This window comes from Mustela putorius, unplaced genomic scaffold, assembly GCF_011764305.1.
Source record: "Mustela putorius furo isolate JIRA1106 unplaced genomic scaffold, ASM1176430v1.1 tig00003972_pilon_pilon_pilon, whole genome shotgun sequence".
NCBI classification, from domain to species: Eukaryota; Metazoa; Chordata; class Mammalia; order Carnivora; family Mustelidae; genus Mustela; species Mustela putorius.
Window position 1 is genome coordinate 21,588,278 of NW_025422115.1, and position 139,853 is coordinate 21,728,130.

Consider the following 139,853-nt stretch of genomic DNA (forward strand, 5'->3'; position numbering starts at 1 on the left):
CTGTCATCCACAAGGGAGGAGAAGAGAGAAAGACAAGTGAGTTCCAGGGTACAAGCATTCATTGAGTACCTTCTGTATACTGAGCAGCGTGCCAACCGTGGGCTACCCTGAGAAGAGCAGGTGGCGTGGTTTGGCCTCAAGCCCTCACCTGGCCCCTGGGCTCACAGTGTTTATTGGGTGATCAGCGCAAACGAACCCGAAGCTGGTGTGCCACATTGTTCAGATAAACACAGCGTCCCCCACTTGCTGTCTCCCCGTCTGCGCATGGGCGGGGAGAGCCGCGTGACCCCCGCGCCTGCAGCGAGCTCCGTGCTCTCCCCTTCATCGCCACACCCCTGCATCTCGGCTTTCCTCGCCTCCACCGCCTGCAAACTCGCTCGTTCCTCTGGGCTCCTTGGTGCCTTGCTCTGCGTGGAAGGTGAAGCCGAGGTTGTGTCAATCTTAGAGATGGGGAAACTGAGGCCCGGAGCATCTGCTGGAGCTGGGAAATGGCAATCATAGCTTCCTTTCCCTTTAAAGGGCTGAGCGCTGATCCAGCTCTCCCAAGAAAGCCTCATGTTCTGATGCCAAAACCACTGATGGGGAAAACCCATTTAATGGAATTAAATGTTATCTGCTGTATTAATTTAAATCGAGGGCTTTCAAACCTGTTTTTTTCTTTCCGCACAGAACACTTACTTGGCGTGTGCTCTGACTCAGAAACTGAACGTCTGGGGCAGGGGGATGGGCAAAGCAGGGCAGTGTCCACCCCAGGCTGGGGAGGGCTGGCACCCCGGGCACTGGGCTTCTGTTTCTCTGCCCCTGCTGGCCTCCGAGGCAGTTTCCTGGACCCCCGTTAGAGGTAGAGTTTGGGCTCCATGGTTAAGATGTCTGTCCGAGGCCCTCGAGTCCTGTTCTAGGCCTTCAGGAGGCTTCTCATCCCCATGGCAAAGCTGGCCATTTGGGAAGCTGTCCCTCCCCTGTGCAGTGTCACCCACCTGCCCAGCGCCCTGGCCCATGACCCTGTTGCCACCAGGCCCTGGGAGTCTGGGAAGCAGCCCAGAGGAAGTGCCTTACACAGAACAGAAGTGTCCAGGGGGCCACAAGGGTTCCATCCCTGCCTTTGGCTCCTGACTCACTTTCCCCAAATGGTGCCAGCTGTGTTCCATCCACCTGCAGCTCCCGGTTTCTGTGCTGGGACCTCGGACTGCAATAATCAGGACGTGATGACCACGTCTCCGTGCTGTGCCCCAGACCCTGCGAGGCAGAAAGGTAGACAAGGCCAAGTTGGTTTGGGGGCTGTGGGTGCCCAGTCTGCCCGCCCCCAGCATGCACGAGCCCAGACCAACTGGGGCTGATACCTTCTGCTGGAACCCAGTGTGTGTGCCGCCCCCCAGACCCTATGGGTGCCTGGAGCTGGAGGCCGGGTTAAAGCCCAGAACACAGCAGGTACACAGCAAATACGGAAAAACTCGCCCTGAAGCTCACTTGGGGCAGAGAGGGGCAGATGAGCGGGGCTGGGCCAGCCCGGGGCACCTTTGGGGCTTGCGGGTTCACACTCTTCCTGTCCTCTGTCCTCAGCCCACCCTCGTCCAGAGTCCCCAGCCACCCACGTGCCCCTCTGAGTGCCTTCCAGAGCTTTAGGACCACCAGGCATGGGCCCTGGAGGCTCCCTTGACCTGCTCCCCTGCAGAGGGCACCCGATCGTGACCTTTGCTGTCACGGTTAACGATCACAGTAAATAGGCATCAGGTTCCGTCACCTATGGGGAAGGGCCTGCCTCCCCCGGCCTGCCCCCGCCCTCCTGCCTTTCCTGGGGGGCAGTAAACATCGGTGACCTTGGACACATTCCAGCTCAACCTCTGGCCAGCAGTGTCACCCAAAGTGACATTTATCTGTGTCATAGGGCACTAACATCCCTGTTGGGGTCTGATGAGGATAAAACAAAACAGCCCAGCTCAGCATGGACTCTGGGGTCCAGAGGGTCTGGGCGTGACTCACCACCCTTCCCCTTCCTAGCTGCATACTCTCCAGTGATAGCATGAAACCCCAAGCCTCATTTTCCCAACTGTAAAATGGGCACCATAACCGTGGGGTCATGTGAGCAAGGGGCCTGGCACTCTGCTCTTGATCTTTACTGGGGGCTGAGCTCATGCAACACCAGGAACGGGGGCTCGCGGTCCTGCATAGCCCCTCGTGGCCCACTGAGGACCAGCCCTAGGCTCCTGGGTGACTCTGGAGGGCTGTCCCCAAGAGGAACACAGGGTCTCTAGGGGCAGGCTGGGGGTGGGGGTACACATGCACCCAAGCAGCAGCCACTCAGGCCAAAGTGGGCACAGGACCAGCCTCTACTCCCTTCAGGGCTGACATTCAACTTGGTCGTGCTGGAGGGGAGAAGCTGAAATCACCCCAAAGTCTCCCTAACTGCCCACTGCTCTTCTATCCTGGGATGATGGGACCCCCCAGAATTTCTCAAATAGCTGAGGGGTTCCCAAACCTGGGTCTGGATTATCTCTGCCAGTCACAGTCCTCACCCGTGGCATCTGTCCTCTCCCAGCGCCGACCCTTCACACAGTGCACGAGCCCCCACCCAGACCTTTGCCTCAGACCGGGTAGCTGGGCAAGGGGAGGGTCCCCCCAAGCCAAGAAGACCTTGAGTCAGCTGACATCACCCCAGTGAACTATGATGAAGGTTCCTTCTTGGGGGCAAATGGCAGTTTGAGATGGAGAAAAGTCCAGAGGGAGTAAAATAAAGTGACTTTTTTTTTTTTGCTTTTTTGAAGTTTCACCTTGAGTTTTCCTGCCCTCGCTTGGACAAGAAACTGAACGGGGCAGGGGGTGCCCTTGGGAGAGGTTCCGCACACGGGTTCTTGTCAAGGACCACCTCCTGGGACCACGGCGCGATGGATATGTTTCTGAATTTTACAGAGCTGTTCCACGCACGATGTTCTCTCTGCTCTCTGCACCCCCGCACCTCCCAGCCGTAGGACAGAGCCCAGAGGTTTCTCTGATGTCGCAGAGCTGGGATTTAGGGCTGCTGCAGAGGAACAATGGACGTCATTGGTCCACTGTAGCACGGTGGCGGGGCCGAGAACACGGTCGCTTTGCTGACACCTGTCACCATTTCAGCACTGACACTTGCTCCGGGGGCTTGCCTGTCTACCACCTGCTCGGCGCCGTGAGGCCCCCTGGGTAATGGGCTCTGTAAATGTGTGGATGTGCGCCAGCCGTGCCAGCCCGCTCGGCAGAACCTTTCTCCAGGCGAAGCAATTTGCAGCAAAATATGCTGTAAATATTTGTTCAGCCCAGGAAAATGACTTTAATTGCATAATTAAACTCGTTGTAGATGCTGCTTCTGGACAAAACGACTGGAGAGAAGCTGAGACCACAGCTGTCCCTCTGAGTTTGTTGAATAGACGGGACTAAACATTTGTTTGCAAAGACTTTGCTCTGCAACACCCCCCCCCCGCCCCAACTTCCTTCGTGCAGTGGGGGTTTTGAGAACAGTCAGGGAGAATGGAGGAAGAGGCTTGGGGGTTCTGGGAGAGAGGAGGGGGAGAAAAAGTTCCCCAAATCAGAGAACCAATAGCCAAAGTACCCCCCAGGCCCTTGGACAGGATCTGAGAGTTCTAGTGAATAGCCCACCTCCCACGGATAACTGATGTCTTGAGCAAACAATCCATTCCCTTAATCGGAAAAAAATGAGTAGATAGAAAGAAGTTTGTTTTAGAAGAAAACATTGCATCCCAGCCATTAATTAAAAAACAGGCATTCCTTCCTAATGTGACCACATCAACATGACACCAAGGGAAAGAAACACGCCACGAAAGACAGGTCCATTGTGTAATTCCCTTCATAGTAAATGTCCAGAATGGTCAAATCCACAGGGACAGAAATCAGATTTGTAGTTTCCAGGGGTCGGGTGGGGAGAAGCATTGAGGAGGGAGAAGTGCTAGCTAACGGGACAGGGATTCATTTTGGGGTGCCGGAAAACATTCTCAAATTAGATTGGGGTGAAGCTTGCACAGTCCTGCGAATATATTAAAAACCAATGAATGGCATTTTAAGCAGATGAATTTTACGGTACATGGATTATATAGCTCATAACATGGTTTGAAAAGAGAATAAATTCAACAAAAACAAAAGCGTGTCTTTTTTTTTTTTTTTTCCCCCAAAGTGTGTCTTAAGTGGCCTTCGAAACCTGCTGTCTGCCAAAGGCTGTAATCGGAGGCCCGCTCTTACCTCGACAGAAAGGCAATGGGAACGGGAAGAGCGAGGTGGCGGGGCAGGTGCAGCCCACGGAGATTCATGCCCAGGGATGACCAGAAGGATTCACAGACAATGGGAAAAGGACAGACTTTCTCATTGCGGGGCTCAATGTCATCTAATGCCAGTCCTGTGAACCTTTCCCGGTTATTATGAACACCGTGAAAATCATTTCACCGACTTCTAGGAGAAACAGGGCCGGAGAGGACAGAGAAAAGTCAGCAGAAGTCATGAGGCCAGCAGCAGCAGCACTGGGCCCGCTGGCCGCCTGGGATTCCAGGCCGCCTTGCACTGGCATTAAACCCAATTTTATAATCCCAACCTCATCCTCAGCAAGGAGAAGAACCCCAGAGTCAGGAGACCAGAGAGCCTCCCAGCTCGGACAGTGGGTGAGGAGCTCTCGCCAACTGGCTTGGCGATGGATGGGAGGAGTCAGCTCGTGTCTCCACACGGGGGAGGGTCTTGACGCTCCGAAGGCCACGGGCTCCAGCCACGCGGGAGGGCGCACTTTCCTTCCTCCTCCGCCTGCAGCCGCCGTATCCCCTCCAACTGCTAGAACGCGGGCACAGTCCAGGGACACGCGCTTCCTCTCTGAGCCTCAGCTTCCCCAGCTTTGCCGGAGTGTCCCACCTTGTTCCCTGAAAGTCTTTCCACCTCCAACCTGTCGTGAAGCCGGTGCTATGTGGCTCTTCAGTGGACCCTTAGGACTGGGGTTTAGGGAGACCAGGTGCAAGCTGGAGAAGGCAAGCTTTGATCAGGAACAAGAAGACCATGTCCTGCCCCCAAACAGGTCACCTGCTGCTCTTCTGCATGTCTGTGATCCCTCCCCAGGAACGCCCCCCACTCTGTTTGTCACACTTGAGAACACCCTCACCCCTCGCCTACAGCTCAATCCTGCCAACGCCACGCCCCAGGGAAGGGCAATGCAGAACGGGAAGCTCAGAGTTGCGGGCACATCCCCAGCCCCGCTGGGCCCTCCATCTAGGCCCAAAGCCTTTCCCTGCAGCCCACAGAGGGGAGGGAGAGAGAGAGAGAGAGAGAGAGAGAGACCCCCAACCTGAAGCGGGTTTGGCCTTCAAGGACACGGGCCAACTCAGACAGTGAGGTACTCAGCTGGCTTCAAGAGAAACCCTCACATCTCCTGGGAAGATGAAAGGGACCTTCTCTGTGGCCCAGGGGCAGCTCCAGGCCCACAGCAGCCTGAGGGAAGTCAGCATCTGAAGGTCTTGGCTGCCACTCTAGCACTAGCCCTTGCAGGGTTCAAGGCTACTTCTTGAGTCCCTGACCCCAGTGGAGACCGCTGGCCCACGGTGACATTCTCTGTCAAGGGCTGAGGCTCCCGAATCTGGGGAAAGGGGCACAGGGGCATCGGCTGCCCAAGACAGCCCCAGGGGACTGACTGGTCTGGCCCGGTTGGAGCCTCCCTTGGGGTTGGCATAGACGTCCCAGCCCACAGTTCCCTTGGTTAGCAGCGCGGCCTGTCTGCAGAGGTAATCTCCGGTCTGGCCTCAGTGGGCACAGAGGCCACGGCTGTCTGAAGCCTCGGTGAGGGTTTCATCACCATTAAGAGCAGAGATCAGGGAGCCAGAGGCCTTGGTGACGCATGTGGCAGCTGCTCCCCCGTTCCATCAAGCGGAGCTCAGAGCCATTAGCCGATAGGAGATGAAATTTACATTTTGAATTAACTTGGATCATCAGCATGCTTCCTCCCGACCCAGGGAAATTAAACATAAAGTCGGAGGGGCTGTGGGCTGTGGGCTGGGGCGGTAGAGGTTCGGCCAAGCATGCCAGATTGGCTTTTTCTTTTTCTTTTTTTCAACAGGCTGCAGGCAAAAGGGGATGAGAGGACACGGCCACAAAGTCAGCCTCAGAGACAGAGGGAGATGGAAAGTTGAGATACATGTTCCCTCTTTTTCCCTAGGCAGAAAGAAGCACAATAGATCTGCGTGGCAGAATTAAATTCTGATCTGTCTGATCTCCTCCATTTCTTCCGCCCCTAATAATGGTTATTTATCGAGCACTTATTATGTGCCTGGCACTTAGCTAAACACTTTAGAGATAAGGCAGAGCGAATTTGTCTTCCCCCTGCACCCCTTTCCTTATTTCCCCGCCGCCTGCATCCCTCGTGGGGAGGGAGTCTGAGGGAAGAAGTGCAGACATGGTTTTATTAACAACACAAGTTCCCTTAGATGCATGACAAGTCTTTCAGAGGCACTGCCCAGGACTGCGAGGACCGAATCTGGCCACGAAGCTAGCCGAGGCCCGCTGCCCTCCCCCTGGTCCCTGGGTCCATCCCTTGGGCTCGTGCAGTGCTCCTCCTATGTAACTGTCCAAGTCAGAATAGACCGTGCAGGCCGGAAAGAAGACTCAGCAGACAAGCTGATGTTTGCACCTTCCTGGGGCCCCTGAATGTGTCTGTGACCAACATCAAGTGAGATTTGTCCTTCCTGGAAGGGGACAGTGTTCAGATGTCCCTCTAGCTTTGTGCTGGTCCTCCGTCCCCCCACTGCTCTAGGGACTTGGTTATTTATCTACAGGGTCTTCCTGGATTCATGGGTGAATCGACTCCCAGAACACTTACAAGACAAGTTGCTTGGGGTTTGGCTAGCTCCGGTCTGATGTCCTTCACATCTTGAACCCAGATGGCTCAGAGGAAGGGCTACCTCCCTGGTACCCTGGGGACTGGTTCTCACAGGGAGGCATGGGCCACGGGCCCCTCCACTGGGTGGGCTCTGGCGCTGTGCAGACATGGCAACAAGGCCAAAGACTGGAGGCTGGGCTGCTCGCAGCAGTGTCAGTCTTCCTTGCGGCAGAATATGAGAGAGCGTTCTCCTCAGAAACAAAATGCCCAACACTTCCCAGCTGGCTGTGCCTCCCTGCAATGGCAGGCCTCCAAGATCAACCCATCACTTTCCAATGAATAGTTATTAAATGCTCTCTGCCCGCCTGGCCCTTAGAGTCTGCCCAAGTGCTTAGGTGAGCTGATCAGGACTGTCCTTCCTAATGAATTGGTCCCATAGGAGCCTCTGTCCTTTTCCCAGGGTCACTGAAAAACTCCAAGCCCCAAGCTCTCAGGAGCAATAGTTCTTGCGGACAAGAATCCAGAAGCTCACTTTCTGCCCCTTCCGGAATTTCCGGGTGGTCGGCCTCCTGGTCTACCTCCCAGACTTTGTAATTCTGCCTGGGCAGCGAGTCGCATACGCAATTTATCTTCCCCTCCTCTCCCCCCCCTCCCCCACTTCTTTCCACCCATCAGTCCAACCCCTTCTCCTGCCACTCAACCGTCCATCTCTTTATCGTCCAACTCGCTCCGCCTCCACACGGCCTCCATCCCTCCGCACATCTACCCAGGGCACCACCCAGCCTCCACGTAGGGGCTCATGGGACCACTGTGGAGTCCGTTTAATCTCAGCGCCTCCCCCCCCACCACCCTTCCGCCTTCTCACCAGGGCGCTGCAGCTCCCAGGCTGTGAGAACCTGAATCTGAATCAGCGGCCCGATTTCTCGACTGTACCACGGGCCTTCAGGACAAAGAAGCCCTTCAGCTGGACAGAGCAGGAAAACTGGGTGTTCTCCGAGGTGTGGACCGATGGCTGCGAAGTCGCAGAGGAAGTAGCACGGGAGCAGCCCAAACAGAATGATGTCAGATTAGGAAAGCCAGGGTCGAAAGGGCAGAGTAGAGGGATTGCGGGTAGATTAAGGGGCGCGAGCAAGGATCAAGGTGGGCTGGGGGTGTAAAGTGTGAGGGTCGGTGCGCAGGTGCCGTCTAGATGGTTGGAGGCTGAGGGGCAGAAGTGTGGCTTGGCCCAAGTAGAGTGCGTGGACTGTGGGATGAGGAGAGAGTTGGAGTGGCCGCCCTAGTCTGGAGCAGATGATGAGAAGCCAAGTCATGGACCTGAGCAGGGATTCATTTTGTTGGCACGGGGAGGAGATAGGGAGCTTGCCGAGGACGGGGAAGTTTTTAGTGAGGGAAGCCTCGACTGAGAGCGGACCCTGAAATGGTATGCTTTCTGCTTTGGGGTGCTGGTCGGTGCCATACTTCTGAACCTGGGGAGCTGGGCCCAGACCACTCGGCTCTCCTGGGGGTCTTTCCATCCAGTCCACACAGCAGCACTCAGCCGACCGGGATCCTGAACAGCCCGAGTCCAGGAAACAGGTTGGCGTGGCGAGTGTGACCCACCGCAGGTCCGAGAACTGCGCTCTCCACGGTTCCTCCATAATGGCCGTGGCAGCTCCTGCTTGCCCACCACGAACAAAGTGGCACCGGAAATTGAACAACTTCCCGGGCTCTTGCCTCTGGCAGGGGAGAAATCTAGGTCTTTTATGGTTTCAGACATAAGTGCTAGCCTGCTGTTATGCTAAAAATTTCAGCATCTGAAAAGTTCCAAGCTAATTTTCAGGGGGAAATTAGATGAGAAGTGGCTTTAAAACTCAGAGAATTCTTGTGTTTAAAAACTTGGTTGCCAAGGAAACTCTTTCTCCAATACTTCCTCACCACTATGTTATAAATGAAACCCCCTAACTGAAGGGTAATTAGGGTAATTGGTAGCACTTCTGCAGAGAGAGAATGTGGCAAAGCAGTTGGGGGCAGGGTCCCCTAACATTTTTGGGCACACACCCCCCCGAGCCCCGGGGAAGCTGGGCCCATTACTGCACACGGGGGGCTCGCGGGCACCTTTGGAAGAGCATCTAAGCCAGCAAACAGCTGCACACTGTGTTCTGTGAAAGGCCAAGCAATTGATTGCTGAAAGGAAATCTGAAATGTCATGCTGCTACCCCGTTGGTTTCGAATAGGTGAAAAGCTCCGTGAGTCAGTTAATGACCAGATTGTGGGGGCTGCGGCGTTCCGGCCCCCTGTGGCCGCGTTAATGTATGTGGTACCAGGCAGGAGCTGAAGCAACTGTTGTTGCCACCTTCGGGAGGGAGGCAATTTAGCATTTAGTTTCCGGTCCCAGCCATCCAGCAACCCATCTGTCCATCATCTATCTCTCCATCTGTTCATTCATTCAGTTTTCCATTGCAACATCGACTCACCCACCAGCCAGCCACCCATTTATTCACTCAGCTACCCATCTGTCTGTGTGTCTGTCTTCCTATCTGTCCCTCTCTGTCTACCTCACCATGTGCGTATGCACTGATTGTACAGAGATGGTAGGAAGGATGGATGGACAGGTAGATGGATGGAAGGACGGATGGACGGATGGATGGATGGATGGACAGGTGGATGGATGGATGGACAGGTGGATGGAAGGACAGATGGATGGATGGACGGATGGACGGGTGGATGATTGGAGGTACAGATGGATGGATGGGTAAATCAATGGACGGATAATGACTGCACATGCACCCTTTGTTGATCTGCCCACCTTGGTCTACCTATCTAGGGGTCCGACCACTTACACATTCATCCGTCTGTCCTCCACCCACCCATCCACTTGTCCTCTCTTCCCTCCAGCTGTCTGGTTAGTGGACATCAACTGAGCACCCTCAGGGCTGGAGGCAACACCTGCCACTGCTGAGTGCTTGGTCCCTCATTCTATAGATGAGTAGCGAGTTCTTAGAGCTAGCAAGGGTGAGGGGCGGGCGTTTGGATTTTTAGCCCGTGTCTCCGCCCTGGGCGCCAATTCCCAGAGAGGAGGCCATGGGTTTGTCCTCTTCCAACCACCAGCATTTCAGCCCTAAGAGCAAGAGTTGAAGGAGGATGGGACAGAGAGCAAGGATGAAAGACCAGGAGGGGAGCCCACATCTGAGGCTCCAGAAGCCAGGGCCTCTCGAGGGCCTGGGTCCAGCTGCCCTGGCTCGCCTTTCTGCTCGAGGGCGCGTGCGCACACACGCACTCCACCCAGCCGGCCCCTTCCTCCGCCCCCAGGGTAAATACTGCCAACGTGTTCAGGGAGCCGGTGCCAAGGTGAAAAGTCCATAGATCAGAAACCCTAGCGGTGAAGGCTGAGCCCCCAGGAAACGCTATTCCCAGAAGCTGAGACCTTTCGCCCAGTGAGCCTCAGGCTCTTCTACCCCTCCGCCCTCCTGCTCTTTGCAGGGAGGGCCAAGTAGGCAAGCTGCTCCCCCCCCACCGGCTTTGGCCTCCGCCTCACCATTCTCTGCCTTCCAAGGTACCCTTCTTCCAGAATTGGGCTGGTTGGCAGTGAACTCCCGACATCCAGGGGGTCTGGGTGCTGAGCAGTGTGGCGGGAAGTGGAGGGTACTCCCTATGGCCTGGCACCATGCTGGGGCTCTAGGTGCCTCTTCACGGTGGATCTGAGTCACATTCCAGTCGTGGGTGGGCTCACTGTTCTCTGTTTGCAGAAGAAGAGACTGAGGTTCAGAGTGGTGAGGTGACTCCCCAGGTCGGACTCTTTGTTTTCAAGGAGCAGAGTCTCACTGAACCTTGACGGTGCCATGCCCCCTTCATGGGGCAAGGAACAGCTGCAGCTGGGCTGGGGTGGGCATGGCCGGGGGTGAGAGGGTAGGCTCTGGTGTCAGCCTCTTCAGAGCTGTGTGACCCTGAGGGGGTCACCTCACCTCTCCATGTTTCACCTCCCTGTTTTGAACAGAGAGATAATAACAAGACCTTCCTCTTGGTGAGGGTTTAAGGAAGGGGTGCATGTCAGGTGCTCCGAACGTGCTTGACACACAGTATATGCCTAATATGTGTCGGCTGTTCCCGATGATCGCCTCCCTTGGGCACCGGAGCTCTGCAGGGGAGTGGGAGCCAGACGAAGGAGCCGTGCTGTGGGCAGGGCACCCAGGCGTCGGCGGAGCCATGGCATCTTGCGAAGGGAGGATTGGTCTGCTGTTGTGTTGGTCTGGGAAGGCCACCCTAGAGGCTGGCAGGAACTCTGTCGCTGTGGCAAGCCTCAGTCCCCGGGGACATTGCCACCCTGCAGAGACGCAGGGAGCGGGATTGGGAAAGAGGATGCCCCTTGGCGTGTCTTTGGGGACAGGTCTCACAAGCTTTTTGTGGTCTGAAGGGACTGGTGAGCACCCGTGGAGCAAGCCACTGAAGGGCAGGGCTGATCTGCACTATCGGCACCCCCACCCCTGGTGCCCGGCACGGTGCCTGGTATCAGCCAGACATTCAGGGACGTGACACTCCTGTGGGCTCCCATGTGGCAGAGAAGGCACTCACAGCTGGCCCTTTCTCTGAGCCCCCAACCTCCCCTCCGAGGCAGCCATGACACCAAGATCTGGCTTATGGGGCTCACAGGGTGAGTGACTTGCCAAGGTCCCCGGATGCTAACCCGACGTGTCTGAGCTCAGAGGGGCTGCCTCTACCTACCGCTCTCTGCCTGCCAGCCATCTACTGACCCAGGCAGAGCCAGGCACGGGTTCCCCTAACACTCTGCAGATGTTACCAGAGGCTGGGTGAAAGTGTGAGCCACCAGGGGCCATTTGCTGAGAGTGGTCCCCATGGCAGACTCGAGGGGCTCCAGTGCCAGCCAGTCGCATGCGGCCCTAGGCTTTGGGCAGCGGTTTGGTCAGACGTCCCTGCTGGGGGTGGGCTCTGCCAACTCTTTGGAGGGGCTTCTTGAGCCCAGAGCTAAACCAGTGACATGTATTCCTTCCTAGATCAATAGTCCCCATGTCCACCCCCCACTGAGTGCTTGCCAGGTGCAGAGCACTGTGCCGAGTGCCTTCTCAGTGTCTCTTGAGGTCCCCCCAAAGTTCTCAAGGGAGGAACGCTGCCTTCATTCCCATGCGGCGTACGGGAGACACCGGGGGCTTTGCTGTAAGCCCCACCACCCTCGTTCCTGCAGACGCGTCCAAATGCTCTGTCCCCCAACGGCTCCCACGCCCCCTGCCTGCCTCAGCCCCCCACCCAGGGACGCAGGCAGAGCTGCCGCTGTATCCCTTCTCTCCAGGTGGGGAAACTGAGGCTTGTAGCCGGGAACAGGCAGATTGAAGGCTCCCAAGTCTCTCCAGCTCGCTCTGCAGACAGTCTGAGCGAGTCATCCAAGGTCACCCAGAGCCGCCACTGCCGCAAGACGACAACAGTGTTTTGACTTCTGGTCAGGCCACGCCGCGGAGGGAGGGAGGCGTGGGGGCCGCCGGGGGCCTCTTTAATTCATGAGTTACTGGCAGAAGCACAATCTCCGGGGAAGACTGATGGCCCGCTGCAGGTACCGGTGGGCGGATTCATAAAGCTGTCGGCAGCGGGCCGTAAATCAGATGAATATTCAAGATTCGGCCCTGGGAGCAATTCTCCAGCTCGGCAGTAACAAGACGGATGCGGCAGGAAGGCGGGCGCGGTGGCCTCAGGAGCCCCCGTGTGAGGTTCTTTCCACTTGCACAGAACTTCTGCTTTGCCTGGGGAACTTGGGTGGCTCGAAAGAGAGGGGGCGAGAGGAGACTGTGGAGCCTGAACCCCAAATCAGACCCTCCTCTAAATATTTTTTATAGGGGTATCTTTCCATGCCGTGAAATACACAGGTCTTCAGGGGCAAGTGGGGTGAGTTTGGACACCTGTGTGTCATCACTGCCCGAATCAAGATCTAGAACATTCCATCATCACCCCCAAAAAGTTCCCTGGGGCCCTGCCTTATTAATGTCACGTCCCTGAGCCCCAGGAAACCACGGATCTTTTTTTCATCACCAGAGGAGGGTTGTGACTTATGAAGACAGACAGACTCCTGTGATAGACACGGGTTCATTCTCCCTGCTGTGCCCCCGGGACCCTCTTCTGCATGGCCACGTGGCCCCCTGGGAGCCTTGACCACGGGGCCAGGTCTGTGGCCAGCTGGCCTCTTTGTGGCTCTGCCTTTTGGGATAAGGAGACTGTGAATGCCTGCCCTGGTCTTACTGGGTTCTTCCTCTTGGGTAAACACCAGTGTGCGGAGCTGCTGGACCAAAGGCCGATGTCTGCTGAACTTTGCAAAGAGCTGCCCACAGGTTTCCAAGCGCGTGTGCCGTTAGCGCCCACCAGCCCTGGCCAGCCTCCCCCCGCCTCCCCCCGCCTCCCCCCGCCTCCCAGCCTCGCCGGGCATGTGACGGTCTGCTGTTTCTATCCTTTCCGCTTGAGCAGGTGTGTGGTGGCACGGGCACGGGACAGCCCTCTGTGTCATTCAGAGTCCCCGCCAGTCCTGCAAGAGCACAGGCTTTCTCCTGCCCTCCGAGCTGCCGGGGGAGGTGGCCCAGCTCTGGCTGAGCCCGGGAGCTGTGTGCCTAGGATCTCTCTTCCCGATGAGGCTGAAGTTTATTCCTGGGGCTGCTGGGGCTCAGCTTAGTTAACGGCCTTTACACAGCTCTCCCGTGGCTGCCCACTGCGGCCAGGCCACCACCCGGTTCCTCCTGGCGTGGTCACAAGGTCCCATGGGACTGGACCCCTGCCACCACCCTGCCCTTCTCTCAGACCACTGTCCCTCCTGCCCGCCTGGCTCTGGCCTACCAGCTGGGGTCAACCACACTGTCTGCTCCTCTGGCCTGCAGAGTAGTAGAGGCGGGAGGTCTGTGTTTCCTCCTCCCTCACCCCTGCATCCTCTGTAGTTGCCCCATGTTGGGTTCCCACAGGCTCTTTTGGGGGAGCCTCTGAGGGTGCAAAGGCTTTAGGGGGCCCCACTGCCCTCCCCTCCCCCAGTCCTATCTGACCCAGTGGGAGGGGGTCCCCTCTGCCTTCTGCAGCAGTGAACTCGCGGTGGGTCTGGTCCTGCGCCCTGCTACTGCAGGGACCACCGTGAGCCTCATCACACAGACCAGGAGGCTGAGGTCACTGTAATCCCCAAGGCCCTCTCCATTTCCAGCTTGTGGGATCAGCCTTTCTGGGAGAGGGCGTCTGGCATCCTGCCTGGGAAAGGAGCCCTGGGCTGCCTTCGGGCAGAGGTCAGACTCCATGAAATGCCTCCCTCTTGGGATCACAGCTCTTGCCTTTTCCTCTTCTGGAGAACACTTCCCTACTCCCCGGCTCCCGAGACGGACTTCTCTGCTAATTCTGGGCTCTGTGGCTTCACTGGTAGCAGCTGGCACCAAGGCCAATGGCCCATGGAGTGGGGAACCTTTAGAAGTAAATACAGGGGGGACCCCCCCGGCACCCCTGGGTCTCCCCACGTGTCCATTCCCCCCTCTAGCCTGGTGCAAAGCCAACCCCAAGGACCCACCAACATCCCAGAGATCAGAGCCCACCCCCAGGGTAAGGAAAGCCACAGGACCTACACCCCTTTTTGCTATTTCATCCTGGGCCAGGGGTGTAGACGAGGACACCCCCCTCCCAACCTCCCCTGCCCCGGGGAGCTCAGCCTCCTCACCCCAGAGCACAGAGCCCTACCTGCCTAGTCCTTGGGGAGGGGGATTGTCCCTCCTTATCCCTCTGGGGTCCTGCCAGCGACCCCGACTTCTAGCCCCGGACCCTGGTGCTATCCACCAACCCCTCAAATCAGCCCCCCCAAAGACAGTCACCCCAGGTTTTTCCCCATTGAGTTAAAAGTTTCCTGTTCTAGACTTTCAAAGTCTGAGAAAGAACCTTAGCAACACAGGCACGTCCGCGGGCAGACATGTGCGTCATGGAAAGCCAGGAGCCCGGTGATTGGACCGTCTCTGCTGCAGCGAGGCCGGCCCCGAGCACTTGAGAAGCAACGTAATGTATTCCTGTCTGCAGCTCTGAGCCGAAGCTCATTTCGTGTCTTGTGTTTCCATTTCCTGAGGGTTAGTAAGTGCGGAGGGGACTCGGGCTTCGTGCCGAATATTTATTTAGTCAATATACACATCAATTTAGCTAATTAGAGATTGCAAGCCATTTCTAAGCAATGCTGTAAAGTAACAGCTGTACTCTACCCTGGTAATGGGTTCTGGTGCGGGGGGAGACAGCTACAAGCCCGGCACTTTCCAAGTACAAAGTTTAGCTCCCCTTAAACTCCAGCAAATGTCTGAGTCATCGTGACTGTTTGTTAAAGCAGACATCAAAACCTCACTGTCTGGGGTACACGGAAGGGCTCTGGGGTGGGGGTTCTGGAACACATTTAGAGAAGACAGAGTGGGCTTTGGGTGGAGGGACCCCAAGTGTAGACCCTGACTCCGTTCCTTGTATCTGGGGGACTACAGAGGGCAGGTTTGGGACCAGATGATCTGCTGCTCAGGGCTCTGTGGGATGTTTCTGGCATTGCTGGCTTCACCCTCTAGAGGCCAGCAGCAGCAGCCCCCTCCCCAGTTGTGAGGGTCACAAAGGTCTCTGGAAATGGAGATGTGTTCCCTGGGCAGGGGCTGGGGGGTGGGCACGGTATCCCCCAGCTGAGAGCTACTGATGCATAGCAAGGTTGTCAGACCCTCTGGGGCTCCATTTTTCCACCAAGACCCCATTCTGCAGCCCAGTGAGGGAGCGAGTTGCGGCCCCCCATGTTGTAGGTGAGTGAAGTGGCTCAGGGGGGCTCAGAAACCCGCCCGGGGCCCTCGGCCAGAGCCCGGCTGAGCTGGGATGTGCAAGCCTCTTCCCACTTCTTGGAGCGGTCCACGCTCCTTCTCGGCCCTCCAGCCCCAGTCCGGATGCCGCCTCCCCAGAAAGGCCAGCTCTGCCTCCTGCGGCTAGGGTAGCTTTCCACCTCTCTGGCCCCCGCGGCTTTCTCAGCACACTGCTGCTCTCTTCCCAGGGCTTCGCCAACGGGCAGCTCCCGGTCTCGGCGGTCTCCCTGGGAGTCGTTCCTCGGGGCTCTCTCCCTCCTGGTCCCTACTGTTTCATCAGCACCTGGCACAGAGGACGGGAATCAGAATGATAGAATGGCTCCCCTGAAAGTGTGCCAAGGCAGAGCTGCTGCGGACTGCCCCATATCATTTGTTCTCCCTGTCTTCTCCAGGAATGAGGACCCTCATTTTTAGTGACGGGGCACATGGATGTGTGATGAGATGTAAGTGGAAGTCCTGTGTGTGGCCTTCTAGGAGGTGTCCTTAGAGAGAGTGAACAAGCTCTTCCTCACTCCTTTCCCCTTCCTGATGGTTGGAACAGGAACGTGATGGCTAGAGCACAGGCAGCCACCTTGGTCTCTGAAGTAGAAGATCTGTGTTGAGGATGGAGGGGCAATAAGTGAGAAGAGACCTGGGCTTTGGTGACTTACGGTTTGGTTCTCTGTTCCAAGTACCACACTAAATCCTAACCAAGGCTCTAGGCTTTTGGGAGGGCCCAGGATGGACGGAGGAGCAAACACTGTTCATTCTGTTGAAGCTGCTCCCAGGTCAATGGGTTGCACGGGGCTTTGCCATCAGAAAGAACTCCCAGCACCATGGTCAAGTCAGTTTCCCTAGCTCCCAAGGTCAAAAGGGTGTCTGTGGTCTCAGGAGAGAGGCATAGCACTGAGAAATAGAGGGGAGACACAAGAGTGAGAAATGGTCTGGGCTTCCAGACTTACTTCCACTCAAGCCCTTCATTCATTCATTCATTCAGTGAATGTGTTCGTTCTACATCTGCTAGAGGCTGGAGCCCTGATGACTAAGGCCACAGCTTCTGGAATCCCGGAGCGAAGCCAGCTGTTGGGGGAGACAGACCAGGACCCAGTGAGCAGGGATGCGAGGAGCGGATGAGGCTAGTCAGCTTGGCTGGGAATGAAGGGGCATGTGGCGAGAGCCCCCCGAGGGCTGAGCAGGTGGGGAGTGAGGCCTGCAGAGACCCGAACAGCGTCGGCGGAGGGGGCCAGTCTCTGCAAAGGCTGTGGGACGGGAGGTTGGTGGCCAGGAGGCTGGAATGGGTCAGCCTGGAGGCGATTGAGATAGCAGCTCAGGCGAAGGGGGCCCGTGTTGAGGGATTAGACTGGGTTGGCGGGGGGGCGCGGCTGGAGCCACAGACGCTGGGACCTGCTGCTTGGTTCGCTGGGGTTTCTCCTGCGCCCTGGCAGTTGCCCCTGACTCCTGGGGTGGGACCCCTCGAGCAGGCTGTCCACGGCCCGCTCACCACCCCCGGGAGCAGTCCCCAGCCCAGGATGGCCGCGGCTGGCGGATGAATACCTCCCGTCCCTCGCCTCCAGCAGCCGCAAGCTGGTTGTCAAGGTGATGGACGGTGTGTCCGGCGCTGGCTCCTGGGCTCCTGCTCTGCCCGCGGGGGCGCGCTTGCCCGATTCGGGCCCCTTATCCGTGTCCCCCGTCTGCTCCGGGGGAGGCCCCAAACTCAGGCATGGCATTACCTTGTTTCACCCTCGCAACAACCACGCTGGAAGGGAGACACTCCCATTTCACCGCGAGGAAAACCGATCGGAAGCACAGGGAGGCTGAGTCACTGGCTCAAGGACACACAGGAAGTGGCAGAGCCAGGACTGGAACCCAGACAGTGTAGGTGTTAACATCCTGCCTGTGGCGTGGTTTGTAGTTGGTTCTGATCAGTGTAGACCCGCATCCTTCCGCTGTGGCCCATACTAGCGGCAGCCCTTGGGAACTTGTGACAAAGGCTGAGGGACGTCCCTCCGGAGATTCTGGGGTGCACTCAGATAGGAGAACTGCTAGTGTAGACCCGTGGTGTAGACATGACCCGACCTATAGTTTTAAAAGGCCCTTTCTGGCTGCCATGCTGGGCATGGATGTGGGGGGGGGGGCTCCGTCTCAGGAAAGAGGAACTTCAGGGGAAAGGTGAGGGTCATGCGGTGGAAGGAAGGTGACAGATTCCGGTGCCCTTGCGGGTGGAGCTGACAGACCTAGAGATGGATGGTATGTTGGTGAGGCAGAGGAGACGCAAAGAGCCCCCCCCCCCCCCCGCCCACTCCTGGTTTTCAACGTTGAGCCGCAGCGGGGAACAGGTATCAGCGTGGGGAGCTGGGGAAGTGAGGTGGTGGGTGGGAGCGGGGCCCATGTGAAGGGGAGGGGCTGGGCCGTGTCTGAGGGGACCCTACCTGGCAGCTGCTCCCCCCTCCCGACCTTGCATCTTCCAGAAGCCAGGCTCTCTCTGGGGATCTGACCCCCCTGCGAGGACAGAGCTAGATGGAGCAGCTCTGGGAGCAGGAGCCAGAGGCCGGGCTGCTGGGCAGGGTGGGTGGACAGCATGCTCCCTCCCAAGTCCATCCCGTGGCCAGCGACAGGCAGAAATTAGGGTGCCGACAGCTCTGCCCAGAGAGCCTCGGTTCCTAGCATATCAGGTTGAGATCCAGCAGGAAGGGTCACCACCCTGGGAGGGTCTTGGTTCTGATATTCTAACTGTGAAACACGCAGTGCTTGGCGGCGGGGGCGGGGGGGTGTCACTAGTTGTGTTCCACAGTTGCCTTCAAAGCTTTAAAACAGTGGTTGCTCCCCCAGATGTGGATCTCTCCAAGGACGCCGCATCCTAGCATCACCCAGGGGGCTTGGCTGCGACTCCAGCGGGCTCACCGTGAGTGTCCGCATCAGGGAGCAGAGCTATCCTAACACCAGACACTGGCTTTTAAATGAATATCCACTTTTAAAAGGCATTTTAAAATCACTCCGTTGTGTGCATGCAGGATTCGGATGCTCAGGGAAGCCGTCTTCGACACAGCCGGAAGATGCTCATGCAGGCGGGGAGGTGGAGAGAAAGGGGGATGTTTAGGACTTTTGGAAATCGGGAACGAAGCGGGGACTGCAAGAAGGGAAAGGGTTTGGAGAGACAGCGCGCCGGCAGGGGCCGCAGAGACAACACAGTGAAGGCGGGAAACGACCGCGTCTGGTTACCAGCCGGTGAAGCAGCCCTCTGAGCTCCTCCTAGAAGATGCCTGGAGGTGCCGGGGTAGGAGCCGAGAGGGCTGGAGAGGAAATATAGGTTCACTGAATGCAGGGGCGTGATTCCTCAGGAATGACAGGGAGGGAATAAAAACCCATGCCTATCTCTTGGGGCGCCTGGGTGGCTCCGTGGGTTAAGCCGCTGCCTTCGGCTCAGGTCATGATCTCAGGGTCCTGGGATCGAGTCCCGCATCGGGCTCTCTGCTCAGCAGGGAGCCTGCTTCCCCCCCCCCCTGCCTGCCTCTCCATCTACTTGTGATTTCTCTCTGTCAAATAAATAAATAAATAAAATCTAAAAAAAAAAAACCCCAAAACCCATGCTTATCTCTCAAAAGGGCTTTGATTTTATTTAATTTGCTCCAACACGTCGTAATCGAGGATTCACTGTGTAAAAGAGCTTTGCACACTTTGCACATGTGTCCTGAAGGCAGACGGCAAGGAGCCAGACACCCCACGGAGCACACGCTCTGGGTGGGTGGGGGGGGCTAAGATCTGTCATGCGAGGTCATCCTTGAGCAGACATTTCTGGGGAGCAGACTGAGGGTACCCCAGGGGTGTATCTCCAGCAAAGGGGGAGGGCAGTACTCCTCCTCCCACTCTGTGGATTCTTCTGGAAGGAAGACAGACACAATCTTGCTGCCATAAAGAACCTGCTTGTCTCCCATCTTCTTCCATCCAGAAAGGGGTTCCTCAGTTTGGGGCTGACTCCAAGACAGAGGACAGAGGGTCCCCAGGAAGCCTCCCCCTTGGGTGTCCCTCTGCGTGCATCCTGTGTGCACAAGGCAGCTGCCAGGACTTGACCTCCTTCGTCCTGAGCAATGAATTCCACTCCAGCCCAGCTTGCTCCGCAGACTCAGAGCCCTTTGGGGCTGGCTGCACCTCCTTAGAAGGCACATAGGGGGCGCCATACGGGGCAAGGCCGTCTTTGGGGGAAGAGGTCTCATCCCCAGAGCAGTTGGCTTGTCCTGAGATTTCTTGCAATTACAGACACACTCTCGCCAAGAGGAGCTCTAATAAATATGAATTTCTCCAATTTGTCACATTTCCACGGATATTCCAGCACGGGGGCTCAGGGAGGCGTCTAGACTCACTCCTTAATTGATCTCTAACTTAATTCTTAACCCTTCAGCAATTTCTTGCCTGGTGTTCTTCCATGGGCATAGAGACAAAGCCATAGACTCCTCCGACTTCGGACCAGAAGGGACCCTTAAAGGGTAACCAGCACGTGCTGGGTTCTGTGAGCCGAGCCCTGTTCTAAAATGTTTGCCCTGGGCTCGTTTACTCTCCACCCTCTTGTCAAGCTGTCCGCCTTCCTGCCCTCTGTAAGCCTCCCCAGGACTGCAGATTAGGGGACACCCATGCCTGCTTGATTTCTTCTGGGGATGTAGAGCTCACTTCCTGTTCCTCATGCAGCTGCAGAATACCTCTGCCCAATGTTGCCAACAGCAATGAGTCTGTTTCTGAGTCTTCAAGGGCTTCAGGTTCGTCTCAGAAAACACTAGAAGGCACCCTCCTTGTGATCAGAACAGCCCTTGGTGAACCCCAGCCATTCTCCCTGGATCCTGCTGTCCTAGTGGCTCCACGCTTGCTTACCTAACCTGGTGGCTAAAACACACCTGGTCTTCCAAGGCAGGTTCTGGGGTTTAACAGCCAGAATTCCTGACATTGCTCAATATTAAGCAGGAAGAAAGAAGAAGCAGGAAGGGGAGAAGTTTGCTTACCCCAGTGGGCTTGGACCCTTGGGCTGGCTCTGTGGACATTGGTGTGTTCTGGGGAGGCTGGGGGGGTGTCTCCTCCATGCATAGTGACCCCACTTAGGAGTGATCACCAAGCCGCCCATGCATGGCCGTCCCCATGGGTCAAATGCACCCAAATCCTCTTAGAAAGGGTGACGCTCTGTTCTTCCCGGCAGCCCAGGGAAGAGAAGACAGCTGCCCCACCCCTGCACCTGCCACGTGGGGTTTTGGTGAGGAATAACCAGCTAACACACACAAAGAGCTTACTTAGAAAAATGCCTGGCACCTTGTAAACACCTGAGACATGCAGCCCGTTACCAGTCCCATTTAACAGACGGGAGCATTAAGGCTGGGGAGGATCAATGATCAATTTGGGATTTATGATGGGCCCTCCTGAGCCCTGGTCCAAACCGTGGATATTAACCTTGGGCACTCACCCAGACCCTCTGGGGAATCAGGTGAATGACATGGATGATAAAGATGAGTTGCTTCCAGAGGCGGGTCCTGAAGAGATGCTTTCTGAGGAGCGTCTGCTAATGAGCGGCTCTTACTGTTGTCATTTTGGATGGGACCTCTGACCAGAGAGACTAGACCTGGCCTGAGGCCACCCAGGGAAGCAGGACTTGAACTGAGATCTCTTAAACAGTAACGCATGAGTGTTAACAACCACACAGTACCATCCTTCCTGCTTCTTCCTTGTGGGCAGAAAAGGCAGACTCCAGCCTAAGGTGGCACCCTTTGCCCTGACACTGTGTGACATGCCCAGAGGTGGCTGTAGCTCAGGCAGCATCACCAGAAAGGACAGGGCCGCAGCTGGTGGCCACAGGGAGTCACAGGGAAGCACGAGGACCCCGAATCCTACAGAGCCGCTTCGTGACCTGTGACCAGACACCTACCTGCTCTAGCTCAGCTCCTGGAATTGGATTATTGTGCCTATGCTGCAGGGACCCCATGGCACAGGTGGGACTGACCTGCCAGGGAGGATCCCAGTCCGTCCTGGCTCCTCCCCACTGCCCCGCCCCACCCCTGCAGCTGCTGGGAAGATGAGTTGGGGTCAACTGTGCCCAGCTCCTCACCCAGCTAAGTATACACGAGTCAGGGCCCCGTTCATGGCCGTGCATGGCCAGCACTCTCAGATCGACGGGGTTCTAACCGGCCTGGACCCAGGGTGAGAGCTTCAGCTCCGAGGACGTCTGTCTGGGACAGAGGCCCAAGCTGGGGCAGTTGGCCTCAGTGAGTTTCTAGCCCAGTGGGCTCCCAGCCCTCAAGCAAGCAGCTCCTTCCCCAGGAAATGCCTCCAGGTTACAAAACTAGCCAAGAAGCCAAGCAGGACAGAGATAAATTGGATGCCTGAGAAGTTCACCACCCTGCCCTTGGCCTTGGGGAGTTCTGCTGTCCTGGCAAGTGGCAGGGGAGGTCCACCCAGTTTCCCCTTCGCTGCCCTCCTCCCTGCTTGGACAGGGCTTTGCAAGGCCTTGCTTTTCTTTACAAAGTCCTGACGGTGGGGGCAGAGCTCCCCGTTAACCCAAAGCCTGCATCTCTGACAGCTTAGAAGTTTCTCGCAAGAGCCTGAGCTGGCTCTGTTAATCATTCCCTGTGGATTTGACGCTCTGCTTGGGTGAGTTTTCCAGGCCACAGGAGAGCCCAGGCCCTGCCGGTGAACAGTACAAAGGGGTATTTGGGTGACCTGCCCAAGGGAGGAGGAGGAGGTTCAAGGTCAGTGGGAAACGAGTGAGCTCCCCTGCTCATAAAGCAGGCCAGGGTGTCCCGGAGGCCGGGGTGCCGCTGTTTATTAACCAAACATTTACTGAGCGCCTGGCGGTATGGGATATGCTGGCTGCCGACATGATAGAAAATAAAGAAATGAGACCACGGTACAGGACAGCAAGATAAAGAGGCCCCTGTGTTCCCTGAGCGCTCAGCACACCCCAGGCGCCGTCCTGAGCGCTTAGCAGCTGCTGATGCAGGTCTGGGCCCTCTGAGTGCGAGACACGGTCAGCACCTCCACTTCGGGGCAGTGGAGGCAGTGGGGTGGACACTGAGGCTCAGTGAGGTGTGCTCCAAGCCCAGGGGCCCCCACTGACGATGGCAGAGCAGGCTGGAACCACAGCCTGCACTTGAGCCCGGCAGCCACCTCTGGGCCCAGTGTGGGACAGGCCTGGGATGGAGATGGGGAAGGGCACATGCCCCTCAGCAACGCCAGTCCAGTGACCAGTCCCCCCATGACGTGGTACACAGGGTGGGTGGGGACTTGTGGGCATGTGCAGATCCTGGAGGCCAATCGGAGGCCGGGGCCCAGCTGGAGTGGAGGGGAGGGGGCTTCCCTGGGGAGGAGACAGGGCAGCAACTCGGGGTGGGGTTTGCGCCTAGGACAGCCGGGTGGGGGGCTGGACCCACCCCCTGCCTCAGCCCCTGTCCCTCCAGGTCCATGCTGGCCCGACCCAGCTGCTTCCAGTGGGGACCAACCAGCAGGTGGGTGCCAATTCCAAAGCCACACACAACACAAGAGGGGTTTGGGGCCCCTCTGTGGGGGTCAGGGCCGCTGTCAGAGGGCCAGAGGCAGCAGCCTCCTGCCTGGAAGAGGGACCCCTGAGCTGCAGCCTGGAGCCCCCTGAGGAAGCAGGAAGGACACCCTGTGGGGGGAAACATTTAGAAGCCGGGGGAAAGTGCGAGGCCGAAGCCCGTCCAGCCCGCTGAGGTAGCGGGCCAGTCTGGTGAGCAGAGCTGAGAGGGGAGCAGGGAGACAGCGGTCAAGGTTGGGGGCCAGGTCCGGCTGGTCCTGGGGCCAGTGGTCAGCCAGTGAGGGTCGCGGCAGCGGCTGCATTTCCCCAGAGCCCCGGAGGCTGGATGGAGAGGGCTTGGGGGTCCGTGGGGAGGCTGCTGCTCCGTCCAGAGAAAGATGGTCGTGGCCAGACCGGATAGCTTTGGAAGTGGGTGAACAGGCAGGTGTGAAGGCTCTAACAAGTGACATTGCTGGGACCCTCCCTGGGAGGCTTCTCTAGGGAGATCTGCTGAGTCCTGGGGAGGACTGGGGTGAGCAGGGGTTGGGGACACACAGAGTCACCTGGCCGGGCCCTCTCCTGCTTTTGGGTTAAGACCCAGACCTGGCTTCTGAGGACGCTTCTGAGGACATCCCCTTCTCGCCCAGCATGGGTGGGACCACCTCAGGACAGCCGGGGCGCAGGGGCGGGGGGCGTGCTTGGCCTGTGCAGGCAGCGAGGCTGAGTCTGGGTTCTGGGGGTCGAGGGCAGACGGGACGTTAGGTCTGGGCCTGAAGTGTCAGCAAAGGGAGAGGGCAGGGCAGGGTCAGGAGGGCAGCCCCCAGCTCAGTCAGGACAAGTATTTGGACTTGGCCGTTCCCGTAGATGTCCCCTGCCCAGAAGCCAGAATCAGCTGGAAAAATCAATGCTTAACCCGGTGACTCCTGCAGTCACCAGGCCCCCACGTCAGCACGTGGACTGAGACCCGGGTCGCTGTAAATACCCCAGGACCGAGTGAGGGCCCTGCACGAGGCTGCCGGGCTGGCCACGTGCAAGCCCATGGGCTGACCCCACGCGGGTGCGCTTGGCAGTGGGCCCTTGGGAAGTAGGTGAGGACAGTGAGGGGTTTTCCATGAACCCTCATCTTTTGCGGGCCCGACTGGGGCCCTGGGGAGTCTGAGATGCAGCTTGGCTATGGTGGCCACGGCAGGGATCAGAGTCTGCTCTCACACAGGGAAGGGGACAGGACCACGGGACCGGACACAGGGACCAGGAGACGAGGGGGCAGGGGCCACAGCCTGGCCACTGTGGGGAGAGCATGGCCACTACCTTTAGGAGCTCACCGGTGAGTGGCAGGAATGAGGCCTGAGCTGAGTCCCCCGCTTCTGCCCAGGTGTGAGGTCAAGGATGGACAAGGATCGTGATGAGGTCAAGGATGGACAAGGATGGACAAGGACCGGAAGCCCGAGGCTCGGAGGGTCACCTGCCCGCCCACCGGCTCTTCGGGTGCCTGATCGAGGCTGGGGCGAAACAGTGTCTCACTCTGCGCCTGCTCTCGGCTCCAAGACTGACTTCTCCTGTCAGGCCTAGTCCAGAACTCAGGGGTCAGGCTCCCTGAGTCCCCCCGGCAGCCTGCGAGCTCAGTGGAGAGGGGCAACCAGGCACAGAGAAGGTGGCCTACTTGCCCACAGCCGCACAGCCTGGGCAGGGTTTGAACCACCAAGGCAGCTCTGGGGCCAAGCCTCTGCCCTCAGGACAAGGTGGACCGAGAGGTCTTGACTAGGGAGCTGCTAACTCTTGTGTTCTGGGCCCCGCCCGCATCGGCCCTGGCCTCAGTGTGATGGGAGTCACAGGCCCAGCCCGCTCCAACCTGCAACAGCTCTCTGGGGGAAGGGGCTGGGGAATGCTGATTCCCGGGCCACACCTACGCTACAGGGGCAGCACCTCTGGGCCGTGGGGGGATGCCGGCCAGCATCTCCGAAGTCCACTCTGGCGTCCAAGGGTGGTCAGTGAAGCCTGGGTCCCTGTATGGCGAGGCCCTTTGAGAGGGCAGTAGCTGCCTGGGGCTGAACCCCAAGGGACCCAGAGAGGACAGAGCGGCAAATGTTGATTTGGGGAAGGGACCAAAAGGCTTCAGGGTGAAGATGGAGGTTGGGTGGAGCCTTGACAGTGAGAGTTGGGAGGGGAGGGCGGCCAAGTGGAGCTGGGAGGGGAGGGCGGCCAAGTGAAGGGCAGGGGCTGGAAGGGGGTCTTCCTGGACTGGGGTCATCAGGTCTGGGAGCCGCCAAGGGAGGCAAGGTGTAAGGGAATGAAGGCCCGTGGTGGGGCCAGGCCTTGAAAGGGTCTGAATGATAGGCTGCTTGTCCAGGTCTCCAGCTCCCACAGGACATCTGTCACCACGAATGGGAGCTCATTCATTCATTTATTCATGATACCTGCATTGTTTCTCCGTGCTGGCCAGACGTTCTAGTCACTGAGGAAACAGCAGAGGGACTGACAGAGGACACATGCCTCTGGAGCTGAGGGTCATCCAGGAACAGAGACTAATTAAAGGAAGAAGGAAATAAAATGACAGCGGGTTGCTCTGGGTGCAACGTCATAGCTCAGGGGCTGTGACAGAGACCCCCTGCATAACAGGGAGGGCTTCTCTGATGAGGAAACGTTTGAAGTGAGACCCTGAAAATGAGCCAGCCAGAAAAGATGGAGAAAGGAAGCCAGAGGGAGTGCATGTGCAAAGGTCCTGGGGCAGGAAGACTTCAGTCAGTTCAAGTCTGGTGAGGCTGGGACTAGGGAGGGGGGCCGAACGGTCAGGAGATGAAGAGCGTCCGCAGGGTTAGGTCAGGCCTCCGTAGCAGCTTAGGAGCTAACCACAGAGGGTTTTCAGCAGGGGAGAGTCTGAGGATATATACATGAAATGCAGATTCCTGGGCCACAGCCTGGCCCAATGGATTGAATTTTGCAGGGATGGGGCCCGAGAATCTGCCTACACAGATACATGGGTATTTGCGACTTTGCTGGAATGAATGTGTCATCTTTTAGGAGGCGATGGTGTGAGGGAGACAGAGACAGAGAGACAGAGACACAGAGACAGAAAATCAGAAAGATATAAAGAGACAAGCAGTAAGAGACAAGAGCTGTCGGGGCTCCAGACACGGACCTGGGGTGACCAGGTGGCATGAAGACGCAGGAGACCCACGGGATCAAGCGTCTCCCCAGGACAGAAGGGGCTAGGACAGACAGACCCCACTGACCCCTGCAGGGACTGGACAAAAAGGATCCCAAAAGTGACTTTGAGGACACACACCTCTGGGCTGGCGGTGACAGGTGTTGAGTGGTCATCCTTGCTCGCAGGGATAGGATGGGGACAGGGGTCTGTAGATGTAAAGTTCCAGCCCTGGAAAGGACCTCAAGAACTAGCCCCTGCCCCAGGGGTCCTGGGCTGAGTTGAGGCAGAGAAGTGGATCCTGGATCCCCTGTCCCACTGCCGAGTTAGTGGCAAGCCTGGGCTCAGTTTGCAAAAAAAGATCGGGAGCGCCACCTGGTGGCCAGAGCCATGGCTCCGGCCCGGGGCCACACCGACGGGGTCCAGGGCACAGGTGGCCCGTCTGCACGGGTATCTCCATTCTTGGAGATGTGTGGAGTCACCCAGTCAGCTCCAGTGCCCTGCAGACGAAGTCGGAGACCCGGATAAAGCCGAAAGAAACTGGCCGCCTGGAATTTCACACCCAGAGTGAGCCTCCCGTGTGCACTGACTCCCTTCAGAGTGTCCTCCAACCGTCCAGTTAGTCTCTCATCCAAAACATGAATCGTGCCCCACGGAGAGCCTTGTGGCCTGCTGGGCCTGTCCCCACGCGCACTGGGTGGCAGGCCTCCTGTCAGTGACTGTTTTTGTACAACATAAGTGGAGCGGCAGTGCGCACCCTGGGGGAGCAGCCCGGGGCTGACTCGGGGTGGCTGAGCGGTTGCCTTTAGAAGAGCAAAGTGAGTTTTCCAGAATTTTTTTGTTTTGTTTTCGCTGCGCTCAAGGAAGGTTGAAACTTCAAAGCCTTTGGTGCTGTGATGCGAAGGGAGTCTTGATAAACCCACATTTGGAAGCAAGCCTCATGCCGCCCACCCCAGCCTCCCTATGTCCCAAAGTCTGCTCGAAGTTGCTTACGCCCCTGAGCCTCAGTCTTCTTGTCTGTGAAATGGGCAAAATCCGGTGTGTCCATTTCATAGGGCCACTGTGAGGTTAAATAGGTAAGCTCTGCAAAATACTGTCTGCGGGCCCAGCGGGGAGGCTGCTGCCCGCCAGGCCCGGACGGGCCTCACTAGCGGCGAGAGGCTCAGGATTCTGTCCTGTCCCAGCTGATGGTCAGGTACAATTTGCGGAGGATGGAGAGGAAGCTCCATGGCGTGGGTGAGTCAGAACGTGGTGTGGCAAGCCAGCCATACGGGGTCTCCTCCGAGCCAGATGCTGATTTCATCCCAAGGTCACATGGCTGGTGAGCGGGGGGTGGCTGAAGTTTGACTCCAGAGTGGCCGTGGGCTTGTTCCCTTCAGCCCTACCCTGTACGTAGACCTGTGGGTGTCCGTCTGCGTGGTGGGTCAGTGTGAGGACACGTGGGCTGCGTGTTCGCAGAGGCTGTCACCCCCACCCCAGCTCCCCACCCCTCAGACGGGAGGCGTCTCCCAAGCGTGATGTGGCCTTCTATGTACGGAGGATTCCTTCCAGCCCCATCAGGACTGTCTTCCCTCGCTCTGTCCCCTCGGTGTAACCCCAGCAGGTGCTTCCCTGGCTGTGTGACCTCGGGGCAGTATCTCCACCTCTTCTGTGCCCCAGTATTTCGTCCACGTGAAAGGTGAACAGCACAGAAGGATTCGGTGAGTTTATACACCAGGAGTCTAAAGAAGGCAGCTGCGGTAGGGGTTGCAAGCAAGAGCCTTGGCGGTCCCAGCCCCCCCCCCCCCCCAGCTTACAGAGGCGCTCCCCGTGGAAGAGATCAGCTCTTGCAGGGCACTGGGGTTTTGCCTGTGGGGCGCTGGCGTCCATGGGAAGGGAGACCCAGATGAGAAGGCAGAGCAGGAATTTAACCTGGGATCTGTGCACGGGTTTGGGGCACCACCCAAAACCACAGGCAAAGCGTTGTGTGTGCGGCCGCTCTTGGGGGAGGGAATGGGTCGGCGTCCCCACCCTGGCCTGGTCCGGGCGGGATGAGACCCTGGAAGTTCCAAGCTCAGTGCGAGCCACCACCAACCCGCGGCCAGCAGAGGGCGCTCGGCCCAAGGCGGTGAAAACTGAGCGCGGGCTTCGCGGCTGCCCATGGCTGGGAGAGCTGAGGACCGCTGGGCTCTCTGGCTTCTCTCCTCCCAGATGCCCTCCTGCCCCAGAGGCCGGCCAGAGCTTGGCGCTGGGTGAGGGGGCTGCTGGGGTTACAACTACGGCTGTGGTCCACTGGTGTCCGGGTGTCCGGCTGGGGGCAGCTCTGGACATCTCAGCGAGGAGGGGGCTCCTTAGACCCGTGGAAGGAGCTTTTAAAAACCCACGTGCCCAGACCGTACCCCTAGAGACTGTCCTCAGTGGGTCTGGGGTGGGCCCAGACATCAGCATTTGTTAGATGCTCCCTAGACCAAGAGTCACAATGTAGGACCTCACAAGGAACTCTGGGCATGAAGGGCTCTCCTTACTTCTGCCCACTTTACAGAGGAGGAAACTGAGGCTCAGAGTTGCGGGGACTCGCCTGAGGTAACTCGGGTTACACCTGGGGCTGTGATGCCACAGCCCACTTGTTCTTTTATCTCCATGATGCTAAGAGTGGAAATGGTATCCTCTATGATGGGCTCACTCAGCCCGGCTCTGCAGACGTTCTGGGTTTCGTGACTCTGTTGTGGGGGCTGGCCTGCTTCGGTGTGGTGGCAGCATGCTGTCCCCCGATGACGTCCATGCCCCAGTCCCCAGAGGCTGGGACCCCGTCACCTTACTCAGTGACACGGACTTTGCAGACATACCTGAGATCTTGAGGAGGGGTGGTCCCCGGTGGTCAGGTGGACCCACAGCATCCCAGGGGGCCTTAGAAGAGGAAGGAGCCTGAGAAAGAGATGCAGACGGCAAGATGCAGCGATGCTGGCTGGAGGGTGAAGGGCGGGCCGCGAGCAGGGAACGCAGGCGGCCTCCAGAAGCTGGAGAGGCCGAGGGACGGATTGTCTTCTGGAGCCTCCAAAAGGAGCCAGTCCTGCCAGCCGCCCCCGAGCTTCAGCCAGCGAGGCCCGCGGGGGACGCCTCACTTCCGGCGCTGTGAGATAAGCTGGGTTTAAACCACCTGATGGCAATTTGTTCCAAGAGTAGCAGGAAACCTCTTCCAGGCTCTGCCCCCGTGACAACCAGAAATGTCTCCAGACTTGGCCCACGGCCCCGGCAGCGAGAGGATGTGGGTAAAGTGGGCTGCGGTGTGGAAGCACGTGGCCGGACCCGGCACTGAGTGTTCCGCCCGTGTGGCCCGGCCAGCTGCGCGCCCCCCCGCCCCCACCTGCCCCTTTTCCTCTGAGCCTCCAGCCAACCTGCCGTGATTGCCTCGCTGGCCCATTCTGCGGATGAGAAGGCCGAGGCTCAGCACAGTGACATGGGCACCTGCGGGTGAGGTCACACGGTTAGAGAGGGCCTCTGTCTCAGACGCTGCGTCCCTGAACCAGACATGTCCCACCGGGAGGCAGAGCTGGCTGTGCTGTCTCAAGGCGGCCTCTTGGGGTTTCAAAGCCCCAGCCGGGGGCAGCCAGGCCTCCATCCGCTATGCTACATCCCTGCCTTCTGGGCTTGGTGATCTTTTCAAGGCTTGGCTGCTTCTCCAGCAGCTGGTAGAGATCCCACTGATGGCAGCAAAAGCCATAGGGTCTGAGGTGGGGGTGCGGAAGGGCACGAGCGAATGTGGCACAGAAAAGTGAAGCCAGGCGGTGAAAGCCTGGCCAGGTTTTGAGTCCCAAACTTCTCCTTCAGCAACAGGGGTGAGAGCCCTGGCTTAGGAGCCCAGTGGCCTGGGTTCCAATCCTGTCTCCACCCCTTGGGCAATTGTCTAACCTTTCTGAGCCTTTACCTCTCTGGTGATGGGCTCCTGAGGCTCGCCCAGGGCTGGCTACCACTTTCCCCCAGTTTATTTGCCCAGGGAACTCTTAATTCACAGAACACTTTGTAGGAGGAGCTTTCCACAGAACACAAAATGTTGGTTCTGTCCTTCTTCTCAGCTGCGGCAGTGTGGCTGCCCATGGGTTGGGTGGCATTCTGGTCTCACCCTTCAAAGCGGAGAGGCTGGTGGGGCTGAATGTGCCTCTAGACCATGGGTGTATCATTAGGGCTGCAGAAATCTGACTCAGAATCTGGAAGGCTTGGCCCCGGGGATGGGCTCCACTTACAAGTTCGGGCAAGCATGTGATCCATGCTCAAGCAATGAGAACCCTCCCCGGGACATTCTACCAGAATTATTTGGCATAAAGAATTCCTTTTCTGCTGGGGTTGCTAAGTTGGCAGGCCCTAAGCTTGTGTAGCTAGCAGGAAGAGAAGAGAGTTTCTCAGAAAGATGGAGAGAGAGGGGCCTGAAAGATAATGCTTGAGCCCCTGGAGCCAGCCATTCCTGAAGCCATCTCTTGATTTCCCAGTTGCATGAGCAAATAGATTCTTTCTTTAAGCCTAGGTGAGCTAAGTTTCTGTCATTTGCCACCCAAACGATCCTGAATTATTCTCTAGATCCTTTCTTGCTCAAAGCCTCTAATCTTGGCTGCCTGCTAAAACCCCACAGGGGAAGAGTCCCACCTGGGCTCACCCTGAGACTAGCAGAGAGGCTGGGAGGAGAAAACAGAATTGCATTTGTGAGCAGGTCCTGGTGGCTTGGGAAAATCACCTCTAACTGTCATGTAGCAAACTATCCCCATTCAGCTCCGGGGAGCGGTGGGCTCTGTTTGCACGTATCATGGCAGAAGGAAGGGGGGGTGGCTGGGGAGCTGGGGAGAACAAAGGGCTGGGGGATGGGCGGACTCCATCATCCCCTGCCAGCTAATGGGAGCTAGTTAATTTCCTTCCTGAAGAGACCAGCGCCGACCTTCACCTCCAGCCCCCATTAACCGCTGGCAATGCTTTGTCAGCGTGTTTATGACAAATTAATTATACAGAGAGAGGAAATCTCACAGAAAGATGAGTATTCTGGCTGGGGCAGGAGATGTGGGCTGAGTCTGAGTTCGGGGCTGCATTTCAATAATCCGCTGACATGGCCTGGTTAACCACAGGCCTCGGGCAAACTTCGAGGCGAGCCGCCTTCAGCTCACCGCAGAGGAAAGACAATGCCAGGAGGAGTGAGCCAACCCCCCTCTCAAGCCCCTCATACCTGCTGGTGAGTTGCAAACTGGATACGCCCTGAGGGAATCCTTTGGGGCCCCAAGTCGACATGCCTGGCAGAACTAACTTTGCCCCCAGTAGGAGGCATTTCCAGCCCAGGGAACAAGACGCCCCCTCCTCATGAGTCCAGCGTCCTTGGCCGGCACACCTGCCCAGTCCTCCCTGGAAGACGTGTGCATGTGGGACTCCTACAGAGCAGTGTCAAGTCCTAGCTCCCGGGCACGTGGGCTGGCACCTGCTTCCCGCCAGCCGGCCTCGCCCTGGTTTCCTTTGCGTGCGCTTTCCACCAGCACCCAGGCGTTCGGCTCCGGTGCTCTGCATCCGTCCTCTTGCTCTGACCATTATGCGTTTGCCTGGGCTGCGCCCCTGCCTACAACACCGGACCCATCCCCTCCCCCCACTTCCCTCTGCCTGATGAGGGAAAATGAGATCTGGGGTTTTCTCCTCCCCCAGGAGCCTCCTGGACCCTCCAGGCAGCTTGTGGGCCCCTGTTCTGTCTCCCTTAATTCACTGTGACTAGTGCTGCTTGGGACCGTAGCGATGGCCACCCCTCCCGCTGACTCTGAGCAGCGCACCATGGGCTGGGGCTTTGTCTCCCTCCATTGGGAGCTCCAGGGCCTTGTCCGGGAAGGGCATACACTGGGGGTACAAGCAGTGTGAAGAGACAAGGCTCCTGTGCCTGGCGACTTCGCTGGCTGATGCTGGGGGAGACACAGTGGACTTCTGGGCTTCTCGCCGGTTGGGCAGCATCCCCTTTCTGTAACTTTTGAGAACTGCCCATCCCTTGTCCTTGAGGCAGGTGACGGGGTGGCTGACCCCCATCCTGGAGCCAGGGATAGATCACGTGACGGCAGTCGGCCAGTCACCAGCTGAGAGAAGGTTATGTGACCAAAGCCATCCAACCGGGCTTTTGCCTTTGGAAAGAAGCCTGTCCTTCCACTGGTGGCCGGGGGGCCTGGAGGCTCCCCCATCTTTGCCAGCAGAGGAAAGCAGAGCAGAGAGACGGAAAGAGGGAGGCTGGGTCCTAAGACACTGACTTCCCAGATGGAGACGTTCCTGAAGCAAGGTTTGTGCTTGGACCTGTGTCTGTGAGAAGAGCCAGCACATCCCCTTTTGTATGAAGTGGGTCGCAGCTTTCTGTCATCTACAGCCAAATGAGCCTTGGTGAATATGGAGAGAGGGGCGAGTAGCCAGGCAATGCCAGGGCAGTGAGACACGGGTTTATCGGGGGAACACAGGAGCCTCAGAAGCGGAGAAGAGACAGGCTGGAAGGAGAGCCTGGGAAGCTGTCCTGGATGAAGTCATAGGTCAGCGGAAACCTGCGGGCTGAGTAGCATTGAGCTAAAGAAAGGGGGTGGCAGAGGTGAGAGGGACAGGCCACGCTAGAAAAGGGAAATCGACTGGAGCTGACTTCCACACTAAGGGGACAGACACATCAGCTCATCTAATGGACAAGTGCAAAGATAGAGCTTGCTTCAGGAATCACAGGATCCAGGAGCTCCAACAATGCCTTAGGACTCCCCTTTAAGGGACATACCATAAATGCTGTGTGTTGGCCCAGGCACTGATCAGTGTGTCAAGGCTCTCAACACCCTCTCAGTCACATTGAAAAGAGAAAAAGGGTTGTTCAATGACATTCTTTACTGAGGCTCTGTGATGAGCCAGCCCTTCCGTCCACCAAGGGACAGGGCTCCTGGGCGTTGGAAAACCCTGGTCCAGAGGAGGAAACACAGAAGAGAGTGAAGTACAGGTGTGGCCTTGGGAAGGGCAGTGGACACGTAGCTGTGTGTGATGTGGACGTAACGAGTGGAGATGAAGTCCCCTTCCACAGTGGTCCTGCCTGGCTGACCACCACCTCCCTCTGTCCTTCTCTATCTTCCTTCCCAAGTGTCCCCCAGACCCCACCCCACTTCTTTGTTCTAGAAATGCCACTGCGACCACAAGCCTACCAAGGGAACTCAGCCCACCCACAAGCGCCATGTTGGTGTGTGACAAACTGTCCCTAACAGTTGGCTAGCACAGGTCACCTGACCCACGGGCTAGCCAGTGATTTCCACTGGGGCCTTGAGGGAGGGATTTATTCTCTGGAAGTTCAGCTAAGAAATCTTGAGAGATCAAAGTGGAGGTAGGAAGGTTCTAGAAAGGTCAGGTGAGAAAGAGATCAGGCAGCCATAATGGGCCTTGAGGAAGTCAGGTCTTGAGTGAGGGAAGAATGGACAGCCATGATGGAAGGGAGCCAGGGAGGCAGTGGACAGAGGTGCCTTTGCCCAGCCCCAGGCCAGGCCCAGCCCCAGGGCTGACTCTCGCTAGCCACGTGTCAGGAGGCAAGAAGGTGGAAAACAGCGTTTATGAAGCACAGAAGGCACAGGACCAGGGGTTCACTGGTGTCTGCCTGCTCTTCCTGAGAGAGCCTGGCTGTTTGTTCCGGTCTCCACCTGCCCCCGGGAGTCCATGTCTGGGGTTCTGTCCACCTGGCTGCTGTCTTCTATAGTGTGGGGATCCCCGCTTTCAAGAGTCACAGCTTCAAGGTCGGAGATGAAGGTCAAGACGTCGCTGTTGCCGGGGGGAGCCTGGTCACGGTGGTGAGGGAACTGGCTTCTAGGCTCTGCACCTTTAGAGAGAAGATCCCGGGAAGAGAAGCTGTTGCCAAAGGGACACAGGGGCCCCCTTGTCTCAAATAACTGAAGCCGTCTGGCTCACTGGGGACCCATCTCCGAGACCCCGCCTGCTCTCACCTGGACGGCGCAGTAGCTCCCGTCTTCCCCCAGGACCCCCTTGGTTCTGTCCCCTCACGGTCTTCGGTGAGACTTTAACACTTGCTCCTGCTCAAAACCCGCCAGGGGCTCCCCAGTGCACTTTGAAGAAGATCCAGACCTTTCTTCTGGGCTTCCCAGCTCGGAGGAACCCAGCTGGCAGAACGCGCTCCCTCTTGCTCCCTAGGTTCCTGCAGGACTCGGAGCAGGATCCTTGCACGTGCTGTCCCCTCCACCCGCAGTGCCTTCCCCGATCTTTGCTTGGCTGGCTGCCTCCCCCTCAGATGCCACCTCCTCCTGGAGGTTTCTCTGATTGCCCCCATCAAGGCAGCGCCTCGCCCATCATGGCATTGCCCACCCCTCTGAGGTTTTATTGTTTTTGTTTGTTTGTTTTACGGTGCCCGGCTTTCTTCAAAAGGCTTGATTGCTTTGTGAGCTGCCTGTCTTGGTCCCTGGAATGTTTCTCTGACTTGTTCACGGCTGTGCGTCCAGGTGAAGGAGCAGTTTAGGGCAAGGGCAGGGCCAGAACTGGGAAGGGAATGAACTTCTTCTTCCCAATAGAGGAAAGACAGAAGAAGGTCTAAGGTGGCTGCAGCATTATTTCCGGGAAGACTCAAGGGTCTGAGTGACTTGGGGGGTGGGTACGGACTAGAGGAGGGGTCCTGTTCCAGAAGGCTCCAAGGAGGGCCAGCTTCACGGACACGTGGCCTGGGTCCATGTTCAGAGGGAGCCTGGGCTCCGTTCAAAGCTCGGCTCTGTCTTGAAATTCTGATGAAGCTGAATCAGGGGCCCCCCTTTTCCGTATTGCACTGGGTCCCCAAAGTCATGTTCCCCGATCCCATCAGGGTGTCACCGCAGCGAGCCGAGCAGCTGGGGGCTGGGAGCTGCCGGCACCCCTACTGACAGCCTGTCCAGGAGCCTCAGCTCACAGAGACCCCAAAGAGGGTGCTGCCCTCCACGGCACTGACAGACCCTGACCATCCATTTCCCCCAAGAGGAAGACCTGCCAGGCCTTCCACGTCCTAGGATGGGCTCCTGCCCGTCCCCTGAGTAAGAAGTCAGGTGTTCCTCGGGCCAGTGAGGAGGGTAGGTAGGATAGCAGAGTGAAAAAGGCTTTGTCAGGGCCACTGCTGATTCCGTGGGGAGGGACAACGGAGGGGGCATTCGCTATCTTTCAGAGTCAGAGGGCTGTGTTTCTTTCCCCCCAAAGAGGAGTCTTGGCTGGTTCCACCTAAGACCAGGTGGGGGCCCCCCACCCCCAGGGTCCCTGTGGGCCTCCGTAGAGGTTTCTGGGAAGTGGGGAAGAGGGCACCTTCTCTCGACGGCCTCCTCTCGCTGTTGGAAGTTCAAGGACATGGTCATCAGGATGGGAAGGCACTCTTGGCGTCCAGCACAAGTGCCCACGGGCCTGTGGTGCCGGCTGGTGGATGCCGGCAAGGTCTAGTCTAGGTGTTCTGACCGTGGGGGCGGCGGCACGACTCCTTCCTCCAAATCCCAGCGTCGGGAGCTGCGGCCCTCCTCCCGATCCTTCCTTCGTTCCGAAGGCAGAAGTCCCGTCATGCCTCTCGTGCCCACATCCCCTCCGTGGTTCCTGACAGCCGTGGGATGGAGGCCAACGTCCCCGCCATGGTGTGGCACCAGGCTCTGGCCTCTGCCATCCCCGACGCGTGCACAGGTCGCATTCACACTTCTGTTCACCCACTATCCTGTTCTCGCTTGCCGCCCACACTCTTCCGCCTACCGGATGCACCTTCCCTCCGCCACCGCCACCTCGTTCCTGCCTCTGTCGCCTGCCTCCACAACCAGGGGTTAGGAGCTGTGCCGGGCGTCCAGCTGCCCAGCGACGTCCTGTTGGCCATGAAGCCCCTTCTCCTGAGTCTCAGCCAGGCTCAGGTGCCATTTCCCAGCCCCTCTGGAGGCCAAGAGCAAGCCCATGGACTGAGGCCGGGAGTGTGCGTGTGCTCGGTGGAAGGCGGATGGCTGGGCCTCTGTAGCGTCTATGTCCCCAGATGTGTGCAGAGCCCCCGGGAGAGCCCGGGTTCTGTACCTCCCGCCAGCCTGGACGGCTGTGTGCTGAGCCTCCCGCAGGTGGGAGCCACTCTGGTTAGAGGGTCTCTTTGCTGCAACAAAGTATCCTCTCTCCGAGAGGGACCATCACTCGCTGTGGCACCCCAGCGCCTGCCACGACGCCTAAAACAACACCAGTGGTAAAAGTACCTCTCGATGCCTGGAGGCATGTGTGGGCTGCGCACGGGGCCAAGCTTTGCCTGCAGAGCTCCCCCAGTCCTCACCACAACCAGGAGCCACAGGCAATTATCATCCTTCAGTCACGATGGGGAAATGGAGGCTCAGAGCTAAATGCTGGGCTAGGCCACTTGGCTGAAAATACTTGCCCCCACACACTATCTCCAGGGCTGTTCTCTGCTATGACCCTCTGTTGCTGTCCAGACTCTCGGAAATGGGAGGTTCGAGAATGACTGTTGATGAATGGATGGATGGATGGGTAGGTGGGGGGATGGGGGGATAGGGGGACGGACGGACGGACGCAAGGATGGACGGATGGATGGGCGGATGAGTAGACGGATGCGTGGATGAGAGAGAGGGAGAGAGAGAGAGAACACGGGGCTCACTTTGTCCCAGGCTCACCTGCATCCTTGCCTGGCTCCCCAGGGTCCCTCTTGATGTCCTCAGGCCTTACAGCTCCTTCTGGACCAGCTGTCTCCGAGCTGACAGTCATTCTGTTGCTGTTGCCGATGGCGGTGTCCTCAAGGAAGCATGAACGGATACGGACTCTCTGGGCCACCTCCTCCTCAGCAGAAGGTCCTGGTTTGGGCATTCGAATTTCGAACAAAGCTTCTGGGCCATCCGTGGGGGCACAGACTGTGGGTCAGCCAAAGACAGAGACGTCAGGAGGGCTACAAGAGCAGCTGGATGGCGGCCCTGAGCCCTGACGCCCCCCAGCCTGGCTTTCAAGTTCTCCCTGGCCGGTTCTCCTCCCTGAAGCCAGGCCAGGCTCGGTCCACGGCCGAGAGCCTGCCTCCCACAGCACCTCTGCACACCGCCGGGCTGCCGGCTCTCTCTGCCACCCAGGTCTGCCGGCATGGACGCTGGCCCTTTCTGTGCCCTTCCACGGGATTCGAGCACCTCTGCCCTCCCCGCCCCCGCCCGCTCCCGTCTCTGCTGCTGGCTTCCCCGCAGCTCCAGGACACCACCTCCAACCTGCGCTTTATGCCTCCTCGTGGTCACGGCCAGTCCCCAGCCCTTGCCACCTGGCTCCTTTCCCATCCAAACTTCGGACAAGAGCTGCACACAGTCCCCCTCCTCCTGACGCTCCTCTGTCCCCTTGGGTCACCGCAGACCCCTGTGGCTGGACCCCATGCAACTCCCTGAACTCATTTCCTTTTCTCCTTCCTGGAAACTCTCCTCCGGGTGTCCCTGCCTCGCTGCTGTTTTGCCCCAGGCTGTCTCTGGGTTACCAGAGGACTCAGCCTGGGCTCTCTGGTCCCTGTGGACAGCACTCAGTAGGACACCAGGTACTCAGATGGCTCCTGCCCCCTCCTTAGATGCCATTCCAGGCTGGCCATCTCCTCTGACCCTGCTTCACCTGGTCCACGCCTGTCATACAAAGGATACGGTTTTCCTGGGGAGGGTGGAGGGCAGGGAGCAGGACCCCAAGGGCCCGCTCTGGAGCCGCACCTGCTCCACTGTGTAGACAGCCTCCCGGTGGAAGGAAAGGAATTTCCCATCATGCCTCTCTCCCAGCAAAAAATGGCTCAAGTTCTGTCCAGTGGGGAGATGGATGGGGTGGGCTGGGGTAGGGGCAGGCTGAGTTACCTGGGGGGCTGATCGAGGGGCTGCGGGCTGTAGGGTCCTTGGCCGGGGCACTCTTGAGGTTCATGTTGTTGCCGTGTCCCATCTGTACCCGTCTGAGCACAGACTTCTCCAAGCAGATGTCCTGGGGTCCCCAGGCTGCAGCCGGAGATGTCTGAGATGAGGGGTCAGCTGGTGCCACTGGGGGGAGGTGGAGGGGAGCCATGGAGCCTAGCAGGGGACACAGCAACATGACCTCAGACCCCCAGCCTCTGAAGCCCCCTCCCCCCTACACACGCAAAGTCCTGGCTGGATAGAGACTGGCCCCTGAATTCTTGGTGGGTTCTATCGGATGGGAATGAGTGTTTCAGGCTATTGATGGAGAGCAGGTGGGCCCAATAGTACGGTTTGTATGGGGGTCCCCTGGGGTGTCCCTGGGGCACTGGAAAACCCAGTCAGTGAGCATAGCCTCTGCTCCCTCAGGCTCTCAGTCCTCTGAACCCACCAGGGTGAGTCTCGTTGGGTGCTGGCCTATCTTTAACACCCCGAGCTGGGGCATCCAGTTTTCTCTTCTCGGTATTTATCTTTATGGTAAACTTCCTGGTTTTAAACTTAAGGTCAGGCTATAAAAGCTAACTTTAAAATAAATTTGAGTAGAGGGGCGCCTGGGTGGCTCAGTGGGTTAAGCCTCTGCTTTCGGCTCAGGTCATGGTCTCAGGGTCCTGGGATGGAGCCCCCCATTGGGCTCTCTGCTCAACGGGGAGCCTGCTTCCCCCTCTGTCTCTCTGCCTGCCTCTCTGCCTACTTGCGATCTCTTTCTGTCAAATAAATAAATAAAATCTTTAAAAAAAATAAATTTGACTAGAATAGAAAGATAAGCCATTTAACTATGTTAAGGAAATAATCAGACATGGGCCTGGCCCAAATTGGGGAGGGCAGAGGTCAGAGGACTAAGGTTGGGGAGACATTGACCTAGATTCTAAAACAAAGTTCCTCATTTCACCGCTGAGGAAACTGAAACCCAGAGTCGGGGGTGGGGAGGGAGGCGTCGGCTCTCTCCGGGTCACAGGGAGGACAGCAACTTTTGGGCTGATGCTGCCACTGGTGTTCCATGGCTGCTCTCCGAGGGGCCCTGTGCCCTCTTGCCCCAGTGTCTGGCACGGAGGAGGCACTCCTTTGCAAGACTATATTTTAACAAAAGTAGGATGTTGCTGGTAAGATGCATCCCAGTTTCTAAGATGTTAAAATGTGTGTGGGGGGTGGTGGGGGGGAGTGTGTCTCAGAACAAACGAAATACTACAGTGACACCTTAGGACATTCTACTGAGGGAGCGTGAACACTGAGATGTTTCTCATGGCAAAGTATCAGGTCCCGTTGAAACCAAGGCAGAAGGTATCAGAATGAAGGGAAAGCAGGAGAGGTTTGATCCAGGCATGAAGGAAGACTCGCTCCCTCTCAGGAAGGCCACAAAGGGAGGACCTTGGAGATCTGAGAGCTGCCCTTTCTCCTCAGAGCTTGAACATCCCCCTCTCTGCTCCCACCCAGATGGAGCAGGGACCCCTACCTACAGGGAGCAGGTGTCTCTCTGAGGACTCACCATTCTCTCCAGAGGCTGTCGGTCTCACGATGACATTCCCATGTCCAATCTGGATGCTTTCGGAGTTTTCAATGGAAATGTGGTTATTGGGTCCATTCTGACAGATCATGTTGATTGGATTTTTCTGGTAAATTATTGCAGGGGCCGGATTTCTTCCTCCCAAGTCTGCAAAGTAATACTCGACTCAAGCCCTCTGCCCTCCCTGGAGGTCGGGGGTTTCCGAATACCAGAGAGCAGCAACCAAATCTCTGGCGGAGCGTGTAAAACCCAGACGCCCCCGTGTCCACCCTGAGCGTCCTCGGTCAGGACATCCAAGGCGGGACCCAGGAGCTGGCATGTGTCACAAGCCCCCCGGGTGTCCCAGGTGAGCCTTGCTTAGATGTCCCGGGGGCGGTCACCCTACCTATGTGTCCTCTGCCACCCCCGGGAGGATCGTGGGAGCCTCACCACCCACCCCATCCTCTGTCCCTATCTCTGTGAGGCATCCCCTGACCACTCGGCTCCAGGACTCCTCTCCCCTGCACGAAGACTGCCAGGGGGCTGACCATGGGCTGTTTCTGGCCATGGGATAACCTCCCTTTGGCTCACATGGCACTTTGAAGAATGGGGACTTTCCACCAGTGTTTAAAACCTGGAGGCTGCCGTGTTATTCCGCCTGCGATGCGGAGCCCCTCCCCGCCTTGAGCGCCGTGAACTTGTACATCATCCCACAGGCCACGTGAGCACCTGCCTGGGGCTCCGCCAGCTCCACTGCAGGGCCACACCCCACCTTTGTGGGACCTCGGCTCTTATGCCTTGTTGGGGGCCTTCCTCCATAAAAAAATACTCAAAATTACCGTTTTCGACAGGGTCGATAAAGGCAAATATCATCGACGCGGGAGACATGATTAACTCGTCTTTTTTTTTTTTTTTCCCTGATTTTAAGAGGAATTAGAACAGGGTCGTGGACCTTAATTCTAGGGCCTGTGCCTGCTGCGCCTGAGGGAGACGTCACCCGGGCCCCCACCCTTTGGGTGTCTGGGCCCAGCCTTCTCTTTCGGCAGCTTCAAAATTCCAAGTTGGGCAAAGTGCTGACAAAACTGTTAGCAAACTCGGGCTGAGCCCCGCATCCCAGGGCTGCTATAGTTGAGTGGGACACCTCTGCTCCCGGGCCCTTGCCTTCGGCAACTACAGCCTCAGGTCACTCCTCCAGGAAGCCCTCCCTGGATACTCCCACCAGCACATCCACCTTCTTGGTACCTCCTTCTAGGGACCCATCAGCAAGGCCACCACGAGCTTCGGGGAGGGTCTGGCAAGGAACCTGGGGCTGGCAAAGTGCCGGGCAGGGCACCCACAGGTATTGGATGCTGTGGTTTCTCTTCCTGCCCTGCCCCATCCAGGCACGGGTGGCAGGTGAGGACCTACCTGGCCGATAAACTGCCCATGTACTTGACTTCTCATCCAAGTCCAGAAGGTGCTTCCCCCTCATGGCGTACAAGTCTGGGTTGACTTGTTTCGCTGTCTTCTTTCCCAGCTTCTGGGAGATGGTCAGGGCCTTACAGGGCCCATGGGTTTTCAGAATCCTGTAGATCTCTTCCTCTGGGAGGCAGGGAAGCGGGTGGAGAAGGAGGAGTCCGGGTTTGAATCTCCTCCGCTGCTCACTAGCTGTGTGAACTCGGGCGACCCAGACCCCCTATGCCCCATGGCCCCATGGGAAACGTGTGGCTGTTAAGAATAGCCCTGCTCAGCGGCTGTTCTTGGGGGCAGAAAAGACATTGGCTGCGCCAGACGGTGCCGGGCACGGGGCAGGCACCCGTGGCAGGTGCAGCCACGGATCAGGGGGCCTGCCCAGCCATCAAGCCGCTTCCACTGTGCTGACTGAGTCCTGCCTCTTTGTGGGCACCTCTGGGGGGACGGGACAAGAGTAACATCACAAGTGGCCAAGGAGGGTTGGGGCAAGCGGGCTGCTTACGCTGTTTAGTGAGCTGACGGCCAGGTTCCTCTGGAGCTGCAGCCACGTCCTGCTGGGGCAGCTCTGCTGGAGGAGGAGAGAGCAGCCGGGGGCATGAGGGGCGGCAGAGGGGACGGGGACCCCAGGGGCAGAGGTGGGCCGCTCCACGGTGGCCCCGGTGCGCCGGCGATCGGAACTCAGAGTCTAGAGTTAAACAAACCTGCCTTCCGGCCTGCCCTGCTGCTCTCCATGCCCCCGGCTTCGCTGCTAACTCACGCCTCTGGGCCGAGAGGAAGAGGGTCGTCCCCGCCGTGCGCAGGCCGGGGAGCGCCTGTCGAGCGCCAGCACTGGGACCCCCTCGAAGCCAAGTCTGTTCTACTCCTGTCCCCACGTGGCCGTCGTCTGTGGCACCCCTCCTGCTCATGCTCTGCTGAGAGCCTGCTGGGTGCGGGCGTGAGGCCCTCCCCTCCTCGCCACCCCAGATCTACAAGGCGTGGCCACGGGGTGCCGCGCACCCTCGAGAGGCAGAACCCATATTTGGGGAGCCCATATTCGAACCCAGGCCCGGAGCCTGCGTGTCCGCTGCCAGGGTCCCCGTGCTGGGTCCCCCACCCTGCTCCCTCCTGGCGGGCAGGTTACCCTGGCTGGGCCGGGCCGGCTCTGCGGGCTCCACTTCTCTGGTCCCACCCTGGCCCAGGCCCCACATCGCAGGGCGTTCCTGGGAGACTTTGGATTCCTTCAGCATCTGGTAGAGGACTTGGTTGACATTCTTCTTGGGCACTTGGCACTCCTTTGCCAACTGGCTGGACTTCATGGGGGAGCCAACGTCCCTCAGCACCTGCAGGATCCTCTGCTCGAGGTCTGGGAGGAGGAGAGAGGGGCAGAGAGGGAACTGACTCTTTCCCGGATGGAGCCTGGGCTGGAAGCCCCGGGGCAGGGGAGGCACCCCCGGGTGAGGGGTCCAGGGCAGAGGGAGGGGCGGGGGCCCGAGCAATGACACCACTGGTCGGGGAGGGAGCCACGCCAAATGACCTTGGCCACACAGCCCAGAGGAGGTACCCCAGCCTTCGGAGTATCCCTTGCCTGGTGTGAGCCCCCTCCCCCTGGTGCGAGCGGGGGGGAGGCTCAGCCGTCAGACCTCCCCAGAGTAGAGGGGCTTAGAGGGTGGCAGGGTGGGCTAGACTGAGGGCAGAGAGCAAGAAGTAGGGGGAGGCACAGGGCCTGCCTGGGAGGCCTGCTGTCTCCGCCACCCCCCGGTGCCTTCCCCTCCTCGTGGGCTCTCCACCCACATCAGGGGCGCATCAGCTCATCCAAGCCAGGAAGCTACGGACACGCAGAAACGGATCTTCCTCCCCGATGGCCAGTTACAAGAGAGCCTTGGAAACCTTACTCCTGGCTCTCCCTCGAACCTTTTCTTCTCCCTTCCGTGCCTCTACCTTCCGATTCTTCATCACTGTTTCCCAGACGACCACGGCCGGGATCCCTCCGGCCCACCCTCCGCTCTGCAGCCAGAACTTGCCCCCGAGGGCCAGCCTGCCATGCTCCTTCCAGCCCGTCGTTCACCCCTGGGCCTTTGCACACACTGCTGCCCCTGTCAGGAACACTCTCCCCCCTCTCCACCTGCCCAACATCTACTCAACCTCCAGGTCTCACTCAAACACCATCTCTCTTGGGGAGCCGTCCTGGGTGCCCCTGAGTGTGTGTGTGTGTGGGGGGGGTCCCTGCAGAAGGTCCCCAAGGATCCCCTGCTGTGATTGCCGGGTTCCTTGTATTATCTTTGGTGTCTAGCACAGTGCTGGGCACACAGTGAATGCTCAGGAAATAGCATTTGAATGAACAAGTGTCTGAGTGGGTCTGCCCAGCACAGGGACAGGTGTCTGTCCAGATGACCCAGGGCGGGGCCTGGGCAGTTCCTTCTGGGTCAATATATCCCCACCTGAGGTTAATGACCCTAAAGAGAATCCCAGAGGCTAGAGAAGGAGCTCTCTAAACGACCTCTGTTCCTCTCAGACAGGCTCCCACAAACCCAAGCCAGTGGTTCTTTGGGGAGCCGAGAACAGGGCACACACAGTGCCTGGGGAACTGGAGGGAGCCCTGTGGGCGGCAGCCCAGCGTCTTCACAGGAAACATCTGCTCCCGAGAACACAAGGGAAATGTAAAGCAGGGTCCTTCTGGGGAAGACTCGGGGCCCCTTAGCAGGGCAGCAGCCCAACCTCTCACCTTCTGGGCTTTCCCTAGTGGGGGAAGGGGTTATCCACTGTCTGGCCCCGCAGCTGGGCTCTGAGGCTCGCCCTGTGACCGGGACGTGTTTGTCCTTGCTGGGTGCAGGTGAGGCTGAGTTAGGCCGCCTGGGGGCCTCTATCCCTTCACCCACCGAGGTCAGCCCCCAGTGGCCGGGCACCTCCTCTCATCAACAGCGAGCCTGACTTTGCCTTGTCTTGAAAAGAGTTTCGATTCTTGAAAAGCCTGCCCCTGGGTGAGCGCCTTCCCCTCCCTCCTCCGCCACCCACCTGACCCCAAAGGAGCCGAGGAGTCGTGGGGTTGGAGATCAGAGTGAGGGCCGAGCCCATCGGGCTGGCGGACTGAGTCTTCAGGCTGGTGTGTCTGTAAACGGGAATTTGTAAACCGGACGAGGTGTAAGGGACAGGGTGGCAAGGCACAGCTGGGTGGGAGAAGTTAAATCCACCTGCGGAGTGACAAGTACTTTTGTGTCCCCCTCGTGGAAGTACAACAGAAACCAGGGATGATCCCGGGCCCTGGGGGCACCCTGCTGGCACCCTTCCCCAGCCCCCCACCTGCCCTCTTTTCTGTTCTCTGGCCGTGGTTTGAGCCCCTACTCTGCCATCCATGGTATCTCTCTGTGCCTCACTTTTCCCACCTGCGAGCTGGGAATGAAAGCAACTACCTCCATGACTGTAGTGAGGAATAAACCAGCTAATGACGACAAAACAAGAAGACAAAAACCAAAGCCACCCTCAACCCACAGCCCCCAGGCTCTCTAGAATACACAGTTTGCTTTTCTTGGGTTTTCTTCCAGGAGCCAAGTGTTATCCGTGGTACAGGGGAACGCAGGCTCGCATATCTGCCTCTCCTCAAAGCAACTTCTGTTGTTCCTTAAAATGAGTGTGAGGTCAGGTCTTCAGACCCCAGTGTCAGAAGTGCTGCCCAGGGTCCCCCTTGTAGGGCCTCAGCGCTGCGCTTGCCCCCTCCCCCCCAGGGCTCCTGAGAGGTGTGCGAGGTCCCCGACCAGACCCTGGGTTCCCCTGGGCTCCCGCAGCCACTGTGCTTCGGAGCACTGTCAGCTAGCATTGCTGTCGTCTAACTGAGGAAAGGAGCTGGAAAAAAAAGTGCAAAGCCCACTGGGAGCGCCCACTGTCCCTTAGAAGGAAAAAAAGTACCTGTTTCATCAGGGTCCCCAGGGGCCTGGGCCATCCTGGCTGTAGAGGCTGGGAGCCTGGAGACGTGGGGACCGTGGCAGGTGTTGGCAAGGTGGCTTGGAGAGGACAGGCTGGGAGGAGGCCGGGTGTCCTTGCTTGGCTGGATGTGGTGCTCCCACAGCTGTGAGGGGACACGTCAGCTGGGTGGGTGTTTGCTGTTCACACTCCAGAAACAAGCCTAGTCAGCCTGACCTGACCGGCTTTCTGGGGGAAAAGAAAACGAAACTCCTGTGTGTGGCCTCAGAAAAAAAACTGAAAGCAGAAGTGATGAGCAAGGGCCTCGGAGTACGTGTGGGTAGAAAGAGGCTGAGCTTGGCAAGACCAGAGCATTCTCTGGAAGCGCGAGGCTTCCCTGACTTTCTGGGCGCTCGCTGCTGCCCACCCTGATCCCCACATGTAGGCTGAGGCCCCTGGTTGGGGGTGGCTCGGCTGCTGCAATCGTCTGCGCGTGTCAAAATCAGAGGTATTTTTAGTGAGCACCTACTATGTGCTTTCCAATCATGCATGCCCCTCTGACCCCCCATCAGTGCAGGGGCTGGTACTGATATCTTTTCTCAGAGGGGAAACTGAGGCTTAAGTCATGAGGTCACTTGGCCAAGGCTGGGTTCTAACTCAGTCCACAATTTACTGGTTGTGTGACTTTGGGCAAGTTTGTAAGCATATTTGTGCCTCAGTTTCCTCATCCGTTAAATGGGGCTAATAAAAGTAGCTACATCAGGAGGTCCGGAAGAGGACTGAAGGGGGTCATCCAGTTGAACAGTCTGACCAGACCACCCCCTGCAGTGCCATCTCCAGCCATGAGCACAGGGGGCACCCACAGACCTGGAAAAAGGACCTATCCCTTCCATGTAGTTTCAAGGGGTTCCTGACCCCCAAGTAGTCAGAGCCACCGTTCTTTACCAGGTAACAGAAAGGGGAACCGAAGTCTACGGTGGTGAAGGGCTTGGGGCCAAGCAGCCAGGAGGGGCACCAACTCAGCCCTGAAAGTCCCTGGGCTCAAGGTTCCAGCCTCAGATGCCTGGGGAGGATCTCCACCTCGGAGGACTTTGCCTCAGCACTTCTGCAAAGGGAGGGGCTCGCCCATCTGGAGCAGTGTTTGCAGAACCCGCAGTCCTGATGCGCGGTCCCCACCCAGGCCACAGACCGGAGTCTGGGGGCGGGGCGCGCATCGCAGGTGAGCTGACGCGCATGCGCCCCACCCCCACCCCTGCTGCCACATCCGACAGCTCAGAAGCAACAGGAAACCGCAAGGGTGTTTTGTTTCTGTTTAATGTAAAAACTAGAAAACGTGCTTCTCCCTGTGCGTTGTCAACATCCATTTCAAACGTGCCGGGGCTGTTGAGGGAGACAGTGGAGGGGCACCCAGGGAGGGGTCTCGGGCTGAGCCCCCAGTGGGAGGCTGGGGGTGGGGGGCGGGCGGCGTCCTGGGACTGGCCACCAGGTGGCGCTCGCTCACCAACCTGGACCCGTGGGCGGCTCGCGGGTCTCTGATGCGGAGGGACCCCCCCACCCATCACCACCCTCCTTGGGAAACCCCTGACTCCATCTGGCCCCATCCCCGGGCTGCTCCCCATCCTCCCTGGCCTCTCGTCCTCAGCACGCTGCCGACCTCTTCGTGTGGAGGCCAGAGGCTCTGGCTTTGACCCAGGTGTCCCGCAGGCTTACAGGTTAGGCTGAGACTCGGGCTTAATCCTGAGGGTCAAATTCATTTCTGGAAGGGCTGCTCGTGCTTCCGTGGTGGTGGCCGGCACCCTCGTGGCCTGTGTCTGGACGGTTTTTGATGGTCCCTTTCTGCCCCTTCATGCCCCTGTCCCGCAGCGGCCCCATCCTCACTTCCCCGCCCCCATCCGGAAGGCACGCGGGGCTCGCACCCTGGCTTCGGAGCCTGCGGCAGGAACCGCTAGGTTGGGAAGGTCAAGTGCCCCTGGGACCTGGACAGGGTTCTGCCTCGCCTTCTTCTCCAGGCAGGTCCCAGCTGCAGACCTGCCCCTCCCCAGCTGTGTGTCACCATCTCTCGGCGCCCTGGTTTCTTAAACTATAAAACAGAGATAATAAACACGAAAAACCCTGCCTTAATAGGAGCTCATGAAAGTGCCAAAAGTTGGAAAATGTGACACAGTGCATCTGTACAAAATAAGTTTAGACGCTAGAGACAAACAAAACTCTGAAGCCTTCCATAGCATTCCGTCCCAGGTCTGGAGTTTATGGAAGCCACACTCCTGCTGGAAGGGTCTCACTGCGCCGAGTGGGATTCCCACTTTTATTTTATTTTAAAGATTTTTATTTACTTATTTGACAGACAGATCGCAAGTAGGCAGAGAGGCAAGCAGAGAGAGAGAGAGAGAGGGGAGGAAGCAGGCTCCCCCCTGAGCAGAGAGCCCGACTCGGTGCTCAGTCCCAGGACCCTGAGATCATGACCTGAGCCAAAGGCAGAGGCTTTAGCCTACTGAGCCACCCAGGCACCCCAGGATTCCCACTTTTAAAGATTTGGATTCTCTTATATTTCATTTCTTAATTTAAGAGATTTTGAAAATAATTTTGACTATAACGATTACCTTTGGCCCAAATATCAGTGGCTTAAACAATGCAGATACCTTTTTCTTTCACTCATAACAGTGGGGTAGGCTGTCCAGGTTTGGTGTGGCCCAATGTGGTGTTGAGACCCTGGCCCCTTCTATCTTGTTGCTCTTTCCTTTGTGGCCTTCATTTCCAGGTTGGCCTTATGTTCTAGGATGACTGCTGAAGCTCCAGCCATCAATCTGCCTTCCTTCCCGCAGGAAGGAGGAAAGAGAAGGGCAGGTAGCTCCCCTTTAAGGACACTTGTCAGTTGCACACACATTTTACTGACATCCCAGTAGTACCATGGCCAGCAAAGAGGGTGGGGAAAGATGGTACTTATCCTGGGCCACAATGCACTAAGCTAAAATGGGGGTTTTATTACTTTGGAATAGGAGACCATAGGTATCGGGGGATACCAAGCTGTCGAGAATTTCGAGAATCTGTTTCGAGATTCTGTTTTGAGAATCTGTTTCAAGATTCTCAAGAATCTGTTTTCTCCATGTCGGGTATCTGTTGCTCCCCCCAAGGAATGAGTATGCCAGAATGTCAATTCACGGTTGATTAGCAATTTTGAGGCTGAGTGCAAACCAGTGTCCACATTCTCAGAGCCTCCTGTCCAGTGTGGAAGGCAAAACAGGAGAGGAAGAGAGTAGGTGGCTCCCTACTCTGCCGGGGAAAGACCCCAAAGTCCACAGTAGTTCCAAGTTGGGGCCACTGCCTGCTCAAGCCCAGATCTCTTTTTGCCTTGGAAAGCACATTCCTTTTTCATGGTTTGTGTTTTTCTGGAAACTATTAGAACTCGCCACCCAAATTCACATTTTCTCTGTGAATTCACCTCGGGGGAGGGAGTGGAAAGGTCTGAAGGCACCAAATGTGGGTAATAATGTGTCTTCGGTCAGGGGCAAAGATCAGAGAACGAGAGGTGGCCCGAGGAGAAGGAGTGCACGCTGTCTCGAGAGCTATCAACCAACACCAGGTGAGGAACAAAAACCAGGGAAAGCTGCTTTGTCAAAGGCAGCAGGACCCGCTGTGGCAGCCCCCCCAACCCCCGCAAGGACCTGCCTTGGCTCTGTTCACTGCCCTTTAAGGCAGAGCTCAGAGGGCTTCCCTTGGTCATCTGTGTCCACTGCAGCTGGACGGACCTGGGGTTCTGGTCTAGCACCCCTACTTTTTAGCTGCAGGCCTGGGAGCAAGTCGTTAGTCTTTTTGAGCCTCAGTTTCTCCCTTCGGAAAAGGAGATCAAAGCAGCACCTACTTCTGGGGTGACTGCAAAAGTTAAATGAGATCATGCACCTAGGTCCTACCAGAGCACTGAGCATGTAGTATGTGCTCAGTAAGCAGGAGCTGATCATCATTACGGCATTATCCACAGCTGTCCCCCTCTGACATGACAAAGCAGTCCCGTTTCATCTGGTCTTTCACCAAATAATGTTTGGTGCTTTCTTTATGGGCCAGAAGTGGGCAAGGGGTGGGGAGGTTGGCCAGCACCAGGCTCTTTTCTCTTCCTTCCCCACCACTGACATCCTGTAGAAAGCCCTTCCTTCCCCATATCCCAACGAATGGCTTGAAATGAATTTCCACCTAAGTTTTATTTTTATGATCAAAAGATGTTTTGATGATGTTCCCACCAAAATTATTTGCCTCCAAGAAATTCATTCATTTCAACTGACCACAAGCTCTTCACGGAGCACTCAGTATTCTTGGGGATTCTGGCAAAATGAGAAGATCTCACCTATAAGCTCGTTCCAAATACAATGAAGTGTAATGAAATTTTAACGACTAAATGGAACAATTCATGAACGTGACATAATGTTAGGTTTCCTAAATGTTTCATTAAACCTTTGTTGATTCTGAATTCGCAATGTTTTGCCCCCCCCCCAATCCCCTATTTTGGAGCTCAAACATTTTCAAAGCCTCTTGAAGTATCCGTTGGCCTAGGGTGCTAAGACTTCTATGCCCAGAAGGTAGGATGGGGAAGTGCAGGGACTAAGCTGCCAGGGTTCCTGCTCTTCTGGGGGCTGCGGCTCCTCTGAGTTGTGGGCGGGCTGTTGCCGACTGTGGGGGAGGGGATGGGCTGAGAGTAGAACACTTTTACATGCCAGTTGGTACCTTCTTTTCATTTTAAATGGATATCCTGCTGTAAAATTTGACCCAATGATGTTTCTTAAAAGGCTGGGGGGCTGAGTAAGAACTGCTGCCAGCCCTTGAGTACACTGGCTTTGAGCCGTGCAGGTGTACTTATACACGGATTTTTTTTTGATAAATGCAGTATGATACTGTAGATGTATTTTCTCTTATGATTTTCTTAATATTTTCTTTTCTTTGGCTTACTTTATTGCAAGAATACAGTACGTAATACACAGAACATACAAAATGTGTAAACTGATGATTTATGTTATCAATAAGGCTTCTGGTCACTTGTTACATTTTTAGGGAGTGACACATGGATTTTGGACCTCACAGGATGTTCGGTGCTGCAACCCCTGTGTTTCCAAGGTTCAACTGTATTTAGTTAGAAATTACTATGGACTCTGTTTCCATGATTTCACTGACTCCTTCTAGTAACCTATAATGTTGCTAAGTAATATTAAATCTGTGTTTTGCAGACAAGAAAACCGAGGCACAGGAAGATGGCTGATCAAGATCACGGAGCTAGGGAGCGGAAGGGATGGGGTTCAAGCCCAGACTGTTGGGCTCTAGCATCCAAGCTCTTGGCAACTGTTTCCCTCGCTGTGAACAGGTGTGTGTGGTCATAGCACCGCCCTGGGAAGAATCAATCCTTTCTCTGCTAAACACCTCTGTGCCACCGAGCATGACTTTTCAAGCCTGTCTGCAAAAGGAAAGTTGATATTTAATTGTTCTGTAAGGTTTGGTTTGACAGAGTATGTCTGCCTTCATCAGGCTATAACCAAACAGCACAGATGGGAGTGGGGGTGGGGAGAGTTTAAACAACACACACTGTCCTGGAGGCTGCGAAGTCCAAGGTCAAAGTGCCAGCAGACTCCATATCTGGTGAGACCTGCTTCCCAGTTCCTCAGTGGCCATCTTCTCGTTGTGTTCCCACTGGGTAGGGGAGCAGGCTGAGAAAACTCTGTGATTCTTACAAAGGCCCAATCCCATTGAGGGCTCCGCCTCCTCAGACCGTCGTGTTGGGGGGATAGGACTTCAGGATATGGATTTAGGGGCCACAAACACTCAGTCCACACCAGGGCCCCTATGAGCAGAGTGCTGTGCTGAGTACTCAGAGGTCCAGAAATCTCACAAGTTGTAAGAAAGTCCAACACTTAAAGATTTTTTTTCTCATTAACAATTTTTGTATTGATTCCATGTTGAAATCGTATCTTGGATATACTGGGTTAAAAAAAAAGACAACTAAACAGTTTCACGAGGCCCTGAACACAGACGCACGTGTGCACCACACACACACACACACACACACACACACAGGCCCCTCTGTACCTTCTGCTTCTTGAGCCCTTTTTCTCCGAGGTGCTCTGATCCCGTCACTTGGCTGGCCACCACTTGACAGTTTGTGGTCTGAGGCTGGGTGCCCCAGAAGGCAGAGGTTGGGGTGTAAGCCCTTGTTTACTTGGAAGGTGACACCGGGAATTGCTGGACGGCAGTGGGAAGCGGGCCCAGGGAAAGACGGAACCTCACCAGGGGTGTGTCATCAAGCAAATGACCTTGCTGGGCTAGTACTCAGGGCCTCCAGATCGTTGGAAACACTGGGAACATGTGGAGAATCTTCAGGCCCCACCCCACTGCCGGAGGAGGAAGGAGCTGGGGTTTTTATCCCCCTGCTTCCATCACCCGGGCAGGCTTCTCGCAATGATGTGGATTCCCAGCACTTCTGGTCTGCTGCGGGATGGGCAGAGAAGCTTTTGGAAGACAGAGGAAGCCTCAGGTGGTGGGATGCAAGTTCTTTTACCTAGAGGCTGAGCCCACGTGGACACACACGAAAAGAAATAAGGGGAGACGAGTGAGGCCTGGATGACATTTGCTACAGCTCTCTGCACACCTCACTCCTCCTGGGAACTGAGGCAGGGTGGGGGCGGTGCGGGGCGGTGAGGGGCGTGAACTGGCTGGAAAGGTGACTGGGGAGGATTTGAATCCAGATCAAACGACCACCGAGCCCAGAGCCCACGCTTTGCCCCTTTCTCCGCACCTGCCCAAGTCTGTAAAGAGCAGGCAGGAGTCTAACGATGAATTTAAAAAAAATTCATTTCAAAACTTGTTCGCTCAATTAAGTTGGATGCTTTTAAAGACAAATTTAATTATTTTGAGTTCAATAAAAGCCTTTTAATAAGATGAACATCATGATTTCAGGCCTCCACTTTCAGGCTTATCAGTCCCGGCGAGGTGGGGACCGAAAGGGAGGGAGGGAAGCGGGGGCGAGGGCAGGGAGGGAGAGGCGGGGCGAGCGGGCGCGCGCACCCGCACCCGGGACGGATATTTATTTTAAAAACCTATTCGCACATTTAAATCCATCATTTGTTCCAAATTATTTGCGGAGCTTATCATGTTTTGTTTTATTTTTAGAAGCCGTTCTTTTACTTCGGTACAACTGCACCAAGTGTTACAGGAAACGCGACGCCGAGCTGGCACGGCTCGCTGTGTGTTCTGTCTCCCCGGTTGGCGCTAGTCTTCCTCGCGGCGAACGCTCCGTCTATGCCTGCGGCGGAGACAGGAAGCCAGACACCCATGCTCAAGTAATTTCAACAAATATCAACTCAAAGCCGACTTGAAGTAGCCAAAAATGTCAGGGCTGCCTTCCCAGCCCGGTGCAAAGGGAGCCCGCAGGCTGTGCACGCTGCAGAGGCCCGGCTGGGCTCCGCGAGGGCCGCCTGCTTTCTGTACCCACGGCTTCACGGGGCCGGCGTGATGGCAGCTGCTGCCTCCAGCTGCCAGGCCCGAACCCCGTCTTCTGGCGAGTCCCCCTCACTTTCCTTTAGCGAATCGCCGCTCTCCCTTCTCGGTGCAGGTGGACTGCAGGGAGCCAGCCCCGCCTCCGAGTGCAGGGAGGGGCAAGTGACTGAAGCCTGGCCAATCAGAGCCCGGCTTTCCCCGCGGCTTCAGGGATTGGCTCACCGATAGGCACGTGACCCAGGCCAGGCCAATGGAATTCAATTCTGGGACTTTTGCTGGAAGGACGGGGAGCTAATTTCTTCCTACTTGGTTGAGGGCAGAGAGAAGGAAGCTGGAGAGACGTTGGGTGTCGGGAGAGGAGACTCTGTTTGAAAGGGAGGTCCGTGAGGGGCAGAGCAGCTTGGTGGTGGAGGCAGACGTCTTCGTGATGTCATGGTGGGCCCATCTGGACCTGGCAGCAGGTGGTCCAGCCCTGCTCTACCTGTTGCTTAGCAGTTGCAAGAGTCAATGATTCCCTCTTCTGCTAACGCCAGCCTCAGCTGGGCTTGGCTCACTTATTAGAGGAAGAAAGAGTGGATTCCAGGGCATGGCTCTGCGGGGCTGTGCGGCGGCGCTGCTGAGTCTCCTGCTGGCTTCTGCTCACGCAGGCACCTGGTTGGCTCTCTCCCCTCCCTTTCTGCCTGACATCTCTGGACTGGAAATCCAGCCTCCCCCCACCCTAACAGCACAGTTTCCCGCCCTTGCGGTATTGTGTTGTGATGCCAGTCTGCGAGTCTCTCTCCAAAACCAGAAGGTGGGCTTCTTGGGGTCAGAGGTTAGGCTTTGAGCAGTGCCCAGTGTGATGCTGTGCTTAAAAAAAAAAAAAAATAAAAATAAAAAATCAGATGAATGAGAGACGGGACCTCCTCAAACGCAAGGGCGACTTCAGTCAAGAACTTGACATGGTGCTGGGCACCTAGTAGGTGCTCAACAAATATTAGACATTCTGAGTTCTGCCTTCATTCTGGACTCATTCAGTTTTATCGGTTTGAGCTGAAGTCGAAGGTGTGGGGAGGGTCTCCTTTTCAACCCAAGACATCCTTCACAACTACCTCACAGGCGCTGCCATCAACCCTTTCTACAGATGAGGTGACTGAGGGCCAGCAAGGACAGTGACCGCTAAGGAGAGGCACTTGGGCTGTGGAACAACACCACGGTGTCCCACTGCCAGCACTGAAGAGTAGTCAGTTCTCTGGGTTTTTCTTCAATTTTCCTTTTCTTCTTTCCTTTCCTTTTCTTTCTATCTCTTCCTTTCTCTCTCTCTCTGAGATTTTCCCCCACCAGAGAGAGGGAACAAGTAAGATAGATGTGTGCCTCAAGGCCCTGACTGTAGGACTCTGTACATCAGAAGCTTGCGGAACTGTGATGAGGCCAAACACTGGGCATCCCTGGGGAATTAACTGTTTGGGCTGATTAAAAAAAAAAACAAAAACAAAAAACTTAACCACGTGTCAGATGGTTTTAAATATGAGTTAATGTAGGGGGCACTGTGGGTAGCCCACTCAGATCCCCTGGGACGCTTTTGGGTTCCTTTTCCCCCTGCCCCAGCATCCACGGGCATTACCAAGGGCCAGTACCTGGGAACATCCTCTGGGAACACCCCTGGGGCTTGTGACGCTCCCCCGCTGCTACATTCTGACACACACGAGCCAGGAACATGAGTCTGCTTCTCACCCAGAAGCACCTTACCCGCCAGAGGTCCCCACAGGTCCCTTTGGGATCTTTGCGAGCTGGCTGAGGTAAGGACTTTGCCTAAAGTCGTCCCTATCCTGCTTCGTTTTTCCTCTTCCCAATTCCCGTTTCCCCTGGGCACACCCTTGATGTATCCCTTTATACAAATTCATGCTTCAATGTTTACTTCTGTAAGCGATTCACCTTGGGCAGTTTCTTTCTTGCAGAACTTCTCAGAGTTTTTGGCATGCTATAGAGAATGATTTTTCCAAGAGGGAGGAAAAATAGGTAATGTCTTGCAAGATCTCTTAACCCTAATTAGTAAAAGGGGTGGGTTGATTTTAACCCCGTTTACTAGAACCACCTGCCTGAGCTAGTGTTTTCACTGGGCTCCCCGGATGCAGCCTGAACTGGGCCAAAGGTCTAGGGAATCGCTCAAGGCCCCCAGCAACTCATCAGGTTTCTTCCATCCCGCCAAATGGATCCCGGGAGCGTTGCTGAGAGCGGTGGGGGACAGGAGAAGTCAAGATGGCCAAAGAAGTAAAAAAGCCTCATTCCAAAGAATTGTAAAATTTATTGTATAAGTATTGCAGCTTTTCAGAATGTCATCATTGCCACTAATGATTATTGATACACAACAAGCGATTTCATCAGGCCTGTGGATTGGCATCCAAGTACAGAGTCTTATGCAGCAGCAACGTGGGCGCAGCACCCAGCGTGCCACGGAGAATTTACATGAGTTGAACTTGAACAGAACTTGGGAAACAGGGCTGCAAAGGAGAGCGGCTCCAACGCCAAGAACGCAACGTAAAAGCGTGCTGTCAGCACACCACCATGGAATCAGGCAGGCAAACGAGAACATGTCCTTCTGGGCTCTATAGATACAGCAAGATTTGAAGCAGTTTCCAGAAAAAACAAACAAACAAAACAAAACAAAACAAAAAGACAAAACAAACAAAACAAAAAACACTTTTATTTTTCCTTTTCACTGGGATGTTTTGTGGATCTGGAAGCTTTGTGTGCATGTAGAAAGCAATTTGTGAAACATACAATGCGCAGAGCCGAGGACAGGGCATGGACTCAGTTCTCGCCCTGCCCTTGTGTTTGCTAGACTTTGGGGGTGGGGGCGGGGGGGTTAGCTCTTTGCAAAGAACACTGGGCTTCAGGGCAGGGGTGGGACAGGGATGGCTCTCAGGGTCTGTGGAGACCTGGCCTTTGTCGGGGGAAAAGCTCTTCCTTGGGAGGAAACATGATTGACAAGCAGGGAAACGAGGAGTAGAGGAAGCCCAACCTGGTCCCCCTCCAACCAGCTACTGCCGAGGACCCCAAACTTTTTACTGGAAAAAGTTCTCCTCAGGAGTGCTCAAAGCGACATCTAGAGGAATGAGTGCAGCCGCAGCTCTGGGGTCCAGCAGAGAAACCGAGAGCTTAGCTCCAACAGTTGTTTCCAGAAACACACCCCACCGGTTTTCTTGGGATGCGCCCTGACTTCGACTAGCTGCTCTGCCATGAACCCCTGCCACTGGCATCTGCATGGCCTGGAGCCCAGGGGCGCCACAGCATTAAGCCCTGATTCCTGGGGTACATTCGGAGGGGCGTATTCTGCCCTCAAGCCAGCTGAGGTCAGGAAGCCACTCCCCCACCTCCTTCCGAACGCACCTCCAAGTGACAGGACTCAGAGTTTGGCTCAAGAGGACCTCGGGAACACTTGGGGCTGCCGCTGCCCGCACAACCGAGAGCCACTTCTGGGCTGACAACTCCCCTGGGAGTCAAACACAGTATTGGACGAGAGGGTGGAGGGCAGGAACAGGATGGCCCGACGGAGCCAGGCACATCCCCCGTGGAGAGCAGGCGGGGCGGGACACAAGAGGACAACGGGGACATTTGAGAAGCAGCAGCAACCCTTTGTTGACCTCGAGTGGGAAGGCCAGTCCCTGGGTGATCGGGTCACTGCCCAGGGATGCCCCCAACTGGTGGCAAGAGAGCCCTGCTTCCTCATTAAGGCACTAGGCAGACTCTTCACATAAAGGAAAGATACAGTTTTTAAAAAGTTTTTCTATAAATGTGTCCCTGTACCTTTTAGGACAAATTATACCGATTTCTCTGCACGACTTCTGAAAACAATCCCCTTTGAGAAGCCAAGTTTAGGCTGAAGACCCCCACGGAGAGGCAGGTTTCATTGTCAAAGTATAAGAACTTTCTGCCAAGCTGGTCAACAGACGCTCAGACTCTCCGTGTTTATCTGCTGGTCACCATGTTTCTGAAAATGTATATATAAATAGAGTTCAAAGGGTCAGAACTTCAAAAACGGTTCTCAGGGTTTTTAAGTCATAAAAAAGTTGCTTAAAAACAAGAGTTATTGCCCTTAAGCCTCCTCTGATGTTAGTCCGCTAGTTCGCAGTCTGCCAAAATGAAAAGACAGCTAGCTCTGTGCTGTCTTTCGAAAGGGGTTGGACGGGGTGCTGCTCTTCCATTTGGGGGGAGGGTCACCCCATGGACTGTGAACAAGTCCTCAGTGCGAGGAAGGGGCTGAAGCTCCAGCCACTGTCCCCGGTAGATCCCAAGCCCCAACCCCCCAATCCACCGTCCCGCCTGTCACCACCGCACACACACGTGTGCCGACTCACGCGTCCTCACCAGCACACCGTCACCAAGGGGTCCTGCCACACCGAAATCTACTCAGTAAAATCCTGGTATCTGCTAGAGAGGCTATGAAAACACAGATAGATAAACACAGCAAACGTGATTGTTTCCACGGGGAGAGGGGATGAAAATGCAGGAGAGCAGAAGGTCAAGAATTCTGCTTTGAAAACATAAAGCACAGGTTTGACTGTTTGCTTTCTGTTCACCCTTTTTCATGTCCCGGGAGAAATCCGGGCATGTTGCTTTCTCACCTCTGGTGTCCCGTTTGGTGGCCGTTGAGTGAGAATGGCTACGTAAAAAGAAAGACGGGGATGAGGTCAAGTTCCTAATACTTTGGGCCTTTCTGATGAGCCAGGGGCGGGGGGCGCTCCACCGACCTCAGCGGAAAAATCCTGGAGCCAACCCGATCACCCCAAAAAACTCCACGCAAAGCAGCCACCTGAGCCCCTCTTGGAGCTGGAGAGGGGCACCTTAGCCCCTTCCCGGGGTGGGGTGGAGGTGGGGCTTCATGCTGAAAGAAACAGGAAGAAAAACTAAATTCTTCAGTAAGTTTATTTTCATCTCAGGAAATGCAAAGCCACCACCTGGAATTTGGTGCCGAAGAGTCACTTCCCTATCTCATCTGCCATCCGAAGGCTGTTCTGGACCGGAGGGGGACATCAGGTCTCCTCCGATGGGGGAATGTATAACGAGGTAATAACCTATCGCTAGCCAGAAGCTTCCACGTCACAGGAAAGCGGCCCCCTCTGGAAGCTTCTCCAAACTCCGTGTAGAGCCCGCCCTCTGCCTGACGTAGACTGTGAAATTTTGACATTTCTCCCTTAAAAGTCTCGACAGACATGATAGAAGTTTCCATCAAACAAGCACTGACATATTTATATTAAAAAATAGTGCAAAAGCTCAACATTTATATAAATAACTCTAAACCCCTGCTTTGTACTTTTTTTTTCTTTACAAGGTAATACACGCTTTCTGAGTTGGCACTCCAAAATTGCCATTTTTTTCCTCTTCTAGTTCAGAAAACAACTTTTTTTTTTAATAGGCCTCTTCTAATACAAAAATACTCCTGCCCTCACAATACAGTTTCTTTTATTTTATATATATTTATATATATAATATTGCAGATCTTTAAACAAAGGTTTTGTGCAAATATGTCTTTAAAGTTAAGTGAAATCATCATAAACAAAAGAAAAGAAGCATTCACGCACGCAGCTCAACTAGAAACATAAAAGACTAGGGTAGATTTTGTGGGTTTTTTTTTTTTCTCTTTTGCCTTCAAGACACAGCTCAACGAAGAAACGTGGGTTTTTTGCAAGCTTTCTTAGCTTGTGCATTCAGACCAGACAGAACAGGTAAATATTTATACACAGAGGGGGGGGTGGGGAGGATGGTGACGCGCCGAACGTTGTGGTGCCGCCCAGTCCTCCTCTGTCTTCTCGTCTAAGAGGTGCGGAGTGTTTCGCCTTTTACCTCCTTCTGCCCCGGCCCCCCGGGACTCCTAGAGAGGGTGCCCTTTCTGTTTCTCCTTCTCTTGGCTCCAGGCAGCTGTGCTCTCCAGGGGAGCGATGTGCGCGTGGTGCAGCCGCGTTCCCTCCAGCAAGGAGGGCGACCCACTGCTCTGCTGGTGCTGGAAGGCAGGAGACCCAGGGTAATGCCCGATGACCTCGCTGTAGGTGGGGGGTGGCCCCTCCATGCGCCCGCCGCCCCCATAGCATGTGGCGCTGATGCCCGAGTTACTGCTGGGGGGGCAGGGGCCGCCCAACATGGCACTGTCCATCAGGTCGCTGTCGAAGATGGTTCTGTTCGGGGGTGCGCGCACCGACTCCCGGTTTAGCTCCAGCTGCTGCTCGGGGTCCCGCAACTGGAGGGTGCAGGGGCCCTGGTAGGGCGGGGGCTCCTCCCCATCCGACAGAGAGATGGTGGGTGGCAGGTCGATCTCGTGCTGCAGGTAGGGGTACGTGGGCTGGAAGCGGTGGAAGCGGTCCCGCTGGGTGAAGGGGGGCACGGCCAGACGGTCAGTGGGCCTTGGAGGGGCATAGACCTGCGGCTGGAGGGGGCAGAGCAGAGTGAGGGCCCCACAGAAGCAGGACCCGAGGCGGGGGTGGGGTGGGGGTGGAGGTGGGGTTTCGGGCCGCCGGACTCTCTGCTCTCTGCGGGAGGGAGAATCGGCAGCAGTGGGCTCCGCCAAGCGGGGAGTCCAGCCCTGGCTTGCCGCTAGGGAGCCCCGGCTAGGAACACCACCGCTGAGCTGAAACTGGGGCAACTTTTGCCCTCCGCGTTGCAGACACCCCGGGCGGCTCCCTGGGGGCAGGGCGCAGGTAACATCCTCCTGCAAAGGATCCCAGCAGCCAAGGACAGTTCTTCAGAGAAGGGCATAGGTGTGAGCCCAGCAGCCACAGGAGGCACCTCTGGCTTGGAAAGGGGACCCCGGGGGCAGATGGCCTCAGGCATCCACTACAGCACCTACACTACAGCAGGGAGGGGACCGGAGGCGGCGCAGGATCTCACCTCTGGGATTCCGTTGCCCGACACTGTGCTCTCTGAGGGCCAGAGGCATCCTTCCTGTGTGGAGAGGAGAGGAGCAGGGTTAGTGGGAGGAACAGAGGAAGGCGCCAAAGGGTTAACTGGCTTTGACCCTGAGGTCTTCTGTTTGCCATCGGAGCTGGCAGCCAACCACTACTTTCCATCCCCACCTGTCCAACCGTCCACCCTGGCCTGGTCCCCCACCATGTCTCAGACAGGACCACAACGGCCGCACTGTTCTCCACACTGTCCCCTGAAAATTCAGCCCCCCACCCACACTTTCCAGAACAGACGTTTGATTTGTGGGCCCCTCCTCAAAACCCTCCAGGAGCTCCCTCTGCACCTTCAAGTGGGTCCACATGAGCTCGTGAAGTGGCTGATGAGGAAGCCTGGCGTGATCTAGCCCTCCTGTAACCTGGCCCACGGGCTCACGGTGCGACCCTGGCAAGTTACTTAACTTCCAGAACTTTCTCAAGGTAGAATATGCCTGGAGTGCACGTAGCACTCTGTGAGTTTATGGAAGTGCTGGGGGCCATGCGGACATGCTCTCCAGCTCCCTGCTATGCACGCCCCCGAGGGCCTTCGCACCGGCCACCCTGCTGCCCGGCCAGCCCCGCAGACTTCCCCTGACACGACTGTTTAAAGCGCCCTCCCCCAGTAACAACCCCGCCGTGGGCTAACTTCCTTCCCAGCAGCTCTCCTATCTGTAATCAACTTGTCTCTGTATTTATTTCTCTCTTTTCAGTCCCCACCTGTGTATCAGGAGTCCTGTTCACAGGTGAAGAAATATGGACAAAGCTGGTTAATGAGACAAGCCAAGTGCCCTCACGTGCCTGCTCTGCCCCCAAATGACTCCATCCATCAGCCAAGATGGAATGCGTCAGGACCGCTGCGCCAGGCCTCGTGAAGCTTGCTACACGGGCTCGGGGTGGGGGACATGCTGGCACACCACGTGGATTTCAGGCCTTGGGGAGAGCCCCAAGGGTCAGGGAAGAAGGACCCCCAAGCCAGGATTAGTTTGTCTGACAGGGAAGCCCAGACAGTTATGTGGTGACAGATCGCCCTGGTCCCAGGGGGGTGGGGGGGGATGTCTTCTTTAAATTTCACAGCTTTCCACAGATGTTAACAGATACGTTAACATCCTCTAAGTACGTCCTCTAAGTACGCAATTTGGCTAAGTTTTGGCATGGGTCTACACCAGAGATCCATCGCTCCAATCAAAATAACGTATCACCCTAAAAATTTCCTTGGGGGCCTGTTTTCTTGAGAGTTCCCAGGTAAGACATTCTCACCTACAGTGTGGGGCCCAAAGGTGAATGAGGGGTGTGTGGGGCGCACGGGTTGCCCAGAGAACGGCAGTTACCTAAACGGCCACTGGGGGGCTCTGGGGCTCTCAGTGCTGTCCAGCCAGTAAAGCATGCAGGAGTCTAGTCCGTTCCAGTGCTAGGACGTAGCAAGCAGACATGCAACCTCGCTGCTCAGGTGCTCATCGAAGGCCCTTCATTACTGGTATTAGTAATGTTTCAATCGCTGCCCTGGTGCCGGACACTGCACTAAGCACTCTTTAAAGCACCATCTCATTTCTCCCAAGAAACCCCCAAGGCAGGCTGAGGTCGGTTGGCTGAGAGCTGAATGGGCCCAGCCAGTAAGAGGCAGTGCTGGGATTCAAACCCTCACCTGCCTGCCTCCTGACCCACTCGGGCTCAGGCTGGTCCTGGCAGGCTCCCGTAGCCCCCAGTCGGGCCACTGGCACAGTCCATGTGTGGACCAGGAAGCAGATGGGGCCATCCGCCTGCTCCTCAGCAGGGTCAGGAGCCCTGGGGTGGGACGCACGCAGCCAAGGCCAGCTTGGACGGACTGTGACCCAGATACACTCCTGCCCACGAGTCCCTCTGTCCCAGGGTCTGCGTGATGTGGCCAAGAACCCCTTCCCACCACAGCCCCCACTCCCAGCCCTAACAGAGCAGCTATCTACCTGGCACACAGGAGGCTTAAGAAAACACCAATGGAGGCCCAAGGAGCCCCACTGTAGAGCTCTGAACCATCCACCAGCCTCATCACACTTCCTCCTCCAGGGAGCCCTCCAGGAACCACCCACTGCCGCCCTGCCTCCCAGACTCTCATGGTGTCTCAGCTCCTGCATGGGCCTGGCCCGCTGTATAGTAATCCAATGTCCAGCTGGCTGCCCGCGACCCGATTTAGAAGCCTTGTGTGCACAGAAGCCATGTGGGAAGCGGGAGACCCATGCCAGGGCTATTTGGGGACAAAGAGAACAGAGGGTTACCCCATCCAAGGCCCTGACTCAGCCTCCAGTCCGAATCCATCCCTGCCCCACGCTGAGCAGGCCCCACACACGAACTGTCTTCCCAGAGCGCTACTGGTGAAGCGGTCATTGCTGCTCAAGATGCATAAGCTTTGGGGGAATAATTAAAGCTGCGAAGGTGAGGAGAAGGTGAGGAAATCACCTTTCATGTTTGAAAGCAAAGCTCAGGGACCCCGGAGCAGCTCAGAGACTTCCTGGGTGGGGCTTGGCGGCACCTGGGTACCTGCTTCCCTGTGTCCAGGTGAAACGGGGCATTCCCCTCCCCCACCAACCCCAGGACAAGCCCCTTTGGGCCCAGCTTCTGCGCCACCGTGGTGGCAAGATCACCGTTACACAGTCGAGTGTGGCCTCCCCCGGCACAGCATCGGGTGGGGGAGTGACATTCTAGGCCCAATGGCGTACCTGCACCCGAGCCTCAGTCTCTGACAGATGAAAAAATGGGGACACCCTGAAAAGGAACCGAAGCAGGACAGTCATGCTGGGGACAGGAGGGCCCCAGGTCTGGGTCTCTGTGGGAGGTCACAGGGCCCTGAGACTCCTCTGATGCACCCTGTCTGGCAGGGGGTCCCCAAGGGAGCTGCCACACTTACTTCAGGCCTAATGAGGCTCCGTGTTTACCCAGCCGGGCATCCCCACGGGCCCCTGCAGGTGGCTGGGTAGGTGGGGGAGGGGACTCTCCTTTGGCTCCAGGTGTCCGGGAACCAGGGCTGGAACCGGAACCCCCGTCTGGGCAGCAGGTGCCGCTCCCAAGACTGTCTCCCCGGCCCGGCGGCAGGCAGGATCCCTCGCACTGGAACTTGTGCCATCCCCCCAGTCCTCCGGGCGAGCACTGTCCTCCCTGTGACCACACACCTGGGGGAGGCCGCAGAAAGTCTAAGTGCACCCGTCTGAAGGGCTGAGGCTCGGGGTGGGGCGCAGGAGGCCCACCCTGGGTGTGCGCCACCCAGCGAGATCTTATTGGCTCCCAATATCCCCCTTGCGCTAGCATCTGAGGCAGAACGGAGCGGCCCAGGCTGTGCACGCTGCTGCTCACAAGCTGCCGGGCTTCGGGCAGACGTGCCCACCTGTCTGGGCCCCGGTCTCCCCGCCACAGGGTGGGGTTTCCGGGCTGCTGGGAGCCGGGAGGCCCCGGGTGCGTGCGGGAACAGCAGGTGGTGCCCTCACTCGGGCAACAGCCACCGCCAACAAACACAGGTGAGCCCTGGCCTTGGGAGTGACAGATTCCTTCAGAGAAGCGGCACCAAGTGCCCTCCATGTCCCCATCGGGGAGAGGGGGACAAGCAGAAGCTCCGGGCCTGATGCACCACAGCCGCAGCCTGCTGCAGGCAGAGATGCCCGAGCCTCCTGAGGTCCCGGTTCAGGCCCAGACTCTGAGCCCCGCCACCTGTCCCCACAGGCTGGGAGATGGGGTCGGGCCCACAGCCCCAGCCCCCCATGTGCCACCTTCTTCTCTCTGCAAGTCCCAGCCTGCCCTTCTGACAGCCCCCTGCTGCCAGCTGGGGAATCACGCATCGCCTGTGTGGGGGCAGAAAGCCCTTGGGGGTCAACTCTGCACCTGCACCGGCCCACCTGCTGAATGATGGGGGGAGGTGGGGCACAGGTCAGCCCCAAGGGCACAGGGTGTGAGGGGCCCCGGCACTCCCAGCGGCAGAAAGCCAAGTTCCCACCCGGCCGGGCCTCTACTTTGTGCTCTCGAGGTGATAACTCTGGGGCTTCCAGGATGCCCAATGAAGCTCGAAATTCTGGTAACACGTCAAAATGCAGGATTACGTTGAAAGGTCCCCTTTCCAGCACAGCGCCTGTCCTCCCCTGCCTGCACCCAACCACCATCACTTCCTCCTTCGGAGCTCGGCCTGAGGGGCTCATCCTGGCCAAACACGCACTCTGGCATTCTTGGGGACAGTCACTTTGGTTCCCTTCAGAACCCTCGATATTGTCTGCTTCTGTCTGTCTGGATCTGGCCCTAGGTGGCTTGGTCACAGCCTTTCCTGCCAGCGTCTGCGAGACTTCTAGGCCCTCTGCTCTGTAAGCATCTGTCCAGTGATACACGAATGGACGGGCAGGTGCTGGACGGACGGCCAAGTGACTGAGTGAAGGGAAGTGCCTGCCCGCGGCCAGCAGTGCCCGGTCGCTGACTCCGTGCTAAGCCCCGAGTCACCCAGCGAGTGACAGAGTCGTCCGTCTCTCTCACAGTGAATGGCAACGGATGCCCCACTTCACGGACTGGGGACTGGTCCGAGGGCACACGGCCGGGCCCAGTGGAGCTAGGAAGGAAGGGAAGGTTGCATCGAAACACCGTGAGCCCCCTGCCCAGATGCCTGCAGGGTGTGGAAGGGAAGGGCCGAGGCTGCAGGGCTGTGGGCTGATGTCCCACAGCGCCCGGACCCCGAACGGCCTTGTCCATCATCTGCCCAGCAGCTTCCCCTGCAGCCGCCAATGGCCGTTCTGCTGTTCCCGCGAGCACCCCGACCCGGGACCCAGGATCCCGGGGCACTGCCTGAGGGGCATCCCGCTGGCCCTGGGAGCTCAGGGTGCGGACGGGAGGGGCCGGGCACTTACCGACGAGAGGGCATCTTCTCTTCTCCGGCCCTGGCTGTGGCGGCCAATGAAGGAGCGCGCAGACAGCTTGTAGTGGCTCAGCAAGCATGTGATCACCACGACCATCACCATCACCACCACCACGATGATGGTGATCTCCACGAACTCCAGCTCTGCTGCAAGACGGGGGGACACGTGAGCCTCGGGGGACCCCAACGCGGCCACCGGCGCAGGGCCCAGCCCTTCAGAACGTTCACTCATCCCAACACGCACACCCCAACACTCCCAACACCCACACGGACACACGCACACCCCAACACTCCCAACACCCACACGGACACACGCACACCCAAACTCTCATACACGGACACGCACACATCGAATCACATACACACCCCAACACCCGTCTAACACCCACACATGGACACACACACACACACACACCCCCTCACACTCACAAACGGACACAAGCACACCCCAACACACATGGACACTGAACCACAAACACACACCAACACACACCCCCAACACACACACACACCCCAACACTCACACACCTGAACACTATCTCACACACAGCTTCAAACATACACACCAAATCACATACACACACCCCAACACATGCACACCCCAGCACTCACACACACACACCAACACTCACACACACACCCCCACACCCCAACACTCACACACACCTTCCCCAAAATACATATAAACAGATAACCCACCCACACACACCCCACACACACCCACACACATACACATTTATCACACACACCCCACACTCACAACAGGACAGGACCGTGTGCAGACGCCCCCAGCCCCCCAGCTCTCCAGAGAGACGCTTCAGAAAAACTACGTCCTGGGGCTGCATATGCTGCCAGTCTCCTTTCTTTTTCTCTTTTCTTCCCCCCCCCCCCTTTTTTGGTGTTGTTTTGTTTTTTCCCCTCGAAGGCGGAAAAACCCTCAAGTGCTGGAAAAGGAAGAAGGTTATTTTGATCCTGCCAGAGCCGGGGCGGTTTCTGCTGACTCGTGCGGGTCCATGTCGAGGCGGCTCAGCAGCTGGCCGCGGTCGGAGCCAGCAGAGCCCCCCAGCAGCGGGCGCGACGCCAATCACCCGGTCCCGCCTCGGATCTGGGTGGTGACACGACACACAGGGCAGCAGCCAGCAGTGCCAGGACCAAGCCCTGCCAGCCTCCCCCAGGCCACGGTGGGCAGCTGCCCACCGGGGCACAATCCCCCCACACCCATGGCTAACAAGCAATTAGCTGACGGCTCCCCAGGGCATAGGTTCAAGCTCAGGGCCACTGACTCAGCTCTTCCTCCTCCAAGACAGGCGAACTGCAGCTGGGGGGGTTGAGGCGGGTGGGGGAGGGGGAGCCGGGGCAGGTGGCGGAGGGAGGAGTGGGGGCAGGCAGCAGGGGGGTGGGGGAGTCGGGCTAGTGGCGGGTGCAGGAGTGGAAAGCAACAGGCAGCATGAGGTACAGCTGTGTCAAGGGCTCTGGCCGCTCTGCTGGACCTACCCAAACTCCAGCCCTGCGAGGGCCAGACCCTCCTGCTTCAGTTTCCCTGCGGCTTCCGGCCGGAGAAGCAATGCGTCCTATGTGGGAACGTTACTGTTCTCCACACAGAAGCCCCCACCCCAACATCCTTTCCAAAGCCCTGGCCACCCCCTTCCTCCCACGAAGGTCCCCAGGGCACCACCTTCTCAAGCCACATTCTGTGTTGGCCCAGCTGCACCAGTGTTTGCCTGTCCACTGCTCACACCCTTGCTATCATCGAGCTGCGTGAGTCTGCCCACCAGGGGACACGTGGCAATTTCTCGGCACACTGGCGACTGTCACACCGGGCGCTCCAGGCATCTGGTGGCCAGGACCTCCTGCCGTGCCCAGGGTACCTCATGACGAAGAACGACGGGTCCACGCTGCAGCGTTGAGAATCCCTGTCCAGGGCTGCGTGTGCGTCTGGGACATTTCCATCATCCTATCTCATAGGCAAGGACAGCAGGGTCCAGAGATCCAGTGACAGACTCTCAGCCCAAGGGTCCTAAGCTGCTGGCTCCTCCCACGCAACCGTCCACTGGACGACCTCTGTGCGCCCAGGAATTCGACCTGGAGCCTGGGCCTTGTCTCTGGTTCCCAGGTGGGACCTCGTCCCCTCTTGCTCTGGAGAGCCCCGGAGGGAGGGCGACCTGGCCAGGGACTCTGGGGAGACAGATCCTGGGAGCTGAGAAGGCTGAGGCCCTGCCCGGGAGCAGATCGGGCAGGCCTGGATGGAACCACTGGAGGGACACCCTCACTTTCCTGCAGGAGGGCGGGCAGGCCCTCGGACCCAGCAACGGCGGCCATACCCCCTGCCTCCCCAAGACAGGCTGGTCCGGCGCCTGGGCAGTCTGGTCTGGCTCCCTAGGGCAGGGCCCTGTCTGTTAGGGCCCTGGATAAAGCTGTCCATTCAGGGGACACACAGGCCTGCTTTGTGCAACCCCCACGCCCTCCCTCCTCAGAGGGGCCGACGAGGCCCCTCCCTCAGCCCCATGCACTCTTCACCCCGGCCAGGATCAGGGTGGTGGGTTCCCCTCTGCCTCCTCCCCCTGCTGTCTCCAAGGACCTGTCCGCACCAGCCTGGACAGGGGAGGTGTGCGGCCGGCTGTCCTTGTCCTAACCCCAGGCCCCGGCCCTTCCCATGGAGAGACAGCTGAGGCAGCCGGATGGCAAAGGGGCAGCGGGTGAGGCCCGGGCATGCCCGTGGGGGTGGACAAGCCCTCCACAGCTCTCCTGACCCCACCAGCCCAGGCCAAAAGGGCAGGAGAACACATTCCTGGATTCCTGGGAGAGAATCACCCCCAGAAAGGAGCACAACACTCCTAAAACCATGAATGTGACGACGCCGGGCCCTGGGCCACAAACCCCCGGAAACGCACAAGGCTGAAGGGCAGGAAAACTCAGAAAAAGAGAAGCCATGACTGATTTCTAGGCTACATTCTGGAAGCCAAAGGCCTGGGTGTAGGCCCAGAAGAGGAGGGGGACCCCGAGGGCCCCTAAGCCCTGCCCCAGCTGCATCAAGCGTCCTGGGCCCACCGGGCGCCAGCCTGGACCTCACCACCCGGCCCATCCCAGCTTCCCCAGGTCAAAGGAGGCTACGGGCCCCGGGTGGCTGTGTGTAGATGAGATGCTTGGCACTCAGCACTCCCTCCGTGACTGTGATTAATGGGGGGTTCCTATCATCCCTGGACAGCAAAACAAGGGAAGCCCAAACCTATAAGCCCACACAGAGAGCGCTAAGCAGGGCTGGGCCGGATCTTCCAGGCCCAGCCCATCCCCAGACCCAGCGGCATGGGTGGGTAGGGGGCACGGAAGGGTCCAGAGGAGGCCCCCAGCCAGCAGCTGGTTCACACAACCCGTAAGGCAGGGCACACCTCTGGGCTGGCTGTGTTGGCCCTGGCCGTGGGGTGAGGGGATCTGGTCCCGCTGACAGCACCTCCGTGCACTTCCCCTCAGGGTGCTTCTTCCAGGAGACACCACCTTTGGGGGGACACAACCCGCTTCTCTAGCAAAGGCGCCAGGAAAGCACCTGTTGGAGAGGAGGCCCACTGCGGGCCATGTGTGCCCCCAACCCCGCCATCACCCCCCCACCAAGGACACAGAGCTGCGGGTGGCGGCTGCCTCCTTTCTACCGGCTTGTGCTGTCTGCCGGGCCCCGCTGGGCAGCTCAGGCTCCTGCACCTGTCCCCCGTCCAGGCGGGCACCCCGAACCAAGCCTCCGCCTCCTCTCCCTAGGCAGGCGCGACTCGTGGAAACCCCAGGCACGGAACAGGTCGGTGCCGCAGGCAAGCCGGCTGCGTGCGGCCACACCTCCCGATATCTCCAGAACCAGGAACGGTCTATGAAGCTCCCGCGCCCCCGGGCCGTTAACTGGCAACACATTCAGGAGTTTGGTTTTGTTTTCTTTTCTTTTTTAGAAGAGTTTGAAAGCCCTAGGCAGGCTGAAGCCTGCAGGGCAGTGGCCTGGGGATTTCCAGCCACTCAGGAGCCCGAGGGACTCGCTGCTAGGGACTCGGCTGCTAAGGGCAGACAGGGGGCCACGCGGACGACGCCTCAGCTCCTTCAGTCTGACAGACGTCCCCTCTACCTGCACACAGACCAGAGGCCCAGCGCCGAGCTCAGAGGGGTGGCTCCTCCCACTGCCCGCCCCCCTCCCTGGCTTTCGAGTCTCTTGTAACCTCAGGAGTCACGCCCAAAGCCAGGTCACAGACAGAGGAGGGCGGAGCAAGAGGGGGCGAACGGGCTGGTCAAGAGCCCCACCTCAGCACAGTCCCTGGAGCCTTACTATGATCCCAATGGTGAAGACTGCCACATGGACCCGCCTCCCCACATGGACGAGTAGATGGAGACGCAGGGCAGAAGGATGCCCAGACCTAGGAGAGCCGAGATGGGCCTTCAACCCCGAGCCTCCGTGGCCATCTCATTCTACTAAATTCCTGCAGCTCTCCCAAAGCATTCCTCAGTTTCCCCTCCGCACACCCCGAGCACCTGCCAGCTCCCCGAGTGATCCTGGATATGCGGACCTCCGAGAGCCCCAGGGACGACCCGCCATCGGGGAGATGCAGTCAACTTAAGAGCTCCGAAGGGACAGGACACAGCGGGCTCCTGTCCCCATGTCACAACCGCTGACACCCCTCAAACAGGCCGATGCGCTAGAGATGCTGAGGTTTGCCCGGCCGACTGCCCGGCCAGGTGCACCCGACTGGCCTCTGCCGCAGGGTGGGGGTTGGAAGCGAGGTCAGTCCAATATGGTCACCCCAGGGGACAGCCAGACACTAGGCCACGAGGGGCTCAGGAGCACCTGCTCTGCTCCCGCTCCAAGGGCCTGGCCGCCAACAGGAGCCGTTGGGAAAGAAACACATTTCCCTCATCGTGTTCTGGGCATCAGGCCTGCTTGCTATGGGGAGGGCATGGAGAGCGGCTCTGCCATTTTTCTTTCTAATCTCCCCCTTGGGGTGGGTGATAGACGCGGCAGGCTCTCGGGGGTGGCCAAGCCCATCTTCTGCATGCAAAGTAAGGTCACTCTAATTTAATTTAGCGTCTTCTTTCCTGGTGAATAATTTCAAATTAACAGGCTCGTCTGCCTCCTCCGAGTAGCCCGACCCTCCCTTTTGTCTTCTCCTCCAGAGACAGACGCAGTCACTTTGAGATGTCCGCATGCCCATCTCAGGTCCTCTTCCAGCCCGCCTGACCCCGGACGGAGGCGGCGTGCAACCAGTGCCCCCTCCATGCGCCCATGGGCATCACCTTGGTGAAGCCTCACCATCCTTCTGTGAAGCAGATACAAACACGCTCACCCTCCACACCTGCTCTACGGACCACAAGAAGGAGGCGGACACAGGAGATGGCTGGCCAGAGGCCACACAACCCACAGCCCCAGGACCGCACTCCCAGGCCGTGCCTTCACGGCTCCGTTCAGCCAGCGGCCCCACACCCCGCGGTGCCGAGCCCGACCTTCAGCTCAGCAACACCCCGGATCCGGCAAAGGGCTCATGTGGAATGGATCCGGTTGCCAGGCAGGGGCGGGACAGCTCATAGCATCACCCACCAAGCGGTCCACGCGGCCAGTACCTGCGGCAGGTGGTACCCACCTCACCCACCCCCCTTTCCCTCCCTAAAGTGGAGGAAAATCACAGAACAGTCAGGAAGGTCACGCCAGGCACTCAGGGGAGCTCTGGGCACTTCTCATGGCACCGAGCACAGACCCTAACAGCTCCCATCTCTTCCACTGCTATAGGATCGCCAAGTGCCAGCCAGGAAGGGGACTTCCTCTCTCAATTCCCACAACAGCCCCCCGGGGCTGCAGCACCTGCCCTGCCGAAACCGAGGGGGAGAAGGGCCCCGAATCCTCGCCGCGCCCGGTTCTCCTTTTCCCTGAGCTGGAGCGCCGGCCACCGGGGAAGCCAGGATGCTCTCTCAGAATATGGCCTTTAAATTAAAATCCAATTAAAATTAAATAAAACTGTGGCTTAAGAAGGAAGCCTATTATATTTAAAACAGTTATCAAACTCTCCACCAGACTGGCGATACGGCGAGAGCATACGGAATTATTTTTGTGACGCGGGGACAGTATGGCATTAAGCAGGACCTGGTAGATTTCAGTTGATAGGACATCCGTGGTTTCCACCGGTGACCACGTGGCAGGGGCCGCCGAGGCCTCTGTGGTTTAGAGCCTGTGCTCCTAACCCGGTTACTTAAGGTAAAGATAAATTCTTTCGCAACCAAGTTTATGGCCCTGTGTTCTCGGTGGACAGAGCCTTGACCGGGACAAAGCCCAGGAGCCCAGGACACTTCCTGGCAGATGGGGTGCAGAACTGGATGAAAACATGCTATTTGTACACACAGCACTGCAGGAGAACACGCTCCCCACCCCTTCCCCATCCCTCGCCCCCCGCACAGGTACCAGTAAGCGAGTGTGACTGTCACCAAGTTTTCGATTGATTAATCATCGGAGTAGCAGTTGGGAGCTGGACCTCAGCCCACCTGGCTCCCGCCAGCCCACAGGAGGTTTCCAGACTAGACGACCCCCTGCCACCCCCTCCCCACCCCCCTCATGTCTGCTCCCAGTGGAGGGGACCCAGTTTGCTTCCTGGTTAACAAGCAGCTGGTGCAGGCGGCCCTGTCTGGCCTCGCGGCCGCACACCAAGGAATTAGGAATTGGCACTGTCTGAAATTTATGAAAATCTAATCTTGTTAGACCTGCCTGGATGAGACCCACTGGGGCGGGCTTCATTGTCATTCAGCAGAGCCCTGGCCTGCCTGGGGTTCCAGCCACATCATTACTGCCCCCCTCCCCCAACGACCCCCCCTGCATTTGAATAAGGACCCAGCTCCCTCCCCACCTAGAATGTCAAATAAAATTGAACCAGACGTCCAAGGAATAACTTTCTGATCACTCCTGGTGCCATTTCAAACACCCCCCAATGGCACATTTGTTTCTTAAGGTAAGACTGTTTATGGGGGGGGGGGAATGAATCTTTCTTTTGAGGTTTGAGAGGTGGGCAGCAAATCTAGGGCAGTATTCTCGTTTTTAAAAACAGACCGAACCGCTTCCTAAGTGCTTCCTCTGCGCCAAGCGTGCAGTCGGGCGTCTGGCACCCGTTAGCCCAACGCGTAGCCTTGTGATGCTGTCTGGTGCTGTCTGGTGGCCTCAAGGAAAAGTCACACGCTGGCTAGTGCGGGCAAACGGGCTGGGGCTCCCTGCACGCCCGGTCATGATAAAATCCCAGAAGACTGGTTACGAGCGTGTCTGACCCAACGACTCCTGGGTTCGAATCCCAGGCTTGCCATTTACCGTGACTCCAGGCAAATCACTCAATGTCCTCATCTGGGAGAAAAACAGAGGGACCACCTCGGCCCTTCTTCCCATGGCCGTGGCAAGACCTCCACCCGCTGACCTGGAGCCAATGATTCCAGGAGGGAACCCGTCGAACCAAGGCCTGCGGGCCCTGGGGAACGCCCGCCCCCACTCCTCGCGCACTCCGGGCTGGGGCTGTCTGATTCCACTGTGGCTGGCGAAGGCTCACCAACGTGGGTCGCCCCGGCTAGCGCTATAGTTCATGGACGGCAAAAATGGGGAGCACGGATGTAGAGGGAAACCGACAAGCTCTCAGAACTTTCAAGCGTGAACGCTCGACCTGGTGTATCAACTCTGAGCCCTCTCCTCCACATCCATTTTTCCTGGGACTCTCCCTCATTCTCACAGTGCTCTAACCGCACGGTCAATAAAACCAGCAAGCACGGCCCCACCTCAGGGCCTTTGCATGTGCCCTTACTGTTACCTGGGAAAGATCACTTTCCCCCATGCACACACTTGCTCCTTCCTTACCTTCCAGCCTCTGCTGCTATGTCCTTTCCTGTGGGAGTATCCCCGGGCACCCTGTCTGGAACAGGACTCTGCCGAAGCCCTAAGACCCAGGACCCTATGCCCTGTGCCTGCTTTCCTTTTCATCAGAACATTACTCTGCCATGCTATTTGTGATCTAACCACTTCCTTTCAGCCTCTCCCTACTAGGTCTCTCTCACCCAAGACGACAGCTTACGCCCTGTCCCCAGTACCTAGAACCTTCCCATGATACGGTATACAAGAAATATGCTGAATAAATGATCACATTTGTTCTCGTGGGCACAGGTGAGTGTCCAGACAGCCATTGCAGGTTTGCACAGAAGGGCAAAAATCACCAAGAACCGCTTACATGTCCTCCCAAGGGGCCGACACAACGCCAGGAAGCCACAGCCCCAGATCTGTGGACACTGGCACCAAAGACGGCCAGATGAAAGAGAAGCCACTAGATAGGATGAGTCTGTTTTTGTTTGAAAGAGAGCAAACATATATATTTTAAAATAAAGTGAAACTTAGGACACATATGTATGTCTGTGGGCGACAGCTGTGTCTGCCCAGACCGGGGACCAGCAGGACACCTGCAGAACAAGATGGCCAGGCATGGCTGCCCTGCGGAGGACCCACAGAGGGGGCGAGAGGGAGTCTAGGGCAGAGTCCTGGATGCCCATCCTGAGACACACTTGGCCAGAGGGCAGCCAGACAAGTGAGAATCAGTGGGAGACCATGGTGTGCTCTGGAGCCCGGCAGTGGGGTGGGGGTGGGGAGCAGGGGCACATGCCCAGCAGGGAAGTGTTGTGTGCAGATGTGCATGTGACCAGGGAGGAAGAGGGAGAGTCCGCCAGGTGATGGAAGGCTGAAGTGGCCTCCAGGACCAGGGAAAGGTGTGAGCCTGGTCCACCTCCCTTGTCCTCGGCAATACACATGTCAAAAGCACACCCTTGTCCCTGCAGTGGCCGCGAATCCACCCACATATCCTGCTGGGGGGAGGTCTCCTCTTAACTGGCATGGGATCCTGTCCTAGCTGCAGAAGGATCACTCAGGCCAGGGGGAACAGTGCCCCTTGCCCCAAGGTCACCCTCTGGGGGTGGCCTCAGACAGGCTGCAGCTGCCCAATGGGGGGGCCCAGGGCTAAGAGCACACGTGAAAACCCCAGGGACAGCAAAGCCTCCTGACCCCCGGCTCCTTCACTCAGTAAAGACAAAGCCGTGCCTTTTATCTTTCTTCGCTATTATCCAAATGGAGAGAACTAATGAGATTTTTTTTCTATTGTCACTGACATCGAACATCTTTAAACACCCACTGTCAGCAAAATATCAATCACCGTTCGAGAGTTATTGGCAGAATGGAGTGAATTCACGGAGAGAAAACGGTTTCTGCCGTTGGACATGTTGGAGTGCCACGGAAAGTTATTTAGAATAAATCAAACGCGTTCTGTTAATTGAAGAGAACAGGGAGCAAGTGGGGAATGGGTCGCACGGGTGAGTGAGTCTGTCTGCCGGCGGTAGTGCTGGTGGCCACAGTCCTCTTGGAGGACGCATGCTACCCTGCAACCCCGCAAGCTCAACTTCCAGGACTGCATCCAACGGAAACAGGCACAGAAGGCCGGAGAGCAAGTATGTACGAGGATACCTCTGCAGGGTTTTGTTTTGTTTTTTTCTTTTTAAAAAGCAAACAATCAGAGACCAAACAAACCTTGGGACTTCACATTATGGGACCGAACGGGGCCATTCAAAATACACATAAATCTACCATCGTGTTTCTCAACCTTGGCATGACTGACGTCTTGAGCTGGACACTGTTTGCGGTGGCGGTCGTCCTGGGCCTCAGGGGGTGTTAGCAGCACCCTCTCCCCACTGGAGGCAAGTAACACCATCACCCCTAAGTTGTGGCAACTAAAAATGCCTCCAGACATCACCCAACGTCCCCTGGGAGGTGGGGGCAGGGGCAGAAAATGGGTGGAAAACCACTGATCTAAGTTTGATGCTGGAAGGATGTTTGCAGTTTCTTAAGGAGAAATCCTAAAACAGGAGCAGCAGATATAATACGGACCCACTTTCACATAAAAAATGAGAATGATCATCAAATCATTTAACACGACTACTTCTGAAAGAGGGAAGCCGAGCTCTTTTCTTTGTGCTTCTATACCACTTGCGGGTTTATGGTCAACGTTGATCATTTTAATTCTTAGAATCCTAACACACAAAAACAACTCAGGCACGCGCGTGCCCGTCTGTGTGTTTCCGCGTGCGGCTCACAGCGCCACTCCCGCTCGCCCTGGCCCCTCGGGGGGACACCGTGTGCTCCTTGAAAGCCAGCAGATGTTTCTCTCAATTACTGATTTTCAAGAGCCCGGTGTTTCCCGACGGGAGCTGGGATGGCAGCCCCAGGGGAGGGGAAGGAAGGCCAGGCGCCCTTTCCAAGCCTCTCTGACAAAAAGCACCTCTCAGGACCTGGGGCCACACTGCAACTGGTCTGTGGCCACTTGTCAACGGCTCCCTCCTTGCAAGACTACAGGGGTCCAGCTATTCTGGGTCTCACCCAGGGCAAGGGCAGGGAGGTAGCCCAATAGCCAAGGTCAAGCCCAGCCCTGGCTGCCCCAGAACAACTTCCCCATCCTACTACTGTGCTGCCAAGTCCAGGCCACTGTCCTGGGACCATATGTCTCCGACTGATGGCATCAGGGCCACCACGGTTCTCAGGCAGCGAAGAATCTAGGACCCGAGCACCCAGGAGCCTGACCTCCAGAGCCGGGCAGGGGCTCCAGGTGTAGACCCGGATGCATCAAGCACCTTTCTCTTTCCTCTACCTTCGGCCCTCACTGCCATCTGGAAGCTCCCTCCTGGAGCTAACCTGGGAACTGAATTCCCTGGAAGAATGGCTCCCGGTAAACCCTGCCATGGAGACCACTCCCAACACAAGAGTCCACAGAGCCCGCAGTGTTCAGCAGCTTCCCAAATTCTTTGTTTGGACCAGAAGGAGGCCTCGGGCTATGGACTGGGTTATCTGTGCCCCATCCCGTCTCCCCCCAATTCCTAGGTCCACGCCTTAACTCCCAGTGTGGCTGTATTTGGAGATGGTCTCTAAGGAAGGAAGGTTACAGCAAGTCATGGGGAAGAGGCCTGAGTTTACAGGATCAGTGTCCTCGTAAGAAGGGGCACCAGAGAGCTCCTTTTTCCTCCCTGTACAGCACACATGGACGAGGCCGTGCGAAGACACACAGGAGGCGGCCGCCTACCAGCCAGCAAAAAAGCTCCCCCCTGAAACTGAACTTGCTGGCAACTTGAACTTGGATTTATTGCCTCCGGGACAGAAAGAAAATACACTTCTGTTCAAGCCCCCAGACGGTGGTTATTTTGTTAGAACAAGTCCAGCTGACTAGAGGACACCAGGTAGAGGAGCTAAGTGAGGCGAATTCTGTGAATTCTGCTACCAGCTAAGGACGGCACCTGTCCGGCGGTGGGGGCTGGGGACAGACCGAGGGACACATCGTCCCTCAGGCACCCCTTCAGGACAGGACAGCCAGCAGCAGGGCCTCGACCTCTATGCAGGACACCAGGGGCTTTTCCCATTCATTCTCTCAAGTGGTGCGTATGTCCTGTGCCCCCACCATGTGCCAGGCCCACCTGGAGCCGAGCTGCTCCCAGGCAGGAGGCGCCTGAAATCCTATCTTGCCTTGTCCTTTCCGAGGCAGAACAATTCGAATCCGTGCTCCCGGAAAACCTGGCTGGACTTCTATGTGGGATAAACGGATGATGAAGCGGAAGTCTCCTACTGCCTTCTAACCGGGAGGGGATGGCAGCACAGTGCGCACCTGCTGTGTCACCTGCCCCATACCCCGGTCTCTGGGACCTCACCGCCGCCTCTCGCAGCTCTCCAGGACGGCCCTGGAGCCGTGTCCCCGTAAGCTAAGGACAAGGGAGCTGAGGCTGGCAGGGGCAGAACCACAACTTCACGGGGCCCTGCGGGGAGGTTCTAGGAAATAAGGCTGGACACGCTGACCGTGGTCTGCTGCATGGACCACATGGCTGGACAGGGCCTGAGCCTGGGAGGAGCTCACGTGGGGAGAGTGACGTCACCCATGCAGGGCAACCCCACCCCCCAGCCCGCCCTAAGCAGGTGGGAGAGCGAATGTCAACTCCTGCTTCTCTCTGAGGGTCTGGGAGGCTGGGTGGCTGAGATTCTCCATGGACTGGCCTCCGGTCTGTGATCACCTCTGTGCTTGTCCCGGGGTGTCTGTGTTTCCTGTGTGTGTGTGCGTGTGCGTGCGTGCACGCGCGTGCATACGTGAGAGAGGGAGGGAGACAGTCTGGGGTCTAAATCTGCCAGAACTCTCCCTGTGACTCGGGACGAGTTCTTCCTTTTTCTTTTTCAGGCGACAGTCAAAACACATTCCCTGGGGCAGTTACAAGCCTCCCCGACACCAGCCGTCTCTTCCCATCCCCACCCCACAGGTGAGGCTGTTCCCACCTTCCGTATCATTTCCTTTTGAAACAGCACCTTCCAGAAGCAGGAAAATCCCAATAGCTGGGAAGACCGAAGTAGGACCAAGGAGCTCCCCAAGGTGCCTTTTCTGCCCTCCGAGACAGGGACGTGGCAACACGGTGGGGGCCGAGTGGTCCAGCTCTGGATTCAAATCCGGACGTTGCCACACACTGTGTGGGTGCCCGTAAGTGGTCACTTGGCCCACGTGCCTTAGTTTCCCCCATCAGAAAGATGGACAATGCATAACTTGGCCAGGCTTGTGCAGACTAACAGAGCTAGCAGAGGTACAGAAGTTCTACCAACACTAGCCGGTACCCAGCAAGAGCATAATAAACGGTGGCCCCCATTAGATTAAAACGCAGGCCACTCGCCGGACTGGGCAAGGCATGAGGGCTACGAAGATGTCAGTGTTCATTTATTAAATGATCTGGAGTGGCTGATGCTGAGCACGTAAATTCAATTTGTATGATGACAGCTAGTGTGGAGACAGGGGAAGAGAACAACACGAAAATCCACCGGGAGACAGACCTCCACGGCAGCCCAAGGTCTGGCTACAAACACCCAAGGTGGGTGGCTGGCGGGGGGTTCTGTCCTCTCAGGGCACAGCTGCAGGACACCCAGGGGTCGTCCCTCAAGACCAAAGGGTTCACTTCACCTACGTGTCCTCCCCGTATCTCCACTTCCTCCATGGCACACGGACTCCCCTCCTCCAGTCTATTCTGCATACAGCAGCCAGAGCAATTTTTAAAAATATCGATCAAAGTACTGACTCACGCTCAGATTAGAACCCTACGGAGGCTCAGCTTCCTTTCTGTACCTCCCACCTCCTTCCCTTATTCACCATACTCCAGCCACACTGGCCTCTTTCCTGTTCCCACCCCAGGACCTTTGCATGTGCAGTTTTGTCCTGGAATCTTCGCATGGCCTTCCATGTTACCATGTCAAGGAGGCCTCCCAAATGCCCCATTCCAAATACATAACACCTCTGACCTCTGCATCCCCTGATGGCCTGTGTCGGCCACAAGAGGCGATGCAGTGTACGGACAGGGCCTGGATTTTCCTAGTTCTGTCTCGTTCTAGCTCTCTCTGCCTCTGCTTCTTCACCTGCACCATGCGGTGAATGACAGCCTCACCACACTGGCCTGTTCAAGAATCGTAAGGTACCCAGAAAGCCCGTGGCATGTAGAAACGCCGTGTGAGTGTTGGCTACTATGAACGACTCTCTCCTTCAGGAACGTGCCTGCCTGCTGATCACTGACTCCCAACTCACCAGCAAGCAAGCTCCCCAAGGAGGCCTTGCTGATGCTCATCTTGTAGTCTCCCCAGTGGCGACCACCCTGCCTGGCCCAGGGCACGGTCCACAGTGACCACCTGCAGCAGGAAGGCGTTCACGTCCGAGGTCCTCCTGCGGAAGCCTCTCCGCAGAGGCCAGAGGGTGCGCGGGTGTGGACGGAGGGTAGGGTCTTTCACACCTACACATGCAACTGCCGACGACGCAGCTGCACACTCCTGGGCTTGGATCCCAAGAAAGGAAGACTTGCGCTTGCTCGAAGACCCATGCGTGAGTGTTCACAGCAATCGCCCTTGTAACGGCCCCAAAGTGCGACCCACCCAGCTGCTCTTCAACAGGTGACGCCCTCCCCTCATCGCGGCATCTCCAGCTCAAAGGACGCCACTGGCCGAGAAAAGGGGCGAACTGTAGATCCATGAGACAACCTGGAGGATCTTCGGAGAACCAGCCGAGCCAAGAAACGCCGCACGCTACAAGGTTCCCTTTATGTAACGTTTCAGAATCACATTACAGAGACGAAGAGATGACAGGGTGCCACCACGGGTTAGGGACGGAACGGGTGGGAGGTGGGGGTGGCCACAGAGGGAGGAATGAGGGGGTCCTCGTGATGGGGCGGTTTCGCATCTGGACTGCGGCAGGCTCACCGGAACCTACACGTGTGATGAGACAGCACAGAGCTAAACACACCCGACGCACACACGTGTGTGCACACACACACATCGCTCCGATGAAGGCACGTCAGCTGGGGACAGGGCAGTGAGGTCGACGGGGTGTACCGAATGCAGCTCTACGGGCTGAAATACTGTACCTCAGCTCCGCACACCGTTACCACCGGGGGAAGCCGCGTGCCACGTTCACGAGCGCTCTCCGGATTATTTCTTGCAAATGCTGCAAATCCACAATTGTATCAAGACAAAAAGTTTTCTTAAAAAGGGAAAAGTACAAGGGGGGGAACCCTGTCCTTTGGGGCTCTAGCACTGCCCTGGCGGAGGGCAAGGCCAGAAGTCCCAAGGGAATCCCCAGGGCGTGGCCCAGGCCTGGCACTAGGAGGGGGCTTTGCTGCGCTGGGAGTGGGGGGGTGGGGGGGTAAGAGCCGAAACAGAAGCCGCCTCCCCTCTCCCGGCCTCCCTCCGTCTCCCGCTCACAGCATCTGCCATCTGGCGGCTGCAGCCAGCCAAACGAAACCATCTCTCGGCTGTCATCTCTCAACTTGCAGGTCTGGCTCCCAGGTTTGAAGATTAAATTCTAAACATGCCATTTAAAATTTAGAAACGAAGAAAAAAGAATTTAAATAACCTTTAAGCACCGGCTGCTAGTGGCTTCCCCCTAGCAAAGGGCAAAGATCCTCCAGCTTCTTGGCCAAGGGGAAGGAGCGCAGCTTGGGTTCTCCCAACGTAAAATATGATGGCAGCCCCAATATAACCAAATATCCCCAATACAACGTCTCAGTGGGTCACCGCATCCCCAGGTCAAGTGTCAGTGTATGACCAGCGACAGTGACGGCTGCCAGGGGCCCCTTCCAGCACGGAGGCATCAGGACCTGCAGGGACCTTCCAGCTATACAGGCATCTCCCAAGACACCTGAGTGTCTTCTGAAAGGCAGCTCGCCCGCTCACCTGTCTTCTCAGGAAACCCGGACTGAGCTGGAGTGGGCCTGCCAGGAATGCTGAGGCCTGTCCCTCCACATCTAGGGCCACATCATCCCTGTGCCAGCTGGCCAGAAGCACACGTGTGGTCTCACAGGGCTCACGCCGCCTACAGGGCCCAAGGATGGGTGAGCAAACATGCAAGTAAGCACCAACCGCTCCCAGCATTAGGCAGGGCGGGCGAGGGGGGGTGAGCAGAGTGCCTGGGAAGGACGGTCCCCTGGATGGCGTGTCGGGGTGACCTGAGACCTGACGGCAGGGAGGGCTGGGGGAAGAACACACCTGGCTGAACAAATGACCAGTGCAAATGCCCTGAGGTAGGACTGTGTGTCATGTTCACGGGCAAGGCAGAAAACAAGTGTGCAAATGATTCAGATACTATGGTCCAATGTGATGTTCTGAACAAGGCCACGCATCAGAGCTGTCGTGGGAGTTCCGCAGGCGTGAGCCCCTGAGCCCTGCATCCCCCACATCCACCAGACTGAATCAGTCCTTCGGGGGTGGGTCCCCGGCTGCAAGATTCCGTATTTCTTAGAAGCGCCCTGCTTCGGACCGACCAATCTCTGTCAGGCTTTCCCTCCTTTAGTGGACAGGCCCCTTGTTCTAGCAAACTCGTAGCTGAAGTCCGGGATGCCAAAGCAAACCACTGGAGCCTAATATTTAACTGAGTAAGTCCAAGAGGGAAGAAGAGGGGGGGACACCAGGCACACCAGTAGTGTAGAAACCCCCGGAGCGATCTCTGCGGGAGGCAGCGGCCTGAAGTCCCACTGCGGGTTGCATGAAAAGAGGACAAATCAAAGAGAAAAAGCAACCCTGGTGAAGCCAGGAGCAGGGGGCAGCCTCCTGGTCCCCTGGGCGTGGGCCTGGTGCTCCGCTGTACCCGAGCATGGTCAGCAGGAGGCTTCCCCCCAGAGAGTGGGTGCCAGGGCCTTGCCTGTCTTCACAAGGGGGTGCTAGCAGGCAGTGTGGAGCCCCCCTGACGCCCCAGGAACCTGGTCCGATGAGCGCACAGAGGGACTTCTGCCCATCAGACACACCAGTTTCAGCTGCCACGGCTTTGCCGGGCTCCACGAACAGCTTTAGATGAGTTTTATCACTCAAGGTCCCCAACCAGCCATGGTGGGGTGTCCTGTCGTCACCTGGATCTAATAGACGAAGAGGCCTGCCCACCCTTGCTTAGTGACTTCAAGGGCAGGCCCTGAGGCATCTGGGGATGTCCCAACGGGGAGGGCGTGCTACCTGCATCTTGGGGGTCCGGGGCCTGGGATGCTGCCAAACACCCACAGTGCCCGGGACACCCTGCGGGACGGAATGATCCCCCCAAGTGTCAACAGTGCTGAGACTAAGGAGGGCAGCCAGCACCCAGTGCCCCGGACCCGCTTGAGAAGCAACATCAGGCGCCAAGAGAGTCCAAATTTGAACCCCATCTAGAGATAGTGGAAACGACTTCCATCCCACGCGACTGCTCTGAAGACGAATAAAACCACCCAGCCTAAAAACTGGATTTGAAAGCACAGAATCTGGGGAAAGGCACTAACTGTACCTTTCTGCGGGCCGGAGCTGCCAAACTGCGCCCGGTCTCGGGAGAAGCACCCGGCACACAGTAGGCGCCTCATGGATGCTTATGGAAGAGTACGGATGAGCGAGAACAGCAGGCCCCATGCCCACGCACACCTTGTGTACAGCTCCCCCCCCCCCCGCAGAAAGGAGAAGAAAACCAGCCATCTGTGGGGTTCCGATCCATGCAAAGCGGGGGAGGATTTCCGAGATGGGACGGTCCACCTGTAGGAAAACCGGGCTTTGTGACACCCCAGCTGCTGCGTCTGGTGCCAAGGGCAGTCACTATCCGGGAGCCCGTTCACCCACATACACGGGAGGCTGTCAGCTCAGGGCCCTCCTGGGGACCAAGTGCCTTCAGTCTCCGGGAGAGCTGCGGTGGCACCGGTGAGCCCCTGATGGCAACCTTCCCACCGGCTGCGGAACTCGGCGGGGCTACCTTCACCGCCAGACCTCTGGCTAAAAGGCTTCCCGCCAGCCCCGCGCCGGGGAGCCCCGTTCCCCTGTCCACCCCAGGCTCTAGTGCAGACGGGCCCGTGACATGGGCTGCCATGGGTCAGACCTATCCGCCCAGGTGCCAGCAGGGCAGAGGAGGTGCATTCACTGCCAACTTCCCAGGGTGTGCCATCCATCTCGGGGTGGTGAGAAACCCCCACAGGGGTCATGAGAAACTGTAGCTTCCAGAGGTTTCCGCTGCCACCGGGATCCCCCACGCCCTCCAGACCAGCGGCCTGCCCCAGACTCCTAGGGACCCCGACCCCCCACCTGGGCCTCCTTCTTGCCAGGGCAACAGAGCCCCCAGACCCCACTCGTACGAACTGCAGGTGACAAGGAGAGAGAAGTGATCCGAGGTTTTCCTGTCTGGAGTGGCGACGACAAGGGTGGCCCCAGCAGCGAGAAGCAAAAGGGCCCTCCCGGAGCTCACTTTCTTTTTAAGGAATTTTCTTCTAGATAACTGTAGATTTATGTAAGTTATAAGCAATTGAACAGGAAGATCTCCAAACACCCTGCACCCAGTTCCCCGACGGACGCATCTTGCGTAACTGTATCATTTACAGCTGTCCCAGAAACTTCCACACAGTTGGATCAACCGTTGTCTTATAGATCAGGGGACTAAGTGTGCGCAGCACCTGCCCCAGGATCTGCAGCCTGCCAAGAGGTGCCCCTCTCAGCTCCCCTCTCCGAGGCCCTCCGCCCCAGGGCTTCCCACAATCTGCATCCCACCCCTCAAGTCCTGGGTATGTGTCAGCCGCTGAGAGCCTCCAGAACCACCGACCCCCAGGCACGCTGATGGGACCCCGTTTCTCCTCCTCCCTGGCACTTCCAGCATCTGAAACCACATCCGTCCTCTCCCCACTGGAGTCCGAGCTCCTCGAGGGCAAGCATCTCACTCGCTCCCAGCCTCCCCAGTCACCAAGGAGCTCCACTAGCTAATGGGTGAGCAGGTAATGGCTTCTCCCCCACACCCGGGCCTGCCCTCTGTCCCAGTTGTAACCTGCACATTCACATTTACGCAGCTGCATTTAGTCAGAGGTTACAACAGCTCTGCTCGGGGGTGAAGGTTCGAGCAGGATCCGGCAGTCCGAGTCATTTCTGGACCTTGTCTCCAAGGCGGTGGACCCCCTCTGCCATCAATTCACTGCATGGCTTCAGGCACACTGCTGCTCTCTGAGCCTCAGTGTTCTCATCCATAAAATGGGGGGGACGACCCCCAAATTCCCTTGCAAACTGAAGCACAAGCCCCTACCGACTGGGAACCCAGGTCCTGGGTCTTCCCGAGTGTGGGAGGAGCCAGCTCCTTGCTTGAAGGACGGGGGAATGTCTCTCCAAGCCCAGCCACCATCTGTCTCCCGCCCCCCAATGACAGGAAACAGAGCCCCTCAGCCAACAGCCCCCAGGCTTGGAAGACAAGAGGACCTACTGATGAGCTCTGACTGGCTGGGACCCCCCCTACTCCCCCCTTTCTAAAGTGAAAACAAAACCAAAAACCAAATGCCTGAATTCCTGCAAGGGCACCTACTACCTACAGAGAGTCCCCCGTCCTGGTCCCAGCCGCCGGCAGAAACAAGCTCATCCCGGAGGAAAGCAAGTTCAACCAACGAGCTATAAATATTTCTGCTAAATGCTGCTGGGGAGTGGGGCTTTCTGCATGAGCGGGCCCCACTGAAAAGGAAGGCGGCTCACCAGATTTGTTTCGAATTATGAAAATAGATGTTGTCTCCCCGCCACATCTGTTTTGCCTGACAAATGAGCAGCAATTCGCCTCCTATAGAAGGCAGCACACCCAGGCCGCCTTGAAACCCTGGCCTCTCCAGCTCTTCAGAGAAGGGAAGAATAAGGCCTCCCAGATTTGCGCTCTGAAAAGGAGACTTTGAAATCTCATTCCCCAAGCGGCGGGCTCTTGGGGCACCCGGGCCAGGCACGTGCTTTGGGGGGCCTGGCCAGGGTCAAGGCTCCCTGCACACGCCAAAGCTGCTCTGATTCAGGGGAAGGGGGTCTTCCGCTGGTCTTTAAAAAAGACCAGGAGACAAGGTCAATGATTTAAAAACAAAACAAAACAAAAATGCAAGCCAAGAGTGCACTCCTAATGTGCAGAGAAAGGACAGGTTCTGGAGGGAATACCAATGTGGACCCCTCATCTCTCCAGGCCACAGGGGCTTGGTGACTGGATTAACAGAATCATTTTCCTTTAATTACTCCAAGACAGACCCAATTCCAATCCCGAAGAGCCCATTCTTCCTAAGGCCCTTTCTCGCAGGGGCACCTCGTGGAAGGAGTAGGGCTGTGACTGTGTCCCCGCACGCATGCCCAACTTGGTGATGATGTTTTGCTGTCTCTCTCTCTTCAAGAAAGGCCCCCTTTTCTTCATTTTGGATGTTTCTCCATGAAGATGGACATTATGGTACTGGGGGAGTGGAGGTGACAGCAGAACTCAAAGTATGACTGGCTCAGCCGCCCGACCTCTGCCTTCCAAGGGGAAGGGAATTACAGGTTTTCAGGCCAAGATGATGAAGAGCCCACAGCTCGGTCAGTGACCCAAACAAAGCCTGTAATAGTAACAGACCCATGCAGGCATGATGGGAATAGCAGCCCAAGACACTGCTCCGACCTGTGGGTTCGGTCTGTTTTGGTGGTGGTGGCGGGGGCGTGGAATAAAGAAATAAAAGTATCGGGCCAAGAAGCCCGGCGTGCTGAGACGTATTTTCTCCATGTCCCCTCTCCTGCAGATGAAACTCCCAATCCCTCCCCACCGACCCCCAAGGCAGCAGATTGATACCCTGGATTTGCTTGGCCTGGCAGAAATGAGATGCAGCTTCAGGATCCCAGGAGACATCTGGTCCGCTGCCCGCCCCCAACCCTCTCCCTCACCTTCTGTGCCCCGACCATGTAAAACCCTGAGGCAGATTGATGACTGCTGGGTGGAGGCTGGAAATTTATGGCTCTGAGGCCGGGTCAACAGCAGCGACAATAGTTTTCAGGGAGCTGGGGGAGGGGGGGTGTCTGCTGGCCGGGTGGTGGGGGGGCACACCGTCTCTCTGCCTCTCCAACCTGCAGCCCCCGCTTCAGAAGGCAGCCCTGATGTCTGCCCCCTCCCAGTGGCCCTAGCACAACAGGGCCGTAATTCAACTTGATTTCCTACATCCACAGGCTTGGTGGCCGCCTCCAGGGGAAGGAGTGGAGAAGCATCCCCCCAAATTACAGAGGCAGGAGAAAGCCAGAGTGGCCCACTTTCCTGGTGGCGGCCAGGTCAATGCCATTTGCAGGTTCAGTTCCTGTAGAGACAGCAATGGGTGGCTGCAGGGGGAGAGGGGGTGATGACGGCAGGCCCTGGGCCCCACCACCTGCCCGCTTCTCACCCCACGATGATCATCCAGTCGCTATGGCAACGAAGTGAATTAATGCATCTGTTTGGTGTAACTATAACCTCGGACCCACTCAAGATACCCTGATACTTCCATCCTTCGAAAGCCAACCTCTGCTGTTTTGTCTATGCATGTCACCAACAAAAGGTGGGGGATGCAGAAGTGGTAAGAAGTGGAGAAAGTTGTGGGAAGGGGTGCCGGGGGCTTCTGCCCACCCGCCCAGGGGAGGACGGCTGGAATGTCACTTTCTCTCTTTTCGTTGGTGACGGTATAAAATTAGCACAGTCCAGAAAATGTGTTATAAACGCAAAGACGCTGCCGGGAGGCAAAGTGGCTTCATTTCAGGGAGGGAGGAGTCACCCCCGAGAACAGTTTGGGGACGGTCTGGGGAAGGGGCCGGCGGTCAAATGGTTGGAGGGGGTGGCGGCTGCGACCTTCCCACTCCGTGTCCCACAACCAGAAGGAAAAGCCACGTCCCTGCGGACGTCCATCTGCAGGGCGTCTAGACAGTCCTAAAAAGGACAATTAAAGACGGAAAAAAAAAAAAAGCCGCAAGCCGCCGGTCACCCCGCGTCTCCTCCTCGCCGGGGCACCGGCTGCAACCCGCGCGAACTGCCCAAACAGGCGAAAAAATGATATAAAACAAGAAGAGCCAGTGTGGGCTAGGGGGAGGCTGGGGCCGTCTGGGTCGAAAACAGTTTATGAGCAAGTGTTTTGAAATTCTGCTTTAAATAAGCCGGTAAATGAATTCAACCTTGTCAGATCTCTCTCCCTCACGCAGACCAAATACCCCGCTGGCGCGCTGTCTAGACACAGATAACAAAGGACTTTTTACAGCGCCCAGAGACGCGCTGACAAAGTGGCCAGTTAAAGATGCAGTGCTGCTTTCTCCGTCTAAAACGATTTGTCAGATGGACTTAAATGAAAATGCTAAGTTATCGGTCTGGTTTGGGGTCTGCCGGGGGCGGGGGCGGGGGCCGGGTGGGGGGACGTCGGGGGGCCGGCTGCGCTGAGAGGCGGAAAACGGATCCTCTCTGATTGGGCCACGCTCCAGGCTGCTCCAGGGCCCTACGTGGCCGGCAAATCCGTCTCGCTCCACGTCCCCGACACCCCGTGTGGGCCTTTTCTCTGCGGCTCTGTTCACTTCAAAGGGGTGGTGGCAAAAGGGTTAAATGAACATGCATGGTGGGGGAGGGGGCAAGAACTTGTGTGTCCCCCCCGCCCCCCCCCAGGAAGTCACCTCTGACTTTGGGTTTTGCAGGAGACTCTGGCCCCTGTTTACAAAGGGAGGCTGCCGAAGGGGGAAAGGCTCGCCCCTTCCCAGGAAAGGACAAGGTCAGGGTGGGCTGGTCTCAGGGTGCCTCCCTGGGACACACTCACTGGGACCCTAACATACCCTAAACCAGGGGCTGTGCCCCTCCCAAGCTAGGCCAGGTCAAAGGGAGGAGGACCCGCACCCCAGGGCCGGTGGTGGGCCAAGCACAGGGCGAGTGTAGACCCCCCCTGGCCAGCCCACCACCAGGGGCAGCCCGATGGGGCTGGGTCCCCTAGTTGTGGGTCTCTGGTCTCTTCTGCTCAGGCTTACCAGCTTCTGGAGCAAAGCTTGGTGCCCACCAGGTGCCCACCGGGGTCCTTCTTTCTGTCAGCTTTCCCTGCCTCCCTGCCAGGGTGCTGGCCAAACTGCCACTTCCTGCACATGCTTGCCCCGGCCGGAGGCAGCTTCTATTTCTGAGACCGGCCTGCCCTCCCTTCCTGTGTCCCTCCCGCCCACCCTCAAATGTGGTGGCGTCCAGACACCGCAACCAGACAGGCACAGACCAAACTCGACTGCGGCCCTGTCAGGCTGCGGCGCCCGAGCCTCAGTTTCCCCAGCCGGGGAACAGGGCCCCCAGCCACCTGCCCGCCCTGAAGGGCCGTTGTGGGCATGACGCCCTCCCCGCGACTCGCCGCTGGCCCAGGTCTTGTTGGCTTCTGCCCCCGGGAGGCGGCAAGCGGGGGCCGCCCGGCTCACGCAGAGCAGGGGGCCCGGAGCCCACACAACGGAGCGGAGCCCAGGGCCGCACACACGGCGAACACTTCCAACAAAGCCGTTGTCGAGCCGAGGGTTCTTACGCAGAAAAGCGATCTGTGCGGGTCCACGGGGAGGTCACCTCGCTGGCGACTGAAACCCTGAGACCCCCCCGAGGGTTACGGCGACCGAAGACCGCTCACATAAAGGGGGGGCGTTACAGGCTATGTGCGCCCCCTTCCACACGCTCATTTTTAATAAAAAGCGTCTGCTCATCTCCGCTCCTCCCACGGGGACGGCCCACGGCTCCCTGTCTGTGGGCAGAACCTCTGCTTTCACCCAGACACGTGGAGCAGAGGTGCCAGGAGACATCGGCGCCACCAGGGATCGGACTCGGCGAGTCAGGACGGCGTTCTCGTCGCTCAAGGGGGTTCAGGCCGAGCGGCGGGAGAGGGAGGTCCTCACAGTCCCTGAGTCCAGGCAGGGCCGAGACTCCCCCGGGTGACCCAGTCGGGCCCAGAAAGAACCCGGTTCCTTCCCGCACGTTGTGACCCCCCGGACACCTGCTGCCACTCTCACCTGTAACCAGGGCAGATGGGAACCAGTAACCCCACGCCCGCCGCGGCCCAGCCTGGAGTTCCCTCTCCGCAGCTGCCCTGATGTCGGCCAAGCCAGCGCGTGAAACGTTTTTGCCAACACGTCCCCCAGTGCTGTCGTGGAGAGTCCCTACCCTGAGTGGGGACGAGACAAGTCCTGCAGGGCCGGATCAGGGCCATTGGGATGGCACAGGAGGGGCCAGGCGCCGGGGGTCACCGCAGCCACCAGCAGCCCGTGGGTGCCTCTCAGCGCCTCTGCTCCCACAGATTCCCCCACGCTGCCTGCCCTTCCCGACCCCGCTCTGCCTTCCCTGAATGGCTCCTGTGAGCGGCCCTTCCTGCTTCTCTTTCCCCACAGCTGGGCCAACAGGTACTGGGGAATGAGCGCCACATGCCACCCCAATTCTGAGGGCTTCTCCCCACCAGCACAGAGCTGGGGGGGGGTCTTCTGGTGTGAACAGACCATTCAAAGAGGCAGTGATCAGATCCATCACACAAGCCGCGTCCTGCGCATGTGCCCCGGCCCTGGCCAAAGGCTTCCACGGCTGCCACCACCATCAGCCCCTCTGCCATGCTTTCTAACAGGCTCTGAATTCACCAGGGAATGGGGCGCCTGCAGGTCCCCCGCTCAGCCCATGTGTGAACACTTTGCCATCGACAGTGAGAGTGACGGCGCCCACTCCGTACCAGGCGAAGAAGGCGGATTATCCCATGACACCCCTGCACCAGTTCACCCTGTGACGGACTCCTGTGGCCACTCACGGCCCTATTTTACAGATGAGACGCCAAGAGGTCACAGACCTGGCCAGTCAAGAATGGGTCTGGAAGCAGAAGATCACACTGGAGACGCGGGGTCTCTCCGTGGCCAGCCCAGCGCTGCCCCAAATGTCCTGTCACCCATGGCCACTAAGCCAGACGGCTTCGTGGGTCACGTCTCGGGGAGGTTTCTGTCTGCCCTGCCCTCGATGAAGCAACCAGATGTCCCCAAAGCGGGACATGGAGGTGGGGGACGTGGCTCGGCAGCATCTCTTCCCACAGCTTCCTGGGTTCCAACCTGGCCAGGCACTGCCTCTGGCCCCCGGGTTCCCGCCAGCAGCCCGGCACACACCCGAGGGGACTGTAGGTTTTTATTTAGACAAAGTCCACGAGGCGGCTCCGGGCGCACTGGGTTCCACGAGGCGCTGCCTTCATCATTACAACGCAGTGCTCTCTGCCGGGACAGCTGGTCACCTGACGGGCAGGCGGGGACAGCAGGCCGCCTCCTCCGAAACTCACTCCCACCCCCTTCTTCGTTTGGGGAAGATTTCTTCCTGCCTCGGCCCAGATCCCACTCTGTGGGGCCACTCCCCATCCCCTGACCCCACAGAACAAAAGGGAGCGTGAGCGTCTAGACCGCCCGTCTGAACGAGAGAAGGGGGCATTGTACGACCGGGCCGGAGGCCTGGCCTCCCAGGCGGAAAGGTCGGGGCGCGGGGGCGAGGAGACGGTGGCTATAGAGGGGCCCACCTCTCGGGTCCCACGCACCACCTGTCCCTCCTGGAAAAGCGAGGTGGCCAGAGCTCTGCCTCAGGGAAATCGGCCTGGGTTGCTGCCGAGGCTGGACGCACGGTCTCCACATGGAAAGTGAGGACCCCTGGGCTCATCACGGAAGAAGCGAAGCCACTGGAAACCTTCAGAACGGCGCCTGCGACCAGGCAGCAGCCATGAACACAAGCTGCTTACCAGGATGGCCAGTTCAGAAAATTCGTGTGTATTCCAGGCTGAGGTGATGAGGGGCCCTAGGGTCTTTCTTGAGCCTGGAAGGCCCTGCTCCAAGCGGGGGACCCGTTCCTGGACACTTAGGCCATGGCTGCTGGCTGTGTGACCTCAGTCCCCTAGTCACCCTCTCTGAGTTTGTATAATATAAAGAGAGGCTCGAATCAGATTTGCGGTTTTTCAGGATTATCTTACCAGCAGAAGCCGTTGGTTATGAACGAAGGTCAGACCTGGGACCGGAGGCATCAGACAGACCCGAAACAGCATGGCAGCCAGTGGGAACATGCGGCCGGGGGCGTGAGGCCCTGCACCAGTGGCTGACTGTTTCCTGAACTCTTACTATGTGCCCAGTGCTGGCTGGGCCTCTCCTAATGGCTAGGTCTACTCCCTTTGCCTCTGAGACAGAAACTGTGGGTATCAGCCCATTTGACAGACGAGGGGCTCAAGGCTCTGAGTGGCAAAAGGACAGGCTCCATATCTGGGCTGCCTGACAGCAGAAAGCTGTGCTGGAGGAGGGGCAGAAGCTCCCCCCGGGGGCCTCCCACCCCACTGGTCCCAGGGAACAGATGCTGCGCAGCTGGGACACAGCACAGACCGCCTGGTGGTGACCTGTCCTTCCCCCTCCCCAAACTGCTGGCGAGGGGTGGAGGTGGGGTGAGGGGGGTGGGTAGGGGCGCCTGCATCCATCTCCTAGCCACTGCTCTGAGCTCTTTTATCAGCCTTTGGTGCAAATGCCTGGTGACAGGCCTGCAAAGTATTTTCAGCAAAATAAACCCGTCTCCACGTGACGGGATTATAGGCATCTTGACTTGTGTCTTGGTCATTTATCAAATCCTTGGCATTTTTGTTAAATAAGGAGCACAGATCACCTTTTACCATCAGAAGAACCATGCTATATTCTCAGCAACACAAAAGGAGACGGGCCCATTGCCCCTGGCAGGGTGGTGCTCCGGGCTTGGGGCATCCTTGAGGGTCCTGGCTGGAAATACGGGGCGGGTACTGGAGAAACAGGCACACGAGCTACGCCCGTGATCCCCTGCTTGGCATCTGTCCTAGGAAGCACCCAGGGAGGGAATCAGCATCTCAAGGATGCCCCCATCCACCAGAAGGAGCAGAGTCTATCCGGCCCCAGCTGATTGGGATCTAGGACCTACGTTCCTGAATCCCTATCATCCTACAAGAAAATGGCCAAAAATTCAGGCTCCTGGTCCATTCCAAGTTTCTGGCTTAGCACCCCAGCAGGAAAGTCGGGAAGCCTCTCCTTTTGAGTTCCTTATCGAAGGGAACCCTTGCACCTGATAAATTAGGAAGCATCCACACCAGGGGACCCAGGTCCACTCCGCCTCCCCAGGTCCCTTCCCCCACCAATTTAAAAGCTTGATGGAAAAGCAAGATCGTGAGAGAAAGATGGTCCACCTCTGCCCCTCGATGCGTCGTGCACGACTTCCGACAATCTGTGCTCCGCAACCCCTGGTTTTCTGTCGGCCATACTCAAGTTCGTCTTTCTCATGGCGGTATACTTCTAGAACATTCCGCCCAAGACACACTAGGTACTGAATAAATGAACTGAATGAAGGAGCAGAACAAGGAAAAGTTACCCACCAGAAATTACAGATGACACACCCGGTCCCTACCTCGGGCACCTCCCCCCATCAGGATGCCACGAGGGGACGACCCTCCTTCCCTAGCTCTTCTTCCTCATCAGCACATCCATGAGGTGCCTTCAGCAGGGGGCTGGGCTGGGGTCCCCAGGCAAGGCTCTGAAAGGGGAGGGGCCGTGAGCCGGCGCTGACTCACAAAGGGTCCCCGGGCAGGTTGCTGCGAGGGCGAAGGCACTGCCCGAGGGATGACGACTTAATAACAGAACACCCTTCGACTCCTGAGCATTTACAAGGCACGGAGCACTGAGCTAAGCATGTATCCCTCATTTGATCCCCACGATGATCTAGGGAGTGACCGCCTCCTAGGATCCCCATTCTACTGACAGGAAACAAAGGCTCCGAACAGGGAAGCAACCCCAGGGGACACTCCCCTAGTGGTGGGGGTCTACAGCAGCTCCGCCACCTTCTCCTCCTCGTGTCTGAGTCCTCAGTGCTTGCTCACTCCAGACACACTGGGTCTGGCCCTTTTGAGGACCTCACCAGGCTGCAAGCATCAGGGTGTACCCGTGAAATCGTGGGGCGCAAGGGTAGATAACGGGGTCAGGAAACCACAGATGCCCAACCTCGGCATCCCTGGTGCCCAGTGTCCCCGGGCCTGGTCCTCCTCCAGAAGACCCTTCTCTGGCCAGAGGAGCCTGTACCTGGCCGACAGCCCATGGAAGACGGGCACGGCCAAGGCCGCCCTTGGCCCCAGGATGAATTCCTTGAGGGCCGACTCTGCCAGATGAAGAAAGCAGAGTAGCATATGGTATCTGGAGTCGACCTGGAGCCCCCGGCCTCACCCGGACACCCTCCCCGGTCCAGCCCCCACCCCACGTGGGCAGTCTTCATGGTGGAGAGGAAGGCAGAGCCCTAGGAGCCCTGAGCTACCCTATCTCCCAGCAACTGGCAAGGCAGTTCAGGTCCTTGAGGCGCCATGATGATGCCTTGGCGGAGCCCACAGCCCACACTCAGCCCAATTCGTGGGCACGGGAACCAGGGCTGCTGGGGTTCAGGGCCTGGCTCTGCCACTCACAGTCATGGGACCTAAGGCAAGTGTGCGTGCCTTGGTATGCCCATCTGTGCAATGGGTCTAAGGACAGGAACTGCTGCCAGGAGGCTGGGAGGTTTCAGAACAACAGCAATGTTCTTAGAACATTGTTCTAAGAACAGCAGAACCCTTAGAACAGCAATGTTCTAACAGCGGGGCTGCCCAGGACCTTTTTAACTCTGAAGACTACTTCCCTGGCTTTCATACCTCGTCATAATCAACTGCTACTCCAGATCCTGCCATGGGCCGAGGTCGCAGGGGAAGCGGTCAGATCAGACCAGGACCAACCTGAGGCAGAATGAGGGCACAAAGAGCACGAAGCTCAGACAGGCCCAGAAGCAAGAGAGGCACACCATCCACACTCCGCTTGGGAGCAGGCCAGGGGCCTCCGCCTCTGCATTCCCACCCGTGCGGCCGGGACCTCTCACATTCCAGCCAAGCTGCCGTGCCTTTGCGGGTTTGCAATAAAAATTCCTAGACAGGTAGTCAGGTAGGAGGCCGGACGAGCAGTAAGAGGGCAAGGGGGCAAGGGCCCTGAGCAATCCCCTGCCGGCCCGTGAGGCCCGTGGGGTGAGGGACAGCCTCCTTGCCTTCTCCTCTGGGTCCCCGAGGGCCGGACCCAGACCGGGGACCCGAGGCCCGGGCTCCATGTGCAGGAAGGTCTTGGAGTCAGTCGGGAGCTCCATGGGGAGGAGCCTGCCTCACCCCACCCAGACCCATCCCCTCGAGGGACTCTGATCCCTTAAAGGAGGTTCGATGCTCTTGTCCTTCTGGGGTCTTCAAACAGCTCCCTCCATCCCCTGCCACACGCCAACCGCTTTGAAAATACTTAAAATAAAGCACAGGTTCTGCGAAACCTCAAGGCGGACGTGGCAGAACGTCCCCCCACGCCCCTGAGGCCGGAGCCTTTCCCAGCAGTGGCCCAGTGGCAGCAGGGAGGAGCAGCGGGGGCCGCGCGTCCCGACCCCCCCACCGCGAGGCCCGGGACGGAGACACACCGAAGTCCTGTGCTTCCCCTGCGACCTCCTGTGCCCCCCTACCCCCAGAGCCAAAACTGCGCCTTAGGGAGGCTACGCAGGAAATCACAGATCTAACCTGCAAAGCAACAAACCGTTTCAGGTGCTGCAGGGCAATTAATTAAATTTGGGAGGTTTTCGCCCCAGGACCAAAAAAGAACTTCGAGATCTCGGTTAAAACACACACAGAGATCCAGATGACACACAGCTGTGACAGGCACCCTCCTGCAAACTGCGCGGGGAGCCCCGAGAGTCCGGAGGGGCCGAGGCTTGGCTTCCCACCGCCGGCACGGTCCCGAGAACAAGCGTGGGGCCCGAGCACCTGCCTGGTGCTGCTCCCAGCTCTGTGTGTGGCCGGAGGATGGCGGAGCCCCCCTTCATCCCTAATCTCCCGCCCCTGCGGAGGGAACCTTGGGTTCCCTTCCTTCAGAGGACCCTGTGATCTTGCTCTCATTAGAATCGAGCTGACCCTGACCTTCAAGATGGCTGGGTGACCTTGGCAGACCAAAGAGCGAGGTGCCCCCTTCTGCGGGAGCTGCCATCAGTCTGCAGGGGCTACTGGGGACCCCGAGAAGTCCTTGGCAGGAAGGAGCCTCCTAGAACACAAGTCCAACCAGTCTCCCCTATGTTTGCCATTTCCAAATACCCATTAAAGGAATTAAGATTCCTAAAGATTTTAATTTCAAAATTTACATCCTATTCAATCGACTCCCTTTTATTACCTCCTCTTGTCTCGAACAGTAACCTCAGGAAATCGGTGCCGTGCTTGCTCCATCTGTCCTAACGCGCTCTTAACGTCCATCAGCCTAAGCACCTCACTGCGAAATTTAAAATGCCCCTCCTCACGCCATGAACAGCTTGTCTCAGGGTACCGGCGTGCCACAGGCCTGCTGATCTCCCCACTCTTACACGGTGGGACAGTTAGGACACGGGTGGCTTCAATAAAATCTGATGCAGGTCCATTAACTGTGGGCAAGCGTGCCCTTGGGCAAGTGACTTCTGTCCACCGCACCTCAGTGTGCTGGTCTGAGAAACAGGTCCGGCGATAGTGGCTACACTGGGCATCCATGTGACCTGGTGGCCCACCCACGGCAGGCACGGGTGACAGCAGGAGGGAAGTGAGTTGCCACATTACAGCCCCGGGGAGTCTGAACACTCCCCAACACAACCATGTGACAGACAAAGCGAGAACCAGGGGCAAAAGGAGCCTAAGAGCCATGCTGCCGCCATTCGGGAGCCGTTCTGCAGCTTCTACTCCTTCGGCAGAGAAGGCTGGCCGGGGACCCGGTGTGCCAGCCCCCACGCTCCCCGGGGAGGCCTGCTCTGACCCCCGACCCACAGCTCCACTCGGAGGCCCGAGCCATCCGTCAGCCGGCAGGAACGCAGCCTCAATGCTGCCGCCTCTGAGTAACCGCCTCCCCCAGACATGATTCATACCTGTCTGGGGTCACCCACATCCTTCTTCCCTGCGAAGGAATGCATGCCAGGGGAGGCGAGCGGGCGGGCGGGCGGGCTGGCAGCAGCAGCTGGCGGGGCCGTGCCAGGCGGCGGCAGAGGCGTGGCCCGCGGTGCCTCCAAGGACTCCGCAGCCACGCTGAGTGCCCCGCTGGCCGCGGCTGGGACAGACAGACATCTCGCGTCCCCACGTCTGAGGCCCAGATCCAGGTTACAAAAGCTTTGCCCCGGGGAGGCAGCTGGCATTCCACCCGGAGACAGTGATTCCTCTGGGTCCAGCGTGCCCCCAACCCCCGCCCACCAAGCCTCCTCCCCGCTGGGGAACACTACACACAAACAGAAAGGCCTCACCACGCGATGGGTCTCTGAGTCGGCAGACTGAGTGAGAAAAGCCAAACAAGAGGGAACACAGAGCGTGTTTTCACGTACGCTGAGCCCTCCACTAGGAAGGGCTGGCCCTGCCTGCTCCAGCGGACGGGCACAGACCAAAAAGGGGCCCAGGGACCTGTCCAAGGATGGAAGGTTCTACGTCTCGGTCTGGACAGGTGTCCCCTATACACATTTGCCAAAACTCATCAGAGTAGACGTTATACCCATGTGCTTTGTGTCTGTAAATGACACCTCAATTCGGCACATTGGAGCTGGGACAACACGGGTGCCAGGGGAAGGCGGACAACTCAAGGGAAGAGAAGGGACCGCGGGTGAGGTATGACGGGCTCTTCCTTCTCACAAAGCCCTAGGTTTGATGATGCCCATTTGGCAGAGAAGAAAACTGACCAGGGGAGACGGCAGAGCAGAAGGAGGAGCTTGGGCTCCTCCAGCGCATCAAGGACAAGAAAACCTCCTGTCCAGAAAGAACATTCTGCCTTCAACTGGGGGCTGTCTCCACCTGTTGTCTCCCCACTCTGTCCCTTGTGCCAAAATACCTTCGCAAAAAAGCAAGGTGCCACTTCTGTTGAAGGAGAGCCTTGCACGGGTCACCGAAAACCCAGAAGGCAAAGGTTAGGGGCAGCTCCAGCTGCAGACATCGGGAACAGAAAAAGCAGCCACGATGCCGAGCGCCCACCGTGATCATGGTGTCCATAGAACCCCAGGGAATCCTCCGACTCTGAGGCTGGCCGGAGGCCTCAGGGTTCCCTCAGCTGTTCCGAGCACCTGGTCTGGGACACAGCACGCAGAGGAGCCCCATGCTCGAAGGCAAGGCCGCCGGGCCTCCCGCCGCTGCCTCCAGGAGGGACGCCCGTGAACGGAAGCACCATGCCTGCACACCCAGAGCCCCCTGGTGTGAGGTGTCCTGGGGACTACAACGCGCTCAGAAGCAGGCCTCCACAGTAACAGAAGGGCTCTGGGCTGAAGGCTGGCCCTGATTTTCTCGTCTCGCCCCCTGCACCTCTGCTAAGCTGCAGCCACACGGAATCACCCGGAGGGTTCGGCGCCCCGACGTCCTGCCCTGTCCCCAGCAATTGGCTCAGGATGCCCCTGAGTATCAGATTTGCGAGCCCCCAGGTGGCCTTCCCGGGGAGCCCGCACCGGGACCCGCTGAGTGCAGAAGGGCTGGAGGAACACCGTCAGCCGTGAGGTTCACTACGCCTTCTCCACCTGCTCCCAGGAGCCCAGGCCCGCCCGGCACCCACAGGCCATGGCAAACCCTCTCTCCGTTCAGCTGCAGCTCAAGGCTGGTGCCAGACCAATTCCTGCTCTCTCAGGCTCGAGCCCCAGGCACCGCCACCAGGTGACCCTTCCAAGAAGGGGGCGGAGAGGGCAGAGGCAGCTGCGGATGCCAGAGAGACCACACCCTTGCGGGGGAGGACGGATGGTTCTGAAGTTTAGGGGATGGTGGGCAGAGCACAGGTGCTTTGCTCCTCATGACCTCCCACACCAGGTGGCTTCTGACCTAGCTCCACCTCTTCGAGCCGGGCTGTGGAAAGCCACAACCTCACTGTAAGCAAACACCAAGGAAACGACCAGCTAGACAAAGTTGCTGGGTGCCAGCTGCCCACTCTCTAGACACTGCCTGCTTCCTAGCCTCTTCGCTTCCTTGTTCTTCCCAAGCCCCATGCCCCCCACTGGCCTGAGTCTATTCTGGGGAAAGGGTCCAGAGCTCATTCTCGCTAGAGTGTAAAGGAATGCTGTGGTGTGCTTAGGGTAGGGCTCAAGATATCCAGGGCAAAGAGGCTGCGGAGGTAAGTGGAGGCTCTGGTGACATGCAGGCTCATGACTGTGATTTTAAAGACAAAGGAAGTGCTGTTAAGGAACAGGACGGATCTTTCTGCGGATCTCACCTTGCAGAAGCCTGGAGGTCTGGGAGGGACCCAAGCCTGAGAGCGGAAGGTCGGTGGCTGGGGCACTGCAGGGTGGTAACACATTCCTAAAACTCCCAGAAGGGACTGCCCTGACTCGTCCTAGCTTGGAGGGAGACCCACAGCCCTCACGCCTCTCCCCGCTGCGCTGCCCCGTGAAGACAGCGCTCCGCTTCCTTCCCAAGGATCATCTACACCCTGGGTGAGCCTCCCCGGAGCCCCGACTGGGAGTGGCCCGGGAGCACCACCTCGGGGACAGTCTGACCCCAGCCAAGAGTGGACTCTTGCGACAGATGAACAGTGTCTGTCCCAGGGAAGAAGGGCAGCACGGGGTTCCCCGCCCGGGGAACGTGCAAAACCGATCAATAAACACGGGCTGGGCTCCCCTCTAGGTGAGGGGTCCCAGGAGCTGGGGAGTCACACATTTGCGAACCGGCCCTCATTCAGTGGCGTAGACGGCAGGATCGGGCGGAGTGAGTTAGACGGACAGCAAGTCACCGGAGAAGCGGACTGCGGGGAGCAACACTACTCAACTACACAGAGGCGAGTGCCGGGCTGTACACTTGCAGGCAGGGCCTGGCTTTACACAACGGCTGCAGCTGGACTCACCACCCGCCTCTGCACCGCGCAGCAAGCAAGTCTAATCAGCCTCGAGATGGGAGGGTGGCGACAATTTTATTTAGGGCCACAAGTAAGTAATAAAATTAGGCAAAATGAGCCACTCCACGTGTAAGTCCCCACCCTTAGCGGAGTAATGAAAGGCTTGGCAACTGCAAACATCTAATAATGGTCATCGTTAGGAAAATTGAGGGGCTGGTGGCGAATGGCTGCTGACTCTTAAACCTGGACATTGAAACCATTCCGTGATGGACCCCCAGTCAACGGAATTTGTTGTTGTTTTTAAGGATTTTATTTATTTGACAGAGATCACAAGCAGGCAGAGAGGCAGGTGGGGGTGGGAGTGGGAAGCAGACTTCCCGCCAAGCAGAGAGCTGGATGCAGAGCTCGATCCCAGGACCCTGAGATCATGACCTGAGCCAAAGGCAGAGGCTTTAACCCACTGAGCCACCCAGGTGCCCCTGTTGTTGCTGTTTTAGAAGGGAACATTCTCTGCATCTGTGCCTCTTCGACCACAAACTCTGCTCCAAGACGCCAATGGGGGCGTCCCTACATGCCAGCCTGCTCAGGAACCGGGATCCCAAAACACGGGCAAGATGCACCGGAGACAGGAGCATATTTAGCTGTGAGCTGTCGTAACAATCACCAGCAGCAAACCGAGTGGCGTTTAGAGGGCCTGTTGGTATTACTTAATCGGTGACACTCACCAACGTAATCGACACTCTCTCCAACATCTCAATATACCCACCTCTCCCTCCCATACCATAAACAGATTAGAAAAAATAGTTTCCTGCTATGGCCGTGACCTCACGGGCTGCCAAGCTCAGCCTGGTATGAATCACTCGGGGCTCACCGCGACGGCGTTCTCCAATGACTGAATGATAACGGGCGCCACAGACACCAATAAATGAATCACGCCTTCCACAAGGCCAAACCTTTGGCTTTTACAGACACCAATTACAAAGTAGAGAGAAAAGAACAAAGAAATTACTCAGGGTGTTTGCGCAAAGTTGATTCATAGGTTTACAGAATTATTACCGACTAAATTGTTTTTAGGAAGGCAATTAGAGCTATGACCAGCTTGAGCCCAGCACCAGCCTATCGACGTGGGAACTTGCTAGATGGGGTGGGGTGGCCACCAAAGTCTTACAGGGCTCCGGGGACCTCACCTCCTACAGTCTCCTGGCGGGCTCCTTAAGACGTTTGTGAAATCCTTAAAACGTGCAGCCACAGAAGCAATGCAGAAGAAGGCACATATTATGCACATCGTTTCAGTGAAAATCTTGGTTTTCACTTTTATTTTTCCTTCTTGAAGTGCAGCACCCACAGTAGAACTCAGAGCTGCGACCAGGGTTTTGAAACACACCGTCCACAATAACCAAGTGCTCCCACGATTTCTCCATGCACAGAAACGGCAGGTGGTTCAGATCAAAGCCATGTTACCTACTATAAAACTTAGGGTGATGAAGAAAGAGCGTTCACGGTGGTCACATGCAAATTCTGAGCTTCTCTAACGAAGTGTGACCTCTGAAATGAATCACCCCACAGGCCTCGGGTTAAACCTTGCTGGCCAGGCTTCCTGGACAAGCTTCTACAAAAGGGGAAGCTTCCCCATCAGGGATATCAGATCCTTGTAAGCAGAGAGAATGAAACTGAGCTTACACCAGGCTTGGGCTCTCAGGCAGCAGCCCCTCTTACCAGCAGCTGCCTGGACCGTCACGGGTAAAGCCAGCAAGTGCCCCGGGCAAAGCCATCCCCCGGCAGTGACCAGGTAACGAGGGCCGCTGGGACAGAATACCTCTTTTGGGAAAGGGCAGTCTGCTTTCCCCCCAAATTTCCTGGAAATCTGATTCAGCTCCCCACTTCTCTTTCTGGAACCCTGGGAAAAGGCAGGGGAAGGCTCAGGGCTCAGTCCTGGGCACACCTGGTGGAAGGCAGGTCTCCACAGTGGCCTCCAGTCAAGGGACCTTAAACAAGCCACCCCAGCTTGGTGGGTGGAAGCAAGCGATTTAAAACATTCTACATATTTTACATCATAAAGTATCTATGTGTCTTTCAAATATCCAAAAATATATGGCTTCGTATTTTACTTTTTCAATACTTTACTTATTTATTTGAGAGAGAGAGAGAGAGAGAGAGAACACACGGAGCGTGGGGGGTGGGGGGAGAAGCAGGTTCCCGCTGAGCAAGGAGCCTGATGCGGGACTTGATCCCAGAACCCTGAGATCATGACGTGAGCCGAAGGCAGACATATAACCCAGTAAGCCACCCCGGTGCCCTGGTTTTGTATTTTAAAGCACATATTTCTGTATTCCTAACCACTGACATCAAACAAATCCACGGCCGGATTTGTCTCTTTTACCATCCTCCAAAGCCAGGGATGGAAACATCATCTCCTGGAGAACTAAGGACCAACAGAGACTCTCCCGGCCCGAGGCCTCCGTGACTGGGGTCGAGGGCTCCCCATCGCTCTCGGGGGCAGGTGAGGAACACGTCAAGCCGCTCATCCGCCAACTGCCTCCCTGTGTACTGAGCATCTACTCTGGGCCAGTAGCACACACAAGCTGTCCCAGCCCTCTCCAGGACTCGGCACGGCTGCCCCTGTCCCCATCTCCACTGAAGTCCCCCGCGGGGGACACAAGATATGGGACAACGTCTCCAAACTTAAAGGCAAGGTGAAGTCTTGAACCTGTGCAACTGTTCAGAGGTGTAGGTTGTGTCTGTCTGTCCAGCTGGGGGGCCCGACGCTGCCTACGGTCTTGGAGAACTGGAACGGGCAGGTGCTTCTAGGGGACGGAGCAGCCCTCAGAGCGCGGAGAGCCGGCGCCTAGCAGCCAGAAGCAGACTTCATCCAGCATCCAGATCCCAGGGCCACGGGCGGCTTTACGTTTGCTACCGAATAATTAAAACTCTTCGGCTAGCAGAGCTATTTCCTAAACCCGCTGAAACGATACTCATTGATTTTAGTTACAGTACGTCTGAAGGGAAAGAAACTCCGCCTCCACGTTCCCCGAGGCTCGGGACACCCTCGCTAGGCACTGAGGGCGCTGACTCGAAGCCGAGTGACCCACCCCTTCTTCCCGCCCCCGAACCCACTGGAAAACACACATGTATCAGAATCTGCCGAAACGACAGAAGACCCCATTACCCGATACCTCCCCGGTGAGTCCCGGAAGCCCCCCCCCCAGCTCCCGTCAACATGTGGTGTCTCACCGTCACCTCGGAGTGAACACCAGCTCCGCTCGGGGGTGACACCGGGTGGGGAAAGAGCCCCCAAAACACTCCAGGCCTGAAGCGGGTGTGCGCAGAAAAGAACGGCCCTACAAACTCTCCCTGTGGGGTTGGGACCCGCGGTGGCTCTCCTTTCTTGTCATTTCCATACTCTCAACATTAAGGGAATTGGAAGGGAGACCCTGACCTCCCAGGACAAGTTTGGCTGAAGCAGGAGAGGCTTGTCTGGCCTTGGACGTTTCCAGAAGCGATGGTGCCCAGAGACGAAGGCACCATTCCTGCCCCCCAGACAGTGGAAACTTCCTTGATCCCTTGCAAATATGAGTTTATGCCAGGGGGGCCTGTCAGTGTCCAGGCCTCGGTCCGGCCCACCTACGAAGTGGCTACTGGCCTCCCCTCCGTTTTATGGGGGTGCTGCTGGAGGCTCGGGAGGGAGGCAGCCCATGTCCTGAAAAGATGGTTTTCAGAGTCTGTATCCTGACTGCGTCTTGTCCCATCTGGACTCTTCTTCCAGCCTGCCCACGCGTCCTGCCCAGGCCCCTTCCTTCCTGCCTCATTCACGTGCAGGGTCTCTAAGGGCTCCGGGGACATACCGAGCAAAATGGGCACGGCATCTCACGCTTCCGTGTCTGATGACCAGAAGCGACACAAGCGACAGTGAATTACATAATACCCGACACAATCTGACAGGTGTGACAGGAGAGACCCCCCCCCCCACCGCAGTGTTCCTGGAGCCCAAACAGGATGACGGGTCTGAGAGCCTCCCCGAGGGAGGCTTTGAAAGTGGCCTCGGTTCCATTCCCTCCGCCGCCTCCTCCCTGAGTAACCTTGTTATGTCTGGTCCCTAAAAGGGCAGCTTCCCGAGGGCAGGGTTCTGTCTGTGGGGTCCTGGCATTCTGCAGCCCAGTCCCGACTGAGCGGCTGGGTGCCCCCTTCATGACTGACGGCCAGGGGGACAGCAGTATAAGGCGGACAGATCTGGTCCCTCCGGGAAGAGCCACGGGCCGTCCAGCAATCGCCTACCCCAGCATCTGAAGGTGGGGGTACCAGGGCTGCAGAGGTAGATGCCAGCTCCTCGCACCGCCTGTAAGGGACACCCGTCTGGGGGATACCATGCGAACAGAAGACGGTGTTGTGCTGCCAGAGCGCAAAGGCCCCGACGGCAAGGTCCATGAGCATTCTTCCCTTGCAAACGGCGCAACGTGGGCTGGCAGTCCTGGGGCAAAAACTAAATGACCATGGCCATGTTGAGTCTTGTAAAGATAAGGCTGGGACTGGGGGGCTCAGTGTGGGGTCATGGGAAAGAAATCTTGGGAGCACAGGTATGGGGCCAGGGAGCTTAGGTTCCTGGCTATGCCACCTGGGGCAGGTTCCTTACCCCCTCTGGACCCTCCTCCCCACCCCCCCCCCCAAAATCTGCAAATCGGTGATACCAACAGCTCTCTCACAGAGCTGTTTTGGAGACTGAGAAAAATGCGTCACTATACCCCTGGCACATAATAAGTTCTCCATATCCAACTAAGAAAGGGAGTGGCAGCAAAATCCATCAGTCACCCTGGAAACAGAAGAGAAAAGCCATGCGGGGGCTCTGCGAAGACCTGGGGAAACCCCAACGCTTTCCAGGCCCATCCCGGGGCACTGAAGCCCCTGCTCCTGTCTGAAAACTGTTCCGGGGCTTTTCCTCCCAGCTCGGCGACAGAGGCTTCCACCAGCACCCGTCAAGGCCCCGACGGAGACCCAGAGGCGTCACAGTTTGGCTCTGTCGTGTCACTCGAAGGGAAAGTGAGGTTGACGGTCAATGCTCCAAGTTGTCGTGACTACAGGAAGGGGAGCGGCCCACCTCGGGGAGGGGGTTAGGCCAGACCGTGCAGAAGGTGGTGCTCGGAGAAGCCAAGCAAAAGACACGCACCCCACCCGCCGGGAAAACAAAGATCACGGTCTTACTCTGATGGTTCACAGCCTGTATAGACTCACTTGTTAAAAACAGGAATTAATTTTCAAAAAATGGGAGCCTCAGACCATCCCTTGTTTCTGGGCTTTGCGCTCTGCATCCTCCTCGGCAGGGGACCTAGTGGGGTGTCTGGATGTCAGGGTGCTCCTGCCTTTGTGCCTGCCAGGCCCACCCAGCCCCTCGGCCTCCGAAGCTGGCAGTGGACTGTGGGAATCCAAGGGGTTCCCTCCGGCCAGCCCTGAGGTGGGCCTGGCAGGGACAAGGGAAGGCAAAGAGTCAAGTCCCTCTACCTTCAAGGTCACGGTTCCCACACATGTCTGTTTATTCCAACATCCCCTCTACTGCCAGCACCCCAGCCCCAGGATGGGGAAACCCTTCTCTGGTGCCGGTCTCCTCATCTGGCAGCGACCGCCAGGGGACAGGACAAAGTGAACAGTTGAGACTAGTCCTCTCCCCGCTGTCACCACCAAGCCCCATGATCACAGAGCTGTGGAGACACCAGGCCACACTCCACAAGAATAACCTTGGCAGAGGCACAGCCCCCCCTCCACCCCCAGCACCCAGTAACTGCTGTCACCTCACTTTCCACTCCGACCCCAAGACAGCCAGGATGTTCTGGAGCCGGGCTGAGCCTCCATCTCCCCACCTTCCAACACACACTTGACCCACCGCAACCCTCGGAGAGATCACATCTGGGGACAGGTGTCACGGGGCCCTTGAAGCAAAAGGAGAACAGAATTGCCAGTCCTTAAACGCCAGGAGTTTTGTATCAACTTCCAGACAGCCGGGTCCCTGAAGTGGACAGGTCTGGCCACACAGGGCCCGCATGGCGGCCGCCCCCTCAGGCAGCACTCACAGCCCCGGATCTCCGCCGCCCACCCACCCTGAGGCACACCTCCCGGGCCGCAGCACAGTGTCCTCCTCCTGGCTCCCTGGTGCACAGAGTGGGGTGGGCGGGCAAGCACACGGGGCCTAACCGTGCGCTGGCACGCACAAGTATGCGCACACACACGCGTGCATACACGTGGGCACACGGCACCTTTTAAGAAGCACAGAGCAAGGCCCTGGGCTTTGACCGCCTCCTTAGCACACGCCCACCCAAGCGCCCCGGCTGGCGGGAGCTCGGCCTCCCAACTCCCACTTGTTAAGGAGTTTCCTCTCTGCGGGAAGGACCCCAGACTGTGAGTCGCCCGCAGACTTGGTCTCTGGGTGGTAAGAACCCGTAGAGGAAAAGCCACGCGGCCCCTCCATTTGGGCCCTATCCCTCGTAAGCTCCTCTCCAACACGGTTTTACATGTTAAGCACTGCACAAACCAGAAGGCTGACGTGTCCCGGGGCCCGGATGCGGTGCGAGCAGATACTGGCGCCCCTGAGCAGGCAGGTCTGGGGCTGCTATGGGACATGTGCACCTCGTTGTCCTGTCAAAGTGGCGGCCATCCTGACCCTCTCCAACGGCCTCCACTCTGGGGCAGCTGAGCACCCCACTCCGTCTCCCTCCTCCTTCCAAGGGAGAGCGAGTGCATCGATTTGCACAACGTAAAGGGCAGGTTGTGCGCGCCCACGCAGGAGCAATGACTTACTCTCTGCCTTGACAAGCACTAAGCTTGGCCCTGACCCTGGGCCAGGCTGGGTGGTGTGGCTGGCTTACCCCAGACCTCCTGGGGAGCTGTGGCCAACTGTCTGACCTGAGATCCAGTTCAGGATTTGCACCTCAACCTAAAACCCAGACAGTCAGAAAACATGTGGGTTAAAAGTCCTCGCTCCAAGGGCCCACGGGGGAAATGGCTCAACCTAGACGGTCCTAGTGTCAACCAAATCCTGAAATACAAGCTTGCACAGTGCCTGAGTCTCTCCTCCTAATAAATGCAAATCCAAGATGAAAACCGGGAAGCTCCTCAAGACGGAGCCCCCATCCTTCCGGCGCGGCACACAGCAGGCACTCAAGAAAGGCCAAGGGAGTGAATGACAGGCAGGCGCCAACTCTGAGCACAACCAAGAGCCTTCACTGGGGCTGATCTCTGAGCGAGACAACTCCCTTCCGCCCTCAGGTCCCCGGAGAAGTAGCCGATTAAAACAGCAGTTTTCAGCCAGGCCAAGGGCATCAGGCGAGGCCCAGAGGCATTTTGGGGTGTTACAACTTGGCAGGGGAGCAGAAGCCTACTCCAACGGGCACCTAGTAGGCAGAAGCCAGGGATGCTCCTAAGTGTCCAGCAACCCCCACAGCCTCCCCCCCCTCCCCACAAGGACGTCCTTGTCCCTTGGGTGAAATGCCCGGATTTGAGACACAGGGCACGGGGTGTCCTGGGCATTTCTGCAAGCTCATTTTGTAGTGTTTGGGAGTATCTGTCTGGAACCAGGTGGCGAAGAGGAATCAGAGGCTCAGTGACATTAGTGGTGGTAAGAAACAGAACAGCCACCAGAGATACTGGCCACAGGGGTCCAGGGTGGGGCCGGGCAGGCTGCTGCCCGGGGTCCTCCAGATATGTAGCCTGGCAGCGGAATGGCCCAAGTCAGTCCAGGCAGAGGTGGCACCCACCTGCCTGCTGCCCAAAAGCCTCAAGCCGAAGCTGGAGGAGAAGGACAGGGGCTAATTTCTAAGAGAGACAAACCTCTAAAGAGGTCAACAAGAATGCCAAGAAACACGCAGGCCAGCAGGAACTCTGTTCTGAAAAGTCTGGCCAACTCCCTACTGTCAGCCTGGTGGGCTGTCCCTGGAGCCGGCTGTCTTTCACCCCAGCACCCCCGGCTTGTTTAAAGAACAGCTTATTTTTCTGTGGGGGGATCCTGAGAACAGTGAACCCCCGTCAGAGAGTGTCCCTCACCCCTTGACTCTCAGAGACAACTGGAGACCCCGGAGGGTGTGGAGGGTGCAGAGGGTGCGGGGAATATCTTGAACCTGGCTTCCTTGGAGAGAGCCCCGTTCCCACACTTCCAAGTGTGACGCTGGGGGATGCTGCTGCTTTCCAGCCCTCGGGTTCAAGATGGACCTACTGCGGGGCCCAAGTTCTAAATAAAAGAGACAGAATGTGCACTTCCTGAGAAAGAACTCTGGGTCTGGGTCCAGGGTGCACTGGGGACTGAGGGCAAAGCTTTCCATTACTACCTTCCTTCATTTATAAAGCCTGAGCTGGCCAAGGCTCCACCCAGCTCTGAGATCTGGGGCACCTGAATGCCACACTAGGGACCCAGTGCTGCTGGGGGGAGGGCAGGAGAACCACTTCTGGTCCTGGAGCCTCCAGCCAGACTTTGGAGGGCAGAGGCCCCATCTTGAAAGCTGGTAGAATTTTCGATTTCAACCGTCAGGGTCTCATCCTTCAGATGAGGAAACTAACACAGCTTAAGGAACTTACTACCAAGGACCACTGGGACAGGACCCTGCAGCCCAGCTCGAAATCCATCTCTGACGGTCCGCATGCAGACACCCTCAGTCTGCATCACGTGAAATGTGGCCTTCCTTCCGCACTTCAAATTTTCCTCCCCATCTTTTTGTACAAAGAAACTCCAGGCCTTCAGGCTTCCTCACCAGAGCCTTTCGCAGAAATCTGATTAGCACTTGCAACAAACTGTTACATTATACCTGCATTTTAAAGATCGTTTCCCTTCCTGCCCTGGGCTTTCTTCCAGTAAGCAGGGGGCCGTGTGTAAAAAATACACTGTGCATGGTGAGTCACGTACCACCACGCCGGGGCTGGCTGGAGCAGGCCAGGGTTCCAGGTGCTAACCTCGAGGGTCCTTCTCAGACGTGCCACTGGGGGAAGCACACAGGTTGAGGGCAATGGGTTTAACAACGCCCTGGTGTCAGCCAGAACATCATCAAGGCTGAAGGGACAGGAATAAGAATGATTTTTTTTTTAACATCCTGAACACAAAGGAAGGACAAGAGCAAAATGCCCATGCCCTGTCCTCACAATGGTAAGTTCGACACAACAGCGTGGAACCCTGGGGTGGGGGGTTCCCCTAAGGCAACTTTACAGAAAGGGGGAAATGAGGCACCGAGGGTCCTTCACCAGCATCCACTCGGCACTGAGGAGGCCCTCTCCAAACATGTGCGAACATACTTTAATAATATCCTCGTGCATTTCATTAGCCTCCTGAGTTCACAAAGGGCCTTTGGGAAGCAATCCGGTTTAATGCAACTCAGTTCCGCAGATGGTGACTCTGGGCAGGTTCTCCTGGCACCTCGCTGGCCCAGCATGGGGCGGTCGGGGGTGGGGTGGGGTGGGTGAGGTGGGGGGGGCAGGCTTTCAATTCCGGGACTGGAGGGAGCGGGGGCACTCATGGATGGAAGGACCCATCACCAAAGCAGGCCAGTCTGCCCCAGCAGGACCAGTCATGGGTTATTTTTACCTCTTGTGCCTCACTGTACAAGCTCAGGGGCCACAAACTGTGGCAGCCGCCTGCGGAAACTGGCTTATGAGTCACCCAGTGACTGCCCTGCTCCGTGGTGGCCGCCTCTGACTCCTGGTCCCAGCTGGAAGAAGGCTGGCCCTTGCAAGAAGGGCTGTGTGCTCCCGTGCCTCAGGTGTTTAGAGGCAAGAATAGGGTAAGTGAAGCCCCAAGAGGCAAGAGGTCCCCAAAAGGATGGGCTGGGGGAAGGGATACAGTCCAGAAAGCCGTCTACACAACCCAACTACCACCTGAGTGGGCAAATGCATGGCAGAAGTCCAGGCTGATTTGTCTCAAGTTCTGGCTGCATAGGGCGACTTGGTGCAAGCTTCCAACACCCCCTCCCCACCCTAGATCTAGCTCCTCCTTTCAGGGCAAGGCCGTCCCAAACACAGACAGCCCCAAACTTTGACTCATTTGTAACCAAGGTCCCAGCCAGGCTGAGCCAAGCTGTCCAGACAGAGGCTATTTATAGGTGCGTCGGGGACACAGACACTCACACAATGAGACACACACTCGGGATCCACCTTTGGCCAGACCCACCAGCGCTGAGCCCTGAATGCAGACACCAGACACCAATGGTCCCCAAACCTCCAGAGCAATGCACACAGTCTAAAGAGGCACCAGTCGCGGACACGGGCAAGACGCAGGAAGAATACATTACTCCCGGGACAAACTGCGACCCAGACACACAGACACAGAGAGACACGGAGACGCGCCAGACCCAGACAGAGACACACAGACACACACTCCACAGACGCAAGGAGACCCACTCACACAGACCGAGACAGAAGCGCCACGCACACTCCAGACACACACCCCGGGCCCCAGACACCCCGCAGGCCAGACAGTGTCTCACACGCCCGCCACCCCCCTTCCCCCAGCCGAAGTTGATAAAGAGCCGGCCTAATTGCTCCATCGAGACTGCCCCTTAGGGAAATAAAATGGAAACTTCACGGTTTCGACCGCCCCAGTCCTCCCGCGCCGGGCGCCCAGCCGCCCTCCGCGCCGCTCGGCCCCGGGTCCGAGTCCCAGCGGGCGGGGCGCGGGCAGCGGGGGCCGTGCCAGGCTCGCCGCGCCGCGGGACAAAGCCGGGCCGGCCGCCAGCTGCCGCGAGCCAGGAGGGCGCGCCCGGGGCGCAGGGCGCACGGCCCGAGGGGGCGCGCACGGCCCGGGCCCCCGCCCGCAGCTGCGCGGGGACTCGGGGTCCGAGCCCGACAGGGCCTCAGGGGAGGGGGGCGCGGGGGTCACTCACTGATCTCCATGCTCTGGAACAAAGAGCGTTTGCAGTTGCACGTGCAGGAGACATTGGGCTGCCCGGCGGCGAGGGCGGCGGTGCTGTTGACCCCCATCAAGCGGTGCATGGACGGCGCGGCGGCTCGGCGCGGGGCGCAGGGGGCACGGGGGCGGCCGGGGGGGGTTCCGGCCGGCGCCCGGCACTGGGGCCCCGCATGCAGGAGGCGCGCGGCGGGGAAGGCGCACCCCGGTTCGCCGGGCTCGGGGCTCCGCCAAGTTCCCGGGGCGCTGCGGGACTCAGTGCGCGGGGCCGCGCTCCCCTGCGCCCCCCGGCCGCCCCTCGGCAGCCCCGGGGGCGTCGGCAGTGCCCGCGGGTGGCGTCCGGGAAATGGGCTGGCAGCCGGGGCGCGCGCTGCCGCCGGGGCTGAGCCTCTGCTGCTGGCTTCCCGCAGCCGAGCGCCTCCGCCGCCGCCGCCTCCTCCTCATTCAAGTCCAAGGAGATCGGGTTTCGCTCCGAGACCGCGGTCGGAGGCAGGCAGACGGTCTGACGTCAGCGCTAGACGGGGCTGCCGGTTCCCACCGCGCGGGGGCCGGGGAGGGGGCGCGCGCTGCGCCAATCCCCGCCGAGGTTCCCCCGCACCCCCTTCCCGGGCCGCGGGGCGGGGTGACAGGGAAGGGGGCGGGCTCTTAAAGGGCCAGAGCGAGGCGGCCCGCGTAGACCCGGGACCAGCGGGGCGGAGGAAGGGTGCAGCGACCCTGCCCCTACTGGGGTCAGTCTGGAACCCCCCTCCGAACACGCGGGTCGGAGGAAGCGGGACTCGCTCCCACCTTCACCTCCGCTGGTTGCGGGTGCGTCGCGGGACCCCGGAATCCTTGACCCCGGTTTAGGGGAAGCCTGTCCCTTCCCAAAGGAGAGGGAATTGGAGAAGATGAGGGAAGTCCTCCCTATCACCCACACCTGATTTCGCAGAAAACTCTCCGCCCTTAAGGTCTACAGTCCCACGAGGCTTCTACTAACTCGCGCCCCCTGCGCCCTTTAACCCGACCCCAAGGAGGTCGACTGGGTCAGACTGGAATTCGGGTAGACACGCCCCGGACCGCTCCGAAAAACGCCCGGGAGCCCTTGTCATGTAAATACGTGTCTGGAACTTGTGTAATGTCGCAGCCGGCGGGGCCCGGGGCGAATCCACTCCCATTGTCTGCTGCCGGAGGGGCCACCGGCTGGGGGGGGCGCCTCCGGAGTTCAAAAGAGGGGGGAGGAAGTGCGCGGGTGTACTTTTATTTCATTAAGTTTTAATTACACAAGTGCTATAAGAACACATTCTCCTGGTTTAAAAAGAAATGGAAATATTACGTCAGAGGATCTCTCCCTGGCACACCTCCAAACTCTCAGCGATTTGGTGTGTCCCCTCCTAGACCCTTGCCTAAAACTCCACATGTTTCCCCTGCAGTAGTGGATCGCCTACCTTGGGCCAGAAACTTACCAAATATTAACTCAACCTCATACCTACTCCCAGAGGCAGGAATGTTGTTATGCCCATTTCACAGACGTGGGAACTGGCCTGGGGAGTTGGTTGCTTAGGGTCATGCAATGGAGGACCCTGGTCCTCACACAAGGTCCAGCCGGTATCTGTACACTCACATAGTTTTCTCCTTTGAATACCAACATACCCTGGAAATTAATGGGGTTTAGTAAGGAGCAGGTTCCTTTCATATGGTTGCCGGAGGAGGGGCGGGGGCGTAGAGGTGTTTAAAAATTATTTCCTTTTAAGAGAGGGTAACCACACCAGAGACTTGCAGAACCCAGAGGAAGCCAGCTCAGGAAGGGGATGTGACCTCTCCGGGCAGCTGGGCACAGCGATGCCTCTTGCTCTCTTAAGAGCGCAGGCCAAGAACTCTGTAGGACTCCAGCTCAGGGGTGACTGGGTGTTCCGGGTGGGTTTATGGAGGAACCCTAGGGGTTGCCCAACCTAGAGGGAGTTTCAAAGGTACTGACCATCATTTGTTTGGGAAGAGAGGCTCACTCTCAGAGCTGTGCCCAACCCCAGGACTCGGACGTGGGGAGCTCTCAGGGATGGCATGGCCGGGACAGTCTCAGACCCTAGCCTGAGAAGGGACTGATCTACCTGCAGGTCTGGGATGGAGGAGGTCTCCCTGCCATTTGGCCCCCACAGCTTGGAGGGAAAGCCTGGGGGTTCCTGATTGCTGCTTGGGGGGCCCTAACAATGTAGGTTGGACTTGGGGATGACCGTGCGTCCCACTCATTGCCTGGGCCAAAGAAGACCACCATCGTAGCCCCTTCTTTCAGTGATCCCTTCTTTCATTCAATCAACAAACTCTCAGGAGCTCCGGAGCTGTGTGCCGGGAACTCAGGAGTCCAGGAACAACCCCTGCGCTTTGACTCTCTGGCAGAGGCTCTGGATGTCTGACAGTGAAAAATCCCGCACTTTGATTGCCTTGGAAATGAAGCAGCATTTACTCAATCGAGGTCGAACCACCAGCAGGCAAAAATAACCAGTGAATTCAATGGATTAAAAAAAAAAGGAAAAAAAAAAACCACCTTAGCCACAACGTTGGCCTCTGGTTGATCGGCCTGGGACGACAGCGCTGGTGGCCTTCACGGAGTGCCTATGGTGTGACATCACCGCTGTGATGGCGGCACTTGCCACTGGTTCGTGGTCTGGACCCTGGTTCCAAAGTTGGCTCTGCCCAGAGGCCTGAAGTGGGGTGCTGGGCATGGTGGTCACAACTGCAGCTCTAAAGATGGGTGGGACACATGACCTGGGCAAGTCCCTTCCTCTGTCCCACAGCAGCTACCTCCTCTGCAAAATGGCGCTCCTCGTGGTGTCCTTGACTGGCATGACAGTCAGGAATGAAGGAGTCAGGGCTGAGTAAGAGGCTGACTATGTGCTAGTGGTTATGCTGTGTAATCCTCACGGCAACCCGGGGAGGGAGGAACTAGCATCACTTTACAGATGAGAGGACTGGCAATTGGGAAGGCGTCACCCCGTGACAGTGTCCTTGGCTAAGGTGGGTAGGAAGAAAGGACAGAATTGCTCTGGGAGAAGCATACGCTTAAGAACCCACAGTCATGGGAGGCTTTGTGTGTGCCTGAGGCTGCCAGATCAATGTGAATTTCAGATAAATCACAGACAAATTTTAGTATGAGTATATCCCATGCAATATTTGGGAAATACTTATACTAAAAATTTGTGCTTTTCTTCTCTGAAATTCAAATTTAACTGGATGCCCTGCATTTTTATTTGCTGAATCTGAGTGTCCACTGTGTACCAGGCGCTGTGGTGCGGGTAATTCAGGGAGGGGGAAGACAGAGCCCGCGGTCAGGCAGGCACAGGTAGAAGAGTTCATAGCTCCCTGATTCTGTCTACGGTCATGCAACAGGGCCAAGGTGTGAATGGTGCTGTGTGGGAGCCCTCACCCGACTGGGAGTGTGGGTGCTAGAGGGTAGGTCACCTCTGCTGGACTAGCTTGAGTCCATGGGAGAGAGGCCACAAGGCAGGGAGAGAAATTTCCTTCCTTCATTCAGTAAATATTGTGTACCTATTCAGTGCCAGGCTTTGTGCTGGGTACCGGGCACAGGGCAACAAAAAACCAAAATCTCCACCCTCGTGTGACATGGGGGGAAGGGTCCCATGGGATAGGGGGCAGGAGAGACTGGAGACTCAGGTGCAAACCCGTAGGTAAACTAGGTGACTTCAGATGTGGTCTGAGGCAAGGTTGGCGATCAGCGGAGCCCACCCTGAGAAGGTGGCATTTTGTTCCATTCCTATATGCTGGGCATCAACATAGAGCCGTTCACAAGCCCCTTCGCTCCTGGGGCTCCTGTGCTTGCAGGGGAAACACACAACAAATGTGCAAACATCTAAATCCAGGTGATGGTTTCAAAGAGGCGCCGAGTACAGAGCCAGAAACATTACCAAGGGACATGGTCTGGAAGCAGCTGGAGCCAAGAAGGGGCCTCTCTGGGAACAGGGGACAGTGGGGTGGGAGTCCTGGGCCAGACACAGCAGGTGCCCAAGGAGAGCCCTTGGAGTTGGGGTGGAGGGGAAGAAGAGCAAAGGGATCTTTACAGTCCCGAGAAGTCTGGGATTCGGGACGCATTTCCCAACCTGGTTATAGGGCATGGGATTGTGAAACGGGTGTATGTCCTCAGGTGACTGCCAGGACAGGCCTTTCAGGGTGTCCAGACGGTACAGTGCTGCTGTCCACCCCGAGCATGGGTTGGCTCTACCACAGGGCATCTTCAGAGAGAAGAGATCCTGTCCGTGCCGGTAAGGAGGGTTGCCCCCCAAAGGCACATTCCTGCTGCCTGGGTTTGGGTACAAGGCCAGCTTCACAAGCGTGTGACCATGCAGGTGCCAGGGATACTCCCTCAAAAGGGCCTCAAACTTGGATGAATCCTTCACTGTCACATCTTGAAACTCTGAATAAAGACTGATTTTGAAACGAGGGGCCCTGCATATCCCGTAGCTGCTCAGGTGCCCGGCCTGCGTTGGCAGCCGGTTGGGAACCCGGGGCACCCTGTATGGGTTTTGGCTGGGCCAAGGGTGGCTGGCCGCATCCTGACTGTGTCCTCTGGGCATGGTGGAAAGTGCCCGGCTGAGTCAACAGAGGGCCCGCCCCAGCTGGCCGCCTGCAGGGTGGATGTGGCAGACCTCCGCCGCCCCACGTCCAGCCCTGCCCCTCACCCCACTGCCCCCCCAGGCCTGCCGCACAGACCTGCCTCTTCAGACGCAGCTCTCAGCAGCCACGGGGTGGTTTAACCACCTCTCCCCTCAACTGACCGCCTTTGGAAGCTCCTTCCAGCTGGGTCCATCTGTCCCCAAATCCAACACCGTGGATTCACCGGTCTGCCAACATTCCCGGGTAGCATCTTTGGACTTTGTGTTTTTCCATTTTGGGGGGGAGGGGGATCCTGGATCCTGTTTTGCTTCCAAACACTAATAACAGCTAATGATTTTTGGTCACTGCCTGTGTACCAGGTCCTGTTCTAGACACTTCACATTCACTCATTTAATGCAACAGCCCTATGATGTCTGAGCTAATGTTATTCCCTTTTGACAGATGGGGGCACTGAGGCTCAGGGACCCACCAGGGAGGCAGGGCAGGATGTGAATGCGGCGCTTGGGCCCCAGAACCCACGGGCAGACCTCGACAAAGGGTGCTTTCTGCTCCCGTCCTCCATCCTTACCGCCTGAGCCCCCTAGACCGTCACGGCTGGGCTTGGGCAGCACCCTTCCCTGGGCTTCCCGAGGCTCCCTGGGCTTCATCTCACCTCAGAAGAGGAAGAGCCTCTGACTTCTGCAGGGGGGGCCTGGGAGTGGGCTGGGAGGAGAGGAGGTCAAGATGACACTCAGAGAGCACCTTCTGCCGGAATCCCACAGGGGTGACCTTGGCAGGTGGTTTCACCTTGCTGAACCTGCATCCCCACCCCTAAGTGGGGAGTGGGAGCAGTAGTTCACAGTGAGTGGCGGCCTGAGTGTCAAGTCCGTGGCACAGTGACCAGCGGCAGCCGACACGTATATTGGCACGTTCACGGTCTGTCTCCACTTGATTGGCAACCTTAGAGAGGCGAGTCAGTGGGCTTGTCACTGGATACACCCCTGGTGGGCGTACACACGGGGTCTGGCACGCAGCGGGCACTTGGCAAACCTCTGGTGTACATGCCTGGTTCCCACACATAATAACATACAAGTCACACTTGGGCTGACTTTGTTACCTGCTGACAATTGTCTCTTCCCTGCTCACGCACACCTTCCACACCCACACCTCTTGTGTTCAGTCCCCTGGATGCCTGTCTAAGGACAAGCTTCTAACCAAGTATCTGGAAGCCAGAAGCCTGCCTGGGCCAGTACCTGCGAATAAGAGTAACTACTTGCCTGGTACCAGACCAGAGTCAAAAATCTTAACCATAAAGATGCACGGGTGTGTGTGTGTGGGGGGGGGGTCTGTGTGTTGGGGGTTTATGGGTGCACGTGTGTTGCATATATGTGTGGGGTATGCACTGGTGCACACTCATGTCGTGGGAGTATGTGTGTGCTGTATGTTTTATTAGTTGTGTCATGTGTTCACTGATACAGGAGCTTAGCTCCTGGACAAATGTCACACAATTGAGCTCTCCAGCAGCAAGCCTAAGAAAGCTGGCTAAACTGTCACAGATGCACCCTCCAGCAGGGAGGACACCTCTTCCCCTACCCAGTTTCTTATTTCCAGCCTGGAACTGGTTTCTGTGGGACTTTGGGACCAAGGCAGGGAGATGAAGGTAGGCAGAAGGCAAGGACAGAAGGAAACATTGGAGCCAAATCCTGTCTTCTGGTGGATGGGTAAACTGAGGCCCAGAGAAGGACAAGACTTGGCCAAGGTCAAGCTGCTGGTGAAAGGCACAGGGGAGCCAGGATCCTGTTCCAGACTCCAGGCTGGGGTCCGCAGGGTCTTTGGTTACCGTAAATAGCTTAATATACAGACCTTTCTCACACAGGCTGAGAGACATGTTCAACTCCTGTCTGAAACACTTCCAGAAAGAACTGTGCATCGTTCAAGCTGATTTCACGGGCCAGACACACCAGAGCAGAAATGTTCTGTGTCTCCGTGCCCATGAAAGGATCCAGTCTACTGTTGTCAGGAGTGATTAATAATGTAAAACTGTGATTCTCGGTGGCAAGAAAGGCACCGGGGGCCAGGCTGGGCTGCTGAGCGCTGCTGCTGGTTTTGAGGGGAAACCGATGCCAAGGGGCTGGATGTGAGGGAGAGCTGTCTGCCTGGCGTGGGGATGGGCCAGCCAAGGGCATCACACCTGGTTCACACAGACTGTTCCTATGATAACTGCGCGCCAGGCCCTGGGGCTCATGGTGACCATGACAAGCTGGTCTCTGCCTTCACAGAGTATGCCCTCTGGGGAGCTCACTTAGTCACTGACCTACTCCCCAAACACTGAACTCTGCATGCCCAAAACTGAGGTCAAATGAGTACACACCACCACTTCTTGACTGGGAAAGTTCATGACTGACCCCAGGCCACCTCAGTTTCCCCATCTCTAAAAGGGATGTAAGGAAGTATCTTTAAAAGGTACTTACTCAGAGGGCTACAGGCAAGATTAAATGGAAGATGTGCTGGCTGGCACTCAGCATCAGGCATGGACAGGAATATGCTCTGGAAAAACAATGTATTATTACTGCACGCTCCGGGCTCCGGGCTCCGGCGGCTCCCAGTCTCATATAAAATATGAACAAACCCTAGAGTCCCTCCTTTGGAGAAGTTACCCGCAGTGATATTTCTCATGACTTTTTAGTTGCTTTGTTCTGCGTCTTTCACCCCAGCTGGGCTGTGCCCTGTGTGTTCTCAATGTCTAGTTCTGGGAACAGATGCTCAGATGTCCCCAGGGCCTCTAGAACACCAGACAGGCACTGTTGGAATCCAGACGGATGGAGCACCATGGGGGCCCAATAGTTCCCACAAGGGAGTGACGCTCAGAAAACACACTGGGCCCTCCCGCTGCAGCCCCCTGTCTAGCATCAGAGATAGGGCCCTTTCCCCTCTGCACAAGGAGCCCTGTGCTCATATAGGGGCTTCGGAACATGTGTCCAGGAGCTGGCTCCAAAGGGGAGAGAGAGGCACTGCATTTTTGAAAGGGGCATTGTCTCCACCTGCCCGGTTCTTTGCTGCATCCACGGCTCCTAGCATCAGTCCACACAAGAAAGACAGATCCATGGAATGGATGAATGCGAAACAATTCTGCGATGTGTATTAGGCCCTTAAGGTATGGGTATCCTCAGTCCCTCGTTACTAAAGGACAGGAACATTTCATTTTTAATAACAAAAATGGAACTAAATTAAGAAGAAAAAAAAAACGGGGTTGGGGAGGGGATTGGTTAAATAAGGCGAAGAAGACCAAAGAAAATGCATTAGTTAAAAGTGTTTTCCAGATTATCTGATGGAAATCTGAAAGTCCTTCATAAAATAAATTTAAAAATAGGCTGCAGAACTGATCCCAATTTTGCACAAATAAAATAACTGGAATGATATATGCTAAAACGTAAACAGTGCTTGGCTTTGTGGAATGAATTGAATGAAATTTACTTCATCCTTACATTATTTGCTGCATTTTCTACAAAGAACGTTAATTAAAAAAAAAAAAATTTTTTTTTTTTTAAAGGTTACTTCAACTTGCCTCCGAAGCAGCTCGCACGTCTTTGGCTGCGGCTCCTTTAACTCCCAGCACCGGACGCGGAGGAGGCGGGGCGCCAGGCCCGGCAGCCGTCAGGAGCAGACCGAAATGACACAGCGGCCGGGCCAATCCGAAGTTCGGATTTCGGGAGCAGCTATTTGATTGGACACAAGTGCGGGCGGCCTTGCCCAATGGCGGAGGAGGGGCAGGAGCCTGGCTGCCGCGTGGGTTTTAAATCCACGTGGTGAGCGGAGGGCGGGGCGGCGTCCCGGGACTCGGGTCCCCTCCCCGGAGAAGCGAGCGCCGGTGTCACCCCGCACGCCTCCCCCGCCCTGGGGTACACAACCTCACCGCGCTCCTGGGGTATCAGCAGGTCCCTTCCAGGGTGATGTGCAGGTCCGGTGGCATGCGTCCTGCGAGAGAGTTTACTGAGCATCTACTCATGCCAGGCGGGGCGCGGAGCCCACCGGGGACACGCGGCAAATCCCACCGTCCGTGCGTGTCGTGTGGGCAGGCGGCGTCCCCTGCGTCCCCGCTGCTCTGCTCCATCCTCGCCCCCACTCCGGCTCCTCCACAAGGACATGAGCTCCACGGGGCGAGGGGCGGTAGGGCAGGTCCCCGTGCCTCCTGGAGGGCCTGCACCGAGACCTGCGTTCAGCGTCAGCGCGTACTTGTTGCGTGACTATTTCGAGGCCCGCCACTAGCTCGGTGCTGAGGAAGGCCGCTCACGGGGATCCCGGGCAAGGCGTTCTGACGGTCTTACGTGGATGACCTGATTTAAGATTCACAGAAAACCCAAGTTAGCTACCGCCTTTATGACCATTTCACAGGCATGGAAACTGAGGCAGAGGGAATGGCCGGGTAACGTTGCTAAGATCTGGTGGCTGGGGCGTGGTAGGGCTGGAGTCAGACCAGATCTGCTGCTTTCCGGAGGCCTTGGTCTTAACCCAATATCCATCCAGGGCTCAGCCTTTCTTTTCTGAGAAAATCCTCATAAATCGCAGCTCTTGTTGCCAAGCATGACTCAGCCTGCCTCAGTTTCCTCCTCTGCGAAATAGGGACAGCAGTAGTCCCTCCTCCCGTCCCGCCCCCACACGGAGCCGTTAGCAAGAGTCAGACGAAACATGGAAGATGCTTGCGGCAAAGTAGGTGCTCATCTCATGGGCGGGTGGTGTTTCTCCCGGAGGCGGCTGTCGCCGGCATCACGTTCTGCCTTGCACCAAGCAGAGGTCTGCCTGTTTGGAACGTCTGTAAATTCATGGGCCTGGAGACATAAATGTGCTCCTCTTTCCATAGCACAGTGCTTGAGACATGGAGGACCTCGCCAAAGATCCCGGCTTCTGAGACGTAGACCCGCTACATAATTTATGGAGCCTGAGCAAACCAAAAATGTAGGGTTGCTTGTTCAAAAGTTATTTATAATGTCCCAGTGACAACGGCAGAGCTCAGAGCTCTTTCTGAGGGCAGACTCCCCTGTGACTGACACATGTTCCACTCCTTGAAGGGGGTCCTGCTTCTCACTGGTGGTCCCCAGTGGCCTGCAGTGTCTTCCAGGAGCACACACTGCATGTGTGTGTCGGGGTCGGGGGTTGGCCCAGGGTAGAAGGGATCCAGTCCGGAGAGTTTCCAGCTGGGCCCAAGGAGAGGTGCCTGCAGGGATGGTCTGTTTCTCTGTGGCTCCCCTCGGGAGTCCTGGCTCACAGAGCCTATCCCACACCCGCCGTAGCTGCTCTCTCTGCCCTTGTTTTACTGTTTATTTGTCATCGTGATAGAACATCTACCTAAAGCGCAGACTGGGACACCTGGGTGGCTCAGTGGGCTAAGCCTCTGCCATTGGCTCAGGTCATGATCTCAGAGTCTTGGGCTCTCTGCTCAGCAGGGAGCCTGTTTCCCCCTCTCTTTTCCGCCGGCTTCTCTGCTTTTCCCCAAGCACTTTTCCCCAAGCACTTCCACCCACTGGTGGTCTCTGTCAAATAAATAAAATCTTAAAAAAAAATTAAATAAAGTACACAAACCCAGAGTACAGAGCTGGATGACTTTTCCCGTGGCGTGCACCCAAGTAACCCCCACCCGCACTGAGCTAGAGAACATTTCCATCACTCTAGAAAGTTCCCTCCCATTCCCTCCCCTGACTGCCTCCCCTACTCTGTTGTAACCAGCCCTGTGGGTTTGCTTTGCCTCTTCTTGAAATTCAGAGAAACAGAATCCTAGTGTGTGCTCTTTTGTGTCTGACTTCTTCACAGGCCGTGCGGTCCGGGAGATGCGCTCCTCGGTGTGGTCTCAAGGTTCGCTTCTTTTCATTACCCTGGGGCAGTCAGGACATGCCACAGTTTAGCCACTCTCCTGCCGATTCTTGGGTTCGTGTTGTTTTATTTCCCAGCTGTTGGCTGCTTCAGCTGGGGCTGTGGCCAGCATCCTGGGGCCTGTCTCTGTGAGCTCACGTACACGTGGGCTTCCTGGCTGGAGCGGGAATGCCGCGCCAGAGGTTCAGGCTCCAGCATACCTGGCCATGCAGTATCCTGGGAGGTTGTACCCTGCCCCCCACTCCCCCTCACACCCCCCCCACCTTCCCACCCTGCCCTGCAGTCATCTGAGCAGTCCTAGTCCTAGCGTTTCACACCCTCACCAACTCTTGACAGAACCACTCCTTTAATTGCAGCTGTTCTGGTGGATGTCACCCTTGACTTTGGAAACTGACCTAAGGAAGCCAAGCACTGAGACTCACACTTGCTCTCTTAGCCAGCACAGGCAAGATCTCCTCAGACCCTGGCCCTTCTTCACCCACCGGCCTAGAGCTGCCCCTCCCTCTTGGGGGTCACTTGCCAATGTCACAAGCATGGGTTCTCAGACTTCCTGTAAGTGCTTGGGGAAAAGCAGCAAACAGGGCAGACCCAGCGCTGGCAGAGCCCGGGGGCCTCCTCTTGGAAAATCCCCTCTCAAATGGGGTGTCTGGTCTCTCATTAATCTCCCTTCCCAACATGAATGCCGTGTACCTTATATTTCCACACCTCGAGCAAGAAGCTATCTGATCTTTTTAAAGTCAAACAATCTGTTGATAAACAACCTCGGGAGGAGAAAAGCGGCAGAACGGTTGTTTGACCAGGTTAATTTTCCATGGTGATTGCAGTTTGCATCCAAATGTCTGAATGATTAAAATAAGAAAAAATGCATTTCAGAAACACAACCATTAATAAGGCGCAGTCCTTATGACACATTCCCTTTGGGAGGCCCCGTGCTCTGGGCTTCCTGCCCCGAGTATCTCTATCAATAGCCACAGGAGGTTGGCATTATGGCCCCATTTGCACCTAAGGAAACTGGGACTTGAAGGTTTCTGTGTGCTTGAGGTCCTACAGCTGGTGAGGGGCCCACTTGAACCCAAGTCCATTGTCCCCGGAGTCTCAGCTGTGGACCTTCCTCTCATCCTGCTCCAGAGAACACCCTCCCAGATGCTGGCTGAGTTCTGATAGCCTCGGTCCACAGCAGACGCTGGGAGCTGGGAGCCCACGGGCTGTGTCTTGCTTGATTTATAGAACACTGCAAATTTTTAGAAGTAGTTGCTTATTTAATAATGAGGATATTTCACATGGACGGACCTTCATTTCTGGCTGTTCCTGGTAAATCCAAAGATCAGACCATACCCAGGGGAGCTAAGCAGATGCTGTCCCCCCCACCCAGGAGAGGACTAGCTTCCCCATCGCCCACTCCCTTCATTAACTGTCTTTGTCTGTCCTGAGAGCACTGACATGGCCTGCGAGGTGGGTCTCGTGATAGGAAGTGGAAGGGCCAATTATTCTTTGGGACCCTTTGCTGGCTCCTGGGACTCACCTCATTCCTTTCTGGGCCCTGGGGACAGGGCCTGTGGTGGATCTGTTCTCAAAGGTCGCTGGAGAGACTCTAGGATGGTCAAGTGATTGAGGAATCGAACCATGGACTCGTTTTGGAAATCGTGGAGCTCGTTTCCTCCTCGCAGGTGTAATGAAGTTGGGGTCTTGAGTTGGGCAGTTGCTGGATTATCCAAGCAGTCCTGAGACACATGGCCGCATCAGACAGAGGGAGATGGACACAGAGAAGGCCACGTGACTGCACGGAGAGGCAGACACTGGAGTGATCTGGAAAAAGCCAGGGAGCAGCGACAGCTCCCCACCCCCCTTAGCTGTTCTCCCAGTGCCTCTGGAAGGACCGTGGCCCTGGAGACACTGTGATTTTGGCCCTGGGATACTGATTTCAGGCTCTGGCCTCCAGAACTGTGAGGGAAGGTATTTCTGTTGTTCTAAGCCACCAATGTGAGCATTTGCAAAAGGTCTGGGACTCTCTCTGATGCTTGGCTAGCACAGCTGGTTTCCAGTTTCAGCAACCATGAGGCATCTGGAAAATCAAGCATCTCATCTTTGGGGCAGCTTCAAGCAACAGAGATCAGCAGGCCAGACATCCAGCAGCCTGATGTTAGCAGGTCCGGTTCCTTCTGGGGCTCCAAGACTCTCTCCCATTTCTGGGGTTCTGGCCATCCTTGGCATCCGTTGGCTCATAGATATAGCCAATCTCTGCCTCTGTCCTCGCGTGACCTCCTTATAAAGACACCAGCCCATTGGACTGAAGGCCTGCCAAAATCCTGTCCGACCTCATCTTAACTAATGGTACCTGAAAAGACTGTCTCCAAATTCTGAAGTTACGGTCACATTCTGAAGTTACGGGTGGACTTGAATCTGGGGGGACACGATTCAACCTGGTACCTTCCTGTTCCCAGAAGTGAGCAGTCTTAGGTATCTGAAACCGGGCCATAAGCTACAGCGGGCAGGTGCATTCAATTCAGGGCTTGCTCCCTTTCCTGGAAAAGTTACTGAATCTTGACACTTTGATTGCTTCTTAGAATCTCAGAAGGGCTATGCAAGTTTTCTCTGAAGAAGGTACAGCCACGAGGTCTGCCAGAATTTTGCCATTCATTCCCCGAGCTCATTCAGTGTTTGGGCCTCTGCTGATTTGGTCTGGGGCGGAACAGATGCAGCCCCTGACCGCTGGAAGGATGGAGTCTGGCGATCACAACAGACTCCCGAGTCCCCCTGCTCCGATTTTTTGCTCATTCCTCCGAGCAGAAGTTGTCAGGGAAACAGGCAAAAACACAAAACGCTCACTCTGGACTGAATTGCAAATCTCACACCTTTCTTCTTTCCCAAAGCCAAGTTCCAAACCTGTTGACCCTGGACGGGAAGATCACCTCTCTCCCACTGACAGACAAATCAGAGGAAACATCCCGTCCACCAAACGCCTCCAGGTGAACCAGGTGAGGAGTCACCTGGGAGAGGCAGTTGAAATCTTTACACACCTCCCCCGGCTTTGGACTAAAGTCCACAGGCCTGCACCGGCTGCCCAAACCCACCTGCCACCTGGCCAGCCCGGTTTCTTCCTGCTTCTCCGTCTCTATACCCAAAGCCATGTGGCCTTGGACAGGACCACCCCACCCCAGGGCCTTTGCTCTTGCTGTCCTGTCTGCCATTCAAGGCTCAGCACAAATGTTCCCTCCCCTTGGAAGACTTCTCCCCCACCCCGCCCCTGCCTTGTCCTGCTCCAACGCCCTGTTTCTTCCCTTGGGTCACCAGCAAGAACTGTATCTGTGTGTGTCCTTGTTGACCTGTGGCCAACTTTGCCTCCCTCAGTTGTAAGCCCCGTGACGACAGGGACCTGTCTGGCTTGTCTGCTGTGGGACCCCGCAGCCCAGGGACAGCCCGTGGAGCTACTGAGTGAATACGTCCGCCAAACAGAGCCCTCCTCCCCAGGGAGGGAACTAGGCCTTCTGCTGGTCCCCGGTTTAGAGCACCATTTCTTTGGCCCTCTTTGGCGAAGTCTCAGCCTTCAAAGTGACTGAGGCAGCCCACGGGTGGAGACAGGAAACAGCTGTCAGAAGTCGGGAGGGCCGTGTCCGCCTCTCTGGCTGGAACCACCCTTGCCCATTGGTCTGGTGAGGCTTCAGGGTCTCAGAGGATCCAGACAGCAGCCAAACTACTTTCCTGGTTTGATATTTGGGGCTTTTTTCCTTGTCCTGCAGGGCAGATGGACAGGGCTTTCTTTGTTTCCTGGAAGGTCTGGTTACTTTTGGGAAAAGTCTCAATTGGCCATTGTAGAAGCCGGTCCACACCCTTGTGTTCATGGCCGAGGACAGCCTGTCCCTCTGACACGCCGGTCCTGAAATCACTCCATCACTCCGTCAAAGCCTTGGGGGGAGGGGCACGGAGGAGGGTGTGGAGAGCAGAGGGGCGTCCTGGAAAGAGTGCAGGGTCTGCAGTCAGCCAGAGTTTCAACAGTCACAGGGATTCAGACTGGTTCCTCCTGTGTGCCGGGCGCTGTGCTGAGGTCCTTCCCTGAGTTAGTTCACAAGATCCGTATCAGAATCCTATGACCTCACTGTTGTCCCGGTTGTAGAGACGTCGAATCTGATGCCCAGAATGGGTAGGTCATAGGCCCAGTGGGCAGAGACAGGATTCGAATCCAGGCTGTTGTTTTAAAACTGATGCTCTCACCCATGAATGGAAAAACTTGGATATGGAATCAGAAGTCAAGACTGGGGCAAGGGGATAATGATCATGACAACAATAGCAAAGGCAGCAGTAATAGTAACACGGACGCTACGAATACCCCTAGCTGGTAATGGCCACTTGTAAGCCTGTCTCAAGAGCTGTGTGCCCGCACTCTCTCACTCCCACCCTGGCCATGTCCTGTAGCCGGTGTCACGTGGGAGGCCCCAAGGTGTTAGTGACCTGCTTGTCAACTTGCTGAACTGCTCTGGACAGTGCTTATGTTTCCTTCCATTCTGCAGATGGGAAGACTGAGGTCCAGGAAGCAAGTTTGCCTGGTGACTATCCCAATGTCAGGGGTGACATTGCCATCAGGCCACCGTGAAAGGCCCACAGGGAGGGGGCGTGAACTTTTTGCGAGGACAGATACGTTTCCCATTCTGCTGGCATTAAGCAGTTCTTTCGTGGATGAAACGATGCTGGTTGCAGAGAGTAATTTGCAAGATGTTCCCGGCTGGTTGGCTGCTTGGAAGTTACTAACGGGGCCGGGGTGGGGGGCTCTCCTCCCACTCCTGGAAACGAATTGTGCCAGTCCGTCTACACCGCATGGGTGGGAGTCGCTTCCAAGGTCACACCTCCCGCACCCCTAGAGCAAGAGCCCAGGTCTGGGTGAGCGTCCACAGACGCTCTGACGCCAGTCAGCCCGGGCACAGAAGGCGGGTCCCCCCATGGGTCCCCACCTCTCTCAGCCTCTCCAGCTGTGCAGGGGATCACAAGGACCCACCCTGAGGAGTTATTGAGAAGCCAGAGGAGACGAGCTTGGAAAAAGCCCTCTCCTGGTTTCACGCTCCGGCAATCCCAGGACCCACGTGTGGGAGGGGGCTTAGAAACGCCCCCAAGCTGACCCAGAGAGAGGTGGAGAGGGAGGGGGAAGAAGCAAGTGTGTTTGCCCAGAAGGAATGCCTATGGGGTGGGCAAGTAAATGGAAAAGCAGAGGGCTTACACTTCTGCAACAACAAAACAAAACCAAAAACACTGACGTACACGCACGATTTGTCATTGAAAGTCCCAATGCTGAAAATAAATAAGAATAAAAGGGAGCTCTGTGCTGGGCTCCGGACAGGCACCTCTGGGCTGGGTGAAGCGAGGGCTGCAGGGGTGGCGGGGGGGCAGGCCCAGCCCCAAGGTGGGGGGCGCCTTGTGGGCTTCCTGAGCCGGTTTCGCTTATTTGGACACTGGATCATTTCAGCTCCTTCGGTGGGTGGGGTTGGTTTCCTGAGGGCAGAGACCCACCTAGGTGAGGCCCTTAGGCAGATGACTTCATGTCTCTGGGCTCAGTGGTCTCCTCTGTAAAGTGGGTAGAAGAAGAAAAATGACTTCTCGGGCAATGCTGAGAAGTTCAAAGCCAGGGTTCAGGGCTGATTCTCCTCCACAGGAGGGACGGAGCTGGATCGCGTTCCCTGTGTGTTCCATCCCAGCACCCCATACAGGGCTGGGCACACAGGGGTCAGCGGAGCGGGGAGCTTCTGAGACCAGGTCACAAAATCCGAGCTCTGGTCTCCATTTAGACTCGGACGGACTGCCGCGGCGCCGCTCATCGCTGGAGGCTCTGACACTCTCTGCCCTGCATTGTTCAGAGCTGAAAATGTGATCCTCTCTTACTTACAAATGAGAGACTTTGGGGGCATCTGGGTGGCTCAGTGGGTTAAAGCCTCTGTCTTCGGCTCAGGTCATGATCTCAGGGTCCTGGGATTGAGCTCCGCATTAGGCTCTCTGCTCAGCAGAAAGCCTGCTTCCTCCTCTCTCAATCTCTGCCTGCCTCTCTGCCTACTTGTGATTTCTGTCTAATAAATAAACAAATAATCTTAAAAAAAAAAAAAGAGAGAGAGAGAGAGAGAGAGAGACTTTGTGGTGCCTCCTGCTGCATCCCCAGTATCTGGCACAGTTTCTGGTGCATAGTAGATGCTCAATGAAAAAACTGGAGTTAAAGATTAAACCTGGTTCTTCCAGACCAGGGCGTGGCTGACGACAGCCCGACAGCCCACAGCCAAACCCAGCCCAACACCACTTAAAAAATATAAATACCCCTCCCAGCTGAGAGGGGTATTTATATGTTTTACCTGGTTGGAAAAAGACTAAAGGAATAATATCCCATGACACCTGAAAATTACATGAAATTTACATTCTGTGTCCATAAATAAAGTTTTATTGGAACCCAGACATGTTCACTTATAGTCTGCAGTGGCTTTCTGGCTACAACAGACGTGAGTAGTTGCAAGGGACCTTATGGCCCAAGCAACCGGCAATATTCCCCCCCTGGCCCTTTAAGACAAAGTTGGCTAACCAACCCCCCCACCTCCCCACCCAGGACAATGGGTCCCAATCCGGACTGCACACTGGAGTCACCTGGGGAGCTTGAAAAATTCCATGTCCAGGGTCTAGTCTCAGATTCTGACTGGTCCACAAGGCCCCCCAGACCTGGAGAGCCCCCAGAAGGTTCTGAGGGGCGGCCAAGGCTGAGAACACTGCTTTAGGGGCTGCCTATTAATTATGACTTCTCCTTTTTGCTGCCATTTTGGCCCGGAGCGTGTACAGAGCATCAGAGCCCTGGGAGACCAGCGCCAGCTCCCCCAGGAGAGCCTGAGGCTAAGCTTGCAGACCTGGGCTGGCATGGTGGGGGGCAGGAGGAGGCAGAAATGGGTAAAGTGTACAGGTGAGGCCGTCCAGGCCTGTCTACCATTCCGTACCCCTCAGCTCCAGCCAGGGTGGGCTTGGGAGGATGGGGCTCTGGGGTGAGTCTCCTTTACTGGCCAATGGCCATCTTTGTGGGTCTCGGGGTGCATGCTCGCCGCCTGGGATGCAATGCTGCATCCCCTCTAGCAGCATTGGAGGCAGCTCTCAGGTGCCGGGTCCCACTCTGCTTGTCGTGTGCCCAACACCTTGTATGGTCCTACGAGGCCAGGAGCATTTTGCCTTTTGCTGAACAGAGATGGCAACCCCTCTGAGCCGGGGGAGTTCAGTAAGGTGCTCAAAACCGCCCGGTGATGACGCCGGGCAGAATTTGAACTCAGACCCAGTGCACTGTGTTGCAACAGGAAGAAAATGCAGCACTTCTCTGTCCTGGAGCCCAGGCGAGCGCTAGAGCCCGTGGCGGCAACGTCCTGTGGCTTCTTTCTCGAAAATCTTTTATTTTTGGCCTGAGACAGCTAATGCTCGGCCAACGTATCCAAGGAAACCGGGATGCTAGGAGCAAGCTGTACCCACTCTCCATGCTAAAACCATCAGACGGCTAATTCGGGCTTCTCTAGTTATTTATTTATTTTTAGACCCCCGTGGATCGTTTTACACCCTCTCCCCACAAATGCGACCGTGTGACACACGTGTCCAAGGCACACGACGATCGGCCTGTTCTTTTCTGGGGGAGGTTAGCTCTCTGCTTTTCGTTTGCAAGCTTCCCAAGGGAGGCGCGATCTGGCGTTGGTCTCCACCCCACCCCCGGCCTCTTCTTGGCCCACAGGGCAGATCCAGAACTTCAAACCCCTTCCCACCCCCCAGGGTCTGGCTCTTGATCAAGGTGGCTCAGTGTTGTCACTGTGGACGTCTGGGGCCATGAAACTGTGGCGGGGTCTGTCCCCATGTGTAGCAGGTGTCTGCCTACAAGATGCTGGCAGCCGTGTCCCCTGATTGGGACACTCCAGAGTGCCTCCAGACATCGCCACGTATCTGCTCGGGATGAGATTGCCTGACAAAATACAGGACCCCAGTTATGTTTGGATTTCAGGCAAACGATGAATTATTTTTAGTGTGAGTGCGTCCGTTCGATGTTTAGGACACACTTCTATTAAAAAGTTATTTGTTCACTTTTAACTGGCTGTGCTGTATTTTTATCCAGTAACTCGGCCAACCCTCACTTGGGGGCGAAATCAGCTCAGGTTGGGAACCACCATTCTGGAGCCTGGGTTCGTGACCCCCACACCTGTTTTCTCACCTGGACAATGTGTAGACGAGCAGTGCAGACCTTGTCAGGGTGTTTGGGCGCTAAGGGAGCAGAGGCAGGCAGAGTGGTCGCACGGGAGGGCGGAGTCACCCAGCCAATGTCCACTGCTATTCTCCTAGACACGGTAGGGGCTTCATGATTCCAGCTTCCCGACTTTCTTCTGTTCTCTGCCCCGGTCTCCCCTGGGTGACTCTTTAACCAAGGAAACACATAAGGGCGAACGCACCAGAGATGGACAGGAGGGGCTAGGCCTCGCAAAGGACACGCATCTTTAGAAGAGATCGCCCTTTCCTGGGGGGGGGGTGGTCAGCACACATCACACAGTGCGGGTCCTCCCTGGGTCTGGCCCTGCGCTGAGTGCCAGGGGCCAATGGAGCCCAAACACAGACACACGCCCCGCCTTCCAGGAGCTGGGGTGGCATGGGGACAGTGCAGGAGGACCGTGACAAAGGCTCCACCTCCTCACTTTCTTGGTCCATGAGTCGGGGGTCCCCCTGATACTCCCTCCTGTCCCTAACCCCCACATCCCATCTGTTCTAAAAAACAGCTTTATGGAGGGGTTGACATACATGAGATGACACGCACATATTTAAAACGTACAGTTTGATCAATTTTGACATTTGTGCATCCTCATGAAACCCTCGTCGCAATCATGATACTGGATGCTCCGGCCCCCCAGAAGCTTCCCCGTGCCCCCTGCTAACCTCTCTGCTGCCCCCACCCCCCAGGCAGCCACTGATCTGCTTCTGTCACTATAGATTACTTTGCATTTTCTAGAGTTTTGTATAAATGGAATCATACAGTATGTGCTTTTTTTGGTCTTGCTTTTTTCACTCAACATAATTATTTTGAGATTTGCGCATGTTGTTGTGAGTAGCAATAGTTGACTGCTTCTTATTTCTGGGTAGCTCTCCTCCTTGTGAAGGTGCCACGCTCAGTTATCCGCTCACCTGTTAGTAAAGCTTTTTCCCCGTTTTTAAGCAAAGCGATTATTTATCGGGGTATAACATACGTACAGAATAGCGCACAAATCATACATGGCGAGTGACTTTTCACCAGGTGAACACACTAGCCCCCAGGGCGAGAAACAGGACGTGACCAGCACCTCAGAAACCCCTGTGCCCCCGCAGGTCACCCGCTCCCCTTCAGGGAGAGCCCCCGCCTGTTTTCTAACTCAGAGATCACGCTGGTGGCTCTGGAACTTGAGCGGAATGGATCCTATGACACGTCCCGTCCGTGCGTCCAGCTTCTTGACTCCACACTGCGATGGCAACACTGACTTCTGTTCTCGGGTGTGTCGTACCTGGTTCCTTCACTGTGCGGACGCATGCCGGGGTTTCCTCATCTCCTGTCCGGGGACATCTGCGCCGTTGCCGGCATTTGGCCATTATGACCCACGCTTTGACGGACTCTTGCGCATGTACGAAATCCTTTTCTCTCTTCCTGACTGTGTCCAGGCCTTCTTTCCTCTCCCTCTTCATTCCTTCCTTCATTCCTGTCTCCTACTAGGCCGTAACCTCTTTCTTACCTTTGTAACTTGGTGCCAAGAACCAGAGACTCCAGGCCCTCAACCAAGCTGCTGGGAAGGGGCGGCTTCTCTCCGTGCGACGGGAGAGCATTAAGTGTGAAGAGCTCCAACCCTCCACTGTCCTTTGCTGGGAACCCCGGAGGCGTGTCCTGGGCAGGGGCAGGCCCAGGACAGGCAAAATGAAGGGACCTTTCAATTTAGGGGCAGCGAAATGGTGTGGAAATCTGGGGTGACAAAGAAGGACCTTGGGACTTAGTTCTTATCTTTGCCAAACAGGACTTGTGGATTTGTTTTTGGGAACCCCCCTGGGTTTGCTGTACGGGCCTTTCCCGTAGAGGCTAAGCGTATGCGCAGCTCTCTGCTCTGGATCTTCTCTGTGAGGCCCAGCGGTAGGATTGCCAGATAAAATAAAGGATGCCTAGTTAAATTTGAATTTCAGGTAAACAGTGGGGATTTTCTAAGTATAAATATATCCCCAATATTACATAAGACATACTTATCCTAAAGCACACTTTGTGGTTTAACTGAGACCCAGATTTGACTGGGAATCCTGCATTTTCATCTGCTGTATCTAGCAGCTCTATCTAGCAGAACTGAGTTGGAGGAACAAATTAATGAATTTCTTTTAATTTTTTGTCATTGTCCACCAAATTACCATAAACTTAGCAGCTGAAAACAACACACATTCAGTGGCACCTGAGTGGCTCAGTAATTAGGCATCTGACTCTCGGCTTTGGCTTAAGTTGTGATCTCAGGGTCATGGGCTCAGTCCCCATATTACTCAGTGGGAGTCCGGGTAAGGCTCGCTCCATCTCAGGGCGCCTGAGGAGCTCAGTCGGTGAAGTGTCTGCTTGTGGCTTGGGTCATGATCCAGGGGTCCTGGGATCAAGCCCCACATCAGGCTCTTTGCTCAGTGGGGAACCTGCTTCTCCCTCTCCCTCTGCCTCTCCCCCAGCTTGTGCTCTCTCTCTCTCTCTCTCAATCTCTCTCTGTCAAATAAATAAATAAAATCTTAAAAAAAAGCTCTCTCCCTTTCACTATCCCTTTCTACCTCTTCCCCAATGCATGCATGTATGCACTCCCTCTTTCTGAAATAAATAAATCTTACACACACACACACACACATACACATTCAGTAGCTCACAGTGTCTGTGGGTCAGGAGTCCGGGCATGGCTCAGCTGGCCAGTGTGGCTGGGGCTGTGGTCTCATCTGAAGTCAAGGTATGGGGCTGGAAAAGAATGAGCTCCCAAGTTCCCTCGGGCTGTTGGTCGAATCAATAAGCTTGAAGCTGCGGGACTTTGGGCCGTTCCCTTCTTTAAAGACAGTGGGAAGAGCCAGACTCTAGAGCCTCGGGACAGGGCCTGACCATAGAAGGCAAGCAGAGGAATGACGGCCATCAGCGTGGCCGCACCCACAAAGAATCACAGGAGTGACATCCCATCTCCTTGACCGTCCCTAGAGGCCCGGCCGGCTCAGTAATGATGCCTCCATACTGGAGAGAAAGTGCAGCAACTATGAAGAAGAGCGTGACTCCGATCCGGGGATGGAGAGAGGTGCCCAGGACTTATCTTTAAGTATAGAAGGCGAGTTGTACATTTTTCAAAATGAAAATAGCTAAATCATTTTTTATATCTCTACTCGCCCCCAATTATAAAAGCAATACATGCTCATGGGAAAAAAATAGAGAAAACAGAAAATTATAAGGAGAAAGAAAGTGGAAAGTATCCAGAATCTGACTGCCCAGAAACACTACTTTTAACATTTTGATGCCTTTTCTTCTAGCCTCATTTCTATGCATATTTGCACACATGGGGATATATATATACACACACACACACATATGTATATATAAAATACACACACACATATTTCAATATATTGAAGCAAAAATAGACTCACACTAGGAATGCTGTTTAGTGGTTTGCCTTTCTCCACGTGGCTGTCGTGCCTTCCATGCTAATGAACATAGATCTGTCATTGTTCCTGGTGGCGTCCACGCTCGTCGCCTCCTTCCCTGTCTGAGCAATCCCCTGGGTTGGACGCCGAGGTTGTTGCTGGGTTTCATCCCCAGTACGTGACGCTGCGGAGAACATCTCTGCGCATCGCCCGTTGTGTAACCATCTGATTCTTGTCTAGAGATAAGTTGTCATCAGAGGGATTGCTTCCTCCAAGGGGATACCTACCCAAGAGGCAGGCCTCACGAGGCTGTGATGGCGGGCCCTGGATTCAAGGGCATGAGGGCAAATCCGGCCTCTTCCCCCCCTCACCAGCTGCTTTACCTGGAACGTGTTCCTTAACCTCTCCGTGCCTCAGTCTGCTCATCTCTAAAATGGGAATTATAACCCATGTGCCTCCTGGGGTTTCTAGGAGGAGTCAGGAGTTGGGAAGTGGGAGATTGTGATGACATAGCCAAGGGCTAACCCATGCGTGTGTCTCGCCGGCACAGGGCATTGTTCTAACGTCACAGACCCGGCTAATACTTGGACAGGCCCCGGAGCTGGGCAGTGTCACCGCCCTCCCTGCAGAGGAAGGTGAAATACGCCGGCAGAGGAAAGAACTCTGTGGGCGGAGGAACAGGGTTCGAATCCCGACTCCATCTGCTCACAGACTGAATGAGGCCGTCGCGGGCAGTGAGGGGTGCGGTGGGGAGGACACAGACAGCAAAGGAGCAGTTACACGAAGAGCACCGAACAACCGTAGCTCCTGATACGGCTGGGGAAGACAGAAGAGGATCTGAGAAAGGGCAGGCGGGGGCTTTTGCCTTGAAGGCCTGACGAGACCTTAGACAAGACCTCTGAGCTGAGGCCAGAGAGGGGTCAGCAGTCCCCTTGGGAAAGGAGCTGAGTGCAAGGTGCATCCAGCCCATGCAGGGCCTGAGCTGGGCAGGACCTCAGTGAGTCTGAGGAGCCCGAAGGAGCCTGTTCTGGAGCCCAAGAAGGGGGAATCGTGTGCTCTACGTGTCCCCACACTGCTGCAGAGGACGAAGAAGTCTGTAGCTTGAAGCTCAAGTTCCTGGGGCCAGGATGCCAACCTGGATGGTCCTGTGCCCAAGTGTATGCCCTGACTAAGGGACGTGGGCCACCTTCACTCAGTCTTCTGAGGGTTCAGGAGGAGCGAAATCCTGATTTTTATGGGAAAGTTCCTGATGTTTACGTTTTGGCAACCAGTTAAGAAGTGAATTAAAATAAGTGATATGGAGATATGAATACACGTGTGGGCCATGACTTAGTGTACCATCCCCTTGCTGAACCACGGTCCCCTCATCTGGCAGTGTAGACCACACTGACAGGGGAGGATCTTTAGAACTGGGCCATAGCGGACCCAAGGGGTCTGTGTCTATCAGTCTCGGGCTGAGCTCCCGCTCATGAAATACGGCGTCTCTCTCCTTGCTCCCTTCCACCCTGCTCAGTGACCTTGAGGAGGTTACGTTTCTAGAATCTTCTCTGCCTTTGCGCAGAAAACAACCAGTTCGTCCCTGGATGTGCCTTGTAAACTTTGCGCTGCACAGGGTATGTTTTGTGCATTAAAAATACAACGTGGTAACATTCAAGGGGCTCCTCTTCTGTCACTGGGCAGTCCCCACAGGAGGAATGCATTCCTTTGGCTTCCTGGCATTGGTGCCCGGATCTGGGTGTGAGACCTGAAAACATTGTCTAAGAAGTCAAACTTGGGAAACCACCTAAATGCCCTGTAATAGGAAACTGAGTGAGTGACAGCACAGCTGTATGGATGTACCAAGGAGCTATTCACAAGGGTGGGGCTAGAATAGCGCTCTGGCCCACTGTGGCCCACTGCTCGCTTTGCAAATAAAGTTTTATCGGAACACAGCCATTTGTTTACATATATGTCTATGGCTGCTTTCAAGCTATAATGGCAGAGTTGAGTAGGTTCAACAGAGACCAGATGGCCTGCAGAGCCCAAAATATTTATTTGACCCTTTTCAGAAGAATGTTGCTCCATCAACAAACACTGGGATAAAAGGCTCTCCATGACGTACTGGCTCATGCGGAAACACCGGAAAGTGGGGAGGGGAGGCAAAATAGTCTCAACAGGGTAGTTTCAGTTTTGTCAAGAACAATGAAAAGGAAAACTGGAGAAACATGCCCACAGATGCATTTTATAGGTGCACCAACTCTACAAGGTTATACCCCAATCTTCTAAGACTGTTTCCTCTGGAATTTAAGAGGTAATATACTTTACTGAGCATTAACGAGGTGCTAAACACTATGCTGAATACACAGGTTTCCTCACTTAATCTTACAACAAAAGGTAGGTGCTACTCTGAGGTCCCTTTTACAAGTGGGAAGATGAAGGCACAGAGAGGTGAAGTCACTTGCCCAAGGTCACACAGCTTTCAAGTGGTGAAGCTGGGATTCGAGTGTGGGGAGAAGGACAGCACTTCTTACTTTACAAATGTCTCTATTTTTGGGCAAGCATGAAAGAGATAGGAACTTGCCTTGATTTGCACCATTAGCTGAGAGTCCCACTTGGAAGAACACCCTGGGCGGTAGGAGAGGGGCCTGACAGGTGATTTTTCAGGAAGGTCTTGAGCAGGATCCCAGACCGGCTCTAGTGATGGGTGAATGGGTGGGAAGCAGGAGAATGGGGGGCAGATCCTGAGCCCCCAGGGAGGAGGGTCACTGCCTTTTAATTGGGGGCCTACCAAGCTGAGGACACATGTTTGCGGGGGAAGCGAGGAGCTCACCTGTTCTGCCCAGAAGGCACTGCATTTCCTGAGTGTTATCAAACGGTGACATTTTGGAGTGCAAGTCGCGGGGTTGTTGTTAATACTGATTTAATGGTGCTAAAATGATTAAGCATGGCAGGCTTTTAAACAATGAGGTTCATAAAAGGTGTTAATAACCTCTTAAGTGCCTCAATAATATTCCCGCCTATCATAAACGCCCCAATTAGGCCTCTCCACTTCTCTTTACCCAAGGAATGAGTGAGGAGGTGGCTGGAAGGCCGGAAGGCCAGAAGGAGCCTTCTGGAACACAGGGGAGCGGCGTCCATTTCCGGAAGATTAAACAGCAAGCCTGGGGAAATGCGCCCGCGCGTTTGAGACCAGAGCCCACTTTAGGCTTTTCAGAAAGAGGAACCTGGCGGGGCAACCGTCAGGACTTGGTAGAGGGGCTGATGTTCTCAGCCACAAAACCCACACAGCAGAGGTGGGGCTTCCGGGCCCACCACCCAGGCTGCTGCTACCTTCTCCCCGAATCAGAGAGGGAGCTTCCGTGCCTCTGTGTGCACCAGCGTGAAATGCCAATGCCTGGCCCCTCGTTGGGAAGTTGAGAATTCCGAGATGGCAAGATGCTGAGATGGCAGGAGCGTGGCCTTGAACCCGGAGCTCGGCCTCTCTGAGCCGCCCAGCGTGAGGGCGTGGGTCGCTCTCCCATGAGGCTGCCCCCTCTGCGTCCTCAGCTTCCATGTCTGTAAAATGGACTCAGACATGTATGTGATTGAAAAATTTCTAGTAAACACTCGAGAAAAAGTAGAAACAGGTGATATTAATTTTAACAATGTATTTAAAAGTTACATTTGACGGAATACATGCCAAATACCATCATTCTGGCGTGTAATCAGATAAAAAAATTACCATGGAAATATTTTACCTTTTGTTTTTCACGTAACTTCACGTCAAACAGCGCATGTTTGACACGCATGGCGCATCTCCTTTAGGACCACCCAAATGCTTCACAGCCATGCGCGGCTCGTAGCCGTCATCTTGGGCAACACACGTCACATAAAGCGCCGTATCTGCGACTTGCAAGCACTCACTAACTTTGGAGTCCTGTTCATTTCTTTCTGTGTCTCACTTTTCTCAGTTACCAAGCAGTCATGCTGTAACACGAGCCCGGCAGGGCCGTTTTCAACTCCCTGATGTGCGACGCACGGTGCGTGGCCCAGTGTCCGGGAGTCCGTCCACCACTGCCCTCGGGCTGGAATTGCTGCCTGACTGCGTGCCAACTGGGTGACCTCGGGCAAGTCTCTAGCTCAGTGAGTGGAGGCTGTCTACCAATTGCACCGCTTCATGGAGGAAGGATACAGCACGGTATGCAGTCGGTGCTCAGTAAAGGTGCCCTACTGCAGTAGACACTTCCTAAGTGTTAGTTAAATAACTTAACCAATGAGTGCACACACGAATGCCCCAAGAAGAGGGGGCACTCTGCTGCTGTTTGTTTGTGGTTTGAAGTTACAGTTGGAGCCCAGCTTGGGTGAGGCCCAACTTGGGAACGGTGCGGGTGTGGGACTCTGAGCGGGGACTTTGAAGCCCCTCATGCCTTCGTCTGATGGGCTCATGGTCTCTCTGTGAAGTCCCTTCTGGCCAATTACCAAAGCCCAGTGCATCTCGGGGTCTCCCCCAAGCTACTCCGAGAGGGTGTACCCTTTCCAGAGCTGGGCTCTGGGTAGACCTGCAGGCCCATCCGGTCTTGGCTCTCACAGGCTCTGGAACGCAAGGGGCTGTGGGTGGGGCCTGCAGCCTGGCCTGGGAGTGACCCCCCCACCCCCCCCACCCCCCCGCACAGAGCCCTGCAAGACCCCCTCCCCCGATCCAGGCCTGTTGACTCCGGATGCGTTTAGATTTCCGGATGGCAGTCATTCCAGCAACACGGCACTGTTAGGATCGTTGAAGGCAAAGACAAAAAGGCCTGCTTCCCTCCAGCCCTCCCTCTCAAGGTCTGTAAGGATGAATCAGACCACTGACCTCATCAGGTCCCACCGTACAGCCAGAGGGAGGAGGTCCTGGAAGAGGGTAGGGCTCTCCCCTCCCCAGCTTCCCAAGAAAGGAAAATAAACTTGTAAATGTAGGAAACACATGGTCTACCCGCGCTCTGCCTCCTCGCTCATTTGTCCTTCATTGTCATGGTTTTTGTCGTATCTGGATAGGCCACTCATACAATTACCCAACCTTTTGTTTTTTTTTTAAAAAACTTACTTAAGAATTTTTTATATAGCATTAAAAAACCCTTTTCATTAGGGAGAATTTCAATGAAAGTAACTGGAGTAATATAAGGCAAAGTATCTATATGATATAACATACAGTGTAAAATATATTATGATACATATTATATATAATTATTTAAATATATGAAAATACGTAATACATAATGCAACATGTCATTATACATAATTTATAATATGATATACAAAATTATATGTAAGATTATATTAAAATTATTTATAATATAATGCAGTATGATGTAATCCCCATCAACCAGCTTCAAAAAATCTCAACTCATGGCCAATCTCACTTCTTCTATATCTCTATTCCCTGCCCCCTCTCCAGATTATTTGGAAGCAAATCCTAGACATCATGTCATTTCATCCATAAATATTTTAGTATTTGTCTCTAAAGGGTTCAGCTTACTTTTAAAACTGAGTTTATCTTAAAAGTGAACTCTGTATCACTATGTTAAAAGGAAAATCTGGGTCACTTTCTATAAAGAAGGAAAAATAAACACAAAGAGAACAAAACGGTGTTATTGACTTCCAGGCGGGCACCTGCCTCCTCTCTTGGTTCAAAAGGGGGACGAGCTAGTGCTGCTGGCAGGGGTGGGGGTGGGGCGAGAAGGACGAGCTAGCCCCCAGGGGAGACTTTCTCCATGACAGATCTCCCTGGAAGGGTCAGAAGAGAGTGCAAAGAAAAAAACCTTCTCTGTGCAGCTTGTTAGTTGCTGCTGGGTCCAAGGACCCCCTCATCACCTCACCCCTGCCCAGACCCCTGTCCCGGGTGACACAGGACACAGCTAGATGTCACTGTCTCTGCAATGGACAAGCAGAGACGGGGATGCCGTCGGACGAGCAGAGACGGGGATGTAGGGGAGATGCTGGTACGGAGGTGGGCCTGGGCCACGCCGGAGCCCCACCCGCGTCCCGACCCTGCTGGGAACCTCCCTGAACATGGGACTTGGATGTGGGAGAAACTCTCGGGCCTCAGTTTCTTGGCCAGTGGGATGGGAGAAAGAACAGCTTACACCACACGTGGCTGTTGTGAGGCTCAAGCCAGATATTTTAGGTACAGTATCTAGAGCAGCGATGGACTGAGCGAAATCTCTTACTTTCTTGTTGTCATTGTAGCGGATCTTATTATTAGCAGCTAAATAACCAGCCTGATCAACTCCTCAGTGCGCCCCTGAGCAGTGGGCCTTGGACTTCCTCTTCTCTCTCCTTTCCTGGTGGGGGTGGAGGTTCGCTGGTGGAGAACCTTGCCACTGGCCCCCCAGACGTTTGGGTCCCCGGTTCCTGAAACTGCGCGCCACATCTGGGGCTCTCCCGCACCCCGGGGCCCAGCCCCCCAAACCCATGAGTCACTTCTGCCTACTGGGGAGAACCTACCAACCCAGAAAAAAATCCAGACTCCCATGGGCGTCCCCAGCTGCCTGTTCCTGACATGAGCAGCGCCACCCCCTCCCCCATCCCCGCCAGACAGTTGGGCAGACTGCCAGGTCTGTGACTCACACCCGGGAGGGCAGCAGACAGCCCCCGCCGGGCTGGGCCGCGTGCGGGCGCTGCTTTCTCTCCCCTCTCCTCGCTGGGTTGTTTTGCTCTGGGCTGCAAATTCATTTTTAGATCCCGGCCTCCGCCCTCCCCCATCTCCCGCTTCTATTCTTAGAAAGCAAACTGGGATGTGCTCGGGCTTCGCAGTGAAGTCAGACAGAAGTTTGCCCACGTGCTCCGGCCGCCTGAGACATGGAATTAATTAAAAGGAGGCTCGGAGCGGCAGGTTCACTGGCCGGAAGCGCAGCTGGCTGGGCCTGACTCCGAGGGGATGGAGGGCTGCTCTGGTGGTCACCTGGGTCCCTGGCGCCCCGCGGGGTGAGGCGCCCGGGGATGGGGCTGTGCTGCCTGGACGGGCTGGGGCGGCCGTGTGTTTTGGTAAAATAGGAACGCTTCCAGCATGCGAGGCTCCCGAGACATTTGAATTAGATAAATAAATTCTAAAGGCTTTGAGAGGTGAATCGCCTTCAGGAGCCCAAGGAGCTGAAATGTGCTTTGTTGGCCAAAAGAAGCTGGTCTTCTTCAACGTCAGGCCTGCCGCGAGGGATGAGGGCAGGGAGGCAGCGAGGAATGTAACAGGCTGTGGGGAGGACTGGGGGCTCCCTGGGGGAGGTGTGGGTGAGCACCTGGCAGGATTCGCCGCCCAGGAAGAGGGTAAGGGTCTGCGTGGGTTCAGAATCCTGGCTGTGGCACTCTCCAGTGGCTGTGTGACCTTGGGCAGGTCACTCAACCTCTCTGTGCCTCCATTTCCTTACCTAGAAAATTGGAACATTGATCACAGCAGTACTCCTCTCTTAAGTTAAGACAAAACGCTCCAGCAGCACTTAGCACAAAGTAATGATTATTAATTCATCTGAATTTATTATTATAAAGGAGGCAGAAAAGTGAAGCAAGGGCTCCAGTGCAAACAAATGGCTCCTTCATTCCTCTTGGCTCAGGAAGCGTCAGTGGGAGGAGGAGAGGGGGTCCTCCCAGGAGCGCAGAGAAGCAGGTGAGACAAAGCAGAGAGGTCCCCTCTAGGGCACCTTTCCATGACTCAAGGAGAGACATCCTCTGAGAGCTCAGAGGCCTCCTTCTCCAGGAAGCCTTCCCTGACCACCAGCAACTTCCGCTGCCCTCTTCTAACTTCCTGCCACCCTTGGCTCCCGCTTAGCAAATCACACTGTATGATGATGTCTCTTGTTTTACATGTTTTCTTACTCGAAACAGTTTCATAAGCATTTTTGCAAAGATTCTCATTATAAATTTTTTTTTTTTTTTAAATCCAGCAGCACGGGGGTAAAATGAGGAGGTCTCATCCCACCTAATCCTGCGTCCGTCCCTCTACAGTCTGCTGTGTGTCCTTCCCGACCTGCAGGAGGGAGAGGGTGAGCGCGCGCGTGTGCTACGGAGCTTCGTCCGTAGATGTGATTGTAATGTGCACATACACGCACATTTAGCAAGGCAAGTGAGCTTCGAGACAATGTCTTGGCATCTCTCCCCCGCACTGCTAATCTAATTATTCTCTTATTTTTAATTTTTATAAATATTTTCCTGCAACCTATGATACAGACACATGGTAAAAAAAAAAAAAAAAAAAAAAAAAAAAAGTCTCACACCAGGATGAAAGTGCAAATGAAGAGCCTGTCCTTGGACCATAGCCCCAGCCCTATTGGGGCCCCCTGCCCTTCTCCCCAGTGACCTCACAGAGATTGTCGGCTCACACAAACATGGGTTCAATCTCTGGCGTCTTTCCTTGGCACATTCGTGCTGGGACATACCACACACAGTGCTCTGCCCTCGCTTTGCCGCACTGAAGCCTGCACCTCGGAAGACCAGCCATCACCGACCACACAGCTGTCTCCTTTCTTCTGCTGGATGCGTGCTATTCCGTGGAACCCAAGAGCTATTCAGGCCCCAGGGACGGGCATGGAGATTTTAAGGCACATCCTTAAATTCTCTGCCGTGGCTCTCACAAAGAGGTGAGGTGTCTATTCCTCTCTTGAATGTCTGTGTTCTTAGGACTGTTTCTGCCAATGGCATTTGGTCAGAGTGATGTTACCTGACCTGGTAGGGACTTGGGCTCCATGCCCCTTGCGGGACAAAAGGGTGGAAGCACAAGCAAGGGGTTCTTCCAGACTTCCTGTCCACACGTGCTCCCTATGGCTCCAGGAGCCCAGAGAAGTGGTTGGACCCTCTGTTCCCCTGCCATGTGCTAGTTTTCCCGCATTCTTCCAAAGTACTCCGCTGGGGCAAGAGAGTCCCCTTTGCTGGTGCACCACTGTGGGGGGAGCTTAGGGCTCTGCCAACACTGGATCCCACCAGGGTCGGTTGTGGTTTGGTCTGGGACTGTTGAAAATAAGACGGGATATCCTCACCGCCTCTCCTCCCGCCTCCCCTGGCCGCCATGAGGATGGCCCAGAGCCAGGGGCCCAAATGGGCACCACAGAGCTTGTGGGCATCCCTGGGAGGGAACCACAGCCCAAGCTGAGACCCCCTGAGCTGATCAGTGTCAGGTGGGAGCCCTGGGCTGCTGTGTGCGGGGACGAGTGGGGGGCTGCTCCCCAAGACGGGGGTGAGGCGAGGGGAGGAGGAGACAGGTGCTCTGCGGTAGGGGGTAGGGAGGGCCGGGTCCCTGCCCGCAGGTGAGCCCCGGGCTGAAGAGGCGGCCCCAGGAGACAGATGGCTGAAGCTGCCGCCATCTCTTCTTTAAGCATTTTTTAATTGAGGTCTAACAAACGTAGAGTAGACTTAATTAATTTTATTTGCACAGTTTGATGAATTTTTACGTGTGTGCGCACCACGTAAGCATGTCCCAGACCCCAGAAGACCTCACGCCCATTCCCAGGCAGCGGCCCCTCCCCAGATAACCACGGTCCTACCGAATCACCGTGGGTCAGTTTTGCCTGTTCTCAAACTTCGTATGCAGGTCCGTGCATGCTGCCCGGGGTCCTGTTCTGGGTCCGGCTTCTTGTTTCTGAGATTTATCCCCGGGCTTGCCTGCAGCATTGCCTCTCTCTTCCCATTGTTCTGCTGCACCGCTTCTGGGGGG

General features: G+C 56.6%; 2 protein-coding genes and 1 long non-coding RNA gene across 13 annotated transcripts; all 3 read right to left on the reverse strand.

The window, feature by feature from the left end:
• Positions 1-25,495: 25,495 nt before the first annotated feature.
• On the reverse strand, positions 25,496-45,197 carry ZBP1 (Z-DNA binding protein 1). 9 transcript variants are annotated; one of them, XR_006603873.1, is made up of 10 exons: positions 44,940-45,197; positions 44,052-44,145; positions 42,181-42,402; positions 41,563-41,628; positions 41,016-41,189; positions 39,612-39,776; positions 38,039-38,245; positions 36,851-37,084; positions 29,081-29,159; positions 25,496-25,635 (listed from the first exon to the last, which is right to left on the reverse strand). XR_006603873.1 is itself a non-coding variant. In XM_045070521.1 (9 exons), exons 1-9 carry the CDS (start codon positions 44,946-44,948, stop codon positions 25,619-25,621), a joined length of 1,188 nt encoding a protein of 395 aa, XP_044926456.1. In that variant the 5' UTR covers positions 44,949-45,197; the 3' UTR covers positions 25,496-25,618. The 9 variants fall into 9 exon arrangements, 6 of the variants coding, with proteins under 6 accessions (XP_044926456.1, XP_004759969.2, XP_012915665.1 ...); XR_006603872.1 differs by having other exon boundaries at positions 26,397-29,159; XR_006603871.1 differs by lacking the exons at positions 25,496-25,635; positions 29,081-29,159 and adding exons at positions 33,829-34,062; positions 34,187-36,394.
• Positions 45,198-54,667: 9,470 nt separating this feature from the next.
• On the reverse strand, positions 54,668-108,717 carry PMEPA1 (prostate transmembrane protein, androgen induced 1). 3 transcript variants are annotated; one of them, XM_045070504.1, is made up of 4 exons: positions 108,126-108,717; positions 64,162-64,313; positions 59,265-59,318; positions 54,668-58,803 (listed from the first exon to the last, which is right to left on the reverse strand). In XM_045070504.1, exons 1-4 carry the CDS (start codon positions 108,232-108,234, stop codon positions 58,255-58,257), a joined length of 864 nt encoding a protein of 287 aa, XP_044926439.1. In that variant the 5' UTR covers positions 108,235-108,717; the 3' UTR covers positions 54,668-58,254. The 3 variants fall into 3 exon arrangements, with proteins under 3 accessions (XP_044926439.1, XP_044926438.1, XP_004759972.1); XM_045070503.1 differs by having other exon boundaries at positions 64,162-64,316; positions 108,126-108,715; XM_004759915.3 differs by lacking the exon at positions 108,126-108,717 and adding an exon at positions 64,930-65,033 and having other exon boundaries at positions 64,162-64,316.
• On the reverse strand, positions 86,651-94,339 carry LOC123389289. The gene is made up of 3 exons (XR_006603863.1): positions 90,857-94,339; positions 90,639-90,775; positions 86,651-90,201 (listed from the first exon to the last, which is right to left on the reverse strand). It is a non-coding gene; the product is annotated as an uncharacterized LOC123389289 (long non-coding RNA).
• Positions 108,718-139,853: the final 31,136 nt, after the last annotated feature.

Bases quoted from the DNA above. Each gene is read 5' to 3' on its own strand.
- ZBP1 (XM_004759914.3), bottom strand. The intron at 37,085-38,038 runs GTAACTCAGCCT...GCTGACCCACAG, and splicing joins CCCCTCGATCAGCCCCCCAG to TCTGTGCCCCCACGGATGGC. The intron at 34,063-36,850 runs GTGAGCCTGGGA...TTCTCTCTAAAG, and splicing joins GGAGCCAGGCAAGGATGCAG to GTGCAGAGCCTAGAAGCCAG.
- PMEPA1 (XM_045070503.1), bottom strand. From the start codon at position 108,234: ATGCACCGCTTGATGGGGGTCAACAGCACCGCCGCCCTCGCCGCCGGG. The intron at 59,319-64,161 runs GTAAGTGCCCGG...CTCTCCACACAG, and splicing joins GAGAAGATGCCCTCTCGTCG to GAAGGATGCCTCTGGCCCTC. The intron at 58,804-59,264 runs GTGAGATCCTGC...TGCCCCCTCCAG, and splicing joins CGGGCAACGGAATCCCAGAG to CCGCAGGTCTATGCCCCTCC.